Source organism: Chenopodium quinoa, unplaced genomic scaffold (assembly GCF_001683475.1).
Source record: "Chenopodium quinoa cultivar QQ74 unplaced genomic scaffold, ASM168347v1, whole genome shotgun sequence".
NCBI lineage: Eukaryota > Viridiplantae > Streptophyta > Magnoliopsida > Caryophyllales > Amaranthaceae > Chenopodium > Chenopodium quinoa.
In genome coordinates this window covers 2,009,332-2,153,510 of record NW_018743783.1, presented here as the reverse complement: position 1 = coordinate 2,153,510, position 144,179 = coordinate 2,009,332, and the positions used below count along the sequence as shown (strand labels likewise).

At 40.8% G+C, this 144,179-nt stretch overlaps 2 protein-coding genes, 1 long non-coding RNA gene and 2 pseudogenes across 5 annotated transcripts; 1 reads left to right on the top strand and 4 right to left on the bottom strand.

Annotated features, from left to right (window-relative positions):
- The first annotated feature begins 42,933 nt into the window (after positions 1-42,933).
- Positions 42,934-44,657, top strand: LOC110684776. Its single transcript, XR_002503817.1, has 2 exons — positions 42,934-43,162; positions 44,139-44,657. It is a non-coding gene; the product is annotated as an uncharacterized LOC110684776 (long non-coding RNA).
- Positions 44,658-50,207: 5,550 nt separating this feature from the next.
- Positions 50,208-85,923, bottom strand: LOC110684900 (annotated as a pseudogene).
- Positions 85,924-86,129: 206 nt separating this feature from the next.
- LOC110684824 (MLO-like protein 1) lies at positions 86,130-91,334 on the bottom strand. Its single transcript, XM_021861254.1, has 15 exons — positions 91,197-91,334; positions 89,845-90,018; positions 89,695-89,752; positions 89,417-89,628; positions 88,920-89,036; positions 88,759-88,816; positions 88,553-88,638; positions 87,811-87,885; positions 87,619-87,707; positions 87,480-87,529; positions 87,356-87,396; positions 87,005-87,214; positions 86,844-86,911; positions 86,683-86,743; positions 86,130-86,581 (listed from the first exon to the last, which is right to left on the bottom strand). Exons 2-15 carry the CDS (start codon positions 89,965-89,967, stop codon positions 86,501-86,503), a joined length of 1,329 nt encoding a protein of 442 aa, XP_021716946.1. The 5' UTR covers positions 89,968-90,018; positions 91,197-91,334; the 3' UTR covers positions 86,130-86,500.
- LOC110684823 lies at positions 90,923-95,041 on the bottom strand (annotated as a pseudogene).
- Positions 95,042-96,924: 1,883 nt separating this feature from the next.
- On the bottom strand, positions 96,925-103,586 carry LOC110684821 (protein CDC73 homolog). 3 transcript variants are annotated; one of them, XM_021861252.1, is made up of 4 exons: positions 102,458-103,586; positions 101,220-101,302; positions 100,977-101,089; positions 96,925-98,367 (listed from the first exon to the last, which is right to left on the bottom strand). In XM_021861252.1, the coding sequence occupies exons 1-3, from the start codon at positions 103,500-103,502 to the stop codon at positions 101,000-101,002; spliced, it is 1,218 nt and encodes a 405-aa protein (XP_021716944.1). In that variant the 5' UTR covers positions 103,503-103,586; the 3' UTR covers positions 96,925-98,367; positions 100,977-100,999. The 3 variants fall into 3 exon arrangements, with proteins under 3 accessions (XP_021716944.1, XP_021716945.1, XP_021716943.1); XM_021861253.1 differs by having other exon boundaries at positions 96,925-97,216; XM_021861251.1 differs by lacking the exon at positions 96,925-98,367 and having other exon boundaries at positions 100,777-101,089; positions 102,458-103,584.
- Between the last annotated feature and the right edge of the window lie 40,593 nt (positions 103,587-144,179).

The following is a 144,179-nucleotide window of genomic DNA, read 5'->3' as shown; positions in this document are numbered from 1 at the left end:
AATCAAATTAGGCTGAATTCTGGAAGTTTCTGGAAAATCCAAAAGTTCGACCGAACTTTTCAAAAGTTTGGTCGAACTTATTATGGTCCGACCGAACCTCATAAGGTCCGACCGAACCTTTTTCGAGCTTGCCCAGAATTAATAGGCTTAAGCCGCTGCTTTCTCGCTCTTACTTCATACATTCGGCTCTCTCTCTCTCCCTTCTCTTCTCCTTCTCACCCTAATACTCCATTTTCACCCCTCCTTCAACCTCAAATCTCCATAAAAATCACTCCTATCTTTTTCCCTCCTCACTTCATTAACATCCACTACTCAATTCCTACAATCTCCTTAAATTTTCCCCAATTTCTAGGGTTTGAGTGACTTGAAACTTCTTGATTTCTACTTACTTCCAATCAATTGTGGTATGGTTATTCTAGCTTTTGCAAGCTCATTTCTTCAATTTCTCTTTGTTTTACCATGTTTTACATGTTCAAGTATGATATGTGGTATAATTGATATTGTTAGTCATGGCTTGTTTGATTTAAGTGGTTATTGGGATTTCCTTGTTGTAATTGGTTGGTTTTTGTTAGTAGAACTTGTTTCATGATGAATATGCATGTATGACTTGGGTTTTCATGATTTCAATTTGTTTGCTTGAATGTGTTAATCTTTCACTAGGTTGTTCATGCTACATTTTGATTGAGAAATTCTTGAGTTGGTTGTTCATGGCTTTTACTCTCATTGCACACACTTTTTATCTCGACGAGCTTCTTGTGCCTCCTTTTGGCTTGAATCTTCCTAATGTTAATTCTTGGCGATTTTTGTAGATTCACAATGCATCTTTTTGGCAAAAGCAAGTCCAAGAGGAAGAGGACGGGTGAATCTTCATCGTCAAATTTTCCACCTCCACCCGGCATCTATGATCATGGCATCATCGCTCCAAACAAACACTTTTGGGATGTCTATAAAACCCTCATAGACCGTCCCATACGATCTACAAGGTTCTTCTGCGGGAACACCTTAAGAAATCTTGGCATCATGGATGAAGTAGTCCGGCTCGCACAAAACTTTGGTTGGGGCGAGTTCATTGACCTCCATGCTCACACCTATGAGCGCGTCACATTGGAGTTCCTTGATTCCCTCCGCAAGGAAGTCATTGAAGAAGATGATGAAGGGAATGAATCTCAAATTATTCTTCACTTTCGTATGTTCAACGAAGACCATTCCCTAACCGAGAGTGAGCTCAATGAGATCTTCCATTGGCAAGCAACCGGGATGCATCGACCTTTCGATATGACCTCAATGTGTCGCATTCCCTATAATGAACAAGAATGGTGGCAGAGCATCTCCACCAAGCCCGTCTTTCGCACTAACACCGCAAAGGTCAACAACATCATCCATATTGCTTTGAGATACTTTGCCCGGCTCCTTCAGTATGCCGTATTCTTCAAGGCAAACCTCGGCTCTATGGTGAAAGATGAGGTAGCTTCCCTTTACTTGGCCGACAATCCTCAGCGTTTAAAGTTCAAATGCTCACCACTTTTATCTCGAGATTGTTGGACACTCAAGATGGGCGGCTTGGTGATGAGATAAACATGGGGGGCATGATCACCCTCATTGCCCTTTCTTTGAATGGTGGAGCTTACAAGGACCAAATTGATTTGCTCCCTCATGTGCTCCAAAACAAAGAAGAAGAGGCCGTCGGCTACCCTCCTTATGCTCTTTCTATTGTTGCTCTCCGCAACAACCGCTTCATCAACTACACCACCCAGAATCGCAAATTTATCCTCTTGGTTGATAATGGAGAAGAATGGTGTGTCCTCCCGGATCCTCCTCACACTTCGGTAGACCCTTCCAACCCGCTAAGGTGGAAGATTGCGCGAAAATTCATCCCCGATGAATTAAGGAAAAATCAAGTCCGCGGTGCAATCCCTCACCCTCAACCGGTCTACCAAGTGGAGCATCCCTTTCCCCCCCTAGTGGGGGAGGTGAGACATCTTCTTCTTCTTCCTCTTCTCCTTTTGATATGAGTGCCCTGCGTAGTACCCTCGATGGTATTCGTTATGATAATCAGGCTTCTATTGAACAATGGGGGTACTACGCAAGGATGAACTATGATAGTCTTGTGCAAGCGGGCGTTCAAACGCCCTATGTTAACTATCCCTACCACCCGCCTCAAGAGGGTCCAGTTCCACATTGGGACCCCTATGACCCTAACAACCCCTCCCCCAACACCTATGCTTATTGGGAAGGTCCTATCGACCCATCCCAACGTGTTGGTACCCCACCATACAACCCTTATCGGCCGGGTGGGTGTGACTACGCCTATGATCCGGCAAGTCCATCAACCCCGAATCCTTTTCATGGTGGTTGGGGTACACAAGGGTGGCCCTATGAGCACTTTAACCAACCTTTCCATCCATTCATGGATCGCCCGGGGTTTGATTTCATGAACCCTCCTAAGGAACGGGAGGATAGAAACCCCCAATGAGGGTTCTCTCCTTCCCTTTTCCCCCCGGACTTTCATGCCTATTCCTTTTGCTCGAGACGTGCAAAAGACTAGCGTGGGGGAGGATGTTCCTTTTGGTTGAAGTGGAGGGTAGTGTGGTAGGATGGTAGCTTGTGCATATGGAGAACCATCAGGGATAATGAATTTATTGTAGTTAGAAATGATTTTTGGTTGGTAATATTCTTATGATGATGATGTTATGAAGCTTCATTTCAAAAAAAAAAAAAAATAAAATAAAATATATATATATATATATATATATATATATATATATATATTTTTTGAAGTTGTTTTTCCCTCTTCTCTCTTGATCCCAAAATCCAAATCCCTTAATCCAAATTTTGTAGATAGCTTTTTGTCAATCATTTTCTTTTGTTTATAATTCTAGTCTTTTCCTTTTGTTCACTAACTTTTCTTTGTATAGTTGTAGTGTTTCTTTTCTTTTGTCTCACTTTCCTTGTAGCTTGAAAACGGAAGCACAAAATGATGGAATAAGGAGCAACTCAAGCTCCGGAAACCTTGGTGAGATCGCAATTTTGCCTTGTGTTCTATTTCAAGCAGCATTTGGTGAGATCTTTCCCTACTTTCCTTTATTTTTCTTTGTGTGCATAGTTAGTTTAGACTAGAATGGAGTTGATTGTTCGAGGTTGTTTGCATTTGATTCCACGGAATCTGGTGATCGTTGGTATTGATGCCGAACGATCTTTGTTTGTCGATTGAGAATTATATGTTTACTAGCCTCTTATCTCTCTTGTACTCCTTGCATTAAAAAAAAATAAAAAAAATTCGAAAAATGTGAAAAAATGAAAAAGATTTTCCTTTTTATTCATGGAAAACCACGAAAAGCTTAGTTGTTTCATTTTCATTTCGAGCATAATAATGTTGACTCGTGTGTTTGAATGCTTTGCTTCTTGAGTGTTATAAGTTTGCATGCTTCAGGATTGCCATTGGTTGACTCTGGGACATGTTCATGCTAAGGTAGTTGTTCTAGAACTCGTTAGGCCCATCGAACCCAAATTCACTTGTTTGTGGTAAGAAGGTGTTGCTCTCATTAGGGGATTTGAAGCCCTAGAGATGGTTTTTGTAACCCGATGTGAGCTTTATTGTTCAAGCCTCCAACATTACTTGTATGAGCGGTGTAGGATCCTCACCAAGGCATGCTTAAATCTAGAACTTGGTGTCTGGCTCCCGAGATCGAGACCGAACTAACCTACGAATGACAAAGGCATTCTTCATTCGGTGACTATTTTTGTTTTCTAGTATTAGTTTTTTTTTTTATCTTTTGTATTTTTGGGTTGCATTTGCCCTTACCATGTTGATTCTTCCCCTCCTTGATTATAGCACATTGCAAGCCCATGGCCCTTTTGTTTTACTTTCACCCTTAGAATCGTGAAGCTCAAGCCTTGAGGGCTTATTGTAGTTTTGATTTGAAATTTGGAAGGGAATGGTTCTACTTGAAAAGTGAAGCAGTGTTTTTGTGAATATGTGTTCAAGAAAAGCAAATGTAAATCCTAGAAAAAGCCTTTGAAGCTAAAAACAAAATAAATAAATAAATAAAATAAAATAAAATAAAAAAAAAAACAGAGAGAATGTGACAAACGAAGAGTTGATGAATGAAGATGTAAGAGGAAAGAGAAAGCTCAAAAGTGTTTGGCATTATAGTTCAAGATTGTGGCAACGTAGTTTGAAAATTGGTTGATGATTGATTTTGAAAAAGAGGCTTGATCACCCTTTGCTTCACGGTTAGGCTAAGCACCAATTTCCAAATTCCTCCACACCCTTACCCCCTAGCCAACGTTACAACCCTTTCAATGCCCTGTTGACCTAGGTTGGTTGAGTCACTAGTCAGTGGAGGGAACTGGAACTCAAGCATATGGAGAAGGCATGACTTGGTGAGATGTCGGGTTCCTCTATTTTGCAGTGTTTTATCTTTGTTCCGGCTCCTTCGAGGAGTCACTTGATGCTATCTCCAAGGGCGGATTTGAATCTAGATGAGGGAACGCGGTAAGATTGTATGGAATGCGGGGGGGAGTGGTGCATGTTTGAGTTCTCTATGCTTAGCATAACTTATCCTTCAATCAACTTTTGGCATCCCCTTGCATGCTCACTTCTACTACTCAGAAAGTTTGACACTCATTCATGTTTGTTATCTCCAAAAGCTCGATTTGGCTATGATTTGTGTTGGATTTGTTGTTTCTCTTTCCCTTGTTTACGGTTTGTCTTGAACACAATTTTGTAAGAGTTGTGGGGTATGCTCTCTGGAAACCCTCACGAGATCACAACTCGTCCTCATCGACGACCTTGGGGTTTAAATGGCTTGTTGCTTTTGCTAAAAGCAATTTCGGTTTTTTTTTTTTTTGTTCCTTGCATGTTTGAATAACTAATTCTTTATCCCTTGTTCATTTTCCTTTGCTTTGCTCGAGGGCGAGTAAAGGCTTAGCGTGGGGGAGTTTGATGAGTGACATTTATGTCACTCTTAGGGGTAGTATTTAGGTCTTTTTCCTCTTATTTTTCTTAGGTTTTTCCACCTCATTTATCCTCTTATGGCTTCTTTATGTGTTGATGAAAAGTAATGCTTATTTGCGCTTAATTTGATAATCTTTATGCAATATTTTATCATCCCCATGCTCTCGTGAACTTTGGTATCTTCTGCAGGTTCCATGACGGTCCTATGCACGGTGGGAGGCCCCTTGGCCAAGTATGGAAGCCATGGACAAAGGCAAGAGGAGCAAAAGGGAAGGAGAGGAAGCAAGAAAAGGAAGTGCAAGAGGAGGTGTGGCCGAACCTCTGAAAGGTCCGGTCGAACCTAGGTGTGGTCAAACTTTTGAAAAGTTTGACCGAACCTCCAGGGTGCAGTGAAGGCAGTGTCAAACCAGTTTTCAGCAATTTTGCAGGAGAGGTCGAACCTCAAAAAGTCGACCAAACAAGGATCAGGGAGGTTCGACCGAACCTACACAGGGTTCGACCGAACCTACCCTGAGTCCGACCGAACCTACCCAGAGTTCGGTCGGACCTTTTCCCGATCTCAGCCAATTTTTTACGGACTATTTAAGGTCCTTTTGAGATTGTTTTTCGGGAGAGAAGAAAGACAGTAGCCTAGTTTTCAGAAACCTCTCTTAGTTTGAAACATTCCTTAGGATTAATTTAGCTTAGTTTTCATCAAATCAAATCATTGTATTAGTGAAATTCAAGAATTATTCTCAAAGTTTGGCAATTCGTATTCAACATTTGAAGCTTCAATTAGTAATTTCTCCAACCTTCTTCCTTTTAATTTCAGATTTTATTTGGTATTTGCATGTTATTTAAATCTTCTTAGTTCTTGGTAATTTGTTATTGGATGATAGTTATTTCAATTGTTAACCACTTTTCCCCAATTATTGAAGTATTTAGAACCCTAATTCTTGATTGCATGTTTATAAACATGAGTTGTGAGTAGTCTTCTTGCTAGGGGTTGGGTGAAGCTCGACCTTTTGGGTTAACTATGCAAATGTGGGAGAAGCATTGATGTTTGTATTGCAATTAAATTGATTATATGAGATTGCTTGTTAGTTCCTCATGATAGGTTTAGCTACCCTTGACTAAGGAGCTTGATAGTATGATATGCCTAATTCGACATGGAAGTGTAAATTGAGTACGTCATTACTTATTGTAATTTGATTATGTATCATCTATTGCTAAACTAATGAGGAATCTAAGTTTAGTAGTGTGAGTTGTTTTCTAATTGCATGAGGTTGATTTTACATATAGTCCTTGCTATATCTTGTCTATTTTACTCCCCGTTTGCCTATTTGCCTTGGTTGCGTGGATCTCATTCCCTAGTATCTTTAATTCATTGATTTAGAACCATAGTTTGTTTGTCTTCTTGACGAACCCCAATTAACCAATTGACTTCGAGTTAGCTTAAGTGTAAAGATCTTTGGCAATCATATCCCGTTCCTTGTGGACCGAACTCTTACTTGTCATTATGCTTGGTTTGTAAGGTGTTTGTTAATAAATGTGTTTGATTGAGTGTGGAATGTACGACCGTTCTAACGCCCATCAACACGCAAGAAGGATGTCAAGATAGTAAAGGTTTTGTGGTCGAATCAAGAGACTAAGGAAGCGACATGGGAAGCTGAGGATGAAATGAGAAAGAAGTACCCTGAATTGTTTGAGGTTAGTTGAGTTACGGGGACGTAACTCGTTTTCTTCAAGAAGGTAGAATGCGGTAGAATTTCGCGCTTTTTACCTTATTTTCAAATATTTTTGTTCATTTTTAGTATATTTTGCACAATTTTATAGAAGATTAGAAAGAAAGAGAACAAGAAAGGGTACAAAAAGTACAACAATTATGAGTATTAAGAAAAGTTTTTACTAAGTCGGTGAAAAAGTACAGTTTTAAATAAGTTTTTAACAAAGTTTTAAGATTTTCGTGCTCAAGTTTCGAGGACGCAACTTCTTTTAAGGGGGTAGACTGTGATACTTCGTATTTTTATAATATTTTTATTTATATAAATTATTTATTTTATAAATTAAAATGATTCATTTAATTTTTTAAAAGAAATTAATTATTTAAATATTATGTTAGTGTGCATAAAATAATATGGGTCTTTAATTGAGGAAATAAAAGTGTTTTGAATTGGGTCATCTTTATTTCAATAGTTGGATCAACTTGTTGCGAGATTGAGGACACTTAAGAGCCCAACAAGGTAGCCCCAAAGAAAGAAGTCAAGGGAGAGTAGGATTTAGTCAAGGCAGTTTTGTAATTATGAGTTTTTGTTTTAAAAGGGGAGTATAAATACTTCAAAGCCTCAAGATTTTTCATTCTAAAATCATAATTGTCAGATTTCACAAAAGAAATTCCAAGGTTTTCTCTTTATTTTCCCTCTCCTCTTTCCCCTTATATTCCTCTCTTTTTCCTCTTCTTTTTCCTCTCCTTCCTCACGCCTCTCTCTCTCCTTCTTCTTCTCCCCTCACGCCGGCAACCACCGGCACCACCACCACCACCGGCGGCAGCAGCTGTAGCCGATAGCCCCGCCGGCCACCCCTCCTTCTCTCTCCTTTTTGTTTTTGGTGTTTTGGTATTATTAAAAAAAAAAACTCTTTTTCTCTTCCTAATTTAATTCTATTGTTTTTAATATTTTAAAGCATGATTTTGATTATGTTTTGGTATTGAATTTGGGTATTTGATGCTGTTCAATTATTTATATAATTTTCAGATTTTTATTCAATCAAAAACCCCAATTTATAAACCCTAGAATTTGGGAATTTAATGTTTATGGTTAAGGTTTGATCCTAGATTGATGTTATTGTTTATTTAATGGTTTAAACATGTTTTTAATGAGTTTAAAGCCCTCCAATTAATGTTGAAGTTTATCTATGCACACTACTTTTTAATTATTGAGTTAGGTTTTGATTACCCATAAAAGGAAAAAAAGGTTTAAATATGATTTTCTAGTCTATTAGTGATGTTTTATATTAAATAAGTATGCTGGAATTTTATTTAAGTCATAAAAATTATGTCTTTTTTAAAGGATTTGAAGTATTCACTTAAAGAAAAGGTTTTATGGCTTTTATGTCATTAAATTGGGTTAATTAGTAAGGTTTAAAGAGTATTATAGTTGCTGGAAATTTGTTAGAATAGTTGATTAATTATAGTTATGTATTCTTATTTGTAGGAAGCTTTGAGCTAGGTGATTTCTAACGAGTGTGGCCGAGTTTAGGCATTATTCAAGGTACGTATGTGCACAAGAATATTTGTGTATTGCGTAGTATCATGCTAGGATTTGTGAAGTATGATTTAAGTGATGAATTAGTAGCACGTTTGGTTGATTATATGCTTGGAATTGATGTTGGTTGAGCATCAATTGTTATAAAAGCATGTGAATATTATATTTGAGGCATGATACAAGTTGAATATGTATGAATCATGGAAGTACGTATTATTTTCAAATATCAAGAAACATGTATTTAATAAGCAAGGCCTATATATGAGTTAAAGAGCTCACTAGTAGAAAAAATGAATTAGGCACCGCACATTTCGCACCCGTTCTTGAAAACCGGTGGTAAAAGAAATAGGCGGGATTGGGGAAATGACTTTTCGCACCGATTCCTATTAAACCGGTGCGAAATGTTTAGAAAAAAACCAGAAGAAAAGGATTTCGCTTCGGTTCTAACCAAACCGGTGCTAAATGTTTTTAAAAAAACCGGTTTATGGCTTTCTTTCTTCTTCTTTCTTTTTTCCCCCTTGCTTTCCCTCTTCGTTCTGCTCTTCTCTTTCCCTCTCATTTTCGCATCTCCTTCTCTTCCCGAACTCCACTCCATTGAAGCAGCTCGCTCTCTCTCCATTGAAGTGGTTTACGAGCTTTCTTAGTCCATTGAGCAGCAGCTCCTTCTCTCTTTATATCTCTGGCCTCAATTTAACTCGTGCTCTATATTCTCCATTGAAGCCGATTATGAGCTTTCTTACCTCCATTGAAGCATCTTCGAGGTAATGTAGTCTTCTTAATCTACCGAATTCCTTCGCAATCTAGGGTTTGTCGTTGATTTGGTTTTCAATTTCGTAATTTTAGGGTTCTGGTTTTATTTCTATTTTTTGTCGAACAAAATACGTAGAAGGAGAGAGTAGGTACTACCCACCGCCACTCACCCTTCGCCGGCCACCCTCCGTTCCCCTTAGTCGTCCTTCGTGCGTCGGCTATCGACCACCAGGTAATGGTTTTTCCTTTTTTCTTTCGTTTTTAAAAAAACATTGCTATCCCTAACCCTTAATTGCTCAGCCGCCTAGATCCACCGCCTCACACCAACCCAGCCGCCGGCCACCCAACGACTTAGACCACCCGCCGACCTATTTTTTTTAAAATTTAGTTTCAATTAATTAACCATAAACCCTAAGTTTTTTAATTTTAATATTTTTTATTCAATCATTTGTAGGAATTGTAGATTTAGTTTGTTTGCTCCTCAAAATAGAGTTCAAATTCAAAGGTTAGTGGCTATTTTTCCCAATTCAAAATTGCAAACTCCGACCATTGGATGATGGGGTAAGGAGAAGGTAAAGCAATTAGACTTGGAGGAACGCCCATTTTGGGGTAAATCTACTAGGCTGTGAGAAAACTGCTCTGACCCCAATTTATGAAAGAGACGAATAAATGACCTTAAAAAAGTTTTCAAGGATTCAACTGACTAGTCTTATGTTTGTATTCCATTTTTTAAGTTAGTGTACTTATCAGTTGTAGAATAATCTTTGTTTTATGACTGACTGATCTTGTAATTTAATTTTGTGCTCACAATCAACAAATTCTTACATTTTGGATTAATGAAAGACTGAGAGGAGGTCTGTCAAGGCATAAACACCAGCATAATTTTAGTAAAGGGGGAGGGGGGAAGGTCGAATTCAGAACCTAATATAGCCAATACAGTGTTTAATTTATTTGAAATAATTTAGAATGCTATGGATGTTTCTTTCAGGATGTGATGGAGCTCCGCTGCTACCCCTTCTGTATATGGTCAGCAACATAGCATTCAACATATCAGACCTCGATCTACTAAAAATTTCAAGTGTCGATGTGTCTTCACTTGTTACCATGGTATCAGGTTGTCTTGTCACTCTCAAGTGCTTCTTTTCTCCCTCCACAAATTCGATTCTTTGATTTTATACTTCATACTTTACATTTTTTAAGTGGTTATTTTTTTATTTTTTTTATCTTAATTTGCAGTGCCAATTTCTATTTATATTCTTCCCTCCCATTGCCATATCTCCTAAAAAGTTTAAGCTTGGGCTCATACTTCGTCCTTGGAAGTGCAATTTTGATGTTAATACTAGTTTGTTACAACTTACCTCAGTATTTTAGCAAAGCTCTTGAAAAAAATGGGAAATCGTAATGAATAATGACTCTGCCATAGATTTTGAGCATTGTTGATTCGTCGGATACTCATTTTTCTTTTACTGTGAAACATTGAATATAATATCCTGATACATTTTTGTATATAGTCTGGATGAAATTGTACTATATTGCTGTTAAGTTTGATTTATAACAGATTTTTTGGGAAGAAGTATTAAAAATCTAAACCACAGCCCCACTAGGCCACTAGTTCAGGTCGATGGAATTTTCGTGGCTGATACAAGTAAACATCTCCTTACCTTCTCTTATAATGTGTTGTTTAAGCTGGTTTGTTAGTCAATTTTTAAATCAGGATCTTTGCTGTGGTTTGTGCAAATTTTGTTGTGTTTTATGGGTTATCCTACAATGTAGCTAGGGAGACCAATTTCGAGGAGGGTCGAGATCAAATGGGTGACGCGGAACCACCACCTCAAAGACCTTTAAAGGAGTTGGGAACTCCGGGAGCTTATAGAGCTTCAAGCGGCATTGCTCCACCCGTTACTCAAGCCAATGACTTCGAGATTCGGCCCGCAATGATTAATTTGATTGAAAGGAGGCAATATAGTGGAGCAAAACATGAGAGCCCTCTTGCACACTTGAACGAGTTCGAAAAATATTGTAACACGATCAAGGTAAATGGGGTAACTCAAGAGTTTGTGAGACTAAAGTTGTTTCCTTTTTCTTTGATAGGAAGAGCTCTTGAATGGCTTGAGAAGGAGGTGAGGCCTAACTCCTTGAGAACTTGGGACGAGGTCACCACGGCTTTCTTAGGAAGATTCTATTCCCAAAAGAAGACGGCCGAGGCAAGAGCTTTGATCTAAGGTTTCCGTCAAAAAGCTAGTGAAACCATTTATGAAGCATGGGAACGATACAAGGAATATCAAAGGGAGTGCCCTCATCATGGCATTCCGTCATATCAAGTGCTTCAAATTTTCTATGGGGGCTTGAGCCCACAAGGAAAGACTAGCTTGGATGCAGGAGCGGGTGGCCCGATTATGAACAAGACGGAGGAGCAAGTCATAGAGATAATTGAGGATGTGGTGAGGCACCACATGGATTGGCAAGAAGGAGAGAGATATTCTCTAAACAAGGGAGGAAATGCGGTTTACTCCGTTGATCACCTTAATGCCATCAACAATTTGACCTCCCAAATCGCCAACCTTGGAAAGGAGATGACGTCCATTAAGGCAAAACTAGAGACCTCTAGTTCAACACAAGAGCATCCCTCCCAATCTAAGGGGAGAGGTATGAATTCTAACTCTTCTCCCTCTACTTCTAATAACATGCCTCATGGATGTTTGTTTTGTGAAAATTGTGGGTCTTATGACCATGATACCTCTTCTTGTAATTATGATTTCCAACCCCAACCCCAATACGAAGATGGTAATGAAAATGAAAATGAACAAGTCAATGCCTTGTCTTATGATAATAGACATAGGAATGACAATCAAAGATACTTACCACCAAATAGAAGAGAACAAGGGGGAATTCCTATAACCAAAGAGGAAATGATTACGATTACCATAATCAAAATCAATGGGGAAGTAGGAACCAAAGGGACCAAAATCCCCAAGGTAACTACAACCAACAAGGTGGTTATGGTAACCATAATCATAATAATCAAGGAAACTATGGGAATCAAGGGCAATTTCACCAAGGGGGAAACTCTAATAATCGGAACAATTGGAACAACAATAATAATAGAGGTTCTTCTAATCAAAATACGTCCAATTCGAATGTTAGAGGTAATAGGGCTTCCCAAGACAACCACTATGCACAAGCACCACATAGTAGGTCTAGCTTGGAGGAAATGATGGAAAATCAAACTAAAATGTTCAATTCTTTCATGGCCTCAAGTGAAAAGAAATTTAGTGAAGTGATGACCCATAATAAAATGCTAGAGACACAAATTTCACAATTGGCCAATGCTTTGAAGGAAGGGACTAGCACTTCTAAACTACCACCCCAAGGACTAGATCCTAAGAGGCCCGTAAATGTTATATCAAAAAGGAGTGGTAAAGTTTTGGAAGAAAGTGTTCCTAAAAAAAGCAATGAGAGAATGAACATGAGTGAGCCTCCCTTTAAAAGTGATTTTGAACAAGAGAGAGAGCAAAACCATGAGAATGAAAAGGAGAAAGAATGTGAGAAAGAAAAAGAATTTGAGAAAGAGAAAGATTTTGAAAAAGAGAGTGAAGAGAGAAGAGAAAAAGAGAGAGAAACAAAACAATTGCAAAAACTACCATATCCTCACAAATTTGTTAGAAACAAATTAGATGTGCAATTTGGAAAATTTCTTGAAACATTGAAACAAATTCACCTTTCAATTCCTTTTACCGATGCTATCAAGCAAATGCCTAACTATGCTAGGTTTTTGATAGATATTTTGAGTGGAAGGAGAAAGTGTGAATTGGTTGAAACGGTGAGTCTCACCGAGAATTGTAGTGCAATTATCATGAACAAGATGCCACCCAAATTAAAAGACCCCGGTAACTTTTCTATCCCATGTGCAATATACAAGATGCAAATTGATAATGCTTTGTGTGACCTAGGGGCTAGTGTTAGCCTAATGCCATACTCGGTATACCAAAGACTTGGGATAGGGGAACTTCTACCCACCAACATCACCCTACAATTGGTCGATCGCTCTATTAAATTCCCAAAGGGTAAGGTAGAGGATGTTCCTCTAATGGTGGGGAAGTTTGTAATCCCGGTGGATTTTGTTGTGTTAGAGATGGATGAAGATGTTAACATTCCAATAATTCTAGGAAGACCTTTTCTTGCTACTTCGGGTGCTTTAATAGATGTTCAAAGTGCTAAATTTTCACTAAAAGTAGGAGATGAGGTGATAGAATTTGATTTGAATGAGAGCATGAAATATCCAAGCTCTAGTCTTGATAATTGCATGATGATTGATACTATTGATTCTATTGTAACTTCTATGCATGAGCACTTGCTCACTACTAACGATGCCCTTGAGAATGTCCTTTTGAACAAGGAAAAGATAGGTGACCAAAGCAAAGAGATGGCATTGTATGAAGAGATGCTTGAAGGAAGTACGGAATCAAGCAATGAGCAAGTGTGCATGGGAATCAAGACACATGATGCATTAGAAGTAGCTACCTCAAGAGAAGGTAAGGGTGTTCCAATGGTTGAGTTGAAACCTCTACCATCACACCTAAGGTATGAGTTTTTGGGCCCCAATTCAACTTTTCCGGTTATTGTGAATTCTTCTTTGAACGAGTGCCAAACTCAAATGTTATGTGGTGTTTTGAGAGATCACCAAGGTGCTTTAGGCTATACCATAGATAACCTCAAAGGTATTAGCCCCGCTTTATGTATGCACCACATAACACTTGAGGAGGGTGCTAAGCCTTCCTTTGAGAGGCAAAGGAAACTCAATCCTCAAATGGGGGAAGTGGTGAAGAAAGAAATCACCTAACTCCTTGATGCCGGCATCATCTTCCCCATTTCGAGTTCTAGATGGGTTTCCCCCGTTCATGGTGGTCCCTAAAAAGGGAGGAATGACCGTAGTTGAAAATGAGAATGGTAATCTCATTTCAACTAGAACGGTGACTGGTTGGAGGATGTGCATAGACTATAGACGTCTAAATGCATCCACCAACAAGGATCATTTTCCTCTCCCTTTAATCGACCAAATGCTTGAAAGACTAACCAACACAAGTATTATTGCTTTCTTGATGGTTATTCGGGTTTCTTTCAAATCCCTATAAACCCGGATGACCAAGAGAAAACAACTTTTACTTGTCCCTATGGAACTTTTGCATATAGGAGGATGCCCTTCGAGCTTTGCAACGCACCGGCAACCTTCCAAAGATGCATGATGAGTATTTTTGGGGACATGCTTGAAGCCGAAATAGAAGTTTTCATGGATGATTTCTCGGTAGGGGGCCTTTCGTTCGAGGATTGTTTGTCCAACTTGGGCAAGTGCTTGACAAGATGTGAGAAGGTCAATTTGGTTTTGAATTGGGAGAAATGCCACTTTATGGTGGAAGAGGGAATTGTCCTTGGTCACAAAATTTCAAACAAAGGGATTGAGGTTGACAAGGCCAAAGTTGAAGTGATAAAAAAGCTTCCGCCACCAATCAATGTGAGAGGAGTAAGGTCATTTTTGGGGCATGCCGGGTTCTATAGGAGATTCATCAAGGATTTCTCACAAATTGCTAGACCCCTAAATGCTCTTCTTCAAAAAGATGCCATCTTTATTTTTGATGAAGAGTGTCTCCAAGCTTTCAACAAATTAAAGGAGGCTTTAATCTCAACTCCAATTGTGCAAGGGCCAAGATGGGATTTGCCATTTGAACTTATGTGCGATGCAAGTGATGTTGCGATTGGAGGAGTATTGGGGCAAAGGGTAGAGAAGAGGCTTCACGTGATTTACTACATGCCTAAGACCTTGAATGAAGCTCAACGGAACTACGCCACAACGGAGAAAGAGTTTCTTGCCGTGGTTCATGCTTTTGAGAAGTTTTGGAACTACCTCATTGGTTCCAAAACTATTGTCTACACTGATCATGCGGCTATTAGGTACCTTGTGGCAAAGAAAGAGTCCAAGCCTCGTCTTCTTCGTTGGGTGCTATCACTTCAACAATTCGATGTAGAGATTCGGGACAAAAAGGGGGCCGAAAATGTGGTTGCGGATCATCTATCCCGGTTAGAGAACGTGCAAGATAATGACGATGGGGTCCCAATTTGTGATGAGTTAAAATATGATGTGCTTTACTTGTTGGCCGAGAAAGATCTTCCTTGGTTTGCGGATTTGGTGAACTATTTGGCTTGTGGGGAGTTTCCTCCAAATGCTTCAAGGAACCAGAAGAAGAAGTTGAAAAGGGAAGCAAGGCATTACATATGGGATGATCCGATCTTTTTCAAAAGAGGAGTAGATGGTTTACTCCGTAGATGTGTGCCAAATGATGAAGTGAAGAGTGTTTTGAAGATGTGCTACTCCGATCCTTGTGGAGGGCACATGGGTGCCAACAAAACAGCCTTGAAAGTACTACAAAGCGGGGTATGGTGGCCTCATATCTTCAAAGATTCATGGGGTTTTGTGAAAACATGTGACTCTTGCCAAAGAACCGGTAATGTTTCGAAGAGAAATGAAATGCCTCAACAACCGATTCTTGAACTTGAGGTGTTTGATGTGTGGGGCATTGATTTCATGGGACCTTTTCCCTCATCTAATGGAAATCAATACATCCTTGTGGCGGTTGATTATGTTTCTAAATGGGTTGAAGCCATTGCCTCCCCAACTAATGACCACAAGGTAGTGATGAAGATGTTCAAAAAAGTGATATTTCCAAGATTTGGGATCCCTAGAGCAGTGGTTAGCGATAATGGTTCTCATTTTATTCATAATGTGTTTCAAAAGATGCTGAGAAAGAATGGGGTCCATCAACGCTTTGGCACGACTTATCACCCGCAAACAAGTGGGCAAGCGGAGGTTTCCAATCGCCAAATCAAGGTAATTCCTGAGAAAACAGTGGCTAGGAATAGGAAAGATTGGTCGGACAAGCTAGATGATTCCCTTTGGGCCTATAGAACCGCTTTCAAAACCCCCATCGGCACTACCCCCTACCGGCTTGTATATGGTAAGTCTTGTCACCTTCCGGTTGAACTTGAACATCGTGCTCAATGGGCTATCAAAAAGATCAACTTTGATTTGGCGAGTGCGGGTGAATAAAGGTGGCTAGACTTGCATGAGTTTGAGTAACTACGGATGGATGCTTATGATTGTGCAAGCTTGTACAAAACCCGGTCAAAGGAGTGGCATGACCGGCAAATTGAAAAGAAGACCTTCAATGTTGGAGATAAGGTGTTGCTTTACAATTCAAGGATGAAACTATTTCCCGGAAAACTCATGTCAAGGTGGAGTGGTCCATTCACCGTTAAGGAGGTGTTCCCCCATGGAGCCGTTGAGCTAAATGATTTGGATGGATCGAGGTCATTCAAGGTCAATGGGCATCGCCTCAAGCTTTATTATGAGGATGCTCATGTTGGTTTGATTGAGTCAATGCAATGCAATCTCATCTTTTGAGTGTGTGAAGTACGTCAAGCTAGTGACGTTAAAGAAGCGCTTCCGGGAGGCAACCCGAGTTTCTAACCCTCCTCTATTCTATTTGCTTGATGTTTTCTTTTCTTCTTTCACAACTTTGGATTGATGGTTTTGCTTGTATTTGGTTTGTGTTGGTATTCTTGTTTGTCTTGCCTTAAAAAGGAATGCATTTTCCATATACCTTAGGCATAATCGTGTTGTATTTTAGTGTGTCTTGATGGGAAGTTTTGTGCAAATTTTCAGATAGAGGGATTTAGGGGTGTTCGACCAAACTGCAACAAGGTTCGACCGAACTTTGCAAAAGTTTGACCGAACCACCCAAGAGTTCGGCCGCTCCTCCCCTAGAACTCAAAATGGGCTAAAAACTGTCGGATTCTGGAAAATCAAAAAGTTCGACCGAACTTTTCAAAAGTTTGGTCGAACCTATGCTGGTCCGACCGAACCCCTAGAAAGTTCGGCCGCTCCTGTTCTGGAAATCAAATTAGGCTGAATTCTGGAAGTTTCTGGAAAATCCAAAAGTTCGACCGAACTTTTCAAAAGTTTGGTCGAACTTATTATGGTCCGACCGAACCTCATAAGGTCCGACCGAACCTTTTTCGAGCTTGCCCATAATTAATAGGCTTAAGCCGCTGCTTTCTCGCTCTTACTTCATACATTCGGCTCTCTCTCTCTCCCTTCTCTTCTCCTTCTCACCCTAATACTCCATTGTCACCCCTCCTTCAACCTCAAATCTCCATAAAAATCACTCCTATCTTTTTCCCTCCTCACTTCATTAACATCCACTACTCAATTCCTACAATCTCCTTAAATTTTCCCCAATTTCTAGGGTTTGAGTGACTTGAAACTTCTTGATTTCTACTTACTTCCAATCAATTGTGGTATGGTTATTCTAGCTTTTGCAAGCTCATTTCTTCAATTTCTCTTTGTTTTACCATGTTTTACATGTTCAAGTATGATATGTGGTATAATTGATATTGTTAGTCATGGCTTGTTTGATTTAAGTGGTTATTGGGATTTCCTTGTTGTAATTGGTTGGTTGTTGTTAGTAGAACTTGTTTCATGATGAATATGCATGTATGACTTGGGTTTTCATGATTTCAATTTGTTTGCTTGAATGTGTTAATCTTTCACTAGGTTGTTCATGCTACATTTTGATTGAGAAATTCTTGAGTTGGATGGAATTTTGTGACTATTACTCATTGTTCTCGGTTTGATTTCGATGAGTTTTGAGTGGATTTCATGAATTTTAGGGGACATCATGCCCAATTTTGCCTAGGTTTTCTTAGGATTTGCATTCGATTGCCATAGGATTTTTAGCTCATGCCCTGGTTTATAAGTGTCCATTAATGCCTTGAATTGTATTGTTGCTACCGTCTACATCTATTTCACAACTCATGGCTTTTACTCTCATTGCACACACTTTTTATCTCGACGAGCTTCTTGTGCCTCCTTTTGGCTTGAATCTTCCTAATGTTAATTCTTGGCGATTTTTGTAGATTCACAATGCATCTTTTTGGCAAAAGCAAGTCCAAGAGGAAGAGGACGGGTGAATCTTCATCGTCAAATTTTCCACCTCCACCCGGCATCTATGATCATGGCATCATCGCTCCAAACAAACACTTTTGGGATGTCTATAAAACCCTCATAGACCGTCCCATACGATCTACAAGGTTCTTCTGCGGGAACACCTTAAGAAATCTTGGCATCATGGATGAAGTAGTCCGGCTCGCACAAAACTTTGGTTGGGGCGAGTTCATTGACCTCCATGCTCACACCTATGAGCGCGTCACATTGGAGTTCCTTGCTTCCCTCCGCAAGGAAGTCATTGAAGAAGATGATGAAGGGAATGAATCTCAAATTATTCTTCACTTTTGTATGTTCAACGAAGACCATTCCCTAACCGAGAGTGAGCTCAATGAGATCTTCCATTGGCAAGCAACCGGGATGCATCGACCTTTCGATATGACCTCAATGTGTCGCATTCCCTATAATGAACAAGAATGGTGGCAGAGCATCTCCACCAAGCCCGTCTTTCGCACTAACACCGCAAAGGTCAACAACATCATCCATATTGCTTTGAGATACTTTGCCCGGCTCCTTCAGTATGCCGTATTCTTCAAGGCAAACCTCGGCTCTATGGTGAAAGATGAGGTAGCTTGCCTTTACTTGGCCGACAATCCTCAGCGTTTAAAGTTCAAATGCTCACCACTTTTATCTCGAGATTGTTGGACACTCAAGATGGGCGGCTTGGTTATGAGATAAACATGGGGGGCATGATCACCCTCATTGCCCTTTCTTTGAATGGTGGAGCTTACAAGGACCAAATTGATTTGCTCCCCATGTGCTCCAAAACAAAGAAGAAGAGGCCGTCGGCTACCCTCCTTATGCTCTTTCTATTGTTGCTCTCCGCAACAACCGCTTCATCAACTACACCACCCAGAATCGCAAATTTATCCTCTTGGTTGATAATGGAGAAGAATGGTGTGTCCTCCCGGATCCTCCTCACACTTCGGTAGACCCTTCCAACCCGCTAAGGTGGAAGATTGCGCGAAAATTCATCCCCGATGAATTAAGGAAAAATCAAGTCCGCGGTGCAATCCCTCACCCTCAACCGGTCTACCAAGTGGAGCATCCCTTTCCCCCCCTAGTGGGGGAGGTGAGACATCTTCTTCTTCTTCCTCTTCTCCTTTTGATATGAGTGCCCTGCGTAGTACCCTCGATGGTATTCGTTATGATAATCAAGCTTCTATTGAACAATGGGGGTACTACGCAAGGATGAACTATGATAGTCTTGTGCAAGCGGGCGTTCAAACGCCCTATGTTAACTATCCCTACCACCCGCCTCAAGAGGGTCCAGTTCCACATTGGGACCCCTATGACCCTAACAACCCCTCCCCCAACACCTATGCTTATTGGGAAGGTCCTATCGACCCATCCCAACGTGTTGGTACCCCACCATACAACCCTTATCGGCCGGGTGGGTGTGACTACGCCTATGATCCCGCAAGTTCATCAACCCCGAATCCTTTTGATGGTGGTTGGGGTACACAAGGGTGGCCCTATGAGCACTTTAACCAACCTTTCCATCCATTCATGGATCGCCCGAGGTTTGATTTCATGAACCCTCCTAAGGAACGGGAGGATAGAAACCCCCAATGAGGGTTCTCTCCTTCCCTTTTCCCCCCGGACTTTCATGCCTATTCCTTTTGCTCGAGACGTGCAAAAGACTAGCGTGGGGGAGGATGTTCCTTTTGGTTGAAGTGGAGGGTAGTGTGGTAGGATGGTAGCTTGTGCATATGGAGAACCATCAGGGATAATGAATTTATTGTAGTTAGAAATGATTTTTGGTTGGTAATATTCTTATGATGATGATGTTATGAAGCTTCATTTCAAAAAAAAAATAAAAAAAAAAAAAATAAAATAATAATATATATATATATATATATATATATATATTTTTGAAGTTGTTTTTCCCTCTTCTCTCTTGATCCCATAATCCAAATCCCAAAATCCAAATCCCTTAATCCAAATTTTGTAGATAGCTTTTTGTCAATCATTTTCTTTTGTTTATAATTCTAGTCTTTTCCTTTTGTTCACTAACTTTTCTTTGTATAGTTGTAGTGTTTCTTTTCTTTTGGCTCACTTTCCTTGTAGCTTGAAAACGGAAGCACAAAATGATGGAATAAGGAGCAACTCAAGCTCCGGAAACCTTGGTGAGATCGCAATTTTGCCTTGTGTTCTATTTCAAGCAGCATTTGGTGAGATCTTTCCCTACTTTCCTTTATTTTTCTTTGTGTGCATAGTTAGTTTAGACTAGAATGGAGTTGATTGTTCGAGGTTGTTTGCATTTGATTCCACGGAATCTGGTGATCGTTGGTATTGATGCCAAACGATCTTTGTTTGTCGATTGAGAATTATATGTTTACTAGCCTCTTATCTCTCTTGTACTCCTTGCATTAAAAAAAAATAATAAAAAAAATTCGAAAAATGTGAAAAAATGAAAAAGATTTTCCTTTTTATTCATGGAAAACCACGAAAAGCTTAGTTGTTTCATTTTCATTTCGAGCATAATAATGTTGACTCGTGTGTTTGAATGCTTTGCTTCTTGAGTGTTATAAGTTTGCATGCTTCAGGATTGCCATTGGTTGACTCTGGGACATGTTCATGCTAAGGTAGTTGTTCTAGAACTCGTTAGGCCCATCGAACCCAAATTCACTTGTTTGTGGTAAGAAGGTGTTGCTCTCATTAGGGGATTTGAAGCCCTAGAGATGGTTTTTGTAACCCGATGTGAGCTTTATTGTTCAAGCCTCCAACATTACTTGTATGAGCGGTGTAGGATCCTCACCAAGGCATGCTTAGATCTAGAACTTGGTGTCTGACTCCCGAGATCGAGACCGAACTAACCTACGAATGACAAAGGCATTCTTCATTCGGTGACTATTTTTGTTTTCTAGTATTAGTTTTTTTTTTTTATCTTTTGTATTTTTGGGTTGCATTTGCCCTTACCATGTTGAGTCTTCCCCTCCTTGATTATAGCACATTGCAAGCCCATGGCCCTTTTGTTTTACTTTCACCCTTAGAATCGTGAAGCTCAAGCCATGAGGGATTATTGTAGTTTTGATTTGAAATTTGGAAGGGAATGATTCTACTTGAAAAGTGAAGCAGTGTTTTTGTGAATATGTGTTCAAGAAAAGCAAATGTAAATCCTAGAAAAAGCCTTTGAAGCTAAAAAAAAAATTAAATAAATAAATAAATAAAATAAAATAAAATAAAATAAAAAAAACAGAGAGAATGTGACAAACGAAGAGTTGATGAATGAAGATGTAAGAGGAAAGAGAAAGCTCAAAAGTGTTTGGCATTATAGTTCAAGATTGTGGCAACGTAGTTTTAAAATTGGTTGATGATTGATTTTGAAAAAGAGGCTTGATCACCCTTTGCTTCACGGTTAGGCTAAGCACCAATTTCCAAATTCCTCCACACCCTTACCCCCTAGCCAACGTTACAACCCTTTCAATGCCTTGTTGACCTAGGTTGGTTGAGTCACTAGTCGGTGGAGGGAGCTGGAACTCAAGCATATGGAGAAGGCATGACTTGGTGAGATGTCGGGTTCCTCTATTTTGCAGTGTTTTATCTTTGTTCCGGCTCCTTCGAGGAGTCACTTGATGCTATCTCCAAGGGCGGATTTGAATCTAGATGAGGGAACGCGGTAAGATTGTATGGAATGCGGGGGGGGGGGGGGGGTGGTGCATGTTTGAGTTCTCTATGCTTAGCATAACTTATCCTTCAATCAACTTTCGGCATCCCCTTGCATGCTCACTTCTACTACTCAGAAAGTTTGACACTCATTCATGTTTGTTATCTCCAAAAGCTCGATTTGGCTATGATTTGTGTTGGATTTGTTGTTTCTCTTTCCCTTGTTTATGGTTTGTCTTGAACACAATTTTGTAAGAGTTGTGGGGTATGCTCTCTGGAAACCCTCACGAGATCACAACTCGTCCTCATCGACGACCTTGGTGTTTAAATGGCTTGTTGCTTTTGCTAAAAGCAATTTCGGTTTTTTTTTTTGTTCCTTGCATGTTTGAATAACTAATTCTTTCTCCCTTGTTCATTTTCCTTTGCTTTGCTCGAGGGCGAGCAAAGGCTTAGCGTGGGGGAGTTTGATGAGTGACATTTATGTCACTCTTAGGGGTAGTATTTAGGTCTTTTTCCTCTTATTTTTCTTAGGTTTTTCCACCTCATTTATCCTCTTATGGCTTCTTTATGTGTTGATGAAAAGTAATGCTTATTTGCGCTTATTTTGATAATCTTTATGCATTATTTTATCATCCCCATGCTCTCGTGAACTTTGGTATCTTCTGCAGGTTCCATGACGGTCCTATGCACGGTGGGAGGCCCCTTGGCCAAGTATGGAAGCCATGGACAAAGGCAAGAGGAGCAAAAGGGAAGGAGAGGAAGCAAGAAAAGGAAGTGCAAGAGGAGGTGTGGCCGAACCTCTGAAAGGTCCGGTCGAACCTAGGTGTGGTCAAACTTTTGAAAATTTTGACCGAACCTCCAGGGTGCAGTGAAGGCAGTGCAAACCAGTTTTCAGCAATTTTGCAGGAGAGGTCGAACCTCAAAAGTTCGACCAAACAAGAATCAGGGAGGTTCGACCGAACCTACCTTGAGTTCGACCGAACCTACCCAGAGTTCGGTCGGACCTTTTCCCGATCTTAGCCAATTTTGTACGGACTATTTAAGGTCCTTTTGAGATTGTTTTTCGGGAGAGAAGAAAGAAAGTAGCCTAGTTTTCAGAAACCTCTCTTAGTTTGAAACATTCCTTAGGATTAATTTAGCTTAGTTTTCATCAAATCTAATCATTGTATTAGTGAAATTCAAGAATTATTCTCAAAGTTTGGCAATTTGTATTCAACATTTGAAGCTTCAATTAGTAATTTCTCCAACCTTCTTCCTTTTAGTTTCAGATTTTATTTGGTATTTGCATGTTATTTAAATCTTCTTAGTTCTTGGTAATTTGTTATTGGATGATAGTTATTTCAATTGTTAACCACTTTTCCCCAATTATTGAAGTATTTAGAACCCTAATTCTTGATTGCATGTTGATAAACATGAGTTGTGAGTAGTCTTCTTGCTAGGGGTTGGGTGAAGCTCGACCTTTTGGGTTAACTATGCAAATGTGGGAGAAGAATTGATGTTTGTATTGCAATTAAATTGATTATATGAGATTGCTTGTTAGTTCCTCATGATAGGTTTAGCTACCCTTGACTAAGGAGCTTGATAGTATGATATGCCTAATTTGACATGGAAGTGTAAATTGAGTACGTCATTACTTATTGTAATTTGATTATGTATCATCTATTGCTAAACTAATGAGGAATCTAAGTTTAGTAGTGTGAGTTGTTTTCTAATTGCATGAGGTTGATTTTACATATAGTCCTTGCTATATCTTGTCTATTTTACTCCCCGTTTGCCTATTTGCCTTGGTTGAGTCGATCTCATTCCCTAGTATCTTTAATTCATTGATTTAGAACCATAGTTTGTTTGTCTTCTTGACGAACCCCAATTCACCAATTGACTTCGAGTTAGCTTAAGTGTAAAGATCTTTGGCAATCATATCCCGTTCCTTGTGGACCGAACTCTTACTTGTCATTATGCTTGGTTTGTAAGGTGTTTATTAATAAATGTGTTTGATTGAGTGTGGAATGTACGACCGTTCTAACGCCCATCAACACGCAAGAAGGATGTCAAGATAGTAAAGGTTTTGTGGTCGAATCAAGAGACTAAAGAAGCGACATGGGAAGCTGAGGATGAAATGAGAAAGAAGTACCCTGAATTGTTTGAGGTTAGTTGAGTTACGGGGACGTAACTCGTTTTCTTCAAGAAGGTAGAATGCGGTAGAATTTCGCGCTTTTTACCTTATTTTCAAATATTTTTGTTCATTTTTAGTATATTTTGCGCAATTTTATAGAAGATTAGAAAGAAAGAGAACAAGAAAGGGTACAAAAAGTACAACAATTATGAGTATTAAGAAAAGTTTTTACTAAGTCGGTGAAAAAGTACAGTTTTAAATAAGTTTTTAACAAAGTTTTAAGATTTTCGTGCTCAAGTTTCGAGGACGCAACTTCTTTTAAGGGGGGTAGACTGTGATACTTCGTATTTTTATAATATTTTTATTTATATAAATTATTTATTTTATAAATTAAAATGATTCATTTAATTTTTTAAAAGAAATTAATTATTTAAATATTATGTTAGTGTGCATAAAATAATATGGGTCTTTAATTGAGGCAATAAAAGTGTTTTGAATTGGGTCATCTTTATTTCAATAGTTGGATCAACTTGTTGCGAGATTGAGGACACTTAAGAGCCCAACAAGGTAGCCCCAAAGAAAGAAGTCAAGGGAGAGTAGGATTTAGTAAAGGCAGTTTTGTAATTATGAGTTTTTGTTTTAAAAGGGGAGTATAAATACTTCAAAGCCTCAAGATTTTTCATTCTAAAATCATAATTGTCAGATTTCACAAAAGAAATTCCAAGGTTTTCTCTTTATTTTCCCTCTCCTCTTTCCCCTTATATTCCTCTCTTTTTCCTCTTCTTTTTCCTCTCCTTCCTCACGCCTCTCTCTCTCCTTCTTCTTCTCCCCTCACGCCGGCAACCACCGGCACCACCACCACCACCGGCGGCAGCAGCTGTAGCCGATAGCCCCGCCGGCCACCCCTCCTTCTCTCTCCTTTTTGTTTTTGGTGTTTTGGTATTATTAAAAAAAAAAACTCTTTTTCTCTTCCTAATTTAATTCTATTGTTTTTAATATTTTAAAGCATGATTTTGATTATGTTTTGGTATTGAATTTGGGTATTTGATGCTGTTCAATTATTTATATAATTTTCAGATTTTTATTCAATCAAAAACCCCAATTTATAAACCCTAGAATTTGGGAATTTAATGTTTATGGTTAAGGTTTGATCCTAGATTGATGTTATTGTTTATTTAATGGTTTAAACATGTTTTTAATGAGTTTAAAGCCCTCCAATTAATGTTGAAGTTTATCTATGCACACTACTTTTTAATTATTGAGTTAGGTTTTGATTACCCATAAAAGGAAAAAAGGTTTAAATATGATTTTCTAGTCTATTAGTGATGTTTTATATTAAATAAGTATGCTGGAATTTTATTTAAGTCATAAAAATTAAGTCTTTTTTAAAGGATTTGAAGTATTCACTTAAAGAAAAGGTTTTATGGCTTTTATGTCATTAAATTGGGTTAATTAGTAAGGTTTAAAGAGTATTATAGTTGCTGGAAATTTGTTAGAATAGTTGATTAATTATAGTTATGTATTCTTATTTGTAGGAAGCTTTGAGCTAGGTGATTTCTAACGAGTGTGGCCGAGTTTAGGCATTATTCAAGGTACGTATGTGCACAAGAATATTTGTGTATTGCGTAGTATCATGCTAGGATTTGTGAAGTATGATTTAAGTGATGAATTAGTAGCACATTTGGTTGATTATATGCTTGGAATTGATGTTGGTTGAGCATCAATTGTTATAAAAGCATGTGAATATTATATTTGAGGCATGATACAAGTTGAATATGTATGAATCATGGAAGTACGTATTATTTTCAAATATCAAGAAACATGTATTTAATAAGCAAGGCCTATATATGAGTTAAAGAGCTCACTAGTAGAAAAAATGAATTAGGCACCGCACATTTCGCACCCGTTCTTGAAAACCGGTGGTAAAAGAAATAGGCGGGATTGGGGAAATGACTTTTCGCACCGATTCCTATTAAACCGGTGCGAAATGTTTAGAAAAAAACCAGAAGAAAAGGATTTCTCTTCGGTTCTAACCAAACCGGTGCGAAATGTTTTTAAAAAAACCGGTTTATGGCTTTCTTTCTTCTTCTTTCTTTTTTCCCCCCTGCTTTCCCTCTTCGTTCTGCTCTTCTCTTTCCCTCTCATTTTCGCATCTCCTTCGCTTCCCGAACTCCACTCCATTGAAGCAGCTCGCTCTCTCTCCATTGAAGTTGTTTACGAGCTTTCTTAGTCCATTGAGCAGCAGCTCCTTCTCTCTCTATATCTCTGGCCTCAATTTAACTCGTGCTCTATATTCTCCATTGAAGCCGATTATGAGCTTTCTCACCTCCATTGAAGCATCTTCGAGGTAATGTAGTCTTCTTAATCTACCGAATTCCTTCGCAATCTAGGGTTTGTCTTTGATTTGGTTTTCAATTTCGTAATTTTAGGGTTCTGGTTTTATTTCTATTTTTTGTCGAACAAAATACGTAGAAGGAGAGAGTAGGTACTACCCACCGCCACTCACCCTTCGCCGGCCACCCTCCGTTCCCCTTAGTCGTCCTTCGTGCGTCGGCTATCGACCACCAGGTAATGGTTTTTCCTTTTTTCTTTCGTTTTTAAAAAAACATTGCTATCCCTAACCCTTAATTGCTCAGCCGCCTAGATCCACCGCCTCACACCAACCCAGCTGCCGGCCACCCAACGACTTAGACCACCCGCCGACCTATTTTTTTAAAATTTAGTTTCAATTAATTAACCATAAACCCTAAGTTTTTTAATTTTAATATTTTTTATTCAATCATTTGTAGGAATTGTAGATTTAGTTTGTTTGCTCCTCAAAAGAGAGTTCAAATTCAAAGGTTAGTGGCTATTTTTCCCAATTCAAAATTGCAAACTCCGACCATTGGATGATGGGGTAAGGAGAAGGTAAAGCAATTAGACTTGGAGGAACGCCCATTTTGGGGTAAATCTACTAGGCTGTGAGAAAACTGCTCTGACCCCAATTTATGAAAGAGACGAATAAATGACCTTAAAAAAGTTTTCAAGGATTCAACTGACTAGTCTTATGTTTGTATTCCATTTTTCAAGTTAGTGTACTTATCAGTTGTAGAATAATCTTTGTTTTATGACTGACTGATCTTGTAATTTAATTTTGTGCTCACAATCAACAAATGCTTACATTTTGGATTAATGAAAGACTGAGAGGAGGTCTGTCAAGGCACAAAAACCAGCATAATTTTAGTAAAGGGGGAGGGGGGAAGGTCGAATTCAGAACCTAATATAGCCAATACAGTGTTTAATTTATTTGAAATAATTTAGAATGCTATGGATGTTTCTTTCAGGATGTGATGGAGCTCCGCTGCTACCCCTTCTGTATATGGTCAGCAACATAGCATTCAACATATCAGTCCTCGATCTACTAAAAATTTCAAGTGTCGATGTGTCTTCACTTGTTACCATGGTATCAGGTTGTCTTGTCACTCTCAAGTGCTTCTTTTCTCCCTCCACAAATTCGATTCTTTGATTTTATACTTCATACTTTACATTTTTTAAGTGGTTATTGTTTTATTTTTTTTTATCTTAATTTGCAGTGCCAATTTCCATTTATATTCTTCCCTCCCATTGTCATATCTCCTAAAAAGTTCAAGCTTGGGCTCATACTTCGTCCTTGGAAGTGCAATTTTGATGTTAATACTAGTTTGTTACAACTTACCTCAGTATTTTAGCAAAGCTCTTGAAAAAAATGGGAAATCGTAATGAATTATGACTCTGCCATAGATTTAAAGCATTGTTGATTCGTCGGATACTTATTTTTCTTTTACTGTGAAACATTGAATATAATATCCTGATACATTTTTGTATATAGTCTGGATGAAATTGTACTATATTGCTGTTAAGTTTGATTTATAACAGATTTTTTGGGAAGAAGTATTAAAAATCTAAACCACAGCCCCACTAGGCCACTAGTTCAGGTCGATGGAATTTTCGTGGCTGATACAAGTAAACATCTCCTTACCTTCTCTTATAATGTGTTGTTTAAGCTGGTTTGTTAGTGAATTTTTAAATCAGGATCTTTGCTGTGGTTTGTGCAAATTTTGTTGTGTTTTATGGGTTATCCTACAATGTAGCTAGGGAGACCAATTTCGAGGAGGGTCGAGATCAAATGGGTGACGCGGAACCACCACCTCAAAGACCTTTAAAGGAGTTGGGAACTCCGGGAGCTTATAGAGCTTCAAGCGGCATTGCTCCACCCGTTACTCAAGCCAATGACTTCGAGATTCGGCCCGCAATGATTAATTTGATTGAAAGGAGGCAATATAGTGGAGCAAAACATGAGAGCCCTCTTGCACACTTGAACGAGTTCGAAAAATATTGTAACACGATCAAGGTAAATGGGGTAACTCAAGAGTTTGTGAGACTAAAGTTGTTTCCTTTTTCTTTGATAGGAAGAGCTCTTGAATGGCTTGAGAAGGAGGTGAGGCCTAACTCCTTGAGAACTTGGGACGAGGTCACCACGGCTTTCTTAGGAAGATTCTATTCCCAAAAGAAGACGGCCGAGGCAAGAGCTTTGATCTAAGGTTTCCGTCAAAAAGCTAGTGAAACCATTTATGAAGCATGGGAACGATACAAGGAATATCAAAGGGAGTGCCCTCATCATGGCATTCCGTCATATCAAGTGCTTCAAATTTTCTATGGGGGCTTGAGCCCACAAGGAAAGACTAGCTTGGATGCAGGAGCGGGTGGCCCGATTATGAACAAGACGGAGGAGCAAGTCATAGAGATAATTAAGGATGTGGTGAGGCACCACATGGATTGGCAAGAAGGAGAGAGAGATTCTCTAAACAAGGGAGGAAATGCGGTTTACTCCGTTGATCACCTTAATGCCATCAAAAATTTGACCTCCCAAATCGCCAACCTTGGAAAGGAGATGACGTCCATTAAGGCAAAACTAGAGACCTCTAGTTCAACACAAGAGCATCCCTCCCAATCTAAGGGGAGAGGTATGAATTCTAACTCTTCTCCCTCTACTTCTAATAACATGCCTCATGGATGTTTGTTTTGTGAAAATTGTGGGTCTTATGACCATGATACCTCTTCTTGTAATTATGATTTCCAACCCCAACCCCAATACGAAGATGGTAATGAAAATGAAAATGAACAAGTCAATGCCTTGTCTTATGATAATAGACATAGGAATGACAATCAAAGATACTTACCACCAAATAGAAGAGAACAAGGGGGGAATTCCTATAACCAAAGAGGAAATGATTACGATTACCATAATCAAAATCAATGGGGAAGTAGGAACCAAAGGGACCAAAATCCCCAAGGTAACTACAACCAACAAGGTGGTTATGGTAACCATAATCATAATAATCAAGGAAACTATGGGAATCAAGGGCAATTTCACCAAGGGGGAAACTCTAATAATCGGAACAATTGGAACAACAATAATAATAGAGGTTCTTCTAATCAAAATACGTCCAATTCGAATGTTAGAGGTAATAGGGCTTCCCAAGACAACCACTATGCACAAGCACCACATAGTAGGTCTAGCTTGGAGGAAATGATGGAAAATCAAACTAAAATGTTCAATTCTTTCATGGCCTCAAGTGAAAAGAAATTTAGTGAAGTGATGACCCATAATAAAATGCTAGAGACACAAATTTCACAATTGGCCAATGCTTTGAAGGAAGGGACTAGCACTTCTAAACTACCACCCCATGGACTAGATCCTAAGAGGCCCGTAAATGTTATATCAACAAGGAGTGGTAAAGTTTTGGAAGAAAGTGTTCCTAAAAAAAGCAATGAGAGAATGAACATGAGTGAGCCTCCCTTTAAAAGTGATTTTGAACAAGAGAGAGAGCAAAACCATGAGAATGAAAAGGAGAAAGAATGTGAGAAAGAAAAAGAATTTGAGAAAGAGAAAGATTTTGAAAAAGAGAGTGAAGAGAGAAGAGAAAAAGAGAGAGAAACAAAACAATTGCAAAAACTACCATATCCTCACAAATTTGTTAGAAACAAATTAGATGTGCAATTTGGAAAATTTCTTGAAACATTGAAACAAATTCACCTTTCAATTCCTTTTACCGATGCTATCAAGCAAATGCCTAACTATGCTAGGTTTTTGAAAGATATTTTGAGTGGAAGGAGAAAGTGTGAATTGGTTGAAACGGTGAGTCTCACCGAGAATTGTAGTGCAATTATCATGAACAAGATGCCACCCAAATTAAAAGACCCCGGTAACTTTTCTATCCCATGTGCAATATACAAGATGCAAATTGATAATGCTTTGTGTGACCTAGGGGCTAGTGTTAGCCTAATTCCATACTCGGTATACCAAAGACTTGGGATAGGGGAACTTCTACCCACCAACATCACCCTACAATTGGTCGATCGCTCTATTAAATTCCCAAAGGGTAAGGTAGAGGATGTTCCTCTAATGGTGGGGAAGTTTGTAATCCCGGTGGATTTTGTTGTGTTAGAGATGGATGAAGATGTTAACATTCCAATAATTCTAGGAAGACCTTTTCTTGCTACTTCGGGTGCTTTAATAGATGTTCAAAGTGCTAAATTTTCACTAAAAGTAGGAGATGAGGTGATAGAATTTGATTTGAATGAGAGCATGAAATATCCAAGCTCTAGTCTTGATAATTGCATGATGATTGATACTATTGATTCTATTGTAACTTCTATGCATGAGCACTTGCTCACTACTAACGATGCCCTTGAGAATGTCCTTTTGAACAAGGAAAATATAGGTGACCAAAGCAAAGAGATGGCATTGTATGAAGAGATGCTTGAAGGAAGTACGGAATCAAGCAATGAGCAAGTGTGCATGGGAATCACAACACATGATGCATTAGAAGTAGCTACCTCAAGAGAAGGTAAGGGTGTTCCAATGGTAGAGTTGAAACCTCTACCATCACACCTAAGGTATGAGTTTTTGGGCCCCAATTCAACTTTTCCGGTTATTGTGAATTCTTCTTTGAACGAGTGCCAAACTCAAATGTTATGTGGTGTTTTGAGAGATCACCAAGATGCTTTAGGCTATACCATAGATAACCTCAAAGGTATTAGCCCCGCTTTATGTATGCACCACATAACACTTGAGGAGGGTGCTAAGCCTTCCATTGAGAGGCAAAGGAAACTCAATCCTCAAATGGGGGAGGTGGTGAAGAAAGAAATCACCAAACTCCTTGATGCCGGCATCATCTTCCCCATTTCAAGTTCTAGATGGGTTTCCCCCGTTCATGTGGTCCCTAAAAAGGGAGGAATGACCGTAGTTGAAAATGAGAATGGTAATCTCATTTCAACTAGAACGGTGACTGGTTGGAGGATGTGCATAGACTATAGACGTCTAAATGCATCCACCAACAATGATCATTTTCCTCTCCCTTTTATCGACCAAATGCTTGAAAGACTAACCAAGCACAAGTATTATTGCTTTCTTGATGGTTATTCGGGTTTCTTTCAAATCCCTATAAACCCGGATGACAAAGAGAAAACAACTTTTACTTGTCCCTATGGAACTTATGCATATAGGAGGATGCCCTTCGAGCTTTGCAACGCACCGGCAACCTTCCAAAGATGCATGATGAGTATTTTTGGGGACATGCTTGAAGCCGAAATAGAAGTTTTCATGGATGATTTCTCGGTAGGGGGCCTTTCGTTCGAGGATTGTTTGTCCAACTTGGGCAAGTGCTTGACAAGATGTGAGAAGGTCAATTTGGTTTTGAATTGGGAGAAATGCCACATTATGGTGGAAGAGGGAATTGTCCTTGGTCACAAGATTTCAATTAAAGGGATTGAGGTTGACAAGGCCAAAGTTGAAGTGATAGAAAAGCTTCCGCCACCAATCAATGTGAGAGGAGTAAGGTCATTTTTGGGGCATGCCGGGTTCTATAGGAGATTCATCAAGGATTTCTCACAAATTGCTAGACCCCTAAATGCTCTTCTTCAAAAAGATGCCATCTTTATTTTTGATGAAGAGTGTCTCCAAGCTTTCAACAAATTAAAGGAGGTTTTAATCTCAACTCCAATTGTGCAAGGGCCAAGATGGGATTTGCCATTTGAACTTATGTGCGATGCAAGTGATGTTGCGATTGGAGGAGTATTGGGGCAAAGGGTAGAGAAGAGGCTTCACGTGATTTACTACATGCCTAAGACCTTGAATGAAGCTCAACGGAACTACGCCACAACGGAGAAAGAGTTTCTTGTCGTGGTTCATGCTTTTGAGAAGTTTTGGAACTACCTCATTGGTTCCAAAACTATTGTCTACACTGATCATGCGGCTATTAGGTACCTTGTGGCAAAGAAAGAGTCCAAGCCTCGTCTTCTTCGTTGGGTGCTATCACTTCAACAATTCGATGTAGAGATTCGGGACAAAAAGGGGGCCGAAAATGTGGTTGCGGATCATCTATCCCGGTTAGAGAACGTGCAAGATAATGACGATGGGGTCCCAATTTGTGATGAGTTAAAATATGATGTGCTTTACTTGTTGGCCGAGAAAGATCTTCCTTGGTTTGCGGATTTGGTGAACTATTTGGCTTGTGGGGAGTTTCCTCCAAATGCTTCAAGGAACCAGAAGAAGAAGTTGAAAAAGGAAGCAAGGCATTACATATGGGATGATCCGATCTTTTTCAAAAGAGGAGTAGATGGTTTACTCCGTAGATGTGTGCCAAATGATGAAGTGAAGAGTGTTTTGAAGATGTGCTACTCCGATCCTTGTGGAGGGCACATGGGTGCCAACAAAACAGCCTTGAAAGTACTACAAAGCGGGGTATGGTGGCCTCATATCTTCAAAGATTCATGGGGTTTTGTGAAAACATGTGACTCTTGCCAAAGAACCGGTAATGTTTCGAAGACAAATGAAATGCCTCAACAACCGATTCTTGAACTTGAGGTGTTTGATGTGTGGGGCATTGATTTCATAGGACCTTTTCCCTCATCTAATAGAAATCAATACATCCTTGTGGCGGTTGATTATGTTTCTAAATGGGTTGAAGCCATTGCCTCCCCAACTAATGACCACAAGGTAGTGATGAAGATGTTCAAAAAGGTGATATTTCCAAGATTTGGGATCCCTAGAGCAGTGGTTAGCGATAATGGTTCTCATTTTATTCATAATGTGTTTCAAAAGATGCTGAGAAAGAATGGGGTCCATCAACGCTTTGGCACGACTTATCACCCGCAAACAAGTGGGCAAGCGGAGGTTTCCAATCGCCAAATCAAGGTAATTCTTGAGAAAACAGTGGCTAAGAATAGGAAAGATTGGTCGGACAAGCTAGATGATGCCCTTTGGGCCTATAGAACCGCTTTCAAAACCACCATCGGCACTACCCCCTACCGGCTTGTATATGGTAAGTCTTGTCACCTTCCGGTTGAACTTGAACACCGTGCTCAATGGGCTATCAAAAAGATCAACTTTGATTTGGCGAGTGCGTGTGAATAAAGGTGGCTAGACTTGCATGAGTTAGAGGAACTACGGATGGATGCTTATGATTGTGCAAGCTTGTACAAAACTCGGTCAAAGGAGTGGCATGACCGGCAAATTGAAAAGAAGACCTTCAATGTTGGAGATAAGGTGTTGCTTTACAATTCAAGGATGAAACTATTTCCCGGAAAACTCATGTCAAGGTGGAGTGGTCCATTCACCGTTAAGGAGGTGTTCCCCCATGGAGCCGTTGAGCTAAATGATTTGGATGGATCGAGGTCATTCAAGGTAAATGGGAATCGCCTCAAGCTTTATTATGAGGATGCTCATGTTGGTTTGATTGAGTCAATGCAATGCAATCTCATCTTTTGAGTGTGTGAAGTACGTCAAGCTAGTGACGTTAAAGAAGCGCTTCCGGGAGGCAACCCGAGTTTCTAAACCTCCTCTATTCTATTTGCTTGATGTTTTCTTTTCTTATTTCACAACTTTGGATTGATGGTTTTGCTTGTATTTGGTTTGTGTTGGTATTCTTGTTTGTCTTTCCTTAAAAAGGAATGCATTTTCCATATACCTTAGGCATGATCGTGTTGTATTTTAGTGTGTCTTGAGGGGAAGTTTTGTGCAAATTTTCAAATAGAGGGATTTAGGGGTGTTCGACCAAACTGCAACAAGGTTCGGCCGAACTTTGCAAAAGTTTGACCGAACCACCCAAGAGTTCGGTCGCTCCTCCCCTAGAACTCAAAATGGGCTAAAAACTGTCGGATTCTGGAAAATCAAAAAGTTCGACCGAACTTTTCAAAAGTTTGGTCGAACCTATGCTGGTCCGACCGAACCCCTAGAAAGTTCGGCTGCTCCTGTTCTGGAAATCAAATTAGGCTGAATTCTGGCAGTTTCTGGAAAATCCAAAAGTTCGACCGAACTTTTCAAAAGTTTGGTGGAACTTATTATGGTCCGACCGAACCTCATAAGGTCCGACCGAACCTTTTTCGAGCTTGCCCAGAATTAATAGGCTTGAGCCGCTGCTTTCTCGCTCTTACTTCATACATTCGGCTCTCTCTCTCTCCCTTCTCTTCTCCTTCTCACCCTAATACTCCATTGTCACCCCTCCTTCAACCTCAAATCTCCATAAAAATCACTCCTATCTTTTTCCCTCCTCACTTCATTAACATCCACTACTCAATTCCTACAATCTCCTTAAATTTTCCCCAATTTCTAGGGTTTGAGTGACTTGAAACTTCTTGATTTCTACTTACTTCCAATCAATTGTGGTATGGTTATTCTAGCTTTTGCAAGCTCATTTCTTCAATTTCTCTTTGTTTTACCATGTTTTACATGTTCAAGTATGATATGTGGTATAATTGATATTGTTAGTCATGGCTTGTTTGATTTAAGTGGTTATTGGGATTTCCTTGTTGTAATTGGTTGGTTGTTGTTAGTAGAACTTGTTTCATGATGAATATGCATGTATGACTTGGGTTTTCATGATTTCAATTTGTTTGCTTGAATGTGTTAATCTTTCACTAGGTTGTTCATGCTACATTTTTATTGAGAAATTCTTGAGTTGGATGGAATTTTGTGACTATTACTCATTGTTCTCGGTTTGATTTAGATGAGTTTTGAGTGGATTTCATGAATTTTAGGGGACATCATGCCCAATTTCGCCTAGGTTTTCTTAGGATTTGCATTCGATTGCCATATGATTTTTAGCTCATGCCCTGGTTTATAAGTGTCCATTAATGCCTTGAATTGTATTGTTGCTACCGTCTACATCTATTTCACAACTCATGGCTTTTACTCTCATTGCACACACTTTTTATCTCGACGAGCTTCTTGTGCCTCCTTTTGGCTTGAATCTTCCTAATGTTAATTCTTGGCGATTTTTGTAGATTCACAATGCATCTTTTTGGCAAAAGCAAGTCCAAGAGGAAGAGGACGGGTGAATCTTCATCGTCAAATTTTCCACCTCCACCCGGCATCTATGATCATGGCATCATCGCTCCAAACAAACACTTTTGGGATGTCTATAAAACCCTCATAGACCGTCCCATACGATCTACAAGGTTCTTCTGCGGGAACACCTTAAGAAATCTTGGCATCATGGATGAAGTAGTCCGGCTCGCACAAAACTTTGGTTGGGGCGAGTTCATTGACCTCCATGCTCACACCTATGAGCGCGTCACATTGGAGTTCCTTGATTCCCTCCGCAAGGAAGTCATTGAAGAAGATGATGAAGGGAATGAATCTCAAATTATTCTTCACTTTCGTATGTTCAACGAAGACCATTCCCTAACCGAGAGTGAGCTCAATGAGATCTTCCATTGGCAAGCAACCGGGATGCATCGACCTTTTGATATGACCTCAATGTGTCGCATTCCCTATAATGAACAAGAATGGTGGCAGAGCATCTCCACCAAGCCCGTCTTTCGCACTAACACCGCAAAGGTCAACAACATCATCCATATTGCTTTGAGATACTTTGCCCGGCTCCTTCAGTATGCCGTATTCTTCAAGGCAAACCTCGGCTCTACGGTGAAAGATAAGGTAGCTTGCCTTTACTTGGCCGACAATCCTCCGCGTTTAAAGTTCAAATGCTCCACCACTTTTATCTCGAGATTGTTGGACACTCAAGATGGGCGGCTTGGTGATGAGATACACATGGGGGGCATGATCACCCTCATTGCCCTTTCTTTGAATGGTGGAGCTTACAAGGACCAAATTGATTTGCTCCCCCATGTGCTCCAAAACAAAGAAGAAGAGGTCGTCGGCTACCCTCCTTATGCTCTTTCTATTGTTGCTCTCCGCAACCAACGCTTCATCAACTACACCACCCAGAATCGCAAATTTATCCTCTTGGTTGATAATGGAGAAGAATGGTGTGTCCTCCCGGATCCTCCTCACACTTCGGTAGACCCTTCCAACCCGCTAAGGTGGAAGATTGCGCGAAAATTCATCCCCGATGAATTAAGGAAAAATCAAGTCCGCGGTGCAATCCCTCACCCTCAACCGGTCTACCAAGTGGAGCATCCCTTTCCCCCCCCCCTAGTGGGGGAGGTGAGACATCTTCTTCTTCTTCCTCTTCTCCTTTTGATATGAGTGCCCTGTGTAGTACCCTCGATGGTATTCGTTATGATAATCAGGCTTCTATTAAACAATGGGGGTACTACGCAAGGATGAACTATGATAGTCTTGTGCAAGCGGGCGTTCAAACGCCCTATGTTAACTATCCCTACCACCCGCCTCAAGAGGGTCCAGTTCCACATTGGGACCCCTATGACCCTAACAACCCCTCCCCCAACACCTATGCTTATTGGGAAGGTCCTATCGACCCATCCCAACGTGTTGGTACCCCACCATACAACCCTTATCGGCCGGGTGGGTGTGACTACGCCTATGATCCGGCAAGTCCATCAACCCCGAATCCTTTTGATGGTGGTTGGGGTACACAAGGGTGGCCCTATGAGCACTTTAACCAACCTTTCCATCCATTCATGGATCGCCCGGGGTTTGATTTCATGAACCCTCCTAAGGAACGGGAGGATAGAAACCCCCAATGAGGTTTCTCTCCTTCCCTTTTCCCCCCGGACTTTCATGCCTATTCCTTTTGCTCGAGACGTGCAAAAGACTAGCGTGGGGGAGGATGTTCCTTTTGGTTGAAGTGGAGGGTAGTGTGGTAGGATGGTAGCTTGTGCATATGGAGAACCATCAGGGATAATGAATTTATTGTAGTTAGAAATGATTTTTGGTTGGTAATATTCTTATGATGATGATGTTATGAAGCTTCATTTCTAAAAAAAAAAAAAAAACAAATATATATATATATATATATTTTTGAAGTTGTTTTTCCCTCTTCTCTCTTGATCCCATAATCCAAATCCCAAAATCCAAATCCCTTAATCCAAATTTTGTAGATAGCTTTTTGTCAATCATTTTCTTTTGTTTATAATTCTAGTCTTTTCCTTTTGTTCACTAACTTTTCTTTGTATAGTTGTAGTGTTTCTTTTCTTTTGGCTCACTTTCCTTGTAGCTTGAAAACGGAAGCACAAAATGATGGAATAAGGAGCAACTCAAGCTCCGGAAACCTTGGTGAGATCGCAATTTTGCTTTGTGTTCTATTTCAAGCAGCATTTGGTGAGATCTTTCCCTACTTTCCTTTATTTTTCTTTGTGTGCATAGTTAGTTTAGACTAGAATGGAGTTGATTGTTCGAGGTTGTTTGCATTTGATTCCACGGAATCTGGTGATCGTTGGTATTGATGCCGAACGATCTTTGTTTGTCGATTGAGAATTATATGTTTACTAGCCTCTTATCTCTCTTGTACTCCTTGCATTAAAAAAAAATAATAAAAAAAATTCGAAAAATGTGAAAAAATGAAAAAGATTTTCCTTTTTATTCATGGCAAACCACGAAAAGCTTAGTTGTTTCATTTATATTTCGAGCATAATAATGTTGACTCGTGTGTTTGAATGCTTTGCTTCTTGAGTGTTATAAGTTTGCATGCTTCAGGATTGCCATTGGTTGACTCTGGGACATGTTCATGCTAAGGTAGTTGTTCTAGAACTCGTTAGGCCCATCGAACAAAATTCAGTTGTTTATGGTAAGAAGGTGTTGCTCTCATTAGGGGATTTGAAGCCCTAGAGATGGTTTTTGTAACCCGATGTGAGCTTTATTGTTCAAGCCTCCAACATTACTTGTATGAGCGGTGTAGGATCCTCACCAAGGCATGCTTAGATCTAGAACTTGGTGTCTGACTCCCGAGATCGAGACCGAACTAACCTACGAATGACAAAGGCATTCTTCATTCGGTGACTATTTTTGTTTTCTAGTATTAGTTTTTTTTTTTATCTTTTGTATTTTTGGGTTGCATTTGCCCTTACCATGTTGAGTCTTCCCCTCCTTGATTATAGCACATTGCAAGCCCATGGCCCTTTTGTTTTACTTTCACCCTTAGAATCGTGAAGCTCAAGCCATGAGGGCTTATTGTAGTTTTGATTTGAAATTTGGAAGGGAATGGTTCTACTTGAAAAGTGAAGCAGTGTTTTTGTGAATATGTGTTCAAGAAAAGCAAATGTAAATCCTAGAAAAGCCTTTGAAGCTAAAAAAAAAATTAAATAAATAAATAAATAAAATAAAATAAAATAAAAAAAACAGAGAGAATGTGACAAACGAAGAGTTGATGAATGAAGATGTAAGAGGAAAGAGAAAGCTCAAAAGTGTTTGGCATTATAGTTCAAGATTGTGGCAACGTAGTTTGAAAATTGGTTGATGATTGATTTTGAAAAAGAGGCTTGATCACCCTTTGCTTCACGGTTAGGCTAAGCACCAATTTCCAAATTCCTCCACACCCTTACCCCCTAGCCAACGTTACAACCCTTTCAATGCCCTGTTGACCTAGGTTGGTTGAGTCACTAGTCGGTGGAGGGAGCTGGAACTCAAGCATATGGAGAAGGCATGACTTGGTGAGATGTCGGGTTCCTCTATTTTGCAGTGTTTTATCTTTGTTCCGGCTCCTTCGAGGAGTCACTTGATGCTATCTCCAAGGGCGGATTTGAATCTAGATGAGGGAACGCGGTAAGATTGTATGGAATGCGGGGGGGGAGTGGTGCATGTTTGAGTTCTCTATGCTTAGCATAACTTATCCTTCAATCAACTTTCGGCATCCCCTTGCATGCTCACTTCTACTACTCAGAAAGTTTGACACGCATTCATGTTTGTTATCTCCAAAAGCTCGATTTGGCTATGATTTGTGTTGGATTTGTTGTTTCTCTTTCCCTTGTTTATGGTTTGTCTTGAACACAATTTTGTAAGAGTTGTGGGGTATGCTCTCTGGAAACCCTCACGAGATCACAACTCGTCCTCATCGACGACCTTGGGGTTTAAATGGCTTGTTGCTTTTGCTAAAAGCAATTTCGGTTTTTTTTTTGTTCCTTTCATGTTTGAATAACTAATTCTTTCTCCCTTGTTCATTTTCCTTTGCTTTGCTCGAGGGCGAGCAAAGGCTTAGCGTGGGGGAGTTTGATGAGTGACATTTATGTCACTCTTAGGGGTAGTATTTAGGTCTTTTTCCTCTTATTTTTCTTAGGTTTTTCCACCTCATTTATCCTCTTATGGCTTCTTTATGTGTTGATGAAAAGTAATGCTTATTTGCGCTTATTTTGATAATCTTTATGCATTATTTTATCATCCCCATGCTCTCGTGAACTTTGGTATCTTCTGCAGGTTCCATGACGGTCCTATGCACGGTGGGAGGCCCCTTGGCCAAGTATGGAAGCCATGGACAAAGGCAAGAGGAGCAAAAGGGAAGGAGAGGAAGCAAGAAAAGGAAGTGCAAGAGGAGGTGTGGCCGAACCTCTGAAAGGTCCGGTCGAACCTAGGTGTGGTCAAACTTTTGAAAAGTTTGACCGAACCTCCAGGGTGCAGTGAAGGCAGTGTCAAACCAGTTTTCAGCAAATTTGCAGGAGAGGTTGAACCTCAAAAGTTCGACTAAACAAGGATCAGGGAGGTTCGACCGAACCTACACAGGGTTCGACCGAACCTACCCTTAGTCCGACCGAACCTACCAAGAGTTTGGTCGGACCTTTTCCCGATCTCAGCCAATTTTGTACGGACTATTTAAGGTCCTTTTGAGATTGTTTTTCGGGAGAGAAGAAAGACAGTAGCCTAGTTTTCAGAAAGCTCTCTTAGTTTGAAACATTCCTTAGGATTAATTTAGCTTAGTTTTCATCAAATCAAATCATTGTATTAGTGAAATTCAAGAATTATTCTCAAAGTTTGGCAATTTGTATTCAACATTTGAAGCTTCAATTAGTAATTTCTCCAACCTTCTTCCTTTTAATTTCAGATTTTATTTGGTATTTGCATGTTATTTAAATCTTCTTAGTTCTTGGTAATTTGTTATTGGATGATAGTTATTTCAATTGTTAACCACTTTTCCCCAATTATTGAAGTATTTAGAACCCTAATTCTTGATTGCATGTTGATAAACATGAGTTGTGAGTAGTCTTCTTGCTAGGGGTTGGGTGAAGCTCGACCTTTTGGGTTAACTATGCAAATGTGGGAGAAGCATTGATGTTTGTATTGCAATTAAATTGATTATATGAGATTGCTTGTTAGTTCCTCATGATAGGTTTAGCTACCCTTGACTAAGGAGCTTGATAGTATGATATGCCTAATTTGACATGGAAGTGTAAATTGAGTACGTCATTACTTATTGTAATTTGATTATGTATCATCTATTGCTAAACTAATGAGGAATCTAAGTTTAGTAGTGTGAGTTGTTTTCTAATTGCATGAGGTTGATTTTACATATAGTCCTTGCTATATCTTGTCTATTTTACTCCCCGTTTGCCTATTTGCCTTGGTTGAGTGGATCTCATTCCCTAGTATCTTTAATTCATTGATTTAGAACCATAGTTTGTTTGTCTTCTTGACGAACCCCAATTCACCAATTGACTTCGAGTTAGCTTAAGTGTAAAGATCTTTGGCAATCATATCCCGTTCCTTGTGGACCGAACTCTTACTTGTCATTATGCTTGGTTTGTAAGGTGTTTGTTAATAAATGTGTTTGATTGAGTGTGGAATGTACGACCGTTCTAACGCCCATCAACACGCAAGAAGGATGTCAAGATAGTAAAGGTTTTGTGGTCGAATCAAGAGACTAAGGAAGCGACATGGGAAGCTGAGGATGAAATGAGAAAGAAGTACCCTGAATTGTTTGAGGTTAGTTGAGTTACGGGGACGTAACTCGTTTTCTTCAAGAAGGTAGAATGCGGTAGAATTTCGCGCTTTTTACCTTATTTTCAAATATTTTTGTTCATTTTTAGTATATTTTGCACAATTTTATAGAAGATTAGAAAGAAAGAGAACAAGAAAGGGTACAAAAAGTACAACAATTATGAGTATTAAGAAAAGTTTTTACTAAGTCGGTGAAAAAGTACAGTTTTAAATAAGTTTTTAACAAAGTTTTAAGATTTTCGTGCTCAAGTTTCGAGGACGCAACTTCTTTTAAGGGGGTAGACTGTGATACTTCGTATTTTTATAATATTTTTATTTATATAAATTATTTATTTTATAAATTAAAATGATTCATTTAATTTTTTAAAAGAAATTAATTATTTAAATATTATGTTAGTGTGCATAAAATAAAATGGGTCTTTAATTGAGGAAATAAAAGTGTTTTGAATTGGGTCATCTTTATTTCAATAGTTGGATCAACTTGTTGCGAGATTGAGGACACTTAAGAGCCCAACAAGGTAGCCCCAAAGAAAGAAGTCAAGGGATAGTAGGATTTAGTAAAGGCAGTTTTGTAATTATGAGTTTTTGTTTTAAAAGGGGAGTATAAATACTTCAAAGCCTCAAGATTTTTCATTCTAAAATCATAATTGTCTCACAAAAGAAATTCCAAGGTTTTCTCTTTATTTTCCCTCTCCTCTTTCCCCTTATATTCCTCTCTTTTTCCTCTTCTTTTTCCTCTCCTTCCTCACGCCTCTCTCTCTCCTTCTTCTTCTCCCCTCACGCCGGCAACCACCGGCACCACCACCACCACCGGCGGCAGCAGCTATAGCCGATAGCCCCGCCGGCCACCCCTCCTTCTCTCTCCTTTTTGTTTTTGGTGTTTTGGTATTATTAAAAAAAAAACTCTTTTTCTCTTCCTAATTTAATTCTATTGTTTTTAATATTTTAAAGCATAATTTTGATTATGTTTTGGTATTGAATTTGGGTATTTGATGCTGTTCAATTATTTATATAATTTTCAAATTTTTATTCAAACAAAAACCCCAATTTATAAACCCTAGAATTTGGGAATTTAATGTTTATGGTTAAGGTTTGATCCTAGATTGATGTTATTGTTTATTTAATGGTTTAAACATTGTTTTAATGAGTTTAAAGCCCTCCAATTAATGTTGAAGTTTATCTATGCACACTACTTTTTAATTATTGAGTTAGGTTTTGATTACCCATAAAAGGAAAAAAGGTTTAAATATGATTTTCTAGTCTATTAGTGATGTTTTATATTAAATAAGTATGCTGGAATTTTATTTAAGTGATAAAAATTAAGTCTTTTTTAAAGGATTTGAAGTATTCACTTAAAGAAAAGGTTTTATGGCTTTTATGTCATTAAATTGGGTTAATTAGTAAGGTTTAAAGAGTATTATAGTTGCTGGAAATTTGTTAGAATAGTTGATTAATTATAGTTATGTATTCTTATTTGTAGGAAGCTTTGAGCTAGGTGATTTCTAACGAGTGTGGCCGAGTTTAGGCATTATTCAAGGTACGTATGTGCACAAGAATATTTGTGTATTGCGTAGTATCATGCTAGGATTTGTGAAGTATGATTTAAGTGATGAATTAGTAGCACGTTTGGTTGATTATATGCTTGGAATTGATGTTGGTTGAGCATCAATTGTTATAAAAGCATGTGAATATTATATTTGAGGCATGATACAAGTTGAATATGTATGTGGAAGTACGTATTATTTTCAAATATCAAGAAACATGTATTTAATAAGCAAGGCCTATATATGAGTTAAAGATCTCACTAGTAGAAAAAATGAATTAGGCACCGCACATTTCGCACCGGTTCTTGAAAACCGGTGGTAAAAGAAATGGGCGGGATTTGGGAAATGACTTTTCGCACCGATTCCTATTAAACCGGTGCGAAATGTTTAGAAAAAAACCAGAAGAAAAGGATATCGCTTCGGTTCTAACCAAACCGGTGCGAAATGTTTTTAAAAAAACCGGTTTATGGCTTTCTTTCTTCTTCTTTCTTTTTTCCCCCCTGCTTTCCCTCTTCGTTCTGCTCTTCTCTTTCCCTCTCATTTTCGCATCTCCTTCTCTTCCCGAACTCCACTCCATTGAAGCAGCTCGCTCTCTCTCCATTGAAGTGGTTTACGAGCTTTCTTAGTCCATTGAGCAGCAGCTCCTTCTCTCTCTATATCTCTGGCCTCAATTTAACTCGTGCTCTATATTCTCCATTGAAGCCGATTATGAGCTTTCTCACCTCCATTGAAGCATCTTCGAGGTAATGTAGTCTTCTTAATCTACCGAATTCCTTCGCAATCTAGGGTTTGTCGTTGATTTGGTTTTCAATTTCGTAATTTTAGGGTTCTGGTTTTATTTCTATTTTTTGTCGAACAAAATACGTAGAAGGAGAGAGTAGGTACTACCCACCGCCACTCACCCTTCGCCGGCCACCCTCCGTTCCCCTTAGTCGTCCTTCGTGCGTCGGCTATCGACCACCAGGTAATGGTTTTTCCTTTTTTCTTTCGTTTTTAAAAAAACATTGCTATCCCTAACCCTTAATTGCTCAGCCGCCTAGATCCACCGCCTCACACCAACCCAGCCGCCGGCCACCCAACGACTTAGACCACCCGCCGACCTATTTTTTTAAAATTTAGTTTCAATTAATTAACCATAAACCCTAAGTTTTTTAATTTTAATATTTTTTATTCAATCATTTGTAGGAATTGAAGATTTAGTTTGTTTGCTCCTCAAAAGAGAGTTCAAATTCAAAGGTTAGTGGCTATTTTTCCCAATTCAAAATTGCAAACTCCGACCATTGGATGATGGGGTAAGGAGAAGGTAAAGCAATTAGACTTGGAGGAACGCCCATTTTGGGGTAAATCTACTAGGCTGTGAGAAAACTGCTCTGACCCCAATTTATGAAAGAGACGAATAAATGACCTTAAAAAAGTTTTCAAGGATTCAACTGACTAGTCTTATGTTTGTATTCCATTTTTCATGTTAGTGTACTTATCAGTTGTAGAATAATCTTTGTTTTATGACTGACTGATCTTGTAATTTAATTTTGTGCTCACAATCAACAAATGCTTACATTTTGGATTAATGAAAGACTGAGAGGAGGTCTGTCAAGGCACAAACACCAGCATAATTTTAGTAAAGGGGGAGGGGGGAAGGTCGAATTCAGAACCTAATATAGCCAATACAGTGTTTAATTTATTTGAAATAATTTAGAATGCTATGGATGTTTCTTTCAGGATGTGATGGAGCTCCGCTGCTACCCCTTCTGTATATGGTCAGCAACATAGCATTCAACATATCAGTCCTCGATCTACTAAAAATTTCAAGTGTCGCTGTGTCTTCACTTGTTACCATGGTATCAGGTTGTCTTGTCACTCTCAAGTGCTTCTTTTCTCCCTCCACAAATTCGATTCTTTGATTTTATACTTCATACTTTACATTTTTTAAGTGGTTATTTTTTTATTTTTTTTTATCTTAATTTGCAGTGCCAATTTCCATTTATATTCTTCCCTCCCATTGCCATATCTCCTAAAAAGTTCAAGCTTGGGCTCATACTTCGTCCTTGGAAGTGCAATTTTGATGTTAATACTAGTTTGTTACAACTTACCTCAGTATTTTAGCAAAGCTCTTGAAAAAAATGGGAAATCGTAATGAATTATGACTCTGCCATAGATTTTGAGCATTGTTGATTCGTCGGATACTCATTTTTCTTTTACTGTGAAACATTGAATATAATATCCTGATACATTTTTGTATATAGTCTGGATGAAATTGTACTATATTGCTGTTAAGTTTGATTTATAACAGATTTTTTGGGAAGAAGTATTAAAAATCTAAACCACAGCCCCACTAGGCCACTAGTTCAGGTCGATGGCATTTTCGTGGCTGATACAAGTAAACATCTCCTTACCTTCTCTTATAATGTGTTGTTTAAGCTGGTTTGTTAGTCAGTTTTGAAATCAGGATCTTTGCTGTGGTTTGTGCAAATTTTGTTGTGTTTTATGGGTTATCCTACAATGTAGAATTGTGTTTTTCTGAACCTTTCCAGAAAATGGGTGGAGGTTAGATTACTGATGTTATCACTGAGATCAATCTTTGGTCAGACTAGTTTACCAGTTGCAGTCTGTTGTGCTGTTTTTTTGTAGTTCATGGATGAACTGATAGTATTATTAATAGCCATTGCATTGATTCTATTTTTTTGGTGCTCCTTGTGCAAACTCTCAATTTATCAAAAACCTTTATGGTAATAAAGCCAGTAATTTTAATTGCCAAAAAAAAAAAAAAAATATCAGCTGTAAGATGTAGGATAACAACAAATCATTAATTAATCTTATCCATAATAAACTGAACTAGTATTGTTAGATGACTAGGATTTTATTCAAGTTACTTGGGAATTGTTTCCTACCCATTCTAGACCTTTTTACATAAATAAACTCACAGTTTATAATGTAGCAGGATCATGACCTGTTATAAAGGCTTAATACTTATAATTTGCTCGTTTGGCTAGACAATATTTAATTTACAGCCGTTGTTTTTCTTTTTTGAAATAAGGTAAAATTTTATTAATCACCAAAAACGAGGAACACAATACAATAGCCCCAATATTAACAGGGCACAAAAAAGCATCTTCAAATCCCTTAGAACAAAACAAAAACAACAGCACAGTACAGCCTAGCAGCAAGACAAACAAAACGAAACTGAGATCATGCAATGAGGCACTTGATCCAATCTCTATTCTTCCTGCTTGTTTTTGAGGCATAATGTGTGTCAATCTCTGGTAAATATCACATAAGAAATTCTTTACCACCCTTTGATGACTCTGTAAGCAAGGATCCTAAATAGCCTTGTTCCTCTGCTGCTAAATAACATAAAGAATTCCAGTGAAGCAACTCTGAGCTTCCTTCCTCTTAAATCTGCCTTCTCGACTGCAGATTATATTTCCAGATTTCTTTTCCAAATTATCTATGACTTATAAATGGTTTAATTGGTTTGATTTTATTGGGTGATAGGCATATAATCCCATATATTAGAAAGTATGGGAAAAACTGGAGCTCCACTTAAGCTTGCGGATCTTATTCCTCTTGCGTTCCACAAGAATTGTAAAAGTTCCAAAACTACCTTAGTGACGTGTTTTTTCATTTTGGTAGGAGCATGAGTGGACTTTAATTTATTTATTTTGGTTAAAATCCATTTTAAGGTGTGTAACTTTTGCCTATTGTTTAGTTTTTATTCTATTTTTTTTTTTTTGGTAAATAAGAAATTTTATTACCAAAGAATAACAGTTACACCTTACAAGAATGGGAAACTGCAACCCCTAAGCTACACAAGCCCGAAGGCAACCAACCATCAAAAACACAATCCCAAACTGTAAAAAGGCCACCTTCTAGGAAGGGATCCTAAAACAGAGAGGGACCATACAGCTAGACTCAAGTAAAGAGGCACCTTCTATGAAGGGTAACTTTACAAGGACTAGCACAAGAGCAACACAAAACAGCAACCAAAACCCCAAGGGTGTGTACTGACATCTGTAGAAGTGTGGTCGAGAGAGGACAACAAGTGATTGGTAAGAAATGGTCGAGACAACATTGCAAGTGGCTGCAGGAACTCAAGAGTAGCATTCTGTTTTAGCTTCTGTTTTGTTTTTTGTATGTTAGGCTGTTGTTTTGTCTGTTTTTTGCTGCTGTCATGGTTTTCTGGTCAGGGTTTCAACTTGTTTGCCCTGTTCTATGCTAGTGCCTGACTTGCTGGTGCTGTGTTGCTATGTTTCTTGTTGGTGGTGTGTGTTTCTATCTTGTTCAGGCTGTTAGGATGCCTGGTCTAAGCTTTTGGCTTTCTATTTGCTGTCTGCTGTTTGCTGCCTGCTGGTCTGCTGTTCTGCCTACTATCTGATGTTGTGGTTGCGCTGCTGTGTTCAGTGCTGCTTTGCTGACAAGTTGTTGTATGTTTGTGCTGCTGTTGCACTGTTGTGCTGTTGGTCTGCTGGTTTTGACAGCTCGTGCTGGGTCTGGTGCTGGCTGCCTAGCCGTGGTGTAGCTTCTGGTTGTTGTTTTGCTTGTAGCTGCTCCTGGGGTTGCTGGTCGTGGTGTGGCTGTGCTGTCTCATTCTCTGTTGCAGGCTTGGGGTCAGTGGGAGCTGCTGCAGTTTGCTGTTTTTTTTTTGTGTTAGTTTTTATTCTATTTATCAAAGATGTAGTGCTCTTTATCAGATGTATGACACAAATATTGAAGAAAATATGTGTTTTATGTATATTATGATTATACATAAGTATTTGTACAATTTAAGTGAAAAAAATGCAAAAAAATAAAAAATAAAAAATAAAAAATTATTTTTTTGGGGCACTTTTGGCACCAGTTTTGGAAAAGAACCGGTGCTAAAAGTTTTTTTAAAATATTTTTGGAGACTTTTGGCACCGGTTCTAAATAAAAAGCGGTGCGAAAAGTTTAGTTTTTGGCATCGGTTCTCTCCTAGGTGCAAAAAGTCATTTTTCCCACCGATTTTGAACCGGTGCGAAATCTATGGGGTTTTAGCACCCCCCAAATCCGGACCGGTTTAAAACCGGTGCGAAATGGGGGGTTTGAACCGGTGGGGATTTTGTATTTTTGCCTAGTGGCTAAAGTTAGAATTATCGATCATAATTCATGAATTTATTTCTCACCCATTTATTATTGGTGTTGAGTCAAGAAGTTAGTTTATTTATTTACTCACTCAAATAAGTTGAGTTTGAAGTCAAGGAAGTTTAGTAGTACATCTTATGCACCAAGGTAGTAATCGTGCAATTTTGTGCACTAAACTAGGCAAGAAACCTTAATTAAAATAAATAGTATGTGCTCACTAATTAATTCAAGAATGAATTGGAATTATGTATTGATTGTTATTATGTTTGTTCTTGTTGATTGGTTTGAGTCATCACAAGTTAAATTGGTAAATCACGTAAAGTGTAAGAGGATACGCACCAATACTCTTGGAAGGTATATACCTTGAGTATGAACATATGGGGGGAGTTATGGGGTTTTATATTTAACCATAGCTTCTACAGGGGTACAGGAGGCTATACTTTCTTTTATTATTTATGCGCTAGGATTCCGTCACCAAGTGTGACATAGTAGGTGCCAATTGGGGTAGCTCCCTAATTGGAAGCTTAATATTTAAATATGCTATTTTAAAGGAAGGAAACCCGTTCAATGCATAATCCAAAATTATTATTAATAATTAATATTGCTAGTTATGAGTCAAAGGTAAGTTGACTTGTGATTGTGTGGCGAGCATGTTTTTATTATTATTTTTATTTTGAAGCTAGGATATTCATGTTAGTGTGGTGCATATGTACTCAGTTTTGCTGATTCGTAGTTTTGTGTGTGTGTTTGGCTTTCCTTTGGATTAGCCCTACTATGACCCATTTTTATGGTGAGTAGAAAATTGAAATAAAGAGGAAATAACAGGTATTTGAAGCACGAAAAGTATGATAGTTACTTGTTATGTTTCTTAGTTTTGATATTTTTGAATTACTGATTTGTTATGGACTAAATTATTATGTTTGTTTATTTGGTTTTAAGAAGGGTCATATGTTTGAATTGGCTCCAACTTGTGGATGTTTTATTTTACTTTTGTTTTGAGGTTGTGAACTCAAGTTTTAAGTTTTATTTCGACAGTTGGTTTTTATGTTTTAGACTTCCGTTGTGAGACTTTGAAAACTAGCCTTAGTCGTTATCATGATGGCGGTAATATTTTGGTTATTTCCTTAAAATGGTTTTATTTAAAGTAAAAGAAGTATTTTAAAGGAAGGAAATTTCAAGGGTATTACAAAATCAATGGAGGAAGAAAAACTTACTTACCTTTTAGGGTTAACCATGCCCTTTATTTTCACTTTGTTATTTGGGTTTTCGTTTAATTTCGGCGGTTTTATTTGGGTTTTCGTTTAATTTCGGCGGTGAAGCTATCGAAAATGGTGGTGCTAAGACGAATTCTATGGAGGAAGGAAAACTGAGCTACCCTTTAGGGTTAACCATGCCATTAATTTCTCTGTTTGTTTCTAGGGTTTTCGTTTAATTTCATCGGCGAAGCCGGCGAAAATGGTGGTGCTAGTGTTGTGGAACTGAGTTGAAAAAGAAGATGAAAGTGGGTAGAGATTGAAGGAAGAAGAATAAGGTGGGTGGGAAGAAAAATTAGTGCGATTTCTGGTTTGATTTTTGCAAAAACACGATGACCCATTACAGGTAGGTGCATTCTAATGGCTCCACTTTTTAAACAATCACTTGCTAAAAACACGGTAAGGTGGGTGGGATGATAAATTAGTGTGATTTCTAGTTTGATTTTTGCTAATAACACGGTGACCCATTGTAGAAAAAATATGATTAGAAGAAGGAGATGAACATGATGAAGAAGGTGGGAGGAAGAAGAAGATGAATGGGAGTTACCGGTGTTAACTCCCAAAGTGTTGTCCAACTTGTCACAATGGCCCACAAATAGTAAAAATATATATATTTTTTTAATGAAAAAACACAAATTTCAATGCAACTTATTTACTAAAATGCCATTTGATAAACATATTTTGTTTATCTAGGTTATAAACTAGAGCTTGCTCAGTAAAAATAGTTTCAGTTCAACAAAAATAAGTTGAATCAATAGGGCCTTACTTTGCACATGCATGTTTCCTCCAAGGTTAAATATCTTTAATTATTTTACGTAATAAAAATTTTGTGTTCTTTTATCGTAGTACTCCAAATCTTCAATACTTAATTTCTATGCATTTTTTTTTCTCTTAATGAAAACTACAATTGCCTACCAACTACTTTACCTTTTTTTAATTTGAAGGAAGCTATTATATAAGATTATTTAACTTCCAAATATTATATTCTATATATTCGAATGAAAACTTTATAAAAAGTTGATGATTTGAAAATATACAATTAGATAATTAACTTACAAGATCCTATGCGACTATGTTTTATCATAAATATAGTCCCACCAATCTTGAATACTTAGAATAGTTTGACTAGCACCAAGTGTCATTGTAAAAGTTTGACCATAAATACAAATAATTATATATTATTAAAAATTTTGAAAATATAATACAAGAAAATTAACCTTGAGATTAATTTGAAAACGTATTACACAATTACATTTGATGGGAGTAAATCACGAAAGATAGTTTAAGTAGAATTTGTGAAAAAGTGCTCAAAGTCAAAACATGTCAACTGAAATTAAAACTGTGATACATCATACGCAATCGGTTATCAAATAAGATTTTGAATATCTGACAGTTGTTATCTTAGAAATTGCCAAATGTTCTCTAGTTATCCAGAACATTAGTGGTTTGCTAAATTATGACTTATGTATTTTGTTCCTTTAACACTCTGAATACTTCCTTGTCCTTCCAGTTGCTTTGCCATCTCAACTGATACAATTGTTTCAGATCTTTCAAGACTGCTGCCTTCTGTAATGCGGTTGCTAGACTCAATGCTAAGCCTTTCCATTGCCTCTTTATTATAAGAATTTCCCATCATCAATAGAACAATAGAACATACACATTATGACATTTCTTTCAAATTACATAGTTTATATTGCATTCTTTTTTCTGTTCTTAAAAAATGAGCAAGATCATAAAATAATTACCTGTGTCACAATTGCATAAAGTGATAGAGTGCTATAACTGCATATGGTTTATATAACCACCCTTCAACAAATGAGAAACAAGATACATAAGATCAACTATGTTACACCTAAATCAAGTAATAAGAAAGTTTAAAGTAATGTACATTATAACAATTCTTGCATACACAAATTCAGTTTCACCCGTGAAACACGAGTGGAAACCGAACTTTAGCTGTAACATACATATCAACAACAAACCAAGATATTGTTAGTCTTTATGAGTTATAAAATTAGTAATTTGAGAATTGAGACTTAGAACTGTAGGTAAAGGGTAGGAGGATCTAACCCATGTCATGAAGAATATTGCAATCCCGAATGAATTAACGAAAAGGATGATATGGATCAATAAGAGGACATATTTAGATTGGCTGAACCAAAAGAATGAATCTGAAGTTTGAATTTGTACTCATCCGACAAGCATGGTATGTCTTTGAGCAACATAGATTGCTAACTCTGTGATCACTTGTTCTAGTTTGGTCCCAACAATAAGTAAGACCTATAAGAAAAACATGAATTTCGATATCCCAAATATTTTGAATCAATTCATCTGATAGTGTTACCTGTTATGTACTGCTAGTCAGCTTGTTTGTAATATAAAAACTATGACTATGTTTTGAGGTACTTACAACCAAGGGCACGAATGATATCCAAAAATATATGTTCCAACCTTCAACGAATGTTAACGTGTTATGTGTGTTTAAGTAATAAATTAGTTGCCACCATTTTTCACCATTTTTAAGTTAAGTAAAACGAAGTACTGATAAGTCATAGTTATATAGGATTTATAGGCACGTTTATACACTTTTATAGTTGCTTTTTAGATCTTTTGTTGCTTTTTAGGTCGCAAATGCATAAGTTGCTTGCTTTGTACTGTTTTACGCTTCGTTTGTGTATTTCTTAATGTTTCAGGTGATTTCACAGTCATTTGGACGATTTCGAAGTATTTGGAGTTGATTCGGATGATATTTGGATGGAAGCCAATGAATTGAGTTTATTAATTGAAGATCCCGTGTTCGTGGATGTTGATTTTAATTATTGTGTGCATGGAAAATGAACATAGCATTCACAAGGGTCAGTATGTGCCTTTCCAAATTGAACTTGAGTTGAAAACGAAGTTAAACGATGATGAACGATATATCAAAACTGACCTTTGTTCATTCTTTTGATCATAACTTGAGTTCTACAGAATTGATTGAATTGATTCAAGTTGCATTGGAAACTAGACTTGAAGAACTTTCCAACGGTAGGTCACATGCCTATATATAACTTATGCATCAGAATTTACAATCCTGTGAAGTCGACGTAGTGCCTGCAGTGCGAATGAGCGGAGCTTGCAAGCTAGCTCGCATAGGCCGCAAGCCCAGCAGCAGTGAGCGATAGCTCACTCGACCAGGGAGCTATAGCTCCAATTAACCACGACATCAGAAAGCTAGGGGTATCACAACACATCCTTCGCTTGGCCGTCTTCATCGAGCATCTTAGTGCCACGTCATCTTATATATCACGCAATCGTTTAACTGAAAGGAATGGTGTCCTTCCAACAAGTGTATTATTCCGATAGAGGGTTCAGAATTATCAGAAAGCTAATTCTTCAGTAAGGTCAAGTGATCAGAATGCCTAGGTGGAGGCAGCTTTCGATCAGTAATATTAATGTACAATTAATAATAAAGCTTAATCTTGACTGAACCCTTCGGGTTGAACCCAATCGAACAACCGACCCGAGACGACGAATCAATCCGAAGGATTTAATGAGTCGTCAGAGTTTTATGAACAAAGACGTCGGATATCGAGCTTAGAGCGTCGAGACCGAGCGTCGCAAGTTGAGTCGAATTTAGAATTCAACGAGACGTGAAATCAATCAAGTTACAAGTTCGAGTTAGGCCGTAGCCTCGCATTGGCCTAGCCACGCGAGGGCCAGGCTATCTCGAGCTAGCATGTGCATCGTAATGCTAGCCACAAGCCTAGCATGCTAAGCGTGCTAGGCCCATGCATGCTAGCTAGCCACCGCAAGCATCGCAGCCTTGCGTGTGTGCTAGCATGCCATGCGCCTAGCCATCGCAAGGCTAGGCCTTGCTAGCATGCTAGGTGTTGACGCACAGCTAGCCCAGCAGCCATCGTAAGGTTAGGCCTTGCTAGCATGCTAGGCGCTGGCAGCTAGCCCAGCAAGCATCGCAAGGCTAGTCCTTGCTAGCATGCTAGGCGCTGGCGCACAGCTAGCCCAGCAAGTATCGCAAGGCTAGGCACTAACGCACAGCTAGCCCAGCAAGCATCGCAAGGCTAGGCCTTGCTAGCATGTTAGGCGCTGGCAGTAGAAGCATAGCATAGCACCTTGCACCAGCCAGCAGCGTGCTGGGCTGTGCGTGTGCTTTACATAACAGCGCCCAGCATTAACGCACCAAGCAGCACGCTATGCCTCACCTAGCAGCAGCCACCAGCATGCGTGGCTCGCTAGCAGCACACATGCACTAGCTAGCTGCGTATGCTTGCGGCTGGCTGTGCGTGTGTGCTAGTTGGCTGGCCAGGCTGCCCAACCTTGGTTCTAGGCGCCAGCTGACAGCCTTTGCAGCCAAGGCAGGCTGCCAGCCAGCCACCTGGAGGGGAAGCCCGGTTTTACTTGTGGGGACCAAGGGTTGGAGCTTTGCCTTGGGGAGTAAGGCTATGGTCCCCCACCCCTTGGAAATGGTCCTGACCTAATCTCTCATCCTCCTTGTGCCACTTGTAACTTATTGATTGAATTGCAATTTTATTTTTATTTTGATTAAAATAAAATGGGAAAATTGCAAATCTCCCACGTTGATGGTGAATGGGAAATCAAGGTTCATTTCCCTATAAATACCAAGGTTTTGGGATTTGGGAAGAACACTTGAGTGGATCTAAAAAGGCATCTCCTTAGAAAAGTGAGAAAACCTTAAGTTCGTAAAACTCTAATTTTTATTGGTCAAGTCCCAACTAACCTTTGGGACTTGGACCGTTCGGGTCGGGTTCGTGGGTACGAGCCGTCAGAGTCCTTCGCATTTACGGGGTTCGAGTTTTGAAGTAAGAGCTCGGGTTTGAGCGAAGCAAGGCCAAGGGTAAGAATGTCTTTTCCTTCTCTCTCTTGATTGTTGTTCAATTTGTGATTACATGCTTAGTTGCCTTAATTAGTGGGCGGGTTTCTCTTCCGCGTAGAGTCGGACTCAGAGCGGTATCAGGGCCGCGCTCGCTTTAATTATTGTGACTAATAATTAATTAAGGTGATTTAAAATGGATTTAAATTTCCGGTTGTGCTTTCTTATTAGATTAGAAGGTCGTTTTAATTAATTTTAATCTCGTATTTTTTTCTTATTTTGGCTGACGAACCCAGATTTCGACTCAAAAATAGTGATTTTTGGGTGGAATCGATGTTCTAAATTGTTTCTGACCCTTTTAAGATTGTCTAGAAGTCAAAATCCACCCAGAAATATATTTTTTGAGGGTTTTTTCATTTTTGACTAAAATTTTTAAATCTTTTAACCTTGATTAATTATTGCATGTTGAAGGTAGATTAAATGTATGGTTGCATCCCTAATCTACTGCAATTATAAACCTCATTAAGCATGTTTATGAAGTCATAATTGGTGCTTAATTTGGTGTGTTCATTTTTCACATAAACTTGAATTTTTCACATTGTTGCAAATAAATTGCTTTAAGTGTGAATGTTTATGGTGAACTTGTAACTTTGAAGCCCCTAAAATTTCAAAGATCCAATCTTTGATTGTTTATTTGGTTGGAACTTTGACTGCTAAATTCCATGTTGAACTAATTTTGGATTTAATCATTTTTGTGTTGATTAAAGTCCTTAAAGTTCAAAACTTGTGATAGAATTTTGATTAATCTTCATATTAGAAGATGTAATTTTTCAATTTTACACAAGTTATTGTTGGGAAATCTTTCATTGCATGAAAGGGTTTAATTTTCCAACCACTTTATTTTTGTCAAATCTCATTATTAATTTACATTTGATTAAATTAATTATGAGAGTAGCCCTTCAATTTTGAAGCATCAAGATAGACCTAAATTGATTTAACGAATGGTTCTTGAATAATTTACGCTTGTGCACTATTTAAATTGAATTTAATTAAGTTGGACTTATTTTAATTTTTCATTTTGCTCTAAATTGATTCTAAAATAAATTTAGAATTAATTTTATGTCACACGTATATCGGGATTAAAATCCCGAAATAATAGCACGCAAATCGAGGTAAAATCACCCAAACGGCACCAAGGCTAGTCGGGCTGCTCACGCAACCCACATGTGGCTGTCTTGGTGCGCATGGTGGTGCTCCCACCTCGAAGCGTTGCGTCTGTGTGGCAGGGCTAGGAGTGCACAAGGGACATGCTTGTGTCTTGTGGTGCGTGGCTGCTAGGATGCTCGCAATGCTGCTGGGCAGCAAGGCAGCAAGCCCCAAGCAGGCCCAGCCACACCTGCCAGCACGCATGCTAGCATGCGCAGCATGCTGGTGCTAGCAGGCGCAGCAATGCCTTGCCAGGCATGCTGCCTGCGCCCAAGCAACCCCCAACCGTAGCTTTGGTGCCTAGCAAGCCTAGCCCCATGGCTAGGATGCTAGGAACTCGGTTTAGAGTAGGCTGATTTTTTCGATGCGTGGGCTATGTGTTTTGTAAAATTTTGTCGTTTTAATTAATTTAATTATTTTATGAGGCTAGGCCTTGGTTTTTCCAGCTTTTGCAAAATTTTAATTTTGACAAAATTTGGGTTTAACCGGCTTAATTAATTGGATTAATTAAGGTAGATGCGGAATTTAGTGGGAGCTTCAATTCGTTAATTGCATGAACTAATTGCATCTTAATCACATAAAATTTTAAACAACTTTGACTAGTTTTAATTAGGCTCGTTAATTGGATTAACCACCTAAGTTAGTTACTAGTTCGCGCGCGTTATGCATTGTTACTTGATTTTCGTTGTAAAATGCATGGGCCATTCACATATAGTGAATGGATGATGGAAGATATATTGTTTCACAGGTTTCGTGAAAATGGCAACTAGTGGGGCCCGATTAAGATAGTAAATACGGACTGCGATCCGTTATGTATTTTTTGTAAATCTAAGTACGGTCTGCGTACCGTTGCGTATTTTTGTACTTTAATATTTAGATTAATCCTAGTCGTAGTAGCTAGTAATTTTATTTTGGCGAAGATGTCTCAAGACGACGTTTCTATGAAGACGAGCCAAGATGAAGACTCTTGAAGATTTGAAGATTTCAAGGGGTCATGCTAGTTGCCAAATGCATCTTATTTCATGTTTTCTATATATAATTGTTCTTATATATGTGAATGATATGTTAGGTGCATGTTTAGGATTTCAAATGTTGCGATGATTAATTGAGTTCACTTAAATCAACCAACATAGAAACCCTAGGTCCCTAAAATATTGAGCTAAAATATGCCATTCCAAGAACAACACTTACCAAACTAATGCGCGTATGTGATGGGTGATGAGTGACATTTATGTTACCCTTAGGGGTAGTGTATTGGTCTCTTTTCTCATGTTTTTCTTAGGTTTTCTACCTCTTTTCTCCTCTTATGGATTCCTTTTCTTTTATGGATGAAAAGTATGCTTATTTGCGCTTGTTTTGATAATCTTTATGCATAATTTTATCATCCCCATGCTCTCGTGATCTTTGCTATCTTTTGCAGGTTCCATGACGGTCCTAAGCACGGTAGGAGGCCCCTTGGCCAAGTATGGAGGCATGGACAAAGACAAGAGGAGCAAAAGGGAAGAAGAGGAAGCAAGAAGAGGAAGTTCAAGAGGAGGTGTGGCCGAACCTCTAAGAGGTTCGGTCGAACCAAGGTGTGGTCAAACTTTTGAAAAGTTCGACCGAACCTCCAAGGCAGTTTCAACCAAGTTTTCAGCATGTTTACAGGAGGGGTCGAACCAGGAAAGTTCGACCAAACAAGGATCAGGGAGGTTCGACCGAACCTACCCTGAGTTCGGCCGAACCTACCCTGAGTCCGACCGAACCTACCCAGAGTTCGGTCGGACCTTTTCCCGTTTCAGCTGACTTTTTGCGGAGCTTCCTAAGCAATTTTGTAAGGGGTATAAATAGTTTTTTTTTTGCTCATTAAAAAAAAAACAGATTTTTTTCAGTTTAGAAGAGATTTTTAGGTTAGTTTTAGGTTTTTAGAGAGAGAAACTCTCAAATTTTGGAGAGAGAAAGTGAGGAGCACAATGGTTTTCATGGATTTTGGATAATCAAAGGAGGAATTTGATGATTTGAAGATCTCTATTTTATATCAATGAGCATTTCTTACTCTCTTCTCTCTTTATGCTTTATTAATTGCTTTGTTAATCATGTTTGAGTAGATTTCCTTCTACTAGGTGTTGAGTGAAGCTTTGTTATGGTTAATTGAGTTATTTGAGATAAATTTGATGATAATTGTGTGATTAAATTGATTGAATTGATGATGGCATGTTGTTTGTTTAAGATTGGATTGATCTCCCAAGATAGCAAACTTAATTGCATGTTAGTTCTAGTTTGACAAGGGATTGTGAATTAGAATTTATATATTTGATTGCATTTTGGGTAAATTTCTTCTATGCACCTAGTCAATGAGGGATCTAGGCTAGGAATTTGAGAGATTGCTCTTGATGGTAATTAATTCCCATTTTAATTCTTTCTTTGCATGATTGATTATCAAATCGATTCCCGTTAACTTGTTAATTGTTCAAAGTGGATCTTTTCCCCTAGTAGACTTTATCATACCTTGTTCTTTATATGTGTTTTAGTGTAGTTGTAGTGTCCTTTATCCGTAAATCGACTTCGGCATAGCTTAGGCATTAGATTAAGAACAATCTAGGATTACCGTTCCTTGTGGTTCGACTCCGAACTTACCACTAGACTTGTTTAGGGGTTATTTTTAGGATTTATAAATTTATTTGATTGAGTGTGGAATGTGCGACCGTTCTAACGCCCGTCAAAATGGCGCCGTTGCCGGGGAACGGTGTCAATGCTTGATTGTTTTTGATTGCTTGAGTCTAGGTCTTTGTGTATACTTTTCTTTTTATTTTATTTTTTTTTAATTTTTGCTTGTTTTTGTAAAAAAAAATTGCAAGTAACTCGTTTCCTCAATATGACAATGAGCCTTTTTGTGAATATTTCAATAGACTTGTGGGATATTTGGATTTTGATTGTTGTAGTCTTTGGGAGGCTTGTGAGATTTGTTATTTTGGTTTGAATGAGAAAACTAGGGATGAAGTTGAATGCATGCATAATGGTGAATTTAGAGTATTATCAATTGATGATGCTTGGGATTTTTATGTTTGGTTTGCTTGGGATGTCTATAATAAGGGTAATCATGATTCTATTATTGATATGCAATGTGTTGATACTTCTAATATTAGCATGAATTCCCATGATTTGTTACATGATCCATTAAGTGAACCTAAAACACATGATTTCAACTCTATTTCCTCTTTTGTTCATGATGATGAGGTACATGCTCAAGTTGATGCTAATGGTGTGTTTCAATATTCTTCATTATTTACCATGCCTTCTTGTGATGTGCTTCGTTCCCTTAATGATGAATCTCATGTGTTTGATTGTGCCTCCACTCCCCAATGTGATGTATATGCTCATGATCTTAATGTTGATTTTTCCAATCTTGGTTGTACTTCTTCTTCTCTTGTTGAGCCTCAACCTTCAACACCTTTTGAATCCCTTATTGCTACTTTTGAATCTCAAATTAGGTGCATTGAGCTTGATAATGAGCTTGGGCCTAGTAAGGAAATGATTCTTAATTCTATGAGAGGTCAATTAGAGATAATGAAAAAGAATGAGGAGCGTCTTGAGGAGGGAAGGAGAAGAAAAGAAGAGTTAGAAAGCCAATTGTCACCCTTGATGCTTGTTTGTGAAAAATCCCAATTTAATGTGTGTGTTGAGGATGATGATGATGATTTTGAGCAACCAAGAGAGTGTGAGGATCCCATTGGTGAGCATATGAGTGATGGTGAAGGAGTTGAGAATGAAGAGAGTGTTGATTTTGAAAATTCTAACCCTTTTTCCCATCTTGATGAGTCTCAAGTGCATGATTGTGATCCTTTTATCCATGAGAATTTGGATTCATTTAAGGTTATGTCTAATGTGTTTATTGAGTGTCAAATGAAAACCCATAGCCTTTTGAGTGAGTTCATTAAGAATGCTTCATGGGAGAGAGACCATTTTGAAATGAATTTGCATCCATTCATGCATGGCTTTGAGATTTTAGGCTTTAAGGAAGTTAAGGGAGTTGTTGTTCATGATTGTAGTGAAGGGGATTATGTAGTTCCTCTTGGAAGTTGGATGTTTGAGGGAGATCATGATCATGAGTGTTCTTCTTTTGAGGATTCTATGATTGATTTTCATGCTCAAATTGGTGATTTGAGGAATGGTGGTGAAGAAGAGACCATTTGTAAGACCATTGCTCCTATCCCCTTCTCTCATGTCCCTTTTTCAAGGAATTTCAACCATATCCCCTACACTCCTATATCCCTTCCTTCCTTTTTTAATGAGCCTATTGGGGACCCCCTTGCCTATGAAGATTTTTATGTCCCTCATTCGTCTTCAATTGAGGAAAAGGGTGATTTTGCCACCCAAAAAGATTTTTGTGAAGAGAGTTTGCCTTTCTATTCTTCTTCTTATTTTCTTGAATTTTCTTTTGATTCTTGTTCTTCTTGGAAACTCCCTCTTCACCTTCTTTTGCGTGCACTAATCTTGGTGCATGCCCTTCTTATATCATTTGCTTACTTGTTATCTTATGAGATGTGTAGTAGTGCATTTGACAAGCTCTTGCGATCGTTGCAATATTATTTACTAGAGCGGTCAAGCTTGGACCTTAAGCAAGCCTTTCTCGGAAAGTAACCCGTGTTTTATTGCTTTCATTTTCTTTTCTTTTTAGAATAGATTTTCTCTCATGGAAATGTTTGTGTGCCTTTTTCTAGGTACATAACTTGATATACTTTGGTGCATTGATTTGGATCAAGAATCAAGGAAGTTTGACTCCACTTTTGCTAGCACATGGAAAACAAGATTCAATTTTAGAGGTAGTCGGCTTCAAGAAGGTTTAATTGGGTCATTTGCGGGTACTATACCCACCTAATATCCGGTAATATCCTTCCTTGCTCTTCCTCTAATGATTTGTGACTTGTTAGACATATGTTGGTTGGTTGGATGACTTTCTTTCTTTTCTCCTCCCATGGATTCTTTGGTTTAAAGTTTGAGCATGTTGCCTCATTCAAGCTTGGGGGAGGGTATTCTATCATGTTTGGTGGAATTTTGATTCATATATGCCATGCACATTTGTATATGCATTTCCATTTTCTTTATTTTGAAAATTCCAAAAAGATTTTGTTTCTATCAAGGAAAATTTGCAATGTGTTTTGTTTTGTTCTTACTTTTGACATAATACGCTTGGACTTGTATTCTTGAATGTCTTTATTCCTAAATTATAAAGGTGTGCACGGTTTGAGAATGTGTTAGGTTGACTCTAGGATATGGTATGCTAAGGTAGTTGGCTAAGAACTTTGGGACCATGAAGCTCTAGTTCACTTGCTTGTGGTAAGATGGAGTTGCTCTCTATGGTGGATATGAAATCAAGAGTTAGTTATTGCTATCCCTAGTGAGGTAAATTGTTCAAGCCTTCATCATACTTTGTTGAGCGGCATATTTGGATCCTTGGCTATTGCATTCTCGTATCTAGAACTTGACTTTTAGCTCCCATGATCGCGACTGAGCCACTTTAGGGGATGACAAAGACATTTCTCTTTTTATAGGATTAATTTTCAATTTTGGATTTGGTTTGCAATTGCCCCTATTACTAGCCCATTTGAGCCATATACATTCTTTTCTCTAACCTTAATACAAGCCTTCCAGCCTTAGTTTCACTTTAAATCCTACCTTTAGTTTGTGAAGCAATTTTGTTTTGGAGCTTGTTTTATTGTTTATGGTGCAAGTTTAGAATTATAAGTTCATTTGCAAAGCAAGTATGTGTTGTATACAATTTTTTGCATAAAACCAAATACATTTTGAGAAAAAGCTGTCCAAAGTTAAAAGAGGCAAGGACATTTAAAAAAAAAAAAAAAAAAGCTTGGAAAAAGGAATTATTAAAAAAAAAAAAGTAAAGAAGAATGTAAAGCACACAAAAAAAAAAGGGTTTTGTTATTGTTGTTCTCCCTGTTTTTTTTATTTTGTGTTAAATAAGCTTGGGGGAAAGTTATTTAATAAGCATACTTGGCACTTTTGTTTTGGAATCGTTTGGATCTTGTGGAAGAAGTTCCACCCGTGCTTCACATAGGTTTACCACCAATTTCAAGAGTTCTCCACACCTTTACTCTCCTAGCTTATATGTTAATACCTTGAAAGTCCTTTTGATCCTAGAGGGTTAAGTCATTCAATGATGGCGGGAAATAGGAATCAAGTCTATAGAGCGAGTTTGCATAGCCAAGATGTCGGGTAACCTTCTCAATGTTTTTAATTTCTTATTTATTTTCCGGTTTCTTCGTGGAATCATGAGAAGCTAACTTGAAAGTGGATTTGAATCTAGTAGAGAGAACGTGGTTTGATTGGTTGAAACAAAAGGTGGAATGTGTTTCCTTTAGTTCTCTATGCTTAGCATATGTTATGTTTCAATCAACCTTGGACATCTTAGAACGTGCATACCTTTATTAATTTAGAAAGATTGACATTCATTAGTGTTTGTTCCATCATAAAAGTCCACTCTAGAACGCTTGTAACTTTTCTCTTACTTCGATTTATTTTATTTTATTTATTTATTGCCTGCCTTGATTTTTGTCAAGAGTTATGGGTTAAACTCTTAGGACACCCTTACGAGAGCTTACTCGTCCTCTAGAGCGATCTATGGGGTTTAAAGTGCTTGATGCATGCGCTAAATGCATTCGTGATTCCTACGAAAGTGAGTTAGTGTATATTCTTTCTCTTCTAGTTTTATTTTATTTTATTGTTTTTTTTTAAAAAAAAAATAAAATTTTACATCGTTTTCCGTTGTGTTTGTTTTGTTTTGCTCGAGGATGAGCAAAAGTTAAGCTTGGCGGTGTTTGATGAGTGACATTTATGTTACCCTTAGGGGTAGTGTATTGGTCTCTTTTCTCCTGTTTTTCTTAGGTTTTCTACCTCTTTTCTCCTCTTATGGATTCCTTTTCTTTTATGGATGAAAAGTATGCTTATTTGCGCTTGTTTTGATAATCTTTATGCATAATTTTATCATCCCCATGCTCTCGTGATCTTTGCTATCTTTTGCAGGTTCCACGACGGTCCTAAGCACGGTAGGAGGCCCCTTGGCCAAGTATGGAGGCATGGACAAAGACAAGGGGAGCAAAAGGGAAGAAGAGGAAGCAAGAAGAGGAAGTTCAAGAGGAGGTGTGGCCGAACCTCTAAGAGGTTCGGTCGAACCAAGGTGTGGTCAAACTTTTGAAAAGTTCGACCGAACCTCCAAGGCAGTTTCAACCAAGTTTTCAGCATGTTTACAGGAGGGGTCGAACCAGGAAAGTTCGACCAAACAAGGATCAGGGAGGTTCGACCGAACCTACCCTGAGTTCGGCCGAACCTACCCTAAGTCCGACCGAACCTACCCAGAGTTCGGTCGGACCTTTTCCCGTTTCAGCTGACTTTTTGCGGAGCTTCCTAAGCAATTTTGTAAGGGGTATAAATAGTTTTTTTTTGCTCATTAAAAAAAAAAAACAGATTTTTTTAGTTTAGAAGAGATTTTTAGGTTAGTTTTAGGTTTTTAGAGAGAGAAACTCTCAAATTTTGGAGAGAGGAAGTGAGGAGCACAATGGTTTTCATGGATTTTGGATAATCAAAGGAGGAATTTGATGATTTGAAGATCTCCATTTATATCAATGAGCATTTCTTACTCTCTTCTCTCTTTATGCTTTATTAATTGCTTTGTTAATCATGTTTGAGTAGATTTCCTTCTACTAGGTGTTGAGTGAAGCTTTGTTATGGTTAATTGAGTTATTTGAGATAAATTTGATGATAATTGTGTGATTAAATTGATTGAATTGATGATGGCATGTTGTTTGTTTTAGATTGGATTGATCTCCCAAGATAGCAAACTTAATTGCATGTTAGTTCTAGTTTGACAAGGGATTGTGAATTAGAATTTATATATTTGATTGCATTTTGGGTAAATTTCTTCTATGCACCTAGTCAATGAGGGATCTAGGATATGAATTTGAGAGATTGCTCTTGATGGTAATTAATTCCCATTTTAATTCTTTCTTTGCATGATTGATTATCAAATCGATTCCCGTTAACTTGTTAATTGTTCAAAGTGGATCTTTTCCCCTAGTAGACTTTATCATACCTTGTTCTTTATATGTGTTTTAGTGTAGTTGTAGTGTCCTTTATCCGTAAATCGACTTCGGCATAGCTTAGGCATTAGATTAAGAACAATCTAGCATTACCGTTCCTTGTGGTTCGACTCCGAACTTACCACTAGACTTGTTTAGGGGTTAGTTTTAGGATTTATAAATTTATTTGATTGAGTGTGGAATGTGCGACCGTTCTAACGCCCGTCAATGGGCTACGCCAAAGCAAGGCATCACTACTTCCCTAGGAACGTAAGGTATACTACGTATACAAGTTGTCTTGGTTAAGCTCAACGATATCGGTAAGGAGTCCTTAGATGTCGTGGCAATGGAGATAAAATGTCAAGGAAGCATTATATGCGACGTTTTATCGAACCAAGAGTAGCTTGGAGCTATATATTAGCAATTGGATTGCTTACCCTAAAATATTAAGTGTTAAGACAAGCCAAAGCATGCTTAATCACTTTTTGATTTTTGGGATCTTAGAATCATTTTATTCTTGCCTAAAAGGGACTAATGTTAATGGGTGGATAAAATGCTCAATAAGATTGAAAATTTGCATGAACGCTTTCAATTTCAAACTTATTGGTTTATGAATGGTTTTTCATTTCAAATTCTTTCAATTTTAGAAACATGTCTGCAAGTAACTCAAACAACAACTCTATATGCCCGGAACTCCCCTACAAGTTGGCTATTAGCCTTAACTTGGTCAACTTCAAGGAATGGGAGGAGGAACTCAGGAAAACTCTTCAGAATTGTTCCTTGGAGTACACTCTTGATATTCCCATTCCAAGCTTCTTCTCTAAGGGAATCATGAGCGATGAGGCTCATGATAAATGGTCTTCCGATTGCAAGAAAGTCACACATCTAATGGCTAATTCCATCCCGGAAGATTGGAAGGAAAAGCTCTCCTTCTATTTTTCGGATATTTTCCTCAAATCATTAGAGGATGTTGTCAATGTAAGAATCACCAAGAGTGACAATGGCAACTATGATGGAATCGTGTTTGATTTGACTAGGTCACTCTCAAACATGAAGATAAATCCACCGGATGTGGGTTGTCTTGCTAAGGAAAGGCGCCGGCTTTGGTCAAGGATCTACAATACCAAATTGAGACCCGACATGCCCCTCCGACCTCATGTGCTTGAAATGACTAGGCTCTTCAAACACATGTAGCTTCTCGGAATCCCATTGGAGGATGAGATGGCGGGGCATATCTTGCTTGCTTCACTCCACTCGGGCTATGATGCACTTAGAGTGCATATAGCTGCGGGAAAGGAGACACACTCTTTAAAAGAGGTGGTGCAACCACTTAGCCGAGCCACCGCCTATGGAGTGACCGAGAGGCCCTTGAGAGCAAGGAAGAGGGAGTTCAAAAACAAGGCAAGGATGCAGTGCTTCTATTGTGGTGGGAAAGGCCACTACAAGAGGGAATGCAAGCTCTTCCGAAAGGAGGAGGAGAGGAATGTGGCATCTGCCTCAGGTATCTTCATTAACACTTGTGTTTAAAGCTATTCATAGGTATTGGATACCATGTGTAACTCACTTTATGTTTCCTTTTTAGGAACCAAGTGAGAGGGTATTGGATACCATGTGCATCGACAAGAGGACAAAAAAGATGGTCTTTTGATCGTGCTTGTAGGCACATTTATTTTGTCTATGACATGTATTTAAACAATGATTGTTTCTTATGCTTTTGAACATACTTTTGATGTATGGTGTTGGACACCAAGTTATTTTGATCACAATACTTAATCAATGGTTGGTTTGTTAAAATGTCTTGTTTATGTGTTCTATAGAATTGCATATGTTTAGACAAATTTATGACACCGCCAAAAGGGCTAAGACCATCGAGTCGAATCAAACCTACTTGTGGCATTGTCGTCTTGGCCATATTAACGTCAAACGCATCAAGAAACTTCTACAAGAAGGTGTTCTTGACTCATTCGACTTGGAGTCGTTTGAAAATTGCGAAGGATGTCTATTAGGCAAGATGATAAAGCAGTCATTCTCCAAGTTGGGAGAAAGGGAAAGTGACTTATTAGGTCTAATACATACGGATTTATGTGGACCAATGAGTACACCCGCAAGGCAAGGTTATTGATATTTCATTACCTTCACCGACGACTATAGTAGATATGGTTATGTCTACCTTATGTTGAACAAATCTGAATCTTTTGAGAAATTCAAAGAATTTCAGAGTGAAGTTGAAAATCAACTTGGCAAGAAAATAAAAGCACTTCGATCGAATCGAGGTGGCGAGTATTTAAGCCATGATTCGACGATCTCTTGAAAGAAAATGGTATTCTTTCAGAGTTGACACCTCCCGGAACTCCACAATGGAACGGAGTATCCGAACGGAGGAATAAAACCTTGTTAGACATGGTTCGATCAATGATGGGTCTTAGTGAACTTCCTATCTCTTTCTAGGGACACGCACTTCTAATTACGGCACTAACACTGAACCGTGCTCTGTCAAAAGCTGTCGAAAAGACTCCATATGAATTATGGACGAAGAAACCTCCGAGGTTGTATTTTCTTAAGATTTGGGGTTGCGAAGCATATCTCAAGAGATTAATTTCTGACAAACTTCACCCAAAATCAGACAAGTGTTTCTTTGTGGGCTACCCAAAAGAAACCAAGGGGTATTACTTCTACAATAAATCCGAGAAAAAAGTGTTTGTTGCTCGAGATGGTGTCTTTTTGGAGAAGGAACACATTTCCAAATTGACAAGTGGGAGGAAAATCGAACTCGACAAAGTTCGAGAGGTAGAGCAATAAAGTCAACATAACAAAACTGACAATCAAAGTGCTTTAGAAGCAGTTGTTGACATTGGTCAGAGTCAAACCGACAATGCAAATGCTCAACCTATTACCCTGCGTAGGTCGCAACGGCCAAGATCTCAACCAGACAGATACCTTGGTATTGTCTTAACCGAAGATCAAGACATCCTAGTTATGGATGGAGATGAGCCAGCGACATACAAACAAGTTATGACGAGCCCCGACTCTGCTAAATGGCAAGAGGCCATGAAATCCGAGATGGACTCCATGTCTGAAAATCAAGTCTAGGACTTGGTTAATTTGCCCGAAGGTTACACACCTATCGGTTGCAAATGGATTTTCAAATTGAAAACAGACAAAGATGGAAATGTATCTATATACAAAGCTAGACTGGTGGCAAAAGGTTATTGGCAAATTCACGCAGTTGATTATGATGAAACCTTTTCACCAGTTGCAATGCTTAAGTCCGTTCAGATCATCCAAGCGATTGCTGCATATTACGATTATGAAATATGGCAAATGGATGTCAAAACTGCCTTCCTTAATGGGATTTTGGAAGAAACTGTGTATATGAAATAGCCGGAAAGTTTTGTTGATCAAAGCAATGCCGGAAAGGTATGCAAGCTTAAGAAGTCCATTTATGGACTAAAGCAGGCCAGCAGAAGTTGGAATCTGTGATTCGATGAAGCCATTAGCAAGTTTGGTTTTATCAAGAATCGAGATGAGTCTTGTGTCTACAAGAAGTTCAGTGGGAGTGACATCGCATTCCTGGTCTTATATGTCGATGACATATTACTCATTGGAAACAACACTAAACTGTTAGAGTCCGTAAAGGGCTGGCTGGGAAAGTGATTTTCAATGAAGGACTTAGGAGAGGCACAGTACATATTGGGCATCAAGATCTATAGGGATAGATCTAAGAGGATGATTGGATTGAGCCAAAGTACTTATATAGATAAGGTATGGCACGATTTAACATGGAAGGGGCCAAGACAGGGCACCTACCCATGTCCCATGGCATAACTCTCAGCAAGAAACAGTGTCCACAGACACCTGATGAGCAAGAGAGAATGAATCAGATTCCATATGCTTCACTTATTGATCGATCATGTATGCCATGATACGTACTAGGCCGGATGTATCGTATGCCTTGAGTGCTACGAGCCGATACCAATCAGACCCAGGAGAGGCGCATTGGACTGCAGCCAAGAATATCCTAAAGTACCTAAAAAGGAACAAGGATAAATTCCTGGTCTATGGTGGCTGTAACGACTTGGTTGTTGAAGGTTATACTAACGCGAGCTTCCAGACTGACAGAGTCGACTCCAAGTCGCAGTCGGGGTACATATTTTGCCTTAATGGAGGAGTGTTTAATTGGAAGAGTGCTAAGCAGAGCACCACTACAGATTCTGCAACTGAAGCCGAATACTTGGCATCTTTAGAAGCAGCTAAGGAGGCAGTTTGGATTCGTAAGTTCATTGGTGAACTTGGTGATGTACCCTCAATTAAGGGTCCAATAGACCTCTATTGTGATAACAATGGAGCTATTGATCAGGCTAGGGTGCCAAGGGAACACCAGAAGGTCAAACATGTCAAGCGGCGATTTCACATGATAAGGGAATGGAAATCCGAGGGTGAAATCAGAATTTGTAAGATTAGAACGGACGACAATGTAGCCGATCCTTTGACTAAACCTTTGTCTCAAGTGAAGCACAACAAGCACGTTGAGGCAATGGGAATCAAGCATATTGGAGATTGGCTTTTGTTTGGGGTAAAATTACCCCAGCCACGTGGCCCAATGGCTGAGCGACACGTGGCACCTTGCCATTGGTCAGCAGGGCTCCAATCCCCTGCTGACACGTGTCCTAGGAACCCTAAATGGGGAACCAATGCTCCCCACTATAAATAGTGGGGGAATCCTCATTAATGGGGTATTAAAAAAATATTCACTTGGCATTCAATACAACCATAAGTACACTTACACCAAAAACCAAGCAATCTTAATTGCGGAATTCTCCCATTACGCGAGAGGTAATTACTCTTTTACGCACTTTCTTCCTCCTGTACATCACTGACTTGATCGTCAGAGGCGGAGCCCCACCCAACCGGAGTCTTCGTGGTTTTGCAGGTACAGGCGGTCGAAGGGCATTCTTGGAATTGTAACTCTCCCGAAAGACACATCAAAAAACCCCGAAACATCTGGCGCCGTCTGTGGGGAGAGTACTTCTGAGATGGCTTCTAACCCTGTACCCCCGGATCAGGACAGGCGGCCGTCAGCCGAGCCTGAGGTCCAGACGGACCATGAAAGCGGTGATGATTACGGAATTGACACTTATGTGGCCCCAGACGGGTCCTTCAGAACAAAGCACACCCGTTCCAGGGATAAGAAGGAGCGGGATAATACCCAAGTTGCTCCAAGCAACCCAGCCGGCAACACGGTTGGGGCTGCCCAGGCGGCAGAGGATTCTGCTCTCGTTACTAGGAACGAACTCATGACCTTCACGAATAGTTTCAAGGGCGAGATCTAGAACCTCATTCGGTCAGCTACTCCCAAGAAGAGTCAGCCGGCCAAGAAGCCTTCTTCTAGCAAGAAGGCTATTAAAGACCGGGTCCCTACCCCTCATCCAAAGCCGAAGGAAGGGGAGGGCCTCAAGTTCAATCAAAACCGGCTCTGCTTCCCACAAGCGGAGCTCAGAAAACCCATCCGGCACTTGCAGCCGGATGGTTCAAAAAAGATATTCTCAGACGCCCGGACGTTTCTCCAAGAAAAGAGAAGTCTGGCGACTGCGTCGGCTTCAACGTCGACCTTTCCAGACAGTTTTCGTGACACCTCTAACAGGCGTACGGGAACAAGTCTAGGGAGTCAGACGGGCGAACCATCCGCCCGGTCTGGACCCAAAGTGATCCAACCTGGTCTGTTCGGTTCGCCGAATAGGCTGGGTGGATCCCCTTTTACCCAAACGGGTCCGTTTGGCAGAAATATGCAGCAGCCGTTCCAGCTCATGGACTGGCAGCAGCGCCTGCTGAATTTTGGAGAACAGCCCTCGGCCTTCTCCCCTGAGATAACCCAGGCGGCACAGCCGCCCAAGATCAAAAACGTGTTGGTAGGGGCCTATGATGGTACCTCCAACCCAGAAGATCATTTAATGGCTTATTCCAACCTCATGTACCTACAGGAGTTGGATGATGCCGTCTGGTGTCGATGCTTCCCGGCTACCCTGAAGGGCATTGCCCAACGGTGGTTTGGTAACTTACCAGCCGGCTGCATCAACAGCTTCAAGACCTTAGCGTACTTATTTACGTCAAACTTCTCATTGAACATCCCGGCTAAAAAGACAAGCCTTGATCTGGGGGCAATACAGCAGGGTGACAGAGAAGGACTCCGGTCGTATGTCAGGCGGTTCAATCTGATGAGAATTCAGATTCAAGGGCTGTCTGACGAAGTTGCTTACACAGACTTCTTTAAGGGTCTGAAGGATGGGTCAACCTTCAAGTTTGACCTCGTCCGGAAGAGGGTAGCCACCCTCCAAGAGGCGTTAATGGAAGCTGAAGCCTACATATAGGCGACGGAGCTTTGTGTTGTAAAGCAGCCGTCGGATTTCAAAAAATCTGACAAAAGAGACATCCGGCAACAACAACAACAGCCGGCTAAAAAGGAAGAAAAGAAGAGAAAAGAGGTCTGGGCGGCTGACCGATCTGGTCAGCCGGCTCAGAAGCTCAGACGAAAATCTGAACCGTATGTCCCCAAGTACGAGTTCACAAAGGACTGCTCCTCCATCCTCATGGAGATCAAGGACCGAATGTCTCTCGACAAGCCGGCTGTTATGAAAAGCCCCGTAGGCAGCCGGGACAAAAGCAAATACTGCCAGTATCATGAGGATGTTGGCCATGACACTAATGGTTGCTATAGCCTCAGGCGGCTATTAGACCGTCTGGCTGATGAAGGGGCTCTAAAGTCTTATCTTCCCAAAGCCAAGGGCAACACCCAGGCCAAGAAAGGGCAGGCGGCAAAAGCTGTTCTTGCCAATTCAGAAACGGATGAAGAGACAATCTTCACAATCGCAGGCGGCTTTGCCGGTGGGGGTCCCACTATCCGGGGCACCAAAGATAACATCAGGAAGCTGGTTAACTCAGTTGAGGAGACCCAGGCGTCGAAAGACATCTTTCCTGAGGTCCTTATTTCTAAAAAGGACCGGGGCAAGGTCAGACGGCCTCACGATGACCCCATAGTCATCGAATGCAAGGTTTCCAATCAGAGAGTCGACCGGATCTTAATAGATACTGGGAGCTCTTCTGACCTAATCAGTTATCAGTGCTTGACCAAGCTCAAGTACAAATCCAGTAGCATGCACTAGGCGCCCCACCCGCTTGTTGGTTTTGGGGGAGGTGTAGTGCATCCGGTAGGGAGCATAGATCTTCCCATCCGGCTGGGTGAAAAGGGGGAAGGACGCCACATGGTGATTAAATTCCTGGTTGTAGAAGAGCTTGCCGCCTACAACATGATTTTTGGCCCGACCCTCAATAAGTCCAAAGCTGTCATCGTTCCTTCTCTCATGCTTGTAAAATTTGAAAAGGACGATGGTACAGTCGGTTCCCTTAAAGGGGACCAGAGGACGGCTAGGGAGTGCTATCTCTCTGGCGTCAGACCTACTATGGGGCAGCCGGAGACGGTAACCCCATAGACCTTGATAACTGCGATACAGCAGTCCCGGCTCCAAGGGCAGCCGGTAAGAAAATAAAGGCGGGCCAGACGGATCCCGTCAAACAAGAAAAATAGCAATCACTAGCCGGGGAAAGGTCAGATGATCAACGACCTCAGCCGGCTGGTGACTGCATTGATGTCGTCCTCGACGACAGCCGTCCTGACAGAGCTGTCAAGGTTGGGACGGTTTCTTATGAACGGTTGGGAGCAGACTTGCTCCAACTTCTAAGAGAGTTCAAAGACATCTTTGCCTTTGAAGTGGAAGAGATGTCAGGCGTCAGCCCGGATCTAGCTGTCCACAAGCTTGCCGTAGATCCTAAAAAGAAGTCGGTCAGGCAGAAAAAGAGGGATCACGGTGAAGAGAGATCTCAGGCGGCAGCAGCTGAGGTCAAAAAATTGTTAGATGCTGGGTTCATCCGGCAATGCTACTACCCAGATTGGGTAGAAAACGTTATCCTCGTAAGAAAGCCAAATGGTACCTGGCGGATGTGTGTAGACTACACAGATCTGAACAGAGCATGCCCAAAGGACAGTTACCCGCTTCCAAAGATCGACAACCTGGTCGACTCTACAGCCGGTCATGTTCTGATGAGTTTCATGAATGCCTACTCAGGTTTCCACCAAATACCCCTTTGGAAAAAAGATCAAGAGAAGACGGCCTTCGTCACTGATCAGGGGTTATTTTGTTACAAGGTGATGCCGTTTGGGTCAAAAAATGCACCGGCTACATTCCAGCGCATGATAAACACCGTCTTCATTAATCAGATTGGCAAGAATGTAGAGGCGTACATTGATGACATGATAGTCAAATCCAAGCTACAGGCGGATCACCTACTGGACCTCCGAGAAACATTCACCACACTCAGGGGCCACCGGGTCATGCTTAACCCAAAGAAATGTGTGTTTGGTGTTGAGTCTGGGAAGTTTCTCGGATTTTTGATCGATCAAAGGGGCATAGAGGATAATCCGGAAAAAGTACAGGCGGTCATTAACATGCGTTCTCCCCGCACTGTAAAGGAAGCCCAGAAATTGACCGGTTGCCTGGCGGCATTGAGAAGTTTCTCAGCCGGTCAGGTGACAAGTGCCTCTATTTCTTCCAGGCCATCCGGATGAGGTCCAGATTTGAGTGGGGTGAAGAGGCGGAAATGGCATTCCAGAAGCTAAAGCAACATTTGCATTCGTTGCCAAGGCTAGTGAGCCCCCTGCCCCGGGAGGTCCTCTATATGTATCTAGCCGTCTCTGATCATGCCCTTAGTGTCGTTCTCCTCGTTGAAAGAGACGGTAATCAGCTCCCGGTGTATTTCATCAGCCATGTTCTCAAGAATGCTGAGCTTCGGTACCCCATGATCGAAAAATTTGGGTTGGCCCTGTTCGTTGCAGTCAAACGGTTGAAACCTTACTTTTTGGCTCACCCAGTGATTGTATATACAGACCAGCCGCTCAAGCGCCCATTGACCACCATCGAGTCATCCGGCAGAATGATCAAGTGGGCTGTTGAAATATAGAGCCTTGAGATAACTTTTGAACCCAGGCGGGCAGTGAAAGGTCAGGTGTTTGCCGACTTCATTGTCGAGATGACTAGGCCAGTGCAACCGGAAAATCCTGATCAGGTTTGGAAGTTATTCATAGACGGTAGCTCTACAGTGAACGGCTGTGGTGCAGGCGTTATATGTCATTCTCCAGAAGGGGATAAGTTTGAGTATGCACTACGGTTCCGGTTCCAAGCCTCTAATAATGTAAAGCCCTGTTAGCCGGTATTCGCATGTGTAAGGCAGCAGGGGCAACAAAGATCGCCGCCTGCTCAGACTCTCAATTGATTGTTAGCCAGTACAATGGTGACTACGAGGCCACCCATCTGGCTATGATCAAATATCTGCAAGCGGTCAGAGAAGAAGCCGTGTCACTTGATGAATTTCATCTGAGTCAGGTGCCTCGGTCAGAGAATAATCAAGCGGATGCTCTTTCCAAATTGGCGTCATCCGCCTCCTGTGATGCACCTAGGATGGATTTTTGGGAAGTCATTGAGAAACGAAGTCTTGATCATGACCCCATAGGTATCCTGGACGGAAGTGCCACCTGGATGGACCCTATCCGGGATTACTTGGCAGACGGTTCTTTACTGGATGAGCCTTCTGAAGCAATGGCACTCAAGAAGCGTGCTCTGAGCTTCGTCATGCACCATGGAGAACTTCTCCGAAAGGGTTATCTACAGCCATATCTAAAGTGTGTAACCCCTGAAAGGGGAAGAGAGGTTCTAGAGGATCTGCACGTGGGTTTTTGTGCTTCACACATAGGCGGCAGGTCCTTGGCAAGAAGAACCAGACGACAGGGTTACTTTTGGCCAACTCTTGAGGCAGACGCCATGGACTTGGTGAAACGGTGTGATAAATGCCAAAAGTTCGTCCGGCTGATACATCGACCGGCAACTGACTTGACAGCCATCCATAGTCCGGTTCCGTTCGCAAAATGGGGCATGGACATCTTGGGTCCGTATACGCCTGCCTTAGGCGGTCGTCGATATATTTTGGTGGCAGTAGATTACTTCACCAAATGGGTTGAAGCAGAGGCGGTCAAAGGCATAAAAACAAAAGACGTGATCTCCTTCATTTGGAGAAATGTCATCACCCGGTTTGGGGTTCCAATGTCTATAGTCTTTGATAATGGACCTCAATTCGAAACGCCTGTCCTCAAGAGCTGGTTGGGAGACCAAGGAATCTCCCATTGTTTTGCATCCGTTGGCCGTCCTCAGGCAAACGGTCAAGTTGAGGCCTTCAATAAATTGATCTCAGACGGTATAAAAAAGAAGGTGGAAAGAGCCGGTGGACTATGGGCAGAAGAGCTACCTCATGTCCTTTGGGCCATCAGGACCACTGAAAAAGGGGCAACCGGTGAAACCCCCTTTCTTATGACATACGGCACTGAGGCGGTGCTCCCCATTGAACATTATGAGCCAACGCTTCGCATCATGCTATATGATGAGGCGGCCAACTGGGAAGCCATGCGGCTTGCACTAGATGCTCTCCCAGAGCGAAGGGGCAACGCAGCCTTGCGTCATGAGACTTACCGCCTGAGAATGACAAGAGCCTACAACAAGCGGGTTCACAAGCGGCCCTTGAAAGTAGGAGATTTTGTGCTTCGCAAGATGGAAGCAACAGGTAGGACCAATGAGCAAGGCAAACTAACTCCAAATTGGGAGGGACCCTACCGGATCTTTGAAGAAGTACGAGACGGCACATACCGCCTGGAAACTCCGGACGGTAGAAAGCTGCCTAGGACTTGGAATGTAGATAATCTCAAAAAGTACTACTTCTAGAAATTGTAGTTTTTGTATATTTCTGTATAGTTAATGAGAAAGATTTACTACATATAGTGCTTACATGCGCCATGTCTTGTGCTTAACACAAGCGGCCCCCTTTACCTATTTCCCATGCGCCCTGTCTTGTGCCCAACACAAGCAGGCCGGAAATTTAATAAATCAGCCGGTGACGCCCATTCGGGTGAATTCATCGAAGAGAACATATCCCATTTGGGTGGAAAATTGTTCTAGCTAGTGATCAAAATTCAGGCGGTCCTACCCGCCTAAATGATCCATGGCACCAAAGAATTGTGGGTTAGCATTCCCAAACATGCAACCGGCCCCCTCTTTGGATCAAGTACCATTCAAGGCTGATCTCAAAACAGACAGCCGGTACTCAACATACCGCCTAATCGACTAAGAGAAGGCATGCCTCAAAAATTTGGGATAGGCCAATAATTTATGAAGGGTGTTCTTGCAAAAGCCAAACCGGCGAATTGACACCCTAAATCCTTCGAAAAAGTCTCTCCCAAAATCCCAGCCGACAAATCGGTAAAAACGGTTGACACTTAGCACTTAGCTAAAGTTGTTAGCATTTGCGCTATAGCATATGGATAGCCGCCTGGCACCATTCCATCTATGCCAGCCTCCTATCCAGGGGCAATTACCTACCTTAACCCCAACAAGTCATGCGGAAACACATTCATTCAAAAAGCATACGGGAAAACATTCATGGTTTACACAAGGCAAAAAATAGAGTTGCTTGCGAAGACTCAGACGGTAATGGTACCGCCTGGGTTCTCTTGTCTACCCTCGCAAATTCCTTTGCCTAGCTTCACAAATTTCTTTGCCTAGTTTGCGAAGACTCAGACGGCGGTGATGCCGGCTGGGTTTTCATGGCTATCCTTGCAAAATTATCAAAGCAAGAAAGATGCGACATTCAAGACATTCAAAACAGCAAAAAGGAAAAGAAGCAAATTCATTCAAAACCGGACCAACCGGTAGAAATATAGCAGAAATAACCGGCATAGCCGGTGAAAATGTTAAATTGTTTACAAGATAAACCGGCACAGCCGGTGAAAATATCAGTGCTCAAAATAAAAAAACAATAGCAGAGTAATCCGACCCTTCCGGCGCTATTACAAGATAATGCACGGCGCGCAGGCCAGGAGGTCGTTGCTACTCTACTTCCACTGTAACCCGGTCGCCCTGAGCTTGGCTCCCTTCCGGATGAGCTGGGTTGGTGTTGGGGACGGAGCCAGGAGCAACCTCATCCTCGACTGTCATCTCCAAAGCAGCCGCTTCCGCTTGCATTCGCTGGAACTCGGCTTCCACCCATTGCTCATACGGTTCAGGCCCCGGCTGGCCCTCCTCTTCAGCCAGAATGGCCAGGTCTGCATATTTGTAGGCGAGCTCCCAGACGTTGTAGTCTGCACCCGAGTGGATGATGGAGAACGCCCTCTTCATTCTGTTTTGGCAGTCCTGCTCATTCTCCTCTATGAGCCGGCTCTGATCAGCCTCTAGGGTGGACTGGAAATTGCGCTGAGCTTCGGCAGCCTCCTTGACCAGGCGGTCATTCTCTAATTGCAGCTGTTTGCTGCTCTTCTCCGCCTGGTCGAGCCGCTTGAGGGGCTCTTCATGCTTTTTCAGCTCCTCTTCAGCGTTATCCAGGGCCGCTTGGAGGTTGTCCATTTTGAGCTTTTGCTCCGAGAGGGCCCGTTGGAGGGACTTGACCTGATCCGCCTGTTGCATGATTATAGCTTTAGTTTCTAAGTCATGCACAATCATGGAATAGTAAGCAACGCTATGTGCGTCATCCGCAGAACGTTTGGCTCTTCTTACCTCTTCCTGTTTGCGGATGTAGGCCTTCTTAAGCCCCTCCACGCGGAGCAGTGCCTGCAACAAAAATGCAACCGGTATTAGTTGAAAGACCGGATGGGTTTACTACAAATAAAATGCTGGGTGGGTACTCAGTGACTTACATCGGCCAGGTCGACCATAACCCGGTCGACATTGAAGGTATTGATTCCAGGAATCGCCTCCTTCTCGTCCCGGGGGACGGCTTTCAGCATGGCCCTGGCGTATTGAGCAGCGTCCGGCCAGCGTGGTGAGTTATTTGCACCAGAAACAGACGATGAGAATGCTGCGTACGCTCCACCAACGGACAGCCGGCTGATCGGAGAATCTCCCGGCTGCGAAGAGGAGTACGATTTTACCCACATGGGTATGTCGAGCAATGTGAGGTTGAAAGGGTTTATACCTTTTTGGGAAGCCTTTTGGCTTCCAGAAGCAGATGGACCGGTTGCGGTCCTTATTGGAGTGGCCTCTAAGGCCTTCTCAGTGTTAGACCCGCCTGGGGTCTCTATTGATTTACTGTCGGTAGTAGCCCGGTCGGTAGAAGCAGTTCTCGGCACCTTGAGTGCCGGTTCTTCAACAAACGACCTTTGCCGGATCTGTTTTTGCAAGGACAGGGAATAACACCCCCATCCTGAAACAGGACCACAAACGGTTAGATGAATAAAACAACTAAAACAACATCTAAGCCAAACACATAGAGAAGGCAGGCGGGCTAACCTTCTTAGCCGCCTGAGCGGCAAGTTTCTTCTCCAGATTCTCCTTTCGGATATCTGAAGCCTTTTTTGCGGGTGTCTTGGCGGTGGGCAGCATCTTCTTAGCTTCTTCTGCAAAACGAAAGTACATCCGGTCAGAAATATGAATTTTTACATTGCAATCAAGAGAGAAAGGTCAGTTGGTATCAAATTAACCGGCTAGGGTTTGTAACCTTTGGTCTTAAACATTCAGCTGAGCCCACAGGCGGACAAGAAGCACTCGTCTTTGAAAAATTCGTGTTTGGGCACCCAGTTCTTGGGTACCCTTATTATCTCTCCGGTTGAGAGAGAGGTAGAGGTCAATTCAAAAAATCCGGAGTCCAGAATGGCCCTCCTATCATTATCAGGAACTAGGGGTAGCCGGCACTTCTGCCCCATAAGCTCTGGTTTTCGGTTGTAGGTCCGGTACTCCCTGTTTTCCTCCTCAGACGGGGCCTTGACCAGGTAGAACCGGTTCTTCCAGTCCGACCATTTAGAGGGCTTGTCCAAGGTCATCATGTATTGGGGATGAGTGGTCAGGGTGTACCAGGCCCTCCAGCCGCCTGGGCTCCGGCTCAGGTAGTGCATATGGGCAAACGCCTCCCAGCCGGGGTTGAGACCCTGCATCTCGCAGGCGGCGATGTACCCTAAAATATTCATCCAAGAATTTGGGGTGAGCTGCCAAACGCCAAGGCCATACCCCCTAAGTATGGCCCTGATTGTGTTGTGAAGGGGGAAGCGGACACCGGCTAGGAAAGCCGCCTCGTAGCATCCAAACCAACTGTTAGCGTTGGGTTAATCATCTTCCCATACAACCGTCCCGAACTCCCCCGGTACGGTCATCTTGTATCCTTCGCCAGCGGCCGCCTGGTGATAAAGTCTTGTAGAGAAGACCGCATGAGGGCGCGGTCCTTCAAGGAGACGGAGATCATGAGAGGGTCGTTTCTGCTTTGCCACGAAGGCCTCTCCGCCTCCTCGCTATCTTCTGATACGATTAAGTAGCTGGAGCTACTACTTTCAACCCGACCGTCATCGGAGTCGGATGGGGGGTTGGGAGCATATTGGCAGCTTCTGGCTGCTCAGCCTCCTCAGCCGGAGAGGTCTCCTCGTTGTAGGAGCCTAGAATGCTATCGCTTGGGGTGGCGGGGGTACCGCCGGATGGTTCTCTAACCTCCCCGTCTGGGCCTCGAGTTTCAGGCGATAACTCGTTCGAGTCCCCGCCTCTGTAATTGGGGTCCATAGTTGTTCCCCTAATTCTGGCCATGGCGTCCTGCACAGACACGGAGTCGGTCGATACAGGCGTTGAAAAGGGGAAATTCCAAAGATCAGAGGCGGCAGATCCAGTTCTAGACTCAGCCGTACTAATTGACCGGCTGAGTTCACAACTATGGTCCGGGTATGGGTATAAAGGGTCCATCTACCTATGGGACTTATAAACAAAACTGCAAGCAAAAGACGCAAACGAAAATACATGGAAAAGCGAGAAAGAATAGAGACGGTACCTAGAGTAAAGGGTTGAAAACCTCAAGAAATTTCTTGGGGATGCTTGCGAAGACACAGGCGGTTTGAATACCGGCTGGGTTCTCTGAGGTACCCTCTCGAAAAACTTTTGCTTGCTTGCAACTGCACAGGCGATCTGGAAACCGGCTGCTCTTACAACTATCAAATCTCCGTGTGCTCTGAATTTCAAGTACCGGATGCTCTCAAATGCCGGATGCTCTCAAAATTCAAGAAATTTCACGAAGTTTGTAAATGAGCTCTCGTGTGCTTCCTCCCCTATTTATAGGGGTTGTCCCGGAAGGTGAAGAGGCGCGACCCTTCCCCTTCTGCTTTTCCCTCTTCCTTCAGTTAGAATTTGAAGGGGTTTCGCAAAAAAAAAAACAAAAAAAAAAAAACCTCCGTCAGCTCTCTTCTCAGGTGCCACGTGGCACCTTGCCGCGTCAGCACCTGAGAGGGGCAAATGTTTGTGGTAAAATTACCCCAGCCACGTGGCCCAATGGCTGAGCGACACGTGGCACCTTACCATTGGTCAGCAGGGCTCCAATCCCCTGTTGACACGTATCCTAGGAACCCTAAATGGGGAACCAATGCTCCCCACTATAAATAGTGGGGGAATCCTTATTAATGGGGTATTCAAAAAATATTCACTTGGCATTCAATACAATCATAAGTACACTTACACCAAAAACCGAGCAATCTTAATTGCGGAATTATCCCATTACGCGAGAAGTAATTACTCTTTTACGCACTTTCTTCCTCCCGTACATCACTGACTTAATCGTTGGAGGCGGAGCTCCACCCAACCGGAGTCTTCTTGGTTTTGCAGGTACAGGCGGTCGAAGGGCATTCTTGGAATTGGGTAACTCTCCCGCAGGACACATCAAAAAACCCCGAAACAGCTTTCATTTCCCTGTATAGATGTTTTAATTAAACTCAATGTGTTAATGTAAAACACTATGTTGAACCATTCAATTTTGGAGCAATTAAATTTTCTGCAAATTTATGATTACTCCATATCTATTTAATTTTGGTTTAGAATTAAATAATGAGTCCATTCGATTTTGAGAATATTCAAAACAGGGTATCAAGACCATGTCTTGGATAAAGAAACACTTTTTAAGTGAACATTGAATATTTTAATTGAAAATTATCCCTATTCGAGGTCATTTAAACGATAGACGATTAATGACCACTTGAGATTAGTGTGTAGTATGATTTATAGCACCGTTTCTTGTGCTACAAAGACATGATAGTCATAAATCATTTGCACAAGTACTAGTTTGGAACTATACCGGATAGACCTATGAGAATACTTTAAGAGATATCAAATCGTCATAAGTATATTTCTCATTATAGCTGTCGGAACCTTTTTCCTCGACCATGAGTATTGCAAGTTCTCTTGTTTGAGTACTAGTCGTTTTGATGTTGTCAAACGTCTGCCATAAATGGGGATTATAACGGCAACACTCAGGCGACTAGGTCCTCTTAGTAAGGGAAGCTTACAGTACAAGACTAGGAATGTCCCCCTATTAACAATAGGGAACATGTCTTTGTTGTTTACAAGGCCTCTCGAAGAGCGAGACTGTGAAAATGCATGGTCGTGCTCAGATGGATTTTAGAAATCATCTGTTTATTGACAGTCAAACTCCGGAATCGAGAAACACTTCTTGACGTAATAAGGATGACGAAGAATCTTACCTTATAGTTAATGCAGAGACATTAAGCTACATAGGAAAAGGGCTATACACAAATTGCACACTTGTCCGGAAGGACAAGTGGGAGATTGAAAGGAATGGTGTCCTTCCAACAAGTGTATTATTCCTATAGAGGGTTCAGAATTATCAGAAAGCTAATTCTTCAGTAAGGTCAAGTGATCAGAATGCCTAGGTGGAGGCCGCTTTCGATCAGTAATATTAATGTACAATTAATATTAAAGATTAATCTTGACTGAACCCTTCTGGTCGAACCAAATCGAACAACCGACCCGAGACGACGAATTAATCCGAAGGATTTGATGAGTCGTCAGAGTTTTACGAACAAAGACGTCGGATATCGAGCTTAGAGCGTCGAGACCGAGCGTCGCAAGTCGAGTCGAATTTAGAATTCAACGAGACGTGAAATCAATCAAGTTACAAGTTCGAGTTAGGCCGTAGCCTCGCATTGGCCCAGCCATGCGAGGGCTAGGCTATCTCGAGCTAGCATGTGCATTGCAATGCTAGCCGCAAGCCTAGCATGTTAGGCGTGCTAGGCCCATGCATGCTAGCTAGCCACCGCAAGCATCGTAGCCTTGCGTGTGTGCTAGCATGCCATGCGCCCAGCAATCGCAAGGCTAGGCCTTGCTAGCATGCTAGATGCTGGCGCACAGCTAGCCTAGCAGCCATCGCAAGGCTAGGCCTTGCTAGCATACTAGGTGCTAGCGCACAGCTAGCCCAGCAAGCATCGCAAGGCTAGGCCTTGCTAGCATTCTAGGCGCTGGCAACAGCAGCATAACATATCAACTCGCACCAGCCAGCAGCGTGCTGGGCATGCTGGGCTGTGCGTGTGCTTTGCATAGTAGCGCCCAGCATTGACGCACCAAGCAGCATACTATGCCTCGCCTAGCAGCAGCGCCCAACATGCGTGGCTCGCTAGCAGCTCGCATGCACTGGCTGGCTGCGTATGCTTGCGGCTGGCTGTGCGTGTGTGCTGGTTGGCTGGCCAGGCTGCCCAGCCATGGTGCTAGGCGCCAGCTGGCAGCCTTGGCAACCAAGGCAGGCTGCCAGCCAGCCACTTGGAGGGGAGGGCCGGTTTTGCTTGTGGGGACCAAGGGTTGGAGCTTTGCCTTGGGGAGCAAGGCTATGGTCCCCCTCCCCCTTGGAAATGGTCCTCACCTAATCTCTCATCCTCCTTGTGCCACTTGTAACTTATTGATTGAATTGCAATTTTATTTTTGTTTTGATTAAAATAAAATGGGAAAATTGCAAATCTCCCACATTGATGGTGAATGGGAAATCAAGGTTCATTTTCCTATAAATACCAAGGTTTTGGGATTTGGGAAGAACACTTGAGTGGAACTAAAAAGGCATCTCCTTAGAAAAGTGAGAAAACCTTAAGTTCGTAAAACTCTAGTTTTTATTGGTCGAGTCCCGACTAACCTTCGGGACTTGGACCGTTTGGGTCGAGTTCGTGGGTACGAGCCGTCGGAGACCTACGCATTTGCGGGATTCAAGTTTTGAAGTAAGAGCTCAGGTTCGAGCAAAGCACGTGCCAAGGGTAAGAATGTCTTTTCCTTCTTATCTTAATTGTTGTTTAATTTGTGATTACATGCTTAATTGCCTTAATTAGTGGGCGGGTTTCTCTTTCGCGTAGAGTCGGACTCTACGAAACCCAACATTAACAGCTTGTGTAATTTATATTTTCTTATTTCTTTTCTTTATTTATTTTTAGAGTAGAATTTTAAGATTTATAAATATTCAAGGAAATTTATTTTCTCCTTACGCTTTTTTATTATTTTTATACGTTCGTTGACTTATCTCTCTAGCCATAGTTTCTCTTGAGCAATTCCATGGATTCCTCCATGGATTGCCCTTGAGTTTGTTACTTTGATTTATAAAGATAATTTTATTTCTTTCATTTAATTATGCTTTCGTTATTAGATTTATTTTTAATTATTTATTTTTAATAAGAGTTTGAATCGAAAGATCTTAGTTTTAGAGGCTTACCTACCATTGGCAATTCTGATTATGTTAGCGACCGAACTGCATAGGTTGAATTGAGAGCGTTAAGACCCGACCGTCTAGATACCTGATTGATTGAATTGTTATTAATTTTGATAGATTTAGAACTATAAGATGGTGAACCATAACCCTAGGTGTTTTCTTTTATTGATTTTTGTTCATATTTTCATTAGTTTAGACTTTCTATCCTAATTTCGTGACATAATTTAGTTTCTCCAAAATTCTTAGAGCTTATTAAATAGTCTTCTCTCTCTGTGGATTTGTTATTAGTTGGATTTGTATTATTTTGGACACAGTTTACCTGCCACATCGAGTGTAAAGGAAATAACAACAAATATCCAAAGGATCCAACTACAATAAATTTTTCCGCAAATGTTAGAGACAGTGATAATTGTGGACAATATCCGTTAGATGTTATAGGAGTCCATGTGAAATGAGATTTACCTAATTGAGACAACTTTCTGAAAATCATGTTCGTAAGCATACACCATGTATTTTTAAAAGTTAAACCTTTGATCCGTGTTACAATGTGTCTGCAGCAGGCAAAATAAATCACGTTATTGTGATGAACATATCATTAGAATATGATACTAATCGCGCAAAGACATAAATTACCAATGTAAAGCCCAATCTCATTGCTGCGTAATCTGCTTTTGTTAATATCCCAGCTAGGTGCTTGAAGAATGAAATCTGAAAAGTATACTAAATCTTCCTTAGCAGGTTATACTTTATTTTAACAAAAACTAGTTTCAAGAAATGACTAGTGTATATTTCAAGTACTTGACGACTGATGAGAGATTAAGTTGAGCCAAAAGTCATGACATTAGTGTTATCTCAGTCTCCAATGTATTAAATCGAATATTGGAATATTTCAGGTTCGTTATAATTCCAAAGCTTATAGTAAGTGAGTTCGGATCTTTAATGTGGTTAAGCCTATGTTCATGGTATGTAATGTTCATAGATATCACGGCTGCGTATGATTGGTAGAGCAATTGTCTAGTCTTTTTAATGATGTTTACAAAGGCCAAGTCGCTTTTGTTAAGCTTTGAGTACCATACTTAAGCTGCTAGGCAACTTGCTTCGAAGTAGCATGCTAAGAGGTTGTTTCATTGGTCATACAAAACCATAAATTTCTATTGCTTTGCACCATATAAGTGTAGGATGATTTAATGAGACATGTAAATCTTCAACAACAAATTCATGAAATTATAACTAAATTAACAGCACTCCAACCTGTAAATACTTACCACATAATGTCGTTTGTTAGCATCATCACCTTTGTACCGCTCCTTAATAAATGTAAGGCTTCTGACATGGATGACTTTGTTGTTATCTAATGAATATGCAATTAAATGATCATAGACTGTTAGAAGTTCAAAAGATAAAATTGTTCGAAAACCTCAAGTGTATTCTCAAGGTTGATTTTCTTAAAATAGAAAGAGATACTATAGGTTTTTTCGGGATTACCATTATTGACATCATTCTTATTCTGCTTCCTTATAGATCCCTCCCACTTCTTCCAATGACTTATCTGTACCGTGTGAGGAGCATTCAGCACAAGTGATCTATCAGTTCGCCGGAGTTGTTAGAGCTCTCAAAGTTATCTAAAGTTATAGAAATTACTTTCACTTCTCCTAGGAGAACCGTCAATGTACAGCACGCCACAGGAACAATTGCTAATATAAAGATAAGGATATGGAGTTCATGAAGTACACCAATAGATACAAAAGAAACCTTGCCCTACATAATAACAAAATGTGGATGATTAGATTGCAGGGGATCCAACCGCGTCTACCAAAATATTTTTTATTAAGTTTGACATTTGATCTTAATTATTTAATGTTGCAGTCATAAGTTTGTTAATATAATTAAGATTCTAAGACAACTAATCACTTTATATTGTTTCATGCTAAACATTACTACCGCGCAGGGTTACATGGGTAATATGAAGATTACTCGAGTAAAGAATGAAATGAGAAGTTCCTTATGTTCATGGTAAAGACACTAATAGAATAAATGTTGAAACAAAATGAAAACATGCAATGAATTTTGCAGAAAAGATGGTAAAATTGATAATCAAAAGCCTTGTTTCTACAATTATTATTTTTCTATGTAGTTTTAATTTGATTATGTTTCATGCATCTATTTTTAGCTAGACAACTATAAGACACGAAAGAGTACCGATGGGCAGGAGGAGGTATCCTCAGCTAGGAGGCGACGTCCTCCATTGGAAATCTGAAGATGAGAGGTAGCTTTACTGGTTGACTTGTCATCGCGACAAGGGATCCACTTTTGGTCAAATTATCTGATATGCACTTATTTGCAATGTCATCTTGGAAAACAGCAAGCAGCAGAGATACGAAGCCGAACAATATCAACTCTGCAAGAGAAGTTTCGTTATGACACAAGCTGAAAAATAAGTAACAGAAGGCATGACAGATACAGGTTATAATATCTGATCACCTTCTTTGATCTTTTGCAAGGCCTTAATAGAGAGATTTTCTTTTCTTGCTTTTCAGCATCTGCAACATATTACATACATACTGTTTTTAGTTTCGAGAGATACAAATTCGAGGGACTAACTATATATAGTTTAGGGATATGTATGCATGGATGCCAACTAACTTAGTTGGTTAAAGACTTAGGGGTGTTATCCTAAACCAAGCTGGGATCGAATCCCTTATACTATACATCACTGCCTTTACGGCTCAAAAAAACAAAAATAGTTTAGGGACAGGAGGGAAAAGACTTGCCTGTGCAAGGTAACAAAGGATATTATTAATGACCCAAGAAATGCCAACAATAACTAACACCACTATGCCAATCACTCACGACGGTGTAGACTCGTAGGTAGACCTGTTTGCCGGGCTGGGCTTTAATTAAATGGGCCGGGCCTGGCTAGGGTTGAGACAAATCTGAAACGGGCTGGTTTGGTCCATGGACCCCTGGGTCCAGCCCACCCCGGCCCTTTCAAACTTTTATAAAATTAAATGGTTTTAAATTGTTAAAAAATGTTGTCACTTATATGGGTCTTTTAAATTTTTTATTTTAAAAATTCTTGTCAATTAAATGGGCCTTAGTCAGAAATTTTCAGTAAAATTGTGACAAATTAATCTTACCAAACCATAGGAGAGAGAAAACATCTTTCAAAAAAAAAGGAAAAAAAAAAAAAAAAAAAACCTCTGCTAGGAACATGGTTGAAGAGGTGACAATGACGATGATGATTTTTGGGTTCTAAATTCTCCCTCCTTCATACTCTTTTCTTGTTATTTTTCTCTCTCTTAGTAATTTTTTGTATTTCTCAATTCTCTTATTCAAAGATGAATTTTAAGTCTTCAACTTATTCATCTAGAGATTTTTAAAAAATAGAGATATTTTAAAAATTGGCAAAGTAATTGCTTAGATCTGTAAGTTTTTAGAGTTTTCTCTACTATTTTTATTTTTTTTAATTGTTTTCACTTGATATTTTGATTGTGGTGGATGAATAATAAGAGAGGATGAGAGGAAGGGTTCCAGCATTTAAAGGGTTGTGAAACATTAATGGTGACCCTTTAAGAGCCCGCCACAACCCATTACTAGCCCGTATAATGAAGGCCCGTTAAAAGCACAGCCCTTTTACAAGAGTAAACGGGCCTGGCCCGTTTAAAATAGGGCCGGCACAGGGCCTTAAATGGAGCCCATGTCCATTGAACAGGTCTACTCGTAGGGTAGTCCTCCTCCTCCTGCCATCCTTTCCTACCTATTGCGTACTCACTCTTCCAACTTTCTCGGTTACTTATACTATGATAACCATAATGGTTGAATACTATCCTTGTCACAAATAATGTGCTTGCACATCTCTGTTCGTAATTAATTAATAATGGGATTAGCTAGCCTAAGAAGAGTCAAACGTTTTTTAGCATTATTGAAAAGGCAACCAACGTTCCTAGTATATTTACTATGTAAGATGGAATCGAAAATCATTTAGAAGGTTAGTTCAATCTATTTTAATGGCTTTGCATGGTTATGTTTCACAATTGATGTCTGCACTCTGCAGTGCAGGTACTAATCGTACTATTGTTTTTACATTCAAGCTTAACACTAAGGTAATATTGTACATTTGTACTACATGTTATTCATGGTGGAATGCATTAGAATTGTTCAATCATGCACAGAAATTATTTACGCGATTGAAAGCCTGTAATGAACACTACGTGTAATAGTCTATTCCTATATTTTCGGAAGTGTTGACATAGATATGATTTTAAAATAAACGTGTGATTACCTTGCCATGTCCTTGACTTAGTTCATGAGTTTCTCTTAAAGATTGTCAAATGTAAATTAGAATATTACTGAAATAATTAAGGCCAACTAATTAAGGATACCATCAGATTATCTGGCTGCTTAGTACAGTCAAATTTGTCTGCTATATACAAGTATATTGACAGCCCTATACCACAATTCATCATTCATTATTCTATACCGGAAATTTATCATAGCAGGTAGGTGCCTCATATCGTGGTTTAAAATATAGTTTGAAACCTGAAGAATAATGAAGACCTTTCTTTGTAATTGTTTTTTGTCCATGTATGATTGACCATAATTAGATTTTTTGATAAATTCCTAAATTCTACTTGGGCTACTTCAGCTAGCACAGGCACAGTTCAGAAACTTCTTTGAAACTATTTACCATTGTAGATAGATGTTTCAAACACCAAACCTCGTTGAATGAAAATCACACTTCTTAATTCTTTTTTCGATCTATATTCAACATTTTGTTCCAAATTATTATACAATGTACGTGCTGTCAACTATACAATCCTTATTGATTGATGAATTTACTGCTAGCATCATTTGTATTTTGATTAGTAACAACCTGGGACAATGCTTGGTTCACACACTTATACTGAAAAGGTGCCTACTTGCTTTTAGATTTTATGACAACAGTGATGACACTGCTAAGGAAAAAAGCATAGCAAGTCCAGTTGATGTTTAGTTATTTTCTTTTCCTTTCAGACCTGTTATCGTTCACCCAGCTGATTGTCATCTCAGTTCAAGTTGTTGCGTTTCGTTCCTCAGAAATCCATGCCTTTTCATTGCTGCCTCATTGTAAGAACTTCCCATCTTTAGCAGAAAAAACATATTAATTAATTAACAGTAACACACTAGAAGTTAAAACATCTTGATATCGAGTAATATGGAGTAACTGATTTGTTTTGTTATACCTGTGTCACTATTGCATAGAGTGGTAGAGTACTATAACTGCAAATAGTTTGAACAACCACCCTTTAACACAAGAAAATGAGAGATGAGAATTACATTAGTATATTTATATTTCATCTGATTCATTAAGAATAAGGTAAACAAGCAAATTGATTTGTATTACATTATACTTATTCTACCATATACATATTTTGCTTCACCCATGACACACGAGTGGAAGCCGAATTTAAGCTGTTACATACAGATCAAAAACCATGATGTTGTCAGTATTAAGAAATTTTTAGTCCAGATTGACTTGTAGTTAACAAGGATTGAGGGTCTAACCAGTGTCCAGAAAAAAATTGCGAACCCAAACGAATTCAGGAATAGGATGACATGGATCAAGCATAGGACAAATTTAGGTTTGCTGAACCAAAAGTATTCATCTGATGGTTGAATTCTTACTTCTCCGACAAGCACGGAATGTCTTTGAGCAACATAGATAGCCAACTCTGTGATCACTTGTTCCAGTTTGGTGCCAACGAGAAGTAGGAGCTGTAGATACAAATCAGGTAACAGTTAGTTATATGTATTTGTCTAGTAACTAATGAAGATGTTCTAATATACTTTTTTTTTTTTTATTTGATCTGCAATGTGTTCATAAACATTGTGTTTACTTTATTTTGTGCTACTTACAATCAGGGGGATGAATGATAACCAAAGATATATGTTCCAACCTGCAATGAATGTTAATCAATCAAAAATGCATAAAGCCATATATACGTGTGCGTGTGTTAAAATATATATATTCCCTCCTTACTTGCTACATTGAATGTCAAGGAAGAAACAACCAATATCCAAAGGAACCAACTGCAGCCAAAAAAAATTGTTAACATAAGGTAAAGAGGGTTGAGGTCAGACATTATGTAGATTATTTTACTTGTATGGAATGTAGTTACCTGATTGAGACAACCTTCTGAAAATCAGCTTCATAGGCATACACCATGTACTTGTGAAAGTTAAATGTCTGATTTGCGTTGCAGTGAGTCTGTAGAAGACAAAAGGATCTCGGTGTTACAAAACATCAAACAGAGAATGCTGTGAAATAAAATCCATTCAAGCCTTCATGTCATTTTACATGGCACTATTACCAAAATGAAGCCCAATCTCATTGCTGTGTAATCTGCTTTTGTCACTATCCCGGCTAGGTGCTTGAAGAATGAGATCTGAAGGAAAAATGTGAAAGTTATACTGAGACTTCCTCTATGGTTTATAATATATATGTGAGCAATTAATAAGGATAGTTTCAAGAAATAGTTTCAATTAATAATGTCAATTTGTCATGTACTTAATAAGAAACAGTTTCTTCAACAAAAAAAAAATGTTGAGCCAAGCCATGATCAACTTGGTAATTCCTCAGTTCCTCCATTCCTCTTATGCTAAAGATTGTTTATTTCTTTTCTATTCAGTTTCATGATTCTTTTTCTTTGGAATTGTCTAAGTTGCTTCAGAGTTTCACTTCTGGAATTTGTGCTCCAAGAAATTAAGTGCATTGTGTTTTTTAAGCTATAATGAGTGAATTTTCTTCAGGGTTAAGTTTCTCATACCACCATACAGGTTTGAACTTAAACCCTATGCTTAGTTATGGGATGTGCAAGTTTATAAATTTCGCTCTGCTTTGAATGACTGACATGATTCTTGTCTTTGTACAATCCTGACATTGGTCATTTCTCTCTCAGTAGGTTTCCAGTAAAGGATATGTCATTAAGTATCATTGCATTACAGTAACTCCGAGCATAATTTTCGTATAGAAACATCAAATAGTGAACTGACAGTTGCAAATGATGACAAGCTTAGTTTAAGATCAACCTCAAGTGACTTAAATTTACTCACCGCATAATTACGTTTCTTAGCATCAACACCTTCAAACCGCTCCTTAATAAATGTAAGGCTTCTGATATCAATGACTCTGTCTGTATCTGTATGAACATGATCATTATAATCTTATATTAAAATGCTTGGAAATTTATTGGAATCAACTCTTAGCATACAGCTAGCTATCCTATGGAAAGAAACATGAATGGCTCAAAAAAGATTACCGTTGTTAACATCAATCTGCCTTCTTATAGATTCCTCCCACTTCCACCACTGACTAATCTACAGCTTGCAATGCACACAAGAAGAGAATCATTAGATCGGAAGCTTTTCATACTGTATGATGTCTCGAAACCACTCAGATTTGCATTGCACAAAAATTCACCTTCACTTCTCCCAGAAGAACTGTTACTGTGCAGCTAACCAGATGGACAATTGCTAATATAAATATAAGGTAATGTAGCTGATGAAGTACACCAACAGATACAAAAGGCGCCTTTCCCTGCACAGCAACAGATGGGAATGAGCGAGCTTGTGATGAGGCTAATGGCATGTGGAAGTTGTGCTTTAATATGCTTTGTTGTTCATCCATTACTTTGTAATATAGAACAGAATAGTTTACTGCTAATTTCTTATGGAATCATAGAAAGCTTGTCGTGCATTAAGCATTTTCTTCTGTTTTCATGCAATGTATTCCTACTGTTTTACTGAGCAAGATTACACAGTAGAAAGTTGACATTTCAATATCTGAATGTGGCAAACTGAAGACTAAAAAAAAGGCAATTAATTTCTGCCGATATTAAAAGGGTAAAAAATGAAGGATTCCACTTGTGTTTTAGGCAAACAATGTTAGCAAGACAGATTTAAGACACAAAAGAATACCTTTGGGCAAGAAAAGGTGGTCTCCTCAGCTAGAAGGCGGCGTCCTCCACTGGGAAGGAGAGAGATCTGAAAATGGGAGATATCATTACTGGTTGACTTTTCAACATGACAAGGGATCCACTTCTTGGCTAATTTTTCTGATATGCATGTACTTGCAATCTCATCTTGGAAAACAGCCAGAAGCAGCGATACAAACCCCAACAGCATCAACTCTGCAAGAGAATGTTGTGAGAAAAAAGATGCAAAAGAAGACGCGGAGCTAGAAGTTGGTATATAACCTTCTTTGATCTTCTGTAAGGCATCATAAAGGGGCTTCTTTTCCTTTCTTTTCAACATCTGCAAGCGTTTATATGGTTTTAGCTTCGAAAAGTGAGATACATACAGAGAATAAGGTCTGAGGCCTATGGGAGGGGTAGGAAGAGACTTGCCTGACCGAGGAAACTAAGAAGTTTTTCGGTGAACCAAGAAACAGCAACCATCAGAAACACCACTGCTCCAATGATCCATGATGGTGTAGACTCAAACGATGGCCCTCCTTCTCCTCCTGCCATCTATCTGGTTTTCGGTATCACCCTTTCCTAATTGTCTCTGTGATTAGTATCCTAACATAATGATAAAAATTTTCGTGATGAATGTGCTTGCACATCTTTGTTCAGGAGAAATGGTAATGCCTTGACTTACCAACTATGCATTAACTAGCTTATATTATGAAGATTTAAAAGTTGTCTTCCATGTTTCAAAGTCAATCCCAGTTTCGTTCTCATGAGTCATGGGTACTTACTTTTAATTGCTAAGATACTGCTATTTAAGTTGCAGTTGAAAAACATTTGAAGATTATTCATTTGATTTCAACATAGATATTTTTGTTTAATATAACTTGTTAGTTTAATAATATAAACCATGATGATTTTTGTGTCTGCGCCACAGATATTAACATTTAAGAAATATATTGAAGTTTTTCTCATTATTTAAGGTGTATGGAATCCATATTCAAGTAGTTCAGCACTACCCAATCATACACAGAGATTTCTGTTCGTGATTGAAAGTCTGGTTCAAAAGCTCTGTATCTATGTTAGCTTGTGTGGACATAGATATGGTCTAAAATAAGCATAGTCATGTTGTCTAACCCTTGACTCGTAAACTATAAAAGCCAAAACAAGCAACCATTAGCTAGATTGCCTGGCTGCTTAGTGCATCTTGATCTATTGCTATCTCATAGCTTACACTCATGCATAGCCATTGACCATTGTACATTATTCATTTCTGTACCTTGTTCTCTGGTTTCAAAAGTCTTTCAAATTGCTTTTTCTCCATATATGATTGACCATAATTATAAGCTCTATATGCCGCTCTATCATGTCTGCAATTAAAGAATTAATAAAAGTGCCAGCTTGCTTATGTGTTTATGTGTTACGATGTTTACTTTGTCATGTGTCATACATTTTCCTTCTTCTGCGTTTGTCAATCAAGTAATTAGATGCGAGATGCAGGTTTTGACTATCTATGTGAATGCAAAGCAAACTGCAGTTCAATAATACCATCTGAAAGCACCATGTTGCACAGAATGTTATTACAGCTATAGTAAACTCATGGAGCAAAATATTTAACAATTTAAGGGGTTGATTGTAACCTCTAGGAAAAATAAAAATCTTAGTACTTCTATAAACATGTACTACGTACTATATTTCCAATCTGCAAGACCTTGTAACACTACAATGGTGTTAATCTAAACATTTTCACGCAATGACATTCTTAAGAGTCGTATTTATAGGTGGCTTACAATTAGTCACACATAATGATTGCAGTTTGAAAGAATTCAATGTTGTTCCTGGTGATTGGCCATCTCAATTGATGATGCTGCATCAGCTCCTTCTGCAGTCCGGTCTGCAGCAGTGGCATTAGGTCTGTTAAACCCAGTGCCATATCTTTCCATAGCCTCCTTATTGTATGAGCTTCCCATCTTTATTAACGAAACAACACAATTAATACATGTTAGGATGATCTCCCCGAATCCCAAATTCATTTTTTTTTTTTTTTTTTTAAAGGAAGTAGCAGCTTTAAACGAGGAAGACCTTAAGTTGTACTTTGTCTACTTTGACAGCTTTTTTCTACTTAAGATGAACATAATTATAGTGATTGTCATTAATCTTTTAAAAATACTGATCTGAACATCGGGACTGTGGATTTCCTCCTTACTCAGGAGGGGTTCTCCAAGTAAGAATCTTGTGTGTTATTTTATTTCACTTTGTAGTTTATTTTCTCTCAATTGTGTTTAGCTGTTGTCCGCTCCCAATAATACACAACATTAATCACTACTATTTCTATAATGCAATGTAAAACGATAAATAGTTAGAAGGATGATATACCTGTGTGACAACAGCAAAGAGCGGTAAAGTGCTGTAACTGCAAATGGTTTGAACCAACAACCTAAAGCAAGGAAGTACAAAACGAGGTTAATTAGTCTATAGAAGTGCAAAGACTAATAAATTGAGATAAAGAAACAAGGTATGAAAGTAATGATACATTAGTATGATTCTTGAGAGCGCAAATATTGTTTTGCCCATTTCGCAAGAGTGTAAACCGAATTTATACTGTTGCAGATCATGTGTCAAGATCAAGTTAAGAACTTGAGATACTGTTTTTAGTTTCGAAATAGCATTTTAGTTTCAAGGTGGTAAGATCTAACCCATGTCCAGAAGTAGATTGCAGACCCAAATGAATTAATGAAAAGTATGGTGTGGATCAACAACAGGACAATCCTGGGTTTTTTCCACCAAAAGTAGTCATCTGATGGTTGAATTCTTAGTTCTCCGAAAACGACAGTATGCCTCTGAGCTATATAGATAGCTAGATCTGTGATCACTTGTTCCAGTTTGGTGCCAACTACTAGTAAGAGCTGGAGAGTGGAGATACAACTCTTTGTGTTAATACAGAGTAGTAAAAACATATCAAGAGAATCTACTTCATTACAGAGAAAAACAAAGAGGAATATGGGGCAAACAAAAAAGAACGGAGGAAGTATGATGTAAACTTCGGGATCAAAGCTTACAAAACACATAAATGATTGGGTAATGATTGACTAATACTGATTGCTTTATCTATTAATACTTACAATAAAGGGGATACATGCAATCGCTAAATATATATTCCAACCTGCACATCGAACAAATGAAGTTAAGACAATCCACTGCACCATACATTTGAAAAAGATAGGGAGTATATATCTATCATTTGTTGAAAAAAAGAAAACAAGATTAATTCCAAATAAATTTCTTCATCAAAATAGTCTATTATGTTAGATAACATACCAGCAACATTCAGTGTCAATGAAATAACCACAAACAGCCACATGAACCAACTGCAGCCAGAAATAATGCAGATACACATAAGAAAGAATAATTGAGGACCTCATGAATTACTTAGAAAGTGATTTACCTTATAGACACAATTTTATTGAAGTCTGCTTCGTATGCATATACGATGTATTTGTGAAAGTTGAACCTTAGATTTCCATCACAATGTGTCTGCAAAAGAAATAAAGATGAGCTCATGAAGCCGCGATTTTAATATTTTACTGTGTAAAAATCGAATGAGAAAAAGAGCAGTGAAAGGAAACTATACATCCATTCTTAAAAATGTGATAAAAATATTTTGTGTATATTTTCTATGATATGAAGTGTAGTTAAAACCAATTATTCGCTCTATTTGTAAAGATTGGATAACAATTACCAAAATGAAGCCTGTTCTCATAGCTGTGTAGTCAGCTTTTGTTACAATCCCAGCAAGGTGCTTGAAGAATGAAATCTGAAAGCAGAATGTGAATGTAAATGGTACTAAAACTACACCTTCCTGGATAACAATTAAAATAGAACTTCTAAATCTAAATTGATAGGGCATTTGAAATTTCCGATATTTCCATTAGCACCGTTTCTTTTATTGATAATATTACACTTATCGAGCTGATCTCAAGTAGCAATCCCGACTCCAAAGAGGCAAAGCTGTAGATAAGTTGTCTTCGTTCACTTAAATTGTACCAATTCCGGTATAGGGAACATATACTTATATCCATACTGGATTGTTGAGAATAAGTGATAATAACAAACTCTACATACCACATAATTACGGTACTTGGCATCATTACCATCGAATCGGTCCTTGATAAATGAGAGGCTTTTAACATCCAGTACTCTATCATTGTTACCTGTATCAACAACGATGCCAAAAAAAATAAAATAAAAAAAATAAAGAAAAAAAAAATTTAGATCCACAACACAAAGCTGGGAACATTCATAATTTTGATCAGAATCTAATAAAATAATAGGTTTTTAAGTTATTACCATAATCTGCATCAATCTGCATTCTAATAGCATCTTCCCACTTCCGCCACTGCAATATCTGCAGCTTGTGAATTGTGGTGACAAAATAGAACATCAATTAGTATTAAATTGGGAACAATGTTTATTGGCATAAGTTCATACACCTAAGCTACAGACGGCTCTCCTGCACTCAGAGATGATATAATGCATAAGAAATTACCTTCATCTCTCCAAGAAGAACTATCAGGATACAGCTCAGTACGTGGACAACTGCTAATATAAAGATGAGGTAATGAACGTCATGAAGGACATCACTCGATATGAAAGGTACCTTTCCCTGCAAATGTAAAGACAACGAATTAGGCCCTAAATCAGTAATTAATTTCTCCCTTGATCTCATTCTCTTATTCTATTTTGTAATGTTTATCGGTAAGGTCATGAATCTTAAAAGCTGTCAATTACAGTATCTAAGAGCATATATACTTTGCAGTAGTCAGTAGAGAATCATGTCAATACACTACTTAGCCGCTTGCCTTCTCATGATTTCTACAGATTCATGGTAGTAATCCGCTGACAATTTTCAGACAGTACTTGCCGGATAGGAGAGTGTCATACCTGGTCGCAGTTAGGCTCACTACTGCCAGCTAAAAGGCGGCGTTTTCCTCCTGTGATAAGACCGGAAGGGACCGAATCATCATGACATGGGAGCCACTCGAGCAAGATTTTCTGGTATACACTTCGTATGAATCTTATCTCCAAAAACAGTAAGCAGCAGAGATATAAAGCCCAATAACATCAACTCTACAAGATCAAAAAGTTGTACAGGACAGCAATCAGCTATCAGCATGCTACAACAATCAAACAAAGGCAAAAATTTTATCACGAAAACCACCTTCCTTAATCTTCTTCAAGGCCAGACTAAGAGGTTTCTTCTCCTTTCTCTTCAATAACTACAAACATGAAACATAGCACGCTATTTTAGTAATTTATCAGCTCTGAAACAACGTCGATTAGTTGAAGAGAAGAAACAAGACTTGCCTTGCCAAGGTAACTCAGAAATTTTTCGATGACCAAAGAAATAACAACAATCACAAAAACTACTGATCCTATCACCCATGATGGTGTAGACTTAAAGTCCAGCCCTCCTCCTCCTCCTCCAGCCATCTTTATCTTCCTTAACCAAGATCAGACGCCTAGTACCGGACTCCTTTAAATAGTACTCGCATATTTAGTAAGCATGATGTCTTCATTTCAATTACATAACAACATTAACGTGTACTATAGGGTAATACACAATTGACCCTTTGAAATTTCTACAATATTAGTAAACGCTACTTTCTGTTTTGTACTTCTTGGTGTTTATATTTATTGTCTGATGTTGACTTATCTTAGAGATGGTTTGTACTAATGTTCTCTTATTTAGACAGTTGAATTGTTAGCAGTCACTAAACAACAAAGAGTAGATGTAAAATGCAAGGATTTAAGTAAGATTTTGGAGTTGAAACTTTCAAAAATCGCCCTCTTAGTAACGGTTGTTGAACAATCCAAAGCTGGACCAAGTCAATTACTAAAATATTGAAATTCAAAACCTGGAGGCCAGACCGGTTATAATAGGACCAGACCTGATCTGACCTCTAAAAATTCAGATCGGATCGATTTGAACCAACTCTATGGAGAAAACTAAAACCATAAAAGAAATTTAACTGTTTACTTGTCTTTTCCAAAAGCCTAATATAGAAGTGATCATTTACTAAATTCATTTCAACATGTTAGAGGTTTTTATGCATAATTGTTAGCAAAATACCAATTCAGTCCAAGACAGGTTTTAACAAGGTTTGGAACCAATATGATTCTTTTGGTCCATTCTAGTTCAGTTTTCTAATTCGAGCCGGCTATTGAACACCCATACTGTTAACCAAACTTTCCAAAACACCACCTACATGGCCATGTCTTGGCATCGCAATAATACTTACAACCATTATGACGTCGGGCACCCCTTAAAACAGTTTCTTACACTATATTTAATATAATGAAAGTGATGAGGATTTTGATTGGCAAAATTTTCTAACAATAAGGACGTTAGTACGTTACACTACTAGATATTTTTTTTATAGGATTATAATGCTGCTTGTACAACAAGGGTATTTTCGTATTCAATTTAAAAATATTGTGAAAATTTGCATCACCAGAAGCGTCCTACAAATATACCGAGTTTCCTGTTAAAAGGTGTGACATTTTCAATTTAATAGGTAAGTTGATTTTCAGCGTCACGTACAGGTGCATATTCGGTGTCGAAGGCTTTGCCTCTTTGGGTGTTTTGAGATGTAGCTTCTTTCAACTCAGAGCAGGGGTGATAAAAATAACTATACTTTGCTGTAAATATTACAGGTTCTCCAATTTCTGTCTGCGTATGACTTCATTGCCGACATCAGGTAGAAGAAGCAGCAGAAACAAGGCTGGTGATTTCCACACACCATATCAAATTTCTGTGCTCCACTTTTACGCAAAAAGACTCCTCATAAATTAGAGGAGTTGGGGTGTGTCATGCGTATATCAAACTTGGTGCAGATATCATTTCCCCAGAAATAAAGATCCTAATACCCTTGCATTCCTCTTCCTGGTGTTCTCTCCTGGTATTTCTCCCTTTATTAACTATGATTATAGCCTGCATTTGTTGTTTACTTGCTTCAACTATATTCACGTTTGAATTACAATAAATAACACAAAAGATATCAGTTGTCCACCATTCCTGCTCTACCTGAAAATCTACAATGACAAACATCAAACCAGTGTCCTACCAGAAGAGGTTTGAAATGGTTACCATAGTCAAGAAAAAATGAGGCCTGCCCTGCTTTATCTAGATATCCAGAATTATGTGAGAAAACAGGTTCTATATGAAGGGCGGAAACAGAACTCATAAAGGTTGCTCTGATGATTCCAAAATGCAACAGTGCCTAGAGAAGACAATGGAAAACAAATTGCTCCAAAAAATAACAAAATTACAAAATTTCACAGTACTGCAGTGTGATCGCATGAGAATGGCCCTTCCTGACACTTTTTTATATAGCGTCCTTGGATGAGAGAATTTGGAGAGAGAACTGTTGTTATTATCATGCAAAATTGTTCCTAAACTAACAGATGAATTGATAATTCAACAGTGAATCCCAAATCATTCACTCACCAATGTCGGACTGACATTGAACATGGAGAGCTCTAGATAACCCAGTACAATTCCTTGGGCCAAAATACACATACACATTTCAAGGTAAACTCAATAGATAGGACCACCAAGAATAACAATAGGTATTGTTTCACCAACCCACTGTTGTCGATACCATGCCTTCATACATTTCTCAAAACTCATCATAGTCATCTGAGTGCTACAATCAACTAGCAAATGCTGGTGTGTCACATAATCTGTACAGTTGAGGTTCTTCATTGGTTCTCAACATCAACCAAACAAAAGCTATTATTAGCCGGATTCCTGCATAAGTCAGACTTCAACCATCAAGAAGAGCAAAGGTAGGCTGCAGCAGCACATAATCTTCACACTATTATTCCAAACGTTCCAGCTTAATTTTATGATCAATTGGTTACAATACAATTACAGTGCGATCATCAATTGCTCTCTAATTAAGATGCCCTTGTAAGTGAAATTCCAAACACTGCCAACATATAGTGTGCACAAAATTATATAATCAAGAACATACACAAAATAGTTGCTCCGCACTCCAAACACCTTCCCAATAGCGTATAATCAGGACAATCCCAATTTTAAATCTGACAAATGAGAAGATATGATCAGCCCGAGGAGATCTCACCCATTATAAAGTAACAAATACTTGCTCTTGATAACACGATATCACAACCACTTGCCTTCAAGAGCTATATTTTTAGAACCTAAACCTCCTCCTTCAGAGGTAAGACACACCAAAACAGCACAAGATTGTCTCTTTGCTCACCACTTTAAAAGTTTCTCGATACTATTCATAACCTCAACTGAATTCTTAAAAGGTGAGAGCTAGTAAAGAGAAATGCAAAGCAGGCTATTTCCTCAAGGAAGGTCTCTCTCCGAAAACCTTTAAAAACATCCAATACTATTATAATTTTTGTATCCAAAGGTTCCCGAAAGCCTTCAAAAAAGGATTGCTTCCAAGAGGCACACCAAATAACTGATTAAGTCTGGATTTCACACCACAGTAAAGCAGCAAACTCCAGAATAGCTAGGACAAACTAAGAATAGTTTATCTTTAACCCTGAAATCAACTTGATGATCTGCAAAATTGTGAGCACCCTCTTCATAAACTTTCTATATCTGCAGCTAAAACAAAACATTACCACTGAAAATGGGACACCTGGACTTTCTTCTTCCCACCTAAAATCTTCCATTAGTCCTCAAGACACTCCCCGCTTAAAACAATTTATCCAGCACTTCAGCTACAATGGCAAAAAGAAAAAGACAGAAAGTTCCCCTGCCGCAACCCCTGTCATGAGGAAATCACCGCACAGGTGCACCACTCACCTACCCTAAAAAGAAAGCCTGAGGCAAGTAACCTCTGATCCACCATTCCCACCAATCTCCAAATGCCATCCTCTCTAACCACAAGGATCTAACAAATGCTGTCAAGCAGCCTCCTACAATGGAATAGAGAGCAAAATTTGCCTTAAAATTAAGAAGCAACTGGAAGTAATGCTCAAAGTTTATGAGATGCCAATTCTTTTAAGGTAATAGGATCTACCATCTAGAGGCAGAAGTTATCCTCCAAGTCCTCAAGTATAACCAGTTAACACCATTAGTCACAATTCACAAAGGAATAAAAAGCCTTAAACATGATTATGACTATAGGATACAGGTGTGGCGAGAAAATAAATCCAGCCACTAAAAGTTGATAGACTCCAACAAAAGAAAAAATAAAATCGGAAATTTTTTGTGAGCTACCGAACACTATTTATTGAAGCAACTACCATATATGTTGGTTTTTATAAACAAACTACCTAATATGAACTTTTTATTAGTTCTTTGGCAATAGAAAAGACAGAATCTCTTCAAAATCCCCCCTAAGTACACACATTTCGCCCCCAATCACATCCAATTGACAAACCCCAATGTTAATTCTAATCCCTTAAATTGAAAACTGTAAGTGTGAATTTAATCATTTTCTTTTGCGGGATGAGGTGTTTTGGCCTTCTTTGAAGATGCACTTTATAACCTTCCTTTACCCTTGTAATTAAGCACGTGATGAGTATGAGTATGAGCATGAGAAGACATATTATCAAAATTCATTCGTTGTCGTATAAACCAAATTAAAGAAAAAGTCAAATGTTAGAAGTGGACCCGTAGACAAATAATTGGACAGTAACCGTGATTTGGTAGGGCCAGGACCCAAAAATAAATAATAAGGCAACTATGTCAGTTAGTTGTTAACAAATTTTCCATATTCCACTACTTTGGAAATGAGAGAGGCATTGGCACAATATATTCATTTTTTCTCTTCTTTCCCATTATTCTTTTTTTTTTTTTTTTTTTTTTGGGAGGGGGGAGGAGGGGGGGGGAGGGTGGTCATCAGAATGAATCTTACGGATGTGGTAGAGAAACTACCTTGAACCTTACATTCCCATCTGTAACTACACTTTCATGTGCTACAAATTTCTTTGTGGCTTATGAAAAACTACATTTTGATGTCATCACCAATTCAGACACACTTTGGATTTATCTATATATCTGCTCATGAGCTGTATTATTACGTAAGAAACTTGATGGCAAGCATACGTTGTCTAATTTGAAAAATCAAATTGCATATTGATGTGACACAATAAAAGCACCAAACAGTTCCAACCAATTGGCACTCGTACTAGAATTTTAGAAATTCATCCAGAGAACAATATACTGAATTAACCCCTTGAAGTAAGAACTGCAACTTGACATCTCAGAATATCAACACTTCTTCCAGACTAAGGATGGAAATTGAGTCAATAAAACATCTCAGCTTTACATAGCCACTCTTCTTACAATACACTTGTTTTACTACAGAAAATCTATTCAGAAAGTAGTTTACACAACTCCATTAAAATATAGGTCTTACTAGAAAAGATCATGTTAATTTCCTAAATCCTAATACAAATATTTATATCCTGTTTGAAAGCATAATCATAAAATCTACATCCATTTGTATAATTTTAAGTAATGATTAACAGGTATAATCATGAGTGGTCTTCTCATTTGAATCCCATCTATTGTTCAACCCTAAATAAGACTAAGTACCAGTTTTGGGAGAATCCTTCCCAAAGCATTCAGCATTATATGTGACCTATAGAACTGGTAATTTTCTAAAAATTTTAATCCTCTTCCTCTCCTTCTTTCCCCGCCCCACTAACCCACTGCACATCCTCTCCCCCCCCCCCCCCATCTCTCTCTCTCTCTCTCTCTGCACCAGCCCACTGCACCAACTGACCACCAAACTAACCAAAACCAGCCCACCCTGTCCACATCCATACCTCACACCCAAGACACCTCAATAATAATCAACCTCCCAACCACCATCAAAGTCGTCATCCAACCAACACCACCCTAAAAAGCCCCATCAGGATTCCCCCAAAAGCCACCACAACTACCTTGAAACCAGCCTACCCACCCCAACATCAAACACTCATTTAGCAATCACTCACGCCATAAAACTACCTTGCCCACCTAATAAATCACCTAGTCCACCCCACATGACCAAAATCCACCCAACTCCCAGATCTAAGAGAGAATTGTAGGGTGATAGTGAGTAAGTGAGTTGTCGGTGACAATGGAGGGGACAGTAAGGTTAAACAATAATTGAATGAGAAGACCTCCCATAGTGGAGATTATTCCTATAAATTTCTCTTATTTAAATAAAAATTAAATTGCATATAGCAAGAGACAATTGTAATAGTAAAAATTTACAAGGCTCGTTTAAATTTGACATACAAGGTAAAATATCCTATCCTATGAACATAGAAAAAATCGCTACTTAAAGAACCACTAAACATAGCTCGCACAAAAGGGAAAATATACTAAAGAGCTCAAAAAATTCTAAAATAAAACTTAAATCATTATGTACAGTCATACAGATTAAATTTTTTTTTTTTTAAGCAATCATACAGATTCAATTAAAAGACTTGTAATATCAATAAGTGCAATCCAAGGATCTCAATTCCTGTCATTTAAAATTTAACTCTAAAAAAATAAGGTGGCCAAAAAAGTTGCCAAAAGAGCTTACAAGAATTTTCATATAAGATAGCCTCAAGAGCGTGATCGTGCTACAAATTCTTCTAACTTGCCCCATACTTCAAGAGCTGCTGCCCTATCCTGATGTCGTTTGTTTTTGCTGATCTGTATCAATACATTTAAATCTTTGTGATATTAGAAATGATACACTAGTATTGAGTCTATTAACCCACCAATAGGAATTTGAACAAAAACATGTGCATATGGAAGGAACCAAAGGCAAGGTCCAACTTACCGAGATTATTTTTACATTCCATTGTTTCACAACCTTTGCAGATTCTATACTATCATCCTCAAATCGCATGTAGAAACCAATGACTGTCAAATACACAGTCAAAATTAGCCCAGAAATAAAACAGATCCAATGCCCAAACAATAATATCAAAATAACTACAGCTAACCAACTCTAACTTGCTACTCCAAACCAAACAGTGGAAGATGTCAAACTTTAATGCTTTAGTTTTAAACATGGTACAAATTCCATGATTTGTTCTCAAACCTTGAAATCAAATTTTAACTCTTTTAACAATTCAGTTGCATCTCTAAGTTGAAGATTAAACAAGAAAAAACAACATTTTAGATATGAAGAGTATCACTAAGAAAGCAAGAAGTAACCTTCTTAGAAAACTTTCAAATTCATCAACATTACCAAGGGCTGAAGTACTACAGCTTTCCCAACCTGATTTCTCTCAGGAATCATCATTTTTATGATATTATCCTAAACACTTAAGGAAAATATCACTGAGCAATTACACCAAAATGGCAAGGAATTTGGCCAACGTTCTTCTCCTCAAATCCTCAATACATATAGCTTAATTTACTAAACCTACACTTTCAACATAAACAACTTGGATCCTACACAATAAGTCCCAGGTGTGTCTCAATACATACAAGTGTAGCTGAAGACGAGCTCGTAGTACTCATGGAAAGATAGAATCTCACTGGGTGTAACAACCAAAGCATTACCAAGGGTTGCATTACTACAGCTTACCCAATCCCATTTCTCTCAGATATCATCATAATTATTCTCAACTCTTACAAGAAATATCACTGAGCAATCACACCGAATTGACAAGGAATTAGTTTGAAATTCTTCCCCTTAGAAGTTAAAATCTGTTACCAACTTTCTAATAGCTTAATTCTCTATTCTATACATTCGACATAAACTTATATCCTACTGTCCGACACAATAAATCCCACATGTGTCTCAGTACATACCACAGTATTTAATCAAACGATTCCAAGAGGAAACCGAAGTACAAGGTTTCTATTCTAGAGTTTTTTAAGAGCTTTTTTTTCTTTTTTTCTACTTACAAAACAAAGTAATACAAATATAACAAACAATTGCATGACACAGATATCAGCATCAAATAACCATATGAAACAAGCTAAAACAGCTACAGAAGTCAATCCACAACACTTCAGAAAACAACGTGATCATCAGATAACCAGATCAAAGTTTTGGCAGCTTACTCTTATTAAATATCTCAACATGGTCTTTGAAGGGCCAATCTTTGAACTGCCATTCTTTCCCAAGCACAAAAACTGCCACAACACGGTCCCAATCATCGGCCTTCAAAGTTGAGGGTTTATCCCTAACCTCATAAGCAGTCATGACCTTATCCTTATCCCTACTAAACTTCTTCTGAACCGTCACACATTCAGGCTTCGGCCCCTTCATCTGCTTCAACTTAACATCAGTAGGTATAAAAACACCATCCTCCAAAAACTCCTTCACATTATAAATAGTAATCAAAGTAGTAGAAGCACTAGGCACCAAAATAATTGGCACCCCTTCTCCAATCTTACCCCCACCTTTAAGCATCTTCGCTTTCGGCCCCGAATGAAACCCTTCATCCTTCTCCCCACCTAAAGGCCGCCCTTTATTCCCACCCACATTCGCCTCCTTCCTCTGCTGTGGCTTTTCCTGCTCCCTCCTCAACGCCCCAACATAAATTCCATAAAAATCGCGGTTACGAACCTGCAACACAGCGTTTCGATCCCGAAGCGGCTTCTCACTCGCCCTAATCAACCCCATCAAATCAACACCCTCACCACCACCCCCACCCCCTTCCTCCGAAACCCTAATTTCAGAATCATCCTCAATTCCCAAATTACTCACCCCATTATTGTTCGGAAGCGAGGAAAAGAACTGGGGATCATCGGGCCGATACTCCTCGACATCGGTAGCAGTCGGAAGAACAAATTCAATAGCTTCAGACGACGAAACCCGGCCTTCAAGATAATCAAGCAGAGGTTTCCGATCGACGTAGGTGACAGGAGGAATCCCTTGATTGGTGGAATTTTTTATGTACTCAGGTTGCTTGATATGGCGATTTTTTATGAAGAAAACTAGGGTTTCGAGAGTGTAGAGATTACCTTGCTTAGAACGATAAGCAGTTTCGGATTTACAGGGGAAAGAGTAGTGAGTTGAGAATCGGAATTCGTCTCCGACTCGGTGGATTTTGTCTAAGTCTCCTCGAATGGTGTAGTCTCGCAGCGCTGACAAAGGATCCATGGAAGACTGAGAGAGAGAGAGAGAGGAGGGAGTGAAGTGGAGGGAATTTGAAGGTGAGACTACGTTTGGGAAAAAAAGTGCGAAATAACAAAAAAAAAAAAAAAAAAAAAAAAAAAAAAAAAAAAAAAAAAAAAAATCATCAGAGGTTTTTTATCTACCGAGATTAATGACTCAGAGCATTGTTAAATGTTAATGGTGTGTTTTTTTTTTTTTTTTTTTTTTTGCACTTGGGGAGAAATAAGGAGTTAGGATTATCGGGGCATTTGACAACAGAAATGGGAATAATGAGAATAAGAAAGTAGGATAAAGATAGGGAATTAGTAGGTGGATAAGGATAAAAATTATGTTATTCATTGTTTGGTATGATTTGGGAATTAAATTAAGATAAGTAGTAAAATTACTTACCTATCCTTACTAATATTTCTCCTCTCTCCTCTTCCTTCCCTTTCATTAAGGGTAAAATTGTCTTTTATTTTCAATTTTAATCCCAAACCTTACACCTGCCACCTTGTTATAAGAATAGAAGGATAACTCTATTTTTTTATCCCTATCCCTTTTATATGGGATAGAACAATTCCCATTAAACAAACAAGGGATTATGAGATACAAGAGATTATTCATCTCTATACCACCATTTATCCCTGCAAACAAACAACCTGTACATACTCTAGATCATGTATTTTATATCAATTATGATTGAGTTATTTTGCCTAAACCTTATGTTATTTTGCTTAAATCTTGTGTTATTTTGCTAAAACAGTATGTTATTTACTTATTTATTTCAACAGCATGTAAAAATTAAAAAAAAAAAAAAAAAAAAAAAAAAAAAAAAAAAAAAGCATGCAAGAATGAAATAATATGTACTTAGTTAAAAATAACATATATATAAATTGAAATAATAAAAAATTCATATCAAAATAACATGAATTTTATAAAGTTGGAGTACATTGAAATGATCAATGTTGAATATATATATATATATAAACAGCATGCAAGTATAAATAAACATGTATTTATTTCAAAATAACGTATATAAAAATTAAAATAATAAGAAGTAAACATCAAAATAACATAAATTTATAAACCTAAAATACCTTGTACATGGACCAATTAAACTCTGCCACGTGTGATCCACGTGGACCAACCAGAGTCCGCCACATGTCACCTCGTGAGAGGACTAAGGTGGAGCAATCAGGCCGCGACACGTGGCAGGTAGATTGCCAACTAGAAAAGTGGCCTTTAAGGGCCCAAAAACCTAGTTAAGCCTAGTCAGTCCTAGGTTTATGAAAACCTAGTACAGGGCACACATTTTAAGACCCTATAAAAGGGAGATGTTCCCTCTGAGGAACATCATTAAGAGATTCCCAAACACACGTGTACATTAATTGTTGCACATTAAACCCAGCATTAATTGCACTCTTCGAGAGTTAAGGCTCGGATATCGAGACTGTCTCAGGCAGTTGGATGATCACTCCCCTTCCGAGAGGAGCCTGATCCCCTTTACTTTTCGCATCTTTACATCCGAACACGTTCTAACTTGATCGTCGGAGGCGGAACTCCCACCCATAGGAGTCTCCGTTGTTTTGCAGGTACAAGCGTCCAGAGGTCAGTCTTGGTGTTGTAACTCTCTCGCAGGATATCCAAAAAACCCTGAAACATTTGGCGCCGTCTGTGGGGAGAGTACTTCTAAGATGACTTCACAAGAACCTGTACCGCCTCTTAATGAGAAGCGGCCTATGGCCGATGTCCAGGTCTATACAGACCAGGATACAGATGACGACTGTGAAGTCGACACACACGGCCCCTGACGGGTCCCTGAGAACTAGGCGCATCCGTCCCATCGAAAGGAGGGAACGAAATGGCGAACAAGCGGGCCATAGTGAACCAGTCAGTCATTCAACTGGTCAACCCCAGGCGGTCGAAGGCTCCGTCCCCATCACCAGAAACGAGCTCATGACCCTCATGACAAGTTTCAAAGAGGAAATTAAGGACCTGGTCGATAAACGGATGGATGTCCCTACCAAGGAACAGTCGGCCAAAAAGCCCTCCCATTTTGGGAGGAATAAGCCGGTCAAAGACCGAGAGGCCATTCCTTACCCTAAATCAAGGGAGGGACAAAAGCCCTTGATAAATTTAGCCAGACTTCGGTTCCCTGAGCCAGGGTAGAGGAAGGCCATCCGGCATGTATAGCCGGATGGATCAAAGAAAACTTATTATGATGCCCAGATTTTAATCTAGCAAAAGAAGAACATACAACTGTCGGAGTCGGCTTCAACGTCGAACTTACAAGACAGCTTTCATAATACCTTAATGAGGTATTCACAATCAAACCGAGAGAACCAGACAGGCGGCATATCCTCCCACTCTAGTCCTCAGACGCTCCATGCGGCCCCGTATGCGCCTCAACAGCCGTACATGTCGTATGGACAGCCTTACATGCAGCCGACCCTCTTCGGGGGCAGGCGGCACACAATGTCCAACCCTTGGGCTGGCAGCTTCGACTGCTAAGACTTGGAGAAAAACCCTCTGCGTTCTCCAAGGAAATAACTGAAGCTACACAGCCAGCCAAGGTGAAAAATGTGCTGGTAGGTGCCTATGACGGTACCACCAACCCAGAAGACCACCTGATGGCATACACCAACCTTATGTATCTTCAAGGGCTGGATGATGGCGCATGGTGTAGATGCTTCCCGGCCACATTGAAGGGCATCGCCCAGCAATGGTTCGACAACCTGCCAGCCGGATGCATCAATAATTTTAGGACGCTTGCATACTTGTTTGCGTCCAACTTCTCAATGAACATCCCTGCGAAGAAAACAAGTCTTGACTTGGGAGCTATACAGCAGGGAGAGAAGGAAGGCCTATGATTATACATCAGGCGGTTCAATCTGATGAAAATTCAGATTCAAGGACTGTCTGATGAGGTGGCCTATATAGACTTTTTCAAAGGTCTGAAAGACGAGTCGACTTTCAAGTTCGACCTTGTAAGGAAGATGGTTGTTACCCTCCAAGAAGCATTGATGGAGGCGGACGCCTATATACTGGCGACCGAGCTCTGCAACATCAGTAAATAGTCGGACTCAAAGAGGTCTGACAAAAAAATGAGTCGACCATTACAGCCGGCTAAGAAAGAAAAGAAAAGAAAAGAAGTCTGGGTGGCTGATACTTCTGAATAGCCGCCCAGAAGAAAAAAAAGAGAAACGAAAACGTACTCCCCAAAGTACAAATTCAATAAAGACTGCCAGTCCATCCTCATGGAGATTAAGGATCGAGTGTCCATTGACAAGCCAGCTGCTATGAAAGGTTCCGCCAAAAATCGGAACAAAAACAAATATTGCCACTGGCATGAGGATATTGGCCATGACACCAATGAATGCTTTAGTCTCAAGCGGCTGTTGGACCGTCTGGGTGATAAAGGAGTTCTCAAGTCTTATATTTTGAGGTCCAAGGTTACCCTGCAAACTAACCTTGGGCAGTCGTCTAAGAAGAAGCCACACTCTGCTAATAGTTCGGACACTGAAGAAACTCCGATCTATACAATAGCAGGTGACTTTGCTGGAGGCGGCCCAACGATCCGGGGTAACAAGGACTACATCAGACGGCTCGACGTCAATTCAGTCGACGAGGGTCAGGCGTCCAAGGACTCCTTTCCCGAAGTTGTAATTACTAAGGATAATAGGGGTAAAGTCAGGAGGCCGCATGATGACCCTATTGTCATCGAATGCAAAGTGGCCAACCAAAGAGTTGGCCGAATCCTCATTGATACTGGGAGTTCGTCTGATCTTATCAGTCATAAGTGCCTGGTCAAGCTCAGGTACACGCCCGGGAGCATGCACCAGGTCTCTCATTCCTTAGTGGAATTTGGAGGTGGTGTGGTACATCCGATAGGACGAATAGACCTACCCATTCGTCTAGGCGAAAAACGGGAGGGACGCCACATGGTGGTCCAGTTCTTAGTTGTTGAAGAGCTGACGGCCTATAACATGATTTTGGGGCGACCCACCCTGAATGAATCCAAGGCTATTATCATTCCTTCTCTTATGCTCCTCAAGTTTGAGAGGGATGATTGAACAGTCGGCTCCCTACGGGGAGACCAAAAGATGGCCAGGGAGTGTTATCTCTCTGATGTCAAACCCATTGTGACCCCAGTGGAGAAATTACTGACCTTGACCAAGTCAAGGAAGCCGCACCTGCTGCCACAGCAGCTGGCAAGAAGAGAAAGGCCAGCCAAATGGAGGCCGAGAAAAATGACAAGCAATAGCAATCATTGTTCGGTGAAAGGCCAGATGAACTACGTCCCCAGCCGGCTGGTGAGCACATGGACATCGTTCTGGATGACTCTCGTCCTGAACGAACTGTCAAGCTGGGGACGACTGCTTTTGCTAAACTTGCTGCAGACTTGCACAACTTGTTAAAAGAATTCAAAGACATCTTTGCCTTTGAGGTGGACGAGATGCCAGGCATTAGCCCGGATCTAGCCGTCCACAAGCTTGTTGTGGATCCTAAAAAGAAGCCGGTCAGGCAAAAGAAAAGGAACCATGGGGAAGAACGAAGCCAGGCGGCCGCCGCCGAGGTGAAAAAATTATTAGATGCTGGGTTGATTGGGCAATGCTATTTTCCTGATTGGGTTTCCAATATTGTGCTTATTAAGAAGCCGAATGGAACCCGGTGCGTGTTTGTAGACTACACATACTTGAATAAGGCATGTCCGAAGGATAGCTATCCTCTCCCAAAGATCGACAATCTAGTCGACTCTACAGCCGGCCATGCCTTGATGAGCTTTATGGACGCCTATTCAGATTTTCACCAGATACCTCTATGGAAGAAAGATCAAGAAAAAATAGCATTCGTCACTGATCAGGGGTTATACTGTTACACTGTGATGCCGTTTGGATTGAAGAATGCGCCTGCTACCTTCCAGAGAATAATTAATACAGTCTTCATTAATCAAATTGGAAGGAATGTGGAGGCGTACATTGATGAGTTGATAGTCAAATCCAAATTACAAACGAACCATCTTACAGACCTCCGAGAAACATTCGCCACACTCAGGCGGCACCAGGTCATGCTCAATTCCAATAAGTGTGTCTTTGGTGTTAAGTTTGGGAAGTTCCTCGGATTTTTGATTGATCAAAGGGGGATAGAGGCCAACCCAGAAAAAATACAGGCGGTCATAGACATGCAGTCGCCCTGCACTATAAAAGAAGATAAAAAATTAACAGGCTGTCTGGCGGCATTAGGAAGATTCCTCAGTCGGTCAGGCGACAAGTGCCTCTATTTCTTCCAAGCAATTAAGAAAAAGGCTATGTTTGTATGGGGGGAGGATGCAGAGGCGGCCTTCCAAAAGTTGAAGGAACGCTTGCACTCTTTACCAAGGCTGGTTAGTCCTTTGCTAAAAGAAGTGTTGTACATGTACCTAGCCATCTTTGAACATGCGCTTAGCGCTGTTCTCCTTGCTGAAAGAGGCGGCACCCAGCTTCCGGTCTACTTCATCAGTCATGTTCTACGGAATGCAGAGCTGAGATACCCCATGGTTGAAAATTTTGGAATTGCTCTCTTCATGGTAGTTAAGAAGTTGAAACCTTACTTCTTGGCGCATCCGGTCGTGGTCTACACTTACCAGCTAATCAAGCGGCCACTGACAACCATGGAATCGTCTGGTTGAATGATCAAATGGGCGATTGAGATTCAAAGCCTTGAAATAACTTTTGAGCCAAGGAAAGCAGTGAAGGGGCAAACGTTTGCTGACTTCATTGTTGAAATGACTAGGCCGGCTGATCTAGAAAACTTTGAACAAGTCTGGAAGGTATATGTGGATGGGAGCTCCACAATGAACGTTGTGGTGTAGGCGTCATATGTCAGTCTCCTGAAGGAGACAAGTACGAATATGCACTACGGTTTAATTTCCAGGCCTCGAACAACGAGACAGAGTATGAAGCCCTACTAGCCGGCATCCGCATGTGTAAGGCGGCTGGGGCAAAGAAAGTTGACGCCTGTTCTGATTCACAATTGATTGTTAGCCAATACCATGATGACTATGAAGCCACACATCCGGCTATGATCAAGTATTTACAGGCGGTCAAAGAAGAGGTTGGGACGCTTTAGGAATTTCATCTAAGTCAGGTGCCCAGGTCTGAGAATAACTAGGCAGATGCTCTCTCCAAATTGGCATCATCCGCCTCTTGTGACACACCTAGATTAGTTTTTTGGGAAGTGATGGAAAAAAGGAGCATCGAAGAGGAACCCATTGGGATCCTAGATCAAAGCTCAACCTGGATGGATGACATCCGAGCTTACTTAACAGATGGCACCTTGCCGGATACCTACCTAGAGATGGTCGCAATGAAAAAACGTGCGGTCAATTTTGAAATTCACAATGGAGAGCTTTTTAAGAAAGGCTTTCTCCAACCTTTTTTGAAATGTGTTACACCAGAGAAGGGACGAGAGGTCCTAGAAGACTTGCACTCGGTCTTCTGTGCCTCCCACATAGGCGATAGGACCCTAGCAAAGAGAGCCAGACGGCAAGGCTACTTCTGGCCAACCCTAGAAGCAGACGCCATGGAGATGGTGAAAAAATGTGACAAGTGTCAAAGGTTTGGCAAACTCATCCATCGTCCGGCCACCGACCTAACGGCTATCCATAGCCCAGAACCATTTGCCAAATGGGGGCATGGACATTCTTTGGTCCGTATATATACGCCTGCTACAGGCGGACGGAGATACATTCTGGTTGTTGTTGACTACTTCACCAAGTGGGTAGAAGGGAGGCAGTCAAAGGCGTTAAAACAAAAGATGTTATCTCCTTCATCTGGAGAAATGTCATTACTCGGTATGGGGTACCCATGTCTATGGTCTTTGACAATGGTCCTCAATTTGAGACGCCTGCTCCCAAGAACTGGTTGGGGGACCAAGGGATCTCTCACTATTTTGCATCAATTGGCCGTCCCCAAGCAAATGGTCAGGTTAAAGCCTTCAACAAATTAATATCTAATGGCATCAAAAAGAAAATTGAAAGAGCCGGTGGCCTATGGGCTGATGAGCTACCACATGTTCTGTGGGCCATTAGGACGACTGAAAAAGGTGCGACTGGTGAAACCCCATTTCTCATGGTTTATGGGGCAGAAGTTGTTTTGCCTATTGAGCACTATGATCCGAATCTTTGAGTCATGCTTTATGACGAAGAGCCTAACTGGGAGGTCATGCCGCTAACATTGGACTCACTTCTAGAACGCAGGGGCAATGCGGCTTTGCGTCATGAGATCTACCGTCTGAGAATGACGAGAGCTTATAACAAAAGAGTGCACAAGCGCCCCCTGAAAGTAGGGGACTTTGTGTTACGAAAAATGGAAGCAGTCGGTAGGGCCAACGAGCAAGGAAAGCTGACTCCTAATTAGGATGGCCCCTCCCGAATTTATGAAGAAGTTAGAGGCGGCACCTACCGCCTGGAAACACCAGACGGCAGGTAGCTAGCCAGAACTTGGAACGTAGACAATTTGAAAAAGTACTACTTCTGAGATTTTGTAGATTATTTGTACAAGAAAGCATATCAATAAAATTTGCAATATACTTCAGTATTTTGTAAGTCTTTACTCAGTGGGGCAAGCCTGTGCAATACACAGTCGGCCTTATTTCTTTTAGTCACCTACTCTAACATGAGTAAAAATGCTAAGTCTAGACAACTTAGCAACTATGTTCTTTTCTGAACAACTTATTGAGGCCTATGGCCGAATAATCAACTTGAGGCCCATGACCAGAAGATCAACTTAAGGCCCATGGCCGGTTGATCCTACTAAATTAAACTAATACGTCTGTCCCAAACTTGAGCAGGCGTCTGGCGACATCCATCCGGGTGAATTCGTCGCAGAGAGCATCTCCCATTTGGGTGGCGCATTGCTCTATAAACCTAAAACAAACGGCCTTACTGAATGTCTCTAAGACAACCTCGCAGTCGTTTGACATGAGGCGAAGATAAACATGCAACTTACTTCAAACAAGCGGTAGACAGTTAAAATCTAAGTCAGAAACCGTCTACTATTGCCTTGGACAATACTGTTGGCATAAGCTGAGTTCTTAACTTGGCAACTATTTGGGTAATAAGCTAAGTCTAACTTAGCAAATGAAGAAACAACAAGCGGCCACAACCGACTGTTTATTCTATTTACTCAAGTTTAAGTGGCTAATTTAACCCCAGAGGTTAACTCATAGTTGCTTGACCTAGCCAACCTAAAATGGAACCTAAACGGTACGAACGGAGCCACCTATAATTTTGATAAACAGACGACATTCGACCACTCTTCCTATTTTAGGTTAGCCAAGCAATTTAAGCTACCGCCTGTAGCTTAACAAGCGGTTGCTGCTTTAGTTAAACGTTCTGTTTGACGCCTGTTTCTGTATAGGTACCAAACAAACGGAAAAATCACAATCAATAAAGTAAACTAAGTACAAAACTTAGTGGATAAGTGTGGTTCGCCTAAAGAACTATATTGGGGCCTAGAGCCGGATCATGCTGAGTGTATGGCCGTCTGTCAAATGGCCGTCTGTCCGCTTGGTTTGGGGCAATCACCATAGTGATTGATTGACTTAGAAATCAGTATCAAAGTTTTCCAAGTCAATCCATTAGCCTTTGAAAACCAGGCGCACAGCCGCCCAGGGGCAAAAACAGTCGGATTACCTAAGAAAGTCGGCATATGGAAAGTATTCAAAGCATTCATACGAAAAGTAAAGCTAGAAAGCATTCATACGAAAAGTCAAGTTAGACTTAGCAAAATCTATGAAATGCAAAAATTCAAAACAAAGTACAAATTGGAAAATCCGACAAAACAGCCTGATGTTTAATATAAACAGTCGGCCAAGAGATCGACAAGAATGTTAAAATTGTCAACAAACCCTGACCCTTTGGTCGGGTAATGATACAAAGCATGCGGCACGCAGGCCGAAGAAAAGTTAATTTAATAAAGAGAAGCTTAACCAGCCGGAGGGGGTACATCAGCATCAGCAGCCGCATCCTTCTGGTCCTCAGTCGGCCGCTGTTCTGTTTCATTAACCTCCTCCTCCTCCTCCTCTCCTTGGTCCGACTCCCCTGAAGCAGAATCAGACAACTCCTCCTCCTTTCCCTCGTCCTCTTGGGCTTGGTTCAGGATTTTTTCATTAGGTTCCTTGGAGGAGGCGGAAAACTGATTCTCCCAGTTCCCATAGCTGGTCTTTGGGAAGAGAGCCTCCCATGTCATCTTCATGATGGCGCTGTTATCATCCATCATTTCCTTAACCAGGGCCTCCTTTTCTGCATCAGCCCTTGAGAGGTACTTCTTGGCAAGCTGGGTCTCCTGGTTTTGCAGGCGGAGCTTCAGCTTGTCCACCCTACTGCGAAGGCCGACTGCTTCTTGGTCCGCCTCCCTAAGAGGCCCGAGCTCAGCCTTGAGGTCTTTAACAAACGACTCCAGCTCAGAGATCCTCTTCTTGGCAGCCGCCTAATAATACAGTATGTTAGTAGTCAGAAGTTCATTTTGAGCAATCTGGAACATAGCTTTGTCAGAATCAGAGGCGGCTCGGGCCTTCGCAGCCTTTACCTCTTTGTTCTTTTTGTTTAGGGGCTTGCGGAGACCATACACTCCCAGCATAGACTGCACTCGGCCAAAAAACAGTCGTCAGTTATTGGCGACCAGGCAGTTATATACAACAAAAGAGAATTTTTCACTAAGTATACCTCAACCAGGAGAGCTAGGATGGCTTTTAGGTTAAGGGTGCCGACTCCCTTAACAGTCTCCCTGTCCTCAACGGGGATGACCCTCAGCATGGACCTACCCATCTGAACCAAATTCGGCCTTTGGGAGACATATGCACAACCAATACCCTGTAAGTACTTGGTGTAAATTCGGCCAATAGACCGACTGCCCTCAGAGGTGCTAGACGACTGCTGATTGAATTTGACCCTCAAAGGGTAAGGGAAAGGAAACAAGTCTTTGATACCTTCAGCAGCCGCCTGCTTCTCCTTCTCCTTCCCAGGCCGGCTACCAGTAGGGACGGCTGGAGATTTTGGAGGTGGGTTGCTCCCTGGCCTTGAGGCCACATGTTTCCTAGCTCTCCCAGGGGTTGTTATGTCACCAGCCATCTGTTTCCTAACTTTAGGATCCGGCTGGGAGGAGGAGGAAGGCTTGCTAAGTTGCCCTGCAAAATAACCACAATAAGTAAGAAGCAGGCGGTAGAAAAGTTAAATGAGATTTGTTCAGTTGAAAGTTCACCTTAGGCGCTTGCACAACAGGCGACTCTTCAGTTGACCGCTTGCCCAAGATGGCCGAGCGGTACTGAGCAGCATCTTTCTTTGAAGCCGAGATTTTTTCCATGGCTTTTTATGCAAAAGATGAATCAAGGAGTTAGTTTGGCACAAAAGTTAATCAATTTTACAAGACAATTGAATAGGCGGTCAGCCACCACTCGACATCTCTTCACTAAGGCCACAGGCGGCCAGATATGTCCCATCGTATAACCAGTTATACTTGGGAATATAATTTTGAGGAATGAACTCCCTCGCCCCAGTCTCGGGGTTCGCCTGGATGTTTACTTTAAAGAGCCCTCTGTCAAGGATCTCCTCTTTTTCTTTACGGGGAACAGGCGGCAGCTTAGAACGCCTATTAGGAAAGGTGGGTTCCTGTTCCACCTGTTAAATTTTTTGTTCCTGATTGTGTTAGGGCTAGAGACAATGTAGAAAGTGTTCCTCTAATCTTTCCACTTGTTCTCCTTCCCCACATTCATCATATAACCCTTGTGGCTAGACAACTGATATCAGCCGGTCCCGCTTGTCTTCGGGGTCCGGTTGAGGTAATGCATATGAGCGAATGCTTCAAAGCTTGGATCTACCTCATGCATTTCGCAGCTGGCAACAAAGCCCAAGATGTTGAACCAAGAGTTTAGGGCTAGTTGCCAGACACCTAGCAGGTATCCATCCAAAATATTCTGTACAGCCGGATGTAGAGGAAATCTCATGCCAGCTTTAATAGCCGTCTCATAGCAGCCAAAGCATGTGTCCCCGTAGCTGGACTACTCGGGCCAGACTACAGTTTCCTCGGCATCCGGCGTGCATAGGACATAACCATGCCCTATGACATGGTTAGCTCTGAAGCTCCTAATTTTTTCTGCCATCATTTTCCGCCTGCCTGCGGGAACATGATGATAGTAGGCGGCATATTGCTCTCGGTTGGTGGCAGACGGCTCCGCCCAGTCTGCTCCCAATTCTATGAGAGGGACTTTCGCGCAGTCTCTAGCCGAGAGTGCCTCTCTTCAGACTCATCCGAGAATTTGCTTGAAGTACTTGGCTCAGAGTCGTTGTTAAGCTCTCGGATGAGGAGTCCGCCTGGTGGGCTAGGTCAACAAAGCCCGGCATCTCATTTTGAACCTCCTCCCCTGATTCTTCTAAAATGGAATCACTGGGAGTGCTTGGGGCACCAGGCAGCACGTCAGAAAATTCACTGACAGGCGCATAGAAGGAAGAGCCGTCAGAATTTGTCACCCTTGCGGTTCTCTTTATTCTGGCCATGGTGTCCTGCACAGACACATAGACAGTCGGACTTGGGGCATTTCGCAAAGGGTGATTCAGCAAGGGGCAGTCGGCAGGCCTAGTTCTAGATTCAGCCGTCCCCGGTGACCGGCTGATCACTAACCTAGGCCGTGCCGTATGCTTTTGGGAAGCCATTTTCAAAAAGAAAAAGAGAAACAAAGAGAAAATGCAAAAGAAAGCAGGCGGTTACCTTTAAGAAAAGAAGACTGGAAGTTCTGAAACGGGCGGCTGTTTGAGCCGGCGGTCCAAAAGCAAGCGGCAGTCGTCCAAAATGTCAGAGCTTCCGAGTAAAAACTTATCTGAAAAAAGTTCTAGAATGTCCAAATGATTTAGACACCCCCTATTTATAGGGGGAGAATTTCAAGGGTTAGTAAAAAAAAAAAAACGGTAAAAAACTATTAGCCAATCAGAGCGTGACACCTGTCACAAGCGCTACGTGGCATGCCACGTCACCCTGTGAGGGGCAAATGATTAGGGGATTTCTCCCGCCACGTGGATCAATTAAACTCTACCACGTGTGATCCATGTGGACCAACCAGAGCCCGCCACGTGTCACCTCGTGAGAGATCCAAGGTGGACCTCTCAGGCCACGACACGTGGCAGGCAGATTGCCAACTAGGAAAGTGGTCTTTAATGGCCCCAATACCTAGGCAAGCCTAGTCAGTCCTAGGTTTCTGAAAACCTAGTATTGGGCACACATTTTAAGACCCTATAAAAGGGAGATGTTCCCTCTGAGAACATCATTTAGAAATTCCCAAACACACGTGTACATTGATCACTGTGCATTAACCCCAGCATTAATTGCACTCTTTGAGAGCTAAGGCTCTGATATTGAGACTGTCTCAGACAATCGGATAATCACTCCCTTTCCGAGAGGAGCCTGATCCTCTTTACTTCCGCAACTTTACTTCCGAACACGTTCTAACTTGATCGTCGGAGGCGGAACTCCCACCCACAGAAGTCTTCGTTTTGCAGGTACAGGCGTCCAGAGGTCAGTCTTGGTGTTGTAACTCTCCCGCAGGACATCCAAAAAACCCCGAAACACATGGTACTCCAGGGTTAAGATACAAATTTTTACCTACACCCCATAACATACAAATTTTTATTTTATTATTTTTTTTTTAACATGAACAAAAATATTATCATTAATAAATAACCATACATATCTACAATAATAATATACAAACTTTTACCTACACCCCATCACAAAAAACACAACCTGCGCCCCCTCCCCTCACCTTCTGCGCGTGCCCCGCTCCCTCCCCTTTTCAATTATGAATTTCTTGTAAATTTTTATATAACATGTTCATTTCTACATTAGTAAATGTTCATTTTTGTATCATTAGATGTTCATTTTTATAACAAGGAGTTTTTTGTTCAAAATAATATATTTTCTAAATTATTCTTTTAGAATTTTCTATATATAAAAATGAGAGCAAATTTATTTATAAGGATCATTGCATTCAAATCATATTTATTATAAGAAATATTGCATCATCAAAGTTCATTTCAAGAGCTATGTGTAAGTAATACAGTAAGATGTATGCAAATACATATGTCTTAGAATTTTATTTATTTAAATAAAACGTTGTTAAAAAATAAATTCCAGTATAAAATAAATTTAATTTGGTTACAATAAAAACACATTTCTATACTATTACATGTAATTGTTTCATTCCTTAAAAAAAAAAAAAAAAAAAAGGGGTTATTGTTTCATAGACATGAAAGTGAACCATTAAATCCTAAATGTGTGATTAGCAGCAGATGTGCTTTAGAATTAAGTTTTCTTGTATTATGTATACTTTCTCTCTCTAAAATGAGTCTCTCCCACTACAAGTGAATTTTTCCTCTTTTCCAAAACCCTAGTCTAAACTTTGCTGTTTTTCAAAAGCCAATTGCCTTTCTATTTCTCTTGGTTACAGTAGCATGCAGCACTCTCTTGCCCAAATCTTTGCAAGAATCCTCACAAAACCATTCAAATCCCACAACTTTTGAATACCCAATCGGAGGAAAGCACTAATTGCACTCCTTTTTCTTAAGCCCTTCACTCAACATCATTAGTTTACTTAAAGAAGTAAACGCTGCTGTTACTCTTTGTTTGCCACCTATTGTACATGCATATGGGAAAGGTTTTAAACTTCAGTTCAACAACTATAAGAAGAAGCATTTACTCTTTCAACAACCAAAAGCAGCAGTAACAATTGAAAGGGTAACAAGCACGAATGAATATGCTAATTTTTTGGACTCTAATCACCTGAATTTTGTGAAAGCAGGAAGGCAGCTTATACAATCTTTGTCAATTTGCAAGATAAGATCAAGAAGAGTCCGGAGTATGTAAGATCTTCGTTCTTGCCCGATTCACCAAAAACTTTTGGTGGGAATCTTGTAAATTTTCCAATGACGGAGTTTGATCCTCCAAACTCACCGGTTTCACCGATTGGTTCCCTTGATGTGAATGATCTTTTTCGAGTCGAGGGGCGGAATTGGGCAAATAAGAGGCCAAGGAGTATTGAAAGGGTGCCTCTTAAATCTTGTGATGATGAAAGTGTTCGTGCTTGCTCAATGATTTAGGGTGGGGCGAGAAGAAGCGCCTGAAGACCTTAAATCGGTGGGATCAAAGGGGGGGGGGGGGGGGGTTAATATTTGGCATCGTAAAAGAATGGCATTTTTAAGTTTTCTTAAAAGGCGATTTCGGATGTCGACATGGCGCGTCAATGGGGGGGTGAAAGTTAAAAGTTCTTTGTTTGGAAATTGTGGGAAGAAGAGGCAGCAATCACATTCCTTCTTCTTCTTCGAGGCCGTCAAAAAAACAAAAGAGTGAGGAAGTAACTTCGAAGTTTGCAATGGAGGACATTGACATGGATTTTGAAGTGCAACAAGTAATGTTGGGATCTTTTGAAGCTCAATCTGGTGAGGCGGCTGCGCCGATTCTGCCACCTATGGAATTATGAAAATAATTTCATGGAATGGTACTAAATCACACACAATCCTCTACTCATCCATACTTAGTGTGGTTATTAGCTACTAATGTTCCTACTTTTATGTTTATTTCGGAAACTAAAATGCCCTTTAGTAATGTGCATGATTTAGTTGTAAAGTTTTCCCCAAGTTTTTCTTGTGGGGTGGACTCGGAAGGTACAAGAGAGGCCTTGCTTTGTTTTGTTGGTTTTTGGGAGATGCCTTTTGCATTGCCTCTTTAAAAAAACTTTATCTTTTGTAAGATAACTAATGTTAACGGAAGTAGTAGACATGTTTTATTTTTGTACGGAGCGCGTATAGTTGAGGATCGTCCTAGAGTCTGGGATGAGGTGTTAAGTCTTACTCAAAATGCTCCAAATTGTTTAGTTATTGGTGATATAAACAAAGTAGAATTTTATAGTGATAAACTGGGTGGGGCGCCTTTAATCAAAGGGCTTGATAGCTTTTTAGATTGGCGGTTGCAAAGTGGATTACAAGAGGTGCCTTTCTCGGGCCCTAGATTCACTTGGTCAAATAAGAGATTAGCCACTAATCTAATTATAGAGCGATTAGATAAAGCTTACTCTTCCCAATTGTGGTTCGATGATTTTTTGGATGGGAGAATTACTCATGAACCCATTATTGTTTCGGATCATGCGGCGATTATTTATGATACTAACTCTTCATCGGCCACATCTAACAGACCATTTCAAATTAAAGCCTGGTGTTTAGTATTTCCAGATTTCAAAAGTTTTATAGAGTAGACTTGGGAGTTGGAGTGTAGTGGATCGGCAATGTTTGATCAAACTCAATGTTTCAAGTGGTTGAGACATAAAATCCAAAGGTGGTGTTTACATAACAAAAAGGTTTGGGGTATTAACTGGAGAAAGTGTTTGACAGAACTACGACTTCAAGGATCCAATGTTAACTCCTTACAAGTGGGGGGTGTTTATGTGGTAGCTATAAATGAGAGTGTTGCTCAATGTTCGGTGGATTTTAAGTATTGGCAACAACGGATGAAGGATAGATGGATTAAGGAAGGAGATTGTCCATCGACTTTGATGTATAGTAGAGTTAAACTAAGGCAAAAAAGGAGAGAGATTGTTACCTTATGTAATAATAATGAAGCGGATGAGTGGATTGTAGGACAAAAGAATCTGGAACTTTTAATCCATGATACTTTGAAGGAGGTTTATAATCCACCTATAATAACTCATGATAATCAGGTGGAAAAGGTTGAGCTAGTTTTGCGTGAATTAGAGCTGCCTGCTATTTCGGATATTTATAAGCAAGATCTTATCCAACCGTTCTCACACCAGGAAATTCAAAAGGCAATTTTTTTTTAATTCATAACTTGAAATCACCGGGGCCGGATGGTTTTATAGTGGAGTTCTTTCACCAGAATTGGGAATACATCGGTCATACTATAGTGGATTTGGTACAATCCTTTTTTTCTACAGGTTACTTGCTAAAGGAGCTTAATGAGTCCTTATTGGTAATGATACCAAAAGTAGACATTCCGGAGGTAGCTTCTCAATTCCGTCCGATAAGCTTATGTAACACCATTTATAAGTGCATAGCTAAATGTCTTGTTAATCGAATGAAGGGCTTACTTCCTGGTCATATTACTGAATATCAACATGCTTTCATCCCGGGAAGGTATATTGAGGATAATATACAACTAAGTCACGAATTGATACACCTACTAAATATTGGCAATGATGTTTTAAATAAAGGGGTATCAAAGTGGATATGTCTAAGGCATATGATAGAGTAAATTGGACTTTCCTTTTTACTGTTCTTAAGACTTATGGTTTCCTGACAAAATGGGTATAATGAATCTCTCAATGTGTTTCAACGGTCTCTTATAAAACACTAGTGAATGGGCAAGTGTTGGAATCCTTTAAACCAGGTTGTGATTTACGCCAAGGGGATCCACTTTCCCCGTATCTATTCTTTTTTTGTATGGATGTGCTTTCAAGGAGGTTCATGATGGCTGAGAATATTGGTCAAATTCGTGGTTTATGTATCTCTCGGAGGTCGCCTTCGATTTCTCACTTATTTTTTGCAGATAATGTATTGATTTTCTTCCAAGCTACAACGATAACGTGTAAAAATTTGGTTGACATTTTTAACAGGTTTGGGGATATTTCGGGGCAAAAATTAAATTTCAACAAAATCTTTTGTGAAATTTAGCAAGTCAACGCGAATGTCACTCACATGATAGCTTATTCAAATAAAGATGAAAGAGAGGGGATTGAGAATATACACTAACTCACAAACGTAGGAATCAAGGTCACCTTTTAGCTACTGACAAGCCATTTAAACCTCAAGGTTGCCAATGAGGACGAGTACTGATCTCGTAAGGGTTTCCAAAAGAGCTTAACCCATAACTCTCTTGATAAAATTAGGCAAAGCATGAAAACGAAATCAAAAAGGAAAAGAAATTCAAACAAATGCTCATGAATGGACTTTTACAAATGATCAAGCACAAAAGCATGCTAAACACTCTAAACAAGCAAGGGGATGCACGTTTCAAGATGTCCAAGGTTGATTGAAACATAGAATATACTAAGCATAGAGAACTCTAGGAAACTCAATCCACCCTTGTCCCAACCAATCTTATCGCGCACTCTCTACTAGCTTCAAATGAACCCTCGAGTTAGCTCCTCATGATCCCTCGACAGAACCGGAATAATTAAAGAAATTAAAAACATGAGAAGGTTATCCCGAAGTCTTATCTATGCAGATCCCTCTTTATAGGCTTGAAAACCATCTCCCTCCACCAGTTGTAGACTCAACACTCTAGAGTCTACATTACTTTATTGGGTTGTAATGTCATGGCTTAGGTTATAGTTGGGGTAAAAATTTGAAAAATTTGGTGGTATTTCCTAAGTGAAGCAAAAGAGTGGCCATCTCCAAACACCAACTTAAGAAATCACAAATTCTCAAACAAAAATGCCATCTCCCCTAACCTTATTCAACAAACACACAAACAAATACACAAAGCGTAGGAATGCTCAACCAAACTTAAACAAAGCATTGTCCTCAATGCGTTAACTAGGAAAACAATCACAACTAAAATATATTTGTTGCTTTTCTATCATTATTCACAGCTTTATTGCTATTTCTTTTATTTTGAACTTTTTTATTTTATTTTATTTATTTATTTTTTTTTGTAAATTTTTTTGCTTTTTCCTTGCTCCTCTTACCATTCTTTCCTTTTTTCCTTGCATAAGATAACAACTTCAATTTCAAATCCCAAACTTGCCATACACATTGAACTTAAACCTTCACAAATTCACTTGATTGTCAAAATAGGCATCCAACAAAAAATAGCTTCACAAAGCTAAGGGTTAAAGTCTTAGGGCTTGTAATGTGGCTAGTAACCAATAAAATGGAAATAATCTCTAAGGGGTAGCAAGAGGGTGAATGCTAAAGAAAACAAGAAAGTAACAAAATAACAGGAACACTAAAGAAAATGAAAAGAGCCTTTTTCTTCCCCTATAGTGGCTCGGTCACGATCTCGGGAGCTAGAAGACAAACCAAAGATAAAGAAATGCATAGCCAAGTGTAGACACTTGATTGTGTCTCCCCAAAAACCAAACCCAGTGATGAGTACCTTTCACGTCTTTGATTATCGAGTTAGGTGAAGGGTTGAAGAGTCTCATAAATTTCCCTTAAGCCTTAACCATTTATAACCTTACCTAAAATGTTTTAATCCCAAATAATTCATTTCGTGCCTTTAAACCTAAAATCATTCATTTCTAGTCTTTTAAAATCATTTATTTCGTGTCCAATTTATAAAAACGTCCAGACTTGTTTATTTTGGTCCAAAAACCTGGTCCTATTATTATTTAGTTGGATGGGGTTTGAAAAGAGCTTTTCAACAACATATTATAAACCTGAATCTGACTTATAACGAATAAGTTATGGCCAAAATACTAAACCGAGCTCGAACCAAGCCTAGCCTACGACCCTATGATCATGTGGAGGATCCATTTACCTTAATCACATTCCTAAAACCATTAGGATTTATTGTGAGCTTGTAGATTCCTCTAGAAGGTTCTAATTTATCCCGTTTTTGAAATGAAAAAGATTTAAGAATTTTACATCGGATAAAACATCTGTTTTTTTAATGATCTCAATCCCGGTCAAAATAGATGTGTACAGATAATTGGTTAACCCAATCTGATTGGGAATTGAACTCCGTACGAACTCTATCTATTTTAAAACCATTGCTGAGCGACAGCACCATCGCACCGCAATAGGCTTATTACGCCGCAATGGACCTGTCGCGCCGCGATAAGGCTGTCGCGACGCGATGAAACCTGTTTTACTTTGATTTGAATTCTGACTCTTTTTTTATTGTTTCGACTCTCTTTTTTCCCTATAAATAGAGGTCGTATGACCCCGTTTTCATTCACTAACAATCATAATCAATATCCTCTCTAATATTCTCTCTCTCTCTCTCTCTCTTAATTCTTCATGTTTTTAGCCTAGCCTAAACACACATCCTTGATACTCTCTTCAACAAAACACCATACTTCCTTCATGAGATTTGAATACTACTAGCCATTCTCGACGTTGCCTTCGGCCTTGACGTGGAAGGTTGATAGTTCAGAGGGTTTGGTCCTAAATCTCTATTTCAATTATTATTTGATTTATTTACTTTGTTGATTTAATCTTTCTTGAAGTTACTAATGTGTTTATTTTGTTTTGATAGCAAGAAGGGAGGAACATCAAAGTGAGTAGATCTAATATCCTTATTCCTTGATTTTGGAGTATAAATCATGTTTAGGATGTCTCTATGATTCCTAGTATCATGTTTTGGATGTTGATTATGATTTCTAGTATCATGTTTAGGTTAACGCTTTGATTATGATTATTAGTGACATGCTAGGGTTTGTTATCAAACCGTTTAATATCATGCCTAGGATCTTGCTAATCATGTTTTGATGGTAGTATTATGATGATAATTGTTGTGTCAATTAATTATACATGTCTTGATTATTCATGATTGATTATTATTGCTTGATAACGCCCTTTTTGCAGGTTTAAAAGGAATTTGTACTTGAAATCACGCCTAATAAGATAATTAATAATTTGATTTAGGCTAATATGATTTTAATTCAAGTGATCACCAATAATAGATATGATTGTGCATTAATAATCAACCAACGTAGATTAAATAGGTTTAGAGCTAACTTGATGTATGTATGTCGATCGAAAAGCGCACATGAATATCATAAGAATTAAGTAGAGGCCGATTTAGGGCGGGTTCAATCTTTATTAAGTTGGATTCGTACCATTATCCCCGAATATCCGGTCATGGTTCCAGACCACTATGGAGTTAGCGATCTCCGTGACCGTGAATGGGGTGTAACCTTCACACCCGTGAACGGTTTACAAGTTCCTAAAACTTGTTGGCGACTTTTTTATCTCTAGCTTCCTTCCCTTTGGACGCCAACATGAATAAAAACATGATCACAGTGGGGCTCAAAGTTGAGTTTTGAAAAATTCCCTACAGTTTTTTACTAACTCCACTAGGGAGGATTTCTAATTTAGATTCCTAAAATTTATTTTGGCAATCGATTTAGAATGAGTGGATGAGACTTGAAAGATTCTAGATATTCATTGTGCGTAATTTTGATTAACATTGTGGCATAAGCATAAAAAGGTTTGCATTGGAAAGACCATCTGTAATGCATAAAAAACATAAGAATTTACACGTAGCAAAAGCCGGAAGTATATTTCACAACAAAAATCGAATAAACACTACGAAAAATTGGAAAACACATCGAATTCCAGAATTGCCGTGACGCGCTGGAACTGTCGCGAGACGACAGAGACCATTGCCAAACGACAGCTTTATCGCGACGCGATAGAGTTGTCGTTGCACGATAGACCTTGTTTTCTCGCGCCGACTTCTCGCGACATTGTGCCAATTTTCTGCTTTCGTGTTTTGACTAATTCTTACTGTTTTGCCGATTTTACCTCCTGATTGAGTTTTTTCGACTTTTCTTAACCTATATGTGTTCTACATATGGTTTTAGCCCTTGGGAATTCACACTCCATCCACCCTAATGAACGCTCCATGGAACAATGGGTGCATCTGAGATTGTGAATTCACCAAACCATGGAAGCGAGTTTAACTTGCGGGGTCCCATCCATCGTGCCAACCCTTCTAAGGTAAGGCATCCGCGCGATGCATCCAGACTCATTGCATGGACTCTTTTTGATACCATAATCCTTGACCTTAGAGAACTAGAGCCATGGTTAGGTTGCAAACTCATTGCATCATGTTGTGACTATTTGAATACTTGTGCATCCCTTAGTTGTGCATATCCTTACTTGTGACTGAACTAACCCTTTATGTTGATTTGTTTCTTGTAAATAAAGTCTAACAAACTAACTAATGACTAGAAAAAAAAAGACTTTTCTCATTAAATTGGTTATTTAATTTGAACCTATAAAGTCTAAACGTACTTGACTTAGCCGTCTATAGGTGTTGTAACACCCTGTCCTTTTAGAACTGGATCGGAACCGTTAGCGAAATTACGCCTGAATAGGAGTCTACTTAACCTCAATTGACAAAGTCAAGCTTAACCTAGGTCTAAAAGTTATGTTAAGTTAGGTTTCTAAACTCTCAATTCCCAACCCACGTCACATAGATCAAATAAACAAATAGAACCTGCAAATTACGACAACGTTCCACAATCAGTGGGGAGCAACTAGCAGTTCTCCCTCAAATTAGAAATAGAAGATTTTAGACTTAAATTAATAGAAAGAATCCACAATCAAAAACCACTTGCAAACTCAAATGATATCACTTAAAACCATCAAACCATAAAACTATGAAATATTTCACAATAAGCTTAAAAATGAGAAATCGATATTAAATCACTTAATTTTAATCATAATTTATATAAACATCAAAATAAATAATAATTTCGTAATTTCAATATTTCAAACTGAAAACATTCAAAACAGTAGAACTGACATGGAGGGAACGCTAGTGGCCTCGCAATCCACTTCCTAAGGTTTGTTAGGACAAACCCTTGGTCATCTCGCAGAGACCGTGTCTAAGATTGGCCAAACTCCCAGCTATTAGTAGAAACCAATCGGCCTCACACTACCCCCAGACGATAACAATTAACCCAGGTTGAGCTACCTAAGACTCGCAATCAAGGTAGTTAGCATGTTCATTAACCATTGGGAAGCAACTCGGCCTCACACCCGACTATGGCCCCACAAACAATTCAAAAATCACTTAAAATACTTAGTATATTATATTTCACTCAAAAATCTGCAGAGAAGCCCCAAATGGTCTTAAACTCAATTCAAACATCATAAGAAAATCATATTTCTTAAATTCAATTGAAACTCCATTTCGAAACACATTTTAACTTAATAAATCACAAAAGGTATTGTCTGAGTTCGGTAATATAATTAATTATCGGAATCAACAATTAACTGAATTCACAACTCTTGGGTAAGTAATGCTAAAGACAGTAGTATTCTTCTCTAAAGCATTACGACGTCGACAATACAATTACAACTCACACATATTCAATCGCACATCAAAATATTTTACTTTAGGGGTTTATAATACCCAAAAATTCACACATCACTTATTTAAAATATAATTTCAACTAGTATATAATAATTAAAATAAAAATTCCATATATTCATTCAATTAAACCAAAAATCCAAACTACCATTTCACAAAACAACCAAAATTGGACAACAACATATAAGTCCGAAAATCCAACCAAACATGCTTCAAATGCAAAAAAAAAATTAGGGCACATACATATACTCAATAGGCATCATATAAAACCATTTCGAGGTTAAAATTCATTACTTAACGTGCTAAAAAAAACACAAACACAGCAGCACCATTCACACAAATCACCCGCAAAACCCACCTTAAACATGAAACTACGCTTAGCCTAACATGGTATACACTCCAAAAACATAATAGGTCATTTCACACGGTTACAACTGACCTGGCAGCAACACCTCTTCTTAGTATTATGACATTAAAACTAATCAAACTTGCTTGGAATCATGCCAAATTAATTAGGTGATATCCTAACATGATTCTAAGATATTTTAGGCAAGAAAACCAGTCAAAATAATCAGATTTATGACCTCAAACGCATGCATAAAATGCTGTAACTTCAGTCGCGGATTTCGGTTTCCCATGCTCAATAACAAGTCTAAAACATGTCCATTATCAAGGTTTAACACATGAAACTTACACCTAACAATCTCTAATATGCTACTACACATTAACCAGAAAGAATAAGCCTAAGAAAATACGTTAAAGATGCCTCACAACCACAACAAAACTTATGACAAGTGTTTCGGGGTTTTTTGATGTGTCCTACGAGAGAGTTACAATTCCGAGAATGCCCTTCACCGCTTGTACCTGCAAAACCACGAAGTCTCCGGTTTGTTGGAGCTCCACCTCCGACGATCAAGTCAGTTACGTACAGGAGGAAAAGTGTGCGTAGATAGTGAAATTACTTCTCACGTAATGGGAGAATTCTGCAATTAATATTGCTCAAGGTTGGTGTATGTATTTATGAATGCCCATAAATGAGGATCCTTCCACTATTTATAGTGGGAAGTCTTGGTTCCCCATTTAGGATTCATTGGACACGTGTCAGTAGGGGATAGGAGCCCTGCTGACCAATGGCTGGGTGCCACGTGTCGCTTAGCCATAGGGCCACGTGGCTGGGGTATTTTTTACCCCAAACATTTGCCCATCTCAGGTGCTGACGTGGCAAGGTGCCACGTGGCGCCTGAGAAGAATGCTGACGTGCACATTTATTTATTTATTTATTTATTTTTTGAAATCTCTTCAGATTCTAACTGAAGAGGAGGGAAAAGCAGAAGGGGAAGGGTCGTGACTCTTCGCCTTCTGGGACAACTCCTATAAGTAGGAGGAGGCACCCGCGAGCTCTCATTCACAAACTTCGCAAAATTTCTTGAATTTGAGAGCATCCGGTTTTTTAGAGTTGAGAGCAGACGAAAATTTGATAGTTGAGAGCAGCCGGTTTTCAGACCGCCTGCGTTGTAGCGAGAAAGCAAAGGACTTTCGTGAGGGTACCCAAGGGAACTCAGCCGGTTTTCAGACCGTCTGTGTCTTTGCAAGCATCCCCAAGAAATTTCTTGAGGTTTCAACAAATTCTCCCTTTCTCTAGGTACCGTCTCTATTCCTTCTCGCTTTTCCATGTATTTCCGTTTGCGTCTTTTACTTGTGTTTTTATTTATTAGTTCCATAAGTAGATGGACCCTTTATACCCATACCCGGAACATAGTTGTGAACTCAGCCGGTCAATTAGTACGACTGAGTCTAGAACTGGATCTGCCGCCTCTGATCTTTGGAGTTTCCCCTTTTCAACGCCTATATCGACCGACTCCGTGTTTGTGTAGGACACGATGGCCTGGATTAGGGGAACAGCTATGGACCCCAATTATAGAGGCGGGAACTCAGACGAGTTGTCGCCTGAGAGACAAGCCCTGGACGAGGTGGCTAGAGAATCACCCGGGGGCATCCCCGCCACCCCAAGCGATAGCATCCTAGGCTCCTATAACGAGGAGACTTCCCCTGCTCAGGAGGCTGAGCTGCCAGGATCCGTCGACGAGGATCCCAACTCCCCATCCGGCTCTGATGCCGGTCGTATCGAAAGCAGTAGCACTAGCTACCTGACCTCGTCCGAAGATAGCGAGGAGGCGAAGAGGCCTACTTGGCAAAGTAGAAATGACCCTCTCATGATTGACGTGTCTACTAAGGACAGGGCTCTCATGCGGTCCTCCCTAATGGACTTCGTCACCAAGCGACCGCTAGGAGGAGGTTACAAGTTGTCAGTACCAGGGGAGTATGGAACGGTTGTATGGGAGGACGATCAACCTAATGCGGACAGCTGGTTTGGGTGCTATGAAGCGGCTTTCCTGGCCGGGCTCCGCTTCCCTCTTTACAACACAATAAAAGCCATACTTAGGGGATATGGCCTAGGCGTCTGGCAACTCACCCCTAATTCCTGGGTGAACATACTCGGGTATATCGCCGCCTGTGAGATGCAGGATCTCAACCCCGGATGGGAGGCGTTTGCCCACATGCACTATTTAAGTAGAAGCCCAGGCGGCTGGAGAGCCTGGTACACTTTGACGACTTATCCCCAATACTTGATGATGCTGGATAAGCCGTCTAAATGGTCGGACTGGAAGAACCGGTTTTATCTGGTCAAAGCTCCGACTAAAGAGGAGAATAGGGAGTTCCGGACCTACAACCGGAAGCCAGAACTTTTGGGGCAGAAGTGCCGACTGCCCCCAGTGCCGGATAATGATAGGGAGGCCATATTGGACTCCGGATTTTTTGAGCTAGTCTCTTCCACTCTCTCAACCGGAGAGATAATAAGGGTGCCCAAAAACTGGGTGCCTAAACATGAATTCTTTAGGGACGAGTGCTTCTTGTCCGCCTGCGGGCTTAGCAGCATGTTCGAAAGACGTAGGTTACGAGCCTCAGCCGGTTAATTTTATGCCGGCTAACAATTTTCTTTTGATTGCAATGTTTGCGATATTATTATGATCTTGACCGGACTTATTTGATTTGTGTTTTGCAGAAGAAGCAAAGAACATGTTGCCCACCGCCAAAACACCCGCTAAAAAAGCTTCAGAAAATTGCGGCTAAAAAGGTTAGACCGCCTGACTCTTTCTTGACTCCGTTTGCTCTTCCGTTTTGATTATTCCTTCACTTGACCGTTTTGACTGCGTTTCAGGATGGGGGCGAAACCCCTCGCTCCCTGCAAAAACAGATCCGGCCACGGCCGACTGTAGAGGAGCCTGCACATAAGATGCAGAAAACTGCTTCCACCGCCCGGCGGTAAAATAATAAAGACCCCAGGCGGGTTTAATGCTGAACTGGCCTCGAAAGAGGTCACCCCAATAAGGACCACAACCGGTCCATCTTCTGCCGAGGGCCAGAGAGCTTCCCAACAAGGTACAAACCCTTTCAACCTCACGTTGCTTGACCTACCCATGCGGGTTAAGTCATATTCTCAGTCTCAGCTGGGAGATTCTCCGATTAGCCGGCTGTCCGTAGGCGGAGCATATGCAGCTTTCTCACCGTCTGTTTCTGGTGCAGATAATTCTCCAAGCTGGCCGGATGCTACTCAGTATGCCCGGGCCATGCTGAAAGCCGTCCCCCGGGACGAGAAGGAGGCGATCCCTGGAATCAACACCTTCAATGCCGACCGTGTAATGGTCGAGCTGGCTGATGTAAGTTGATGAGTACCCACCTGGCATTTTATTTGTAGTATGCACATCCGGTTTTTTTACTAATACGGGCTGTGTTGTTGCAGGCACTGCTCCACGTGGAGGGGCTCAAGAAGGCCTACATCCACAAACAAGAGGAGGTAAGAAGAGCCAAACGTCCTGCGGATGACGCACATAGAATTGCCCACTATTCAAGATTGTGCATGACTTATAAACTAAATCTATAATCATGCGACAGGCGGATCAGGTCAAGGCCCTCCAAAAGGCCCTCACTGAGTCCAAGACCAAGGCGGACAACCTCAAGGTGGCCTTGGACAATGTCGAATATGAGCTCAAGAAGCATGAGGAGCCCCTCAAACGGCTGGACCAGGAAAAGAAGACCAATGTACGCTTGCAAAAGGAAAATGACCGCCTGGTCAAAGAGGCGGCTGCTGCACAGGGCAACTTCCAGGCCACCCTTGAAGCTGAACAGAGCCGGCTCATTAAGGAGAATGAGCAGGACTGCGAAAACCGGATGAAGAGGGCGTTCTCCATTATCCATCCGGGTACAGACTACAACGTCTGGGAGCTCGCCTACAAATACGCAGATCTTGCCATTCTGGCTGAGGAGGAGGGCAAGCCGGGGCCTGAATCCTATGAAGAGTGGGTTGAGACCGAGTTCAAGCGGATGCAGGAGGAGGCGGCTGGCAACGAGGAGGCAGTCGAGGATGTTGTTCCCGGCTCCGATCCCACCACCGACCCATCTCATCTGGAAGGGAACCAGGCTCAAGCTGACCGGGTGACAGTGCAGCTGGAATAGCAACGACCTCCCGGCTTATTCAACTATTGTTTTTAATTTTGAATATTGATATACATTACCGACTGTGCCGGTTTTCTCTGTAAACATTTCCACCGGCTGACCCGGATTTTGAATGAATTTCCTTGCAAATTCTTCTGCACTTTTTTGCAAAAAATTAAAAATTTTGCTGCTTACTTTTTGCAAGTATGTTTCCGCATGGGTTAGGGTAATTGCCCCTGGTTAGGAGGCTGGCAGAAGTGACATGGTGCCAGGCGGCTATTCATATGCCATAATACGAATGTTAATAATTTAGCTAAGTGCTAACGTTAGAATGAATGCCAGCCGATTTCTACTGATTTGCCGGCTGGTGTTTTTGTAATGGCCTTTTCGTAGGTTTAGGGTGTCCATTAGCTGGTTGGGCTTTTGCAAGGACACCCTTGCATAGGTTATGGCCTAAACCAAATGCTTGAGGCCTGCCTTCTCTTAGTGGATCAGGCGGCGACATTGGGTACCGGCTGTCTGTTTTGAGACCAGCCTTTGGTGGTACTTTTCCCAAAGAGTGAACCGGCTGCATGTTTGGGAGTGCTAGCCCACGTTTCTTTGGTGCAATGGATCATTCAGGCGGGTAGGGTCGCCTGAAGTTTGATCACTAGAACAATTTTCCACCCAAATGGGAGATGTTTTCTTTGATGAATTCACTCGTGTGGGTGTCACCGGATGATTCGTTAGTTCTCAGGGCCGCTTGTGTTGAGCACAAGACATGGCGCATGGAAATTTTATAATAAGAGCCGCTTGTGGTAAGCACAAGACATGGCGCATGTAAGCATATATAGTAAATTTTTTCTCATTAATCATGCAGAAGTTTACAAAAGCTATACAATTTCTAGAAGTAGTACTTTTTGAGATTGTCTACATTCCAGGTTCTAGGCAGCTTTCTACCGTCTGGGGTTTCCAGGCGGTATGTTCCGTCTCGTACTTCTTCAAAGATCCGGTAGGGTGCCTCCCAATTTGGGGTTAATTTGCCTTGTTCATTGGCCCTACCGGTTGCTTCCATTTTGCGAAGCAAAAAATCTCCTACTTTCAAGGGCCGTTTATGAACCTGCTTGTTGCAGGCTCTTGTCATTCTTAGGCGGTAAATCTCATGACGCAAGGCTGCGTTGCCCCTTCGCTCTGGGAGAGCATCCAGTGCAAGCCGCATGGCTTCCCAGTTGGCCTCCTCATCATACATCATGATGCGGAGGGTTGGCTCATAATGCTCAATGGGGAGTACCGCCTCGGTGCCGTATGTCATAAGAAATGGGGTTTCACCGGTTGCCCCTTTTTCAGTTGTCCTGATGGCCCAAAGGACATGAGGTAATTCCTCTGCCCATAGTCCACCGGCTCTTTCCACCTTCTTCTTTATACCGTCTAAGATCAGCTTGTTGAAAGCCTCAACTTCCCCGTTTGCCTGAGGACGGCCAACGGATGCAAAACAATGGGAGATTCCTTGGTCCCCCAACCAGCTCTTGAGGACAGGCGTTTCAAATTGTGGTCCGTTGTCAAAAACCATAGACACTGGAACCCCAAACCGGGTGATGACGTTTCTCCAGATGAAGGAGATCACATCTTTTGTTTTTATGTCTTTAACCGCCTCTGCTTCGACCCATTTGGTGAAGTAGTCCACTGCCACCAAAATGTAGCGGCGACCGCCTGATGCAGGCGCATAAGGACCCAGAATGTCCATGCCCCACTTTGCGAATGGAACCGGACTGTGGATGGCTGTCAAGTCAGTTGCTGGTCGATGTATCAATCGGGCAAAATTTTGGCATTTGTCACACCGTTTCACCAAATCCATGGCATCTGCCTCAAGAGTGGGCCAAAAGTACCCTTGCCGTCTGGTTCTTCTAGCTAGGGTCCTGCCGCCTATGTGTGAGGCACAAAAACCCGCGTGCAGGTCCACTAGGACTTCTCTTCCCCTTTCCGGGGTTACACACTTCAGAAACGGCTGTAGGTACCCCTTCCGCAGGAGCTCCCCTTGGTGCATAACAAAACTTAGAGCACGCTTCTTGAGTGTTACTGCTTCAGAAGGGACATCCGTTAGAGTACCGTCTGTCAAGTAAGCCCGGATGGGGTCCATCGAGGTGGCACTTCAGTCTAGAATTCCAATGGGGTCATGATCAATGCTTCTTTTGTCAATAACTTCCCAAAAGACTCTCTTAGGTGCATCACAGGAGGCGGATGATGCCAATTTGGAGAGGGCATCTGCCTGATTTTTCTTGGACCGGGGCACCTGACTTAGATGAAATTCATCAAGTGACATGGCCTCCTCTCTGACCGCCTGCAGATATTTGATCATAGCCGGATGGGTGGCCTCGTAGTCACCATGGTACTGGCTAACGATCAACTGAGAGTTTGAGCAGGCGCTAACTTTTCTTGCCCCTGCCTCCTTACACATGCGTATCCCGGCTAGCAGAGCTTCATACTCTGCCTCATTATTTGAGGCTTGGAACTTGAACCGTAGTGCATATTCAAACTTATCCCCTTCCGGAGAATGGCATATAACGCCTGCACCACAGCCGTTCATTGTAGAACTACCGTCCACAAATAACTTCCTAACCTGATCAGGATTTTCCGGTTGCACCGGTCTAGTCATTTTGACAATGAAGTCGGCAAACGCCTGACCTTTCACTGCCCGCCTGGGTTCAAAAGTTTTCTCAAGGATTTGTATTTCAACAGCCCACTTGATCATTTTGCCAGATGACTCGATGGTGGTCATTGGGCGTTTGAGCGGTTGGTCTGTATATCAATCACTGGGTGAGCCAAAAAGTAAGGCTTTAACCGCTTGACTGCTACGAACAGGGCCAACCTAAATTTTTCGATCATAAGGTACCAGAGCTCAGCCTTTTTAAGAACATGGCTGATGAAATACACCGGGAGCTGGTTACCGTCTCCCTCAGCTAGGAGGACGGCACTGAGGGAGTGATCAGAGACGGCTACGTACATGTAGAGGACATCTTGGGGTAGGGGGCTCACCAGCCTTGGCAAAGAGTGCAAGTGTTGCTTTAGCTTCTGGAATGCCACTTCCGCCTCTTCACCCCACTCAAATCTGGACCTCTTCCGGATGGCCTGGAAGAAATAGAGGCACTTGTCGTCTGACCGGCTGAGGAATTTCCCCAACGCCGCCCCAGGCAACCGGTCAATTTCTGGACTTCTTTTACGGTGCGGGGAGACCGCATGTCTATGACCGCCTGTACTTTTTCCGGATTAGCCTCTATGCCCCTTTGGTCGATCAAAAATCCGAGGAACTTCCCAGACTCAACACCAAATACACACTTCTTTGGGTTAAGCATGACCCGGTGCCGCCTGAGTGTGGTGAATTATTCTCGGAGGTCTAGTAGGTGATCCGTCTGTAGCTTGGATTTGACTATCATGTCATCGATGTACGCCTCTACATTCCTGCCAATCTGGTTGATGAAAACTGTGTTTATCATGCGCTGGAATGTAGCCGGTGCATTCTTTAACCCAAACGGCATCCCCTTGTAACAAAATAACCCCTGATCAGTGACGAAGGTCGTCTTTTCTTGATCTTTTTTCCATAGGGGTATTTGATGGAGCAGGTCTGCTCCCAACCGTTCAAAAGCAAGCGTCACAATCTTGACGGTTCTGTCAGGGCGGCAGTCGTCTAGGACGACATCAAGGCAGTCACAAGCCGGCTGAGGTTGTTGGGCATCTGACCTTTCCCCGGCTAGTGATTGCTATTTTTCTTGTTTGACGGGTTCCGTTTGGTCCGCCTTCCTTTTCCTACCGGCTGCCCTTGGAGCCGGGACTGCTGTATCGCAATTATCAATGTCTATGGGCTTGCCGTCATCGGCTGCCCCATAGTTGGTTTGACGTCACAGAGATAGCACTCCCTAGCCGTCCTCTAGTCCCCTTTCAGGGAACCGACTGTACCATCATCCTTTTCAAATTTAACGAGCATGAGCGAGGGGACGATGACAGCCTTGGATTCGTTGAGGGTCGGACGGCCAAAGATCATGTTGTAGGCGGCCAACTCTTCTACAACTAGAAATTTTACGACCATATGGCGTCCTTCCCCCTTCTCACCCAGCCGGATGGGAAGATCTATGCTCCCTACCGGATGCACTACCCCTCCCCCAAAACCAACTAGTGGGTGAGGCGCCTGGTGCATGTTACTGGGTTTGTACTTGAGTTTGGTCAAGCACTGATAGCTGATCAGGTCAGACGACCTCCCGGTATCTATTAGGATCCGGCCAACCCTCTGATTGGCAACTTTACACTCGACAACTATGGGATCGTCGTGAGGCCGCCTGACCTTGCCTCAGTCCTTTTCAGAAATAAGGACCTCAGGAAAGGTGTCTTTCGACGCCTGGCTCTCATCCACTGAGTTGACCAGCTTCCTGATGTTATCTTTGGTGCCCCTAATGGTGGGACCCCCTCCGGCAAAACCGCCTGCTATGGTGAAGATTGTCTCTTCATCCGTCTCAGAGTTGGCGAGCACAGTTTTTGCCGTCTGCCCCTTCTTGGCCAGGGTGTTACTCTTGGCTTTGGGCATATAGGACTTCAGAGCCCCCTCATCAGCCAAACGGTCTAATAGCCGCCTGAGGTTATAGCAACCATTAGTGTCATGGCCAACGTCCTCATGATACTGGCAGTATTTGCTCTTGCCCCAGTTGCTTACGGGACTTTTCATCGCAGCCGGCTTGTCGAGAGACATCCGGTCTTTGATCTCCATAAGGATGGAGGAGCAGTCCTTCGTGAACTCGTACTTGGGAATGTACGGTTCTGATTTCCGTCTGAGCTTCTAAGCCGGCTGACCAGGTCGGTCTGCCGCCCAGACCTCTTTTCTCTTCTTTTCTTCCTTTTTTTGCCGGCTGTTGCTGTTGCCGGCTATCTTTCCTGTCTGATTTTTTGGAATCCGACGGTTGCTTTACAGCGCAAAGCTCCGTCGCTTGTATATAGGCTTCAGCTTCCATTAACGCCTCTTGAAGGGTGGCTACCCTTTTCTGGACGAGGTCGAACTTAAAGGTCGACCCATCCTTCAGACCCTTAAAGAAATCTGTGTAAGTAACTTCGTCAGGCAGTCCTTGAATCTGAATTCTCATCAGGTTGAACCGTCTGACGTAGGACCAGAGCTCTTCTCTGTCACCCTGCTGTATTGCCCCTAGATCAAGGCTAGTCTTTTTGGAGGGATATTCATTGAAAAATTGGACGTAAATAAGTACGCCAAAGTTTTGAAGCTGTTGATGCAGCCGGCTGGTAGATTACCAAACCATCGTTGGGCAATGCCCTTCAAGGTAGCCAGGAAGCATCGACACCAGACGGCATCGTCCAACCCCTGTAGGTACATGAGGTTAGAGTAGGCCATTAGGTGGTCTTCTGGGTTGGAGGTACCATCGTAGGCCCCTACCAACACGTTTTTAACCATAGCCGGCTGTGCCGCCTGGGTTATCTCGGGGGAGAACGCTGTGGGCTGTTCTCCCAAATTTAGCAGGCGCAGCTGCCAGTCCATGGGCTGGTACTGCGGCTGCACATGCCCGCTAAAGAGACCCGGCTGGGTAAAAGGGGATCCACCCTGCCCATTTGGCGAACCAAATAGACCAGGCTGGATCACTTGGGGTCCAGACCGGGCGGAGGGTTCGCCCGTCTGACTCCCTAGGCTTGTTCCCGTACGCCTGTTAGAGGTGTTACAGAAACTGTCTGGGAAGGTCGACGTCGAAGCCGACGCATACGCTTGACTTCTCTTTTCATGGAGGAAAGTCCGGGCATCAAAGAAAGTCTTCTTGGAACCATCCGGCTGTAAGTGCCGGATGGGTTTCCTGAGTTCCGCTTGAGGGAAGCGGAGCCTGTTTTGATCGAACCTGAGGCCCTCCCCCTCCTTCGGCTTTTGGTGAGGGGTAGGGACCCAGTCTTTGATCGTCTTCTTCCCAGAGGAAGGCTTCTTGGCCGGCTGACTCTTTTTGGGAGTAGCTGACCGAATAAGGTTCTAGATCTTGCCCTTGAAACTATTCATGAAGGTCATGAGTTCGTTCCTAGTGACGGGAGCAGAGCCTTCTGCCGCCTGGGCAGCTCCAACCGGGTTGCCGGCTGGGTTTCCTGGAGCAGCTTGGTTGTTATCCCGTTCCTTCTTATCCCTGGAACGGGTGTATTTTGTTCTGAAAGACCCGTCTGGGGCCACATAGGTGTTGACTTCATAGTCATCACCACTTTCATGGTCCGTCTGGACCTTAGGCTCGGCCGACGGCCGCTTGTCCTTATCCGGTGGTATAGGGTTAGAAGTCATCTCAGAAGTACTCTCCCCACAGACGGCGCCAAATGTTTCGGGGTTTTTTGATGTGTCCTACGGGAGAGTTACAATTTCGAGAATGCCCTTCACCGCTTGTACCTGCAAAACCACGAAGTCTCCGGTTGGTTGGAGCTCCGCCTCCGACGATCAAGTCAGTTACGTACAGGAGGAACAGTGTGAGTAAATAGTGAAATTACTTCTCACGTAATGGGAGAATTCTGCAATTAATATTGCTCAAGGTTGGTGTATGTATTTATGAATGCCCATAAATGAGGATCCTTCCATTATCTATAGTGGGGAGTCTTGGTTCCCCATTTAGGGTTCATAGGACACGTGTCAGCAGGGGATAGGAGCCCTGCTGACCAATGGCTGGGTGCCACGTGTCGCTTAGCCATAGGGCCACGTGGCTGAGGTATTTTTTACCCTAAACAACAGGTATGTAACATTTCAGCAGTACATATGGTGCATTGTGAGCCTTAAAGCCATGTATAAACTCATTAAAAACATCATTCAAAGATCATACAACATCAAAGATTTGATATCAATCAAGTTTGGGAAACAAAACATGGATTAAAATCACCAATTCAAGCTCAACACTACACAAATTACAGGTGCCACAAAGTGAACGAAAATCAGAAAATAAACCTAATCCTAGCCATGTTTCTACCTATCAATTCAACCCTAAAACCCAATAGTTCTAACCCAAGGGAGTAAACCTAGTTACCTTGATGTATAGGCCACCAAAATCAGAAGAAAAGGAGAGCAACACCACGCACAAACAGTAGCAACAAGACGCACAAACGTCCACCCAAGTAGCTTTGTTCTTGCTTCGTTTTTATGTTGTTTTAGAGGAAAGATGGAGCACAATTTTTTAAGAGATTATGACAGCCAATTAGGCTTTGATTTAACTTTCTTCTCCACTTTTATTCCAACGAAAAAGATGGGGAAAAGAGGAGTGAGTTGCTGCATCTTTTGGTGGAGAAAAACTAATGACTTTTAGCCTTATTGTACGTGAAAGGAGAAGGGGAAGTGAAAGGTTTTGTGTAGCATTAGTTGGTGATTGAATGATAATGATAGAGGTATGAATACGAGGTTTACTAGGGCAAAGAAGTGCAGCAATAATCTGAAAGGAATGGTGTCCTTCAAACAAGTGTATTATTCCGATAAAGGGTTCAAAATTAATTAGAAAGCTAGTTATTCAGCGAAGTCACTTCCGATCAGTAATATTAATGCATAATTAATAATATAGCTTAATCTTGACTGAACCCTTCGGGTCACACCCAATCGTGTAACTGAACCGAATTGACAAATTAATCTGAAGGATTAAATAAGTTAATAGAGTATTTCCGAACAAAGACGTTACGAGCTTAAAGCGTCGTAACCGATCGTCGTAGGTCGATTCGAATTTAGGAATCGACGAGACGGAAAAATCGACTAAACAACAAGTCATTGCTAGAGCAATATGGCTAGCAAGGCTAGGGAATGCCGAGCTAGCTAGCGTGTTAGCATCGCATGCTAGCATCGCTAACTAGCTGGCACAACAAGGGGGAGCAGCATGGCTAGCGTGCATGCTAGCGTGATAGCACTAAGCGCACCATGGTAACAAGGCCAGCAACACGAACATGCTTGCTGGGCCTTGCGAGTGATAGCAGCAGCTAGCTAGGCTAGCGATAGCAACACAACAGCTAGTTGGGTGTTGCCTAGCACGAGCAACGCAACAACAACAGTCCACATTGCGTGTGTGGCCTGCTGGCTGTGCGTGCGTGTATACGGGCTGGCTAGCAGGCTCAGTCATGGCGCTAGGCGCTAGCAAGTCTGCCTTGGCTGCCAAGGCAGGCCGCCAACTAGCACATGCTTGTTGGCTTGGTTTGTTGAGAGTTTACTTTGGGAGCAAGGGGTGGATGGTCCCCCCCATGTGGTCCTCACCTAACCACTTGCTCTCCCCTTGCCACTTGTCATTTGGTGATTCATTTGGATATTTAATTTAATTTAGAATTAAATTAAAATCCATTTTGCATTTTTTCCAACTCTCCCACATTGATGGGAGATGAGATGTCAAGGGATCCTTTCCTATAAATACTAATTATTTGGCATTGGGAAGGAGCACTTGAGTTGTGAACTTGAAAGGATCTCCAAGAAGAAAAAACCTTCGTTCTAATACTCTAAGTTATTTTTGGCCTAGCCCTGACCAAACTTCGGGGTAAGGGTCGGGTTGGTTCAGGGAGCGAGGGTGTTAGCCGTCGGAGGTTCGCGCATCTGCGGGACTCTACGGTTTCAAGTCCGAGCTCAAGTGAGAGCGAAGCACGCTTCAAGGTTAATGATTCTTTCTTTCTCCTCTTGCTAATTGTGTGATTTTTGATTTGGGTAAAAATACGCATGCTACATGGCCCAATCAAAAGGGGACACGTGTCACCCCAGGGCAGGTCTAACAAGGGCCACTCATCAGCGGACACGTGACATCCTCAATCAGCAAAGGAAAAAGGCAGCCTTCAAGCCCCAATTCCCGAGAAAGCCGTAAAACGGCGCAGCCCACCAAATCTAGGTCAAGATGACCTAAGAGAGGGCACCTTTTCCAATGACCCTATAAATAGGGATATTTTCCCCGTTTCAGGAGGACATTCAATTATTAAAACACAATCAATTCTCTCACATCAGAGAAAAACACCTAATCTCGGAATCCGAGAAGATCTCACTTTACTTTACGCACCTTTTTACATTCTTCGACCGGTTCTAACTTGATCATCGGAGGCGGAGCTCCGATTGCCCAAGGTCTCTGTTGTCTTATAGGTACAGGCGCCCAGAATCCAGGCTTAGTGACGTAACTCTCCCAAGGGACATAGAAAACTTCGAAACATTTTGGCGACGTCTGTGGGGAGAGTACCTCTAAGATGGCTTTAGAACAGTCTGTACCGCCTCCTAATGAGAAACGGTCTACGGCCGAAGCTGGGGTCCATTCGGACCATGATACTGATGACTTTGAAGTACAAACTTATGTGGCCGCAGATGGGTCACTCAAAACCAGACGCATCCGTCCCAAAGATATAAAGGAACGGGGCAATGATCAACCAGGTCCAGACTGGTCATCCAGCCAGCCATTTGGTTAGCCACAGGCGGCAGAGGAGACTACCCCTGTTACCCGAAATGAGCTGTTGAAACTCATGGCAAGTTTTAAAGGAGAGATCAAGGATTTAATCACCAAAAGGATGGCTAGTCCAAGCAAGGTTCGGTCGGCAAAGAAGCCCTTTTACTCTGAGAAGAAAAAGCTAGTCACGGACCGAGAGCCCACTCCACATCCTAAATCAAAGGAGGGGAAACAACCCTTGATTGATCTTTCCAAGATCCGATTCCCTAATGCAGAGAAGAAGAAGGCCATCCGGCATGTCCAGCCGGATGGGTGAAAGAAGACATACTCTGATGCTTGGTTCCTAATCGAGCAGAAGAGAAACCAGTAACTGCCTGAGTCGGCTTCAACGTCGAGTTACCTAGATAGCTTCTAGGATACCTCAATGAGGTATTTTAAATCTGTACGAGAGAGTCAGTTAGGCGGCCCGTCCGTTTACACTGGCCCTCAAATGATCCATTCGGCCCCGTATGTGCCTCAGCAGCCATACATGCCGTATGGACAACCTTACATGCAACTGACACTCTTTGGGGGTCAAGCGGCACAAAACGTTCAACCTTTGGACTAGCAGCTCCATCTGCTAAAACTTGGGGAACAACCTTCTGAGTTCTCCAAGGTAATAACCGAGGCGGCATAACTGGCCAAGGTTAAGAATGTAATGGTTGGTACTTATGATGGTACCACCAACCTTGAAGACCACCTCATGGCCTACACCAACCTCATGTACTTGCAGGGGTTGGATGACGCCACCTGGTGCCGATGCTACCCAGCTACAATGAAGGGCATCGCCCAACAATGGTTCGGCAACTTGCCAGCCGGCTGCATCAATAGCTTCAAGACGCTTGTGTTCTTGTTTGTTTCTAACTTCTCTATGAATATCCCTTCCAAAAAAACAAGTCTTGACTTGGGTGCAGGGTAGCAGGGGGATAGAGAAGGGCTACGGTCAAACGTCAGGCGGTTCAATCTGGTGAGAATCTAGATTCAAGGGTTGTCTGACGATGTGGCTTATATAGACTTCTTCAAGGGTCTAAAGGACGAGTCGACTTTTAAGTTCGACCACGTCAGAAAGAGGGTTACCACCCTCCAAAAAGCGCTGATGGAGGTGGAAGCCTATACACAGGCGACCGAGCTCTGCTCCATCATTTAGCCGTCGGACTCCAAGAAGTCTGACAAAAAACAGAGTCCGCAAGCTCAGCCGGCTAAGAAAGCTGAAGAGAGTAAGAAGAGAAAAGAGATCTGGGTGGTTGACGAACCTGATTAGCCGTCCCTGAAGAAAAAGAATGAGTTTAAACCATACGTCCCAAAGAACGAGTTTAACAAAGACTGCCACTCCATCCTCACGGAGATAAAGGACCGGGTGACCATAGGAAAGCCCACTGCTATGAAAGGTTCCACCAAAAATTGGAACAAAAACAAGTACTGCCATTTCCATGAGGATATTGGCCACAACACCAACGACTACTATAGTCTCAAGCGGTTGTAGGACCGTCTAGATGATAAGGGGGTATTGAAGTCTTACATCCTGAAGTCTAAGGTGACCCTGAAGACAAACCCCGGGCAGTCATACAAAAAGTATGCCTAACGTGCTAGTAGTTTGGACATTGACAAAGAGCCAATCTACCCAATAGCAGGCGGCTTTACTGGAGGGGGCCCCACCATCAGGGGCACCAAGGACCATGTCAGACGACTAGATGTTTGTTCAGGTGATGAGGGTCAGGCGTCTATTGACACCTTCCCTGAGGTCATCATCACTGAAAAGGACAGGGGCAATGTTCGCCGACCGCATGATGAACCCTATTGTCATTGAGTGCAAAGTGGCTAACCAGAAAATCGGCCAGATCCTCATGGCTGAAGTACATGGCTGGCAGCATGCACAAGGTTTCTCACCCCTTGGTTGGTTTTGGGGGTGAAGTTGTGCACCCAGTCGGACGAATCGACCTACCCATCCGGCTGGGGGAGAAAGGAGAGGGACGTCACATGTTAGTCCTGTTCTTGGTCGTAGAGGAGCTAACCGCCTATAATCTGATATTGGGCCGTCTGACTCTGAACGAATCCAAGACCATCATTATTTCATCTCTCATGCTGCTGAAATTTGAGAAAGATGATGGGTCTGTTGGCTCCCTGAACGGGGACCAGAAGACGGCTAGAGAGTGCTACCTCTGAGACGTCAAGCCTATAGTGGTCGCAGCCGGCCGGGGTGAGGAGCTTATAGATCTTGACGATGTCAAGGAAGCCGAGCCTGCTCCAACAGCAGTCGGTAAGAAAAGAAAGGCCGACCAGTTGGTGGCCGTGAAAAAAGAGAAACAATAGCAATCACTGATCGGTGAACGGTCAGATGAACTCCGTCCCCAGCCGGCTGGTGAACATGTGGATATTGCTCTGGACGACAGCCATTAGGAGCGTACTGTTAAGGTTGGGACGGCTGCGCTTGCCAAGCTAGGTGTAGACTTGCACAATTTGTTGAAGGAATTCAATGACGTCTTTGCCTTTGAAGTGGAAGAGATGCCAGGCATCAGCCCGGATCTAGCTGTCCACAAGCTCACCCTGGATCCCAAAAAGAAGCCGGTTAAGCAAAAGAAAAGAAACCACGGCGAGGAGAGAAGTCAGGCAGCGACCGCCGAAGAGAAAAAGCTGTTAGACGTCGGGTTCATTCGGAAATGTCACTTCCCAGATTGGGTGCTAATGTTGTGCTTGTAAAGAAGCCGAATGGTACCTGCCGCATGTGTATTTATTACATTAACTTGAACAAGGCATGTCCAAAGGATAGTTATCCACTTCCAAAGATCGACAGTCTGGTCGACTCTATAGCTGGACATGCTTTGATGAGCTTTATGGACACCTATTAGGGATTTCACCAGATACCGTTGTGGAAAAAAGATCAAGAGAAGACGGTATTCGTCACTGATCAAGGGTTATTCTACTATACTGTAATGTCGTTTGGCTTGAAAAATGCGCTTGCTACTTTTCTACGAATGATTAATACAATCCTCATTAATCAAATTAGGAGGAATGTAGAGGCATACATTGATGACATGATAGTCTAATCTAAGCTACAGACGGATCATCTTGTTGATCTCCGAGAAACATTTACCACACTTAGGCGGCACCAGGTCATGCTCAATCCCAAGAAGTGTGTCTTTGGTGTTGAGTCTGGGAAGTTTCTCGGATGTTTGATTGATCAAAGGGGAATAGAGGCCAACCTAGAGAAGATACAGGCGGCCATTGACATGAAGTCACCCTGCACTGTCAAAGAAGTTTAAAAGTTAACAGGTTGTCTGGCGGCATTGGGGAGACTCGTTCCGTAGTCGGTCAGGTGACAAGTCCCTCTTTTTTTTCCAAGCTATCAGAAAGAAGACTAGGTTTGAATGGGGGGATGATGCTAAGGCGGCCTTTTAGAAATTGAATGAACAATTACACTCTTTGCCGAGGCTTGTTAGCCCTCTGCCAAAGGAGACACTTTACATGTACTTAGCTGTTTCAGACCATGCTCTCAGCGCCGTTCTCCTTGCTGAAAGAGACGTCATCAAATTGCCGATCTATTTTATTAGCCATGTTCTTCGAAATGTTGAACTACGGTACCCAATGGTTGAAAAATTTGGCCAAGCTCTTTTCATGGCAGTCAAGAAGTTGAAGCCTTACTTCTTGGCACATCCGGTTGTGGTCTATACAGACCAACCCCTCAAGCGGCCAATGACAACCTTGGAGTCATTCGGTAGGATTCTCAAATGGGCTATTAAAATGCAAAGTCTTGAAATCTCTTTCGAACCAAGGAAGGCAGTGAAGGGTCAGGCGTTTGCCGACTTCATTGTCAAAATGATAAGGCCAGCTGAGTCGGAGAATCTTGACCAGGTTTTGAAAGTGTATGTAGACGAGAGCTCTACTATGAACACCTGTGGTGCAGGGATTATATGTTAGTCCCTTGAGTGGGACAAGTACGAATATGCACTGCAGTTCATGTTTTAGGCCTTGAATAATGATGTAGAGTATGAAGCTCTGCTAGCCGGTATATGCATCTCTAAGGCGGCAGGAGCAAGAAAAATTGACGCCTGCTCTGATTTTCAGTTAGTTGTTAGCCAATATCTTGGTGGCTATGAGGCCACCCATCCGGCTATGATCAAATCTTGCAGACGGTCGGGTTAGAAGCCTAGACACTTGATTAATTCCATTTAAGTCAAGTGCCTCGGTCAGAGAACAATCAGGCGGATGCTCTTTCTAAGTTGGCATCATTCGCCTCTTGTGATACGGCTCGGTCAGTCTTCTAGGAGGTAATGGAAAAACAAAGTATTGAGGAAGATCCCATTGGAGTCCTTGACTAAGTCTCAACCTGGATGGATGGTATCCGGGCTTATCTGCTAGAAGGCACTTTGCGGAATACATATCTAGAAATGGCTGCGATGAAAATACGTGCGACCAACTTTGAGATTCATAATGGAGAGCTTTTCAAGAAGGGTTTTCTGCAACCTCTTTTGAAATGTATCACCCTAGAAAACGGGGCAAGAGATTCTGGAAGATCTACACTCGAGCTTTTGTGCCTCGCACACAGGCGACAAGTCTCTAGTAGAAAGGGCTAGGCGGCAAGGCTAGTTCTAGCCCACTCTTTCGGCAGACTCTTACACCGTCCCGCCACTGATCTGACGGCCATTCATAGCCCAGTACCGTTCGCCAAATAGGGCATGGACATTCTGGGTCCGTATATG

Bases quoted from the DNA above. Each gene is read 5' to 3' on its own strand.
- LOC110684824 (XM_021861254.1), bottom strand. From the start codon at position 89,967: ATGGCAGGAGGAGAAGGAGGGCCATCGTTTGAGTCTACACCATCATGG. The intron at 89,753-89,844 runs GCAAGTCTCTTC...AAACGCTTGCAG, and splicing joins TTCTTAGTTTCCTCGGTCAG to ATGTTGAAAAGAAAGGAAAA. The intron at 87,397-87,479 runs GTAAGGAGGGAA...CATTCATTGCAG, and splicing joins CTTGACATTCAATGTAGCAA to GTTGGAACATATATCTTTGG.
- LOC110684821 (XM_021861252.1), bottom strand. From the start codon at position 103,502: ATGGATCCTTTGTCAGCGCTGCGAGACTACACCATTCGAGGAGACTTA. The intron at 101,303-102,457 runs GTAAGCTGCCAA...TGTATTTGACAG, and splicing joins TGTTGAGATATTTAATAAGA to TCATTGGTTTCTACATGCGA. The intron at 101,090-101,219 runs GTAAGTTGGACC...GTATTGATACAG, and splicing joins GGAATGTAAAAATAATCTCG to ATCAGCAAAAACAAACGACA.